This window comes from Pseudophryne corroboree, chromosome 8, assembly GCF_028390025.1.
Source record: "Pseudophryne corroboree isolate aPseCor3 chromosome 8, aPseCor3.hap2, whole genome shotgun sequence".
In the NCBI taxonomy this organism is placed as follows: domain Eukaryota; kingdom Metazoa; phylum Chordata; class Amphibia; order Anura; family Myobatrachidae; genus Pseudophryne; species Pseudophryne corroboree.
Genome location: NC_086451.1, coordinates 470,564,066 through 470,708,244, shown reverse-complemented (window position 1 = coordinate 470,708,244; position 144,179 = coordinate 470,564,066).

Genomic DNA, 144,179 nt, shown 5'->3' with positions numbered 1-144,179 from the left:
CCAGCAGGCCGGTAAACATAGAAACATAGAATTTGTCGGCAGATAAGAACCACTTGGCCCATCTAGTCTGCCCCCTTTTTTTTTTTTTTATATTATTTTTATCTCTAACCTTATTTGATCCTTATTTCTTTGTAAGGATATCCTTATGTCTATCCCATGCATGTTTAAATTGCTCTACTGTCTTAGCCTCTACCACCTCTGATGGGAGGCTATTCCACTTGTCCACTACCCTTTCTGTGAAATAATTTTTCCGCAAATTTCCCCTGAACCTCCCCCCCTCCAGTCTCAGTGCATGTCCTCGTGTCCTATTGCTTCTCTTCATTTGGAGAATGTTTCCCTCCTGGACTTTGTTAAAACCCTTGATATATTTGAAAGTTTCTATCATGTCCCCCCTTTCCCTTCTCTGCTCCAAACTATACATATTGAGATTTCTTAGTCTTTCTGGGTATGTTTTGTGATGTAGGCCATGCACCATTTTAGTTGCCCTCCTTTGTACAGTTTCTAATGTATTAATATCCTTTTGAAGATATGGCCTCCAGAACTGAATACAGTATTCTAGATGAGGCCGTACCAATGACCTATACAGTGGCATTATTACTTCTTTCTTTCTGCTGCTGATTCCTCTCCCAATGCAGCCAAGCATCTGACTAGCCTTCCTCATTGCCTTGTTACATTGCTTACCTGCCTTTAAGTCATCTGAAATAGTGACTCCTAGATCCCTTTCCTCCTCAGTAGTTTCCAGTATAGTGCCATTAATACTGTATTTAGCTTTAGGAGTTTTGAGACCCAAGTGCATGATTTTGCATTTTTTGGCATTAAACTGTAATTGCCAGACTCTTGACCATTCCTCTAGTCTACCTAGATCCTCAATCATTTGTTTTACCCCACCTGGTGTGTCTACCCTGTTGCATACCTTTGTGTCATCTGCAAAAAGGCATACTTTCCCTTTAATGCCATTTGCAATGTCACCAATAAAGATATTAAAAAGCACTGGTCCAAGTACAGATCCCTGGGGTACTCCACTGGTAACATTTCCCTCCTGTGAGTGCACTCCATTTACCACAACTCTCTGTTTTCTATCCTTCAACCAGGATCTTATCCATTCAATAATCCTAATATCCAATCCCAAACTTTCAAGTTTATTTAGCAGTCAGCGATGTGGAACTGTGTCAAAAGCCTTACTAAAGTCTAGATAAGCTATATCCATGGCTCCACCTTTATCCATCACTTTAGTCACACAATCAAAAAAGTCAATAAGATTTGTTTGACATGATCTCCCCCAGTGAATCCATGCTGTTTGGGATCCAGTAAATTGCCGGATTTGAGATAATCTACAACTCTTTCTTTTAAGAGTGTTTCCATCAATTTCCCTACTACTGATGTAAGACTCACTGGTCTGTAGTTGTTTGCCTCTTCCTTGCTTCCACTTTTGTGCAGTGGGACTATGTTTGCTCTTTTCCAGTCCCCTGGAATTACTCCTGTAGCTAATGACTGGTTGAATAATTCTGTCAATGGTGCTACCAGCACCTCTTTAAGTTCTTTTAGTATCCTTAGATGTATCCCATCTGGCCCCATAGATTTGTCCACTTTCAGCTTTGAGAGTTCAGTTAGGACCTTCTCCTCTGTAAATGTACTTGTTTCATTTTCCTGAATATCCCTGCAACTTAACTGTGGCCCCTTCCCCTCTCTTTCAGTAGTAAATACTGAGCAAAATAATCAGGATACCGTACCTACACACAAATTCCTGCACAATTTTCTTTGCAGTAAACACAGCGGTATTTGTGGCCGCGGGAAATGCTTCAACCCAATTTGAAAACACGTCAATACAAACCAATACATACTATACTATAGCCTAGTACAGCGCTCAGCTAGACACGGTAGCGCGATCCCTCCCCACATGCTTGCGAAGTGTTGCAGCAATAGCATTGCTAGTAAGTAAAAGCGAAGATGAAATGCTAGGACACAACCTCACAATTCATACACCACATGCAGTGTCAGCCTTACTGAATTCTGCCCAAACCAGACACGTCTCATCAGCACGGTTTACAAGATGGGAATTGGCATTAATGGCCCCGGTAAATATCACCATAAGGAGATGCAGCGCATTAAATCCTGCAACATATCTCCCAGGTGTGCCTGGACAGGCACAAAGGGTGGAGGATGAGAGTGATGGTGAAGGAGGATTTAGTAAGGAAAATGACACACATGATTGTATGGAATATTTGACCCAAAATTTCACGGCGAGGCCTGACATCAGTGACAACCCACTGGAAGATGTAGATTTTACTTTCTACACTGATGGCAGTTGTCACAGACAGACGGACTCGGGAGACTTGTGTACTGGATACGCAGTCGTAGATGACCAAGGTACCATAGAAGCGGAACCCCTAGGCCCACCACACTCAGCACAAGTTGCTGAACTGGTTGCCCTAACCAGAGCATGCGAATTGGCTAAAGGCAAGTCAGCCAATATCTACACGGATTCTAGGTACGCCTTCGGAGTAGTCCATGATTTCGGGGCCCTATGGCGCCTCAGAAATTTCATGACGGCAGCTGGCACACCCATAGCACATGCAGCCCACATCAAAAGACTTCTAACAGCGATACAAGAACCCGACAGAGTGGCTGTTATCAAGTGTAAAGCTCACACGTATAGCCAAGACCCGGTATCACTTGGTAACAGCCGAGCAGACGAAGCTGCCAAATCAGCAGCCAGTACCCCCATACAGACAGACAGCACACAACTGATGGTATTTAATACTGTAAACACACGGAAATTATATGAAATGCAAAATTTGTGTTCACCACAAGAAAAGGCAGTTTGGAGGTCAAAAGGATATGGCCAGGAGTCCTCAGGACTCTGGACAGATGGACAGGGTAAGCCAGTGGCACCCAGAGCATACCTTCCAAGTCTAGCGGAAGCGGCACATGGGCTGACTGATCTAGGCAAAGAAGGAATGTGTAAGTTGGTAAGAGCTTATTGGTGTGCCCCAGGATTTTCTTCCCATGCGGGTAAAAGAGCGATGACATGTCTCACCTGCTTGAGGAAGAATATCGGAAAGGCAATACCAACAGAGCCATCCCATATCCCTCCTACAGATGGTCCTTTCCAGGTAATACAAATTGATTTCATACAATTGCCACCTTGTAGAAATTTAAAGTATGTATTGGTTTGTATTGACGTGTTCTCAAATTGGGTTGAAGCATTTCCCGCGGCCACAAATACCGCTGTGTTTACTGCAAAGAAAATTCTGCAGGAATTTGTGTGTAGGTACGGTATCCCTAGAATCATTGAGAGTGATAGGGGTACCCATTTTACAGGTGAAGTTTTTCAAGCAATGTGTAAGTTGATGGGAATTAATAGTAAGCTGCACACTCCATACCGCCCCCAGGCGAGTGCGAAAGTGGAAAGAGTAAACAGCACTATTAAAAACAAATTAAGCAAGGTAATGGCTGAAACAGGATTGTTGCGGCCCGAAGCTTTGCCAATCGTATTATACAGCATCAGAACCACTCCCAGGTCCCCTCTTAATCTGTCTCCTTTTGAAATTCTGTTTGGTCGACAACCCCATGTTATGATTAACCCCCAGGATGATTTGAAATGTAACAATGAAGTAACTGTAAAGTATTTGGTTAAGATGAGTAAGCAATTGAGGAATCAGAATGATAATCTAAAGTTGGTGATTCCTGATTTGCCAGACAGTAATTGTCATGACATTGAACCTGAGGATTATGTAATGATACGGAATTTTCTACGCTCAGGTTGCCTTATTGACAGATGGGAAGGACCATATCAAGTCTTATTAACCAGCACGACAGCATTGAAGGTTGCCGAGAGAGAGACTTGGGTCCATTCGTCTCATTGTAAAAAGGTTACTGACCCAGAGAGGTCCCGTGATAAAGAACAGACGGTAGAGGTTGTATCACTAGAGTGTCTGTTCCGGGAAGGTTGAGATGACACCTGAGCACTGAGAATAATAAGACCGGAGGCGTTTGTCGAGCCAGATTTCTTTTTCCCTTTTGTTATTTTCTCCAGTTCCCATCTCCCTCCTATTTTTCTCCCCCCTTCTTATTTTTCGCCTTTTCCTCCTGTAAGATGGACTCGCCCCAAGAGACTGTGATCCGGATTTTCCTGTTGACCATGATGTTGACCAGAGCAGTCTGTTTCGGTGAGAGTACCATGGAGGTCGAGAAAGGATCTGGAATGGGTTTTGATGACCAGGATGGAGGCGTAAATTTCCAAGAGCAACATAATCACCGAGTAAAGGCGAGTATCAGAAAACGATCTGGTAGCATTGACAATAGAAGGAATTGTGAAGGATTGTTAGCTGAAGAGAACTGCATCTGTAGGCATTGTGACAATATAGTTGAGGATGGGTGTATCAAGAAATGTCAGTCCAGTTTTAATGTCCACAGGGACCGGCATCCATTGGGTGACTATCACTCCTTAGTGGGTAAAGTGTTAAACCAGACAGACTGTTGGGTATGCTCTCAAGTACCTCAAGGTCATAGCAAATCAGGACTAGTACCATTCCCTTTAACTGTAGGAGAGGTACTTGAGGTAAGTGGTGGGAGGCCGGTGGACAAGAGGTTTAATATCTCTAGTCCTCCTAGTTTGAAGCTCCACCAATATCATGTGGATAAGTCCTCAGTATGCTTTAACATTTCCAATCCCCGAAAGCCGGGAAATTGGGAAGTGTCATGGAGTAATCAAACCATGACATTTTCATATAGAGCCGATAGAATGCCCATAGACACAGAGCTTATACGCCAGATAGCCAACAGTGGAAGATATTTCCGGTATAGGTACACTCTAGGAAGTAGGACCATGCGAGTTGGAGAAGTATCACCAGGATACTGTGCACATATCGTACAACCGGATACGTGTACTAGACAGATGGGAGAGTTAGGGTTAGGAGATTTCACATGGAAAGTTTGTAACATGGTTATGTCATACTCCGTCCCATATGTTCTCCCCGATGATGCATATTTCATATGCGGGAGGAAGGCGTATAAGTGGCTTGCCCCAAACTCAGAGGGATTGTGTTACATTGGAAAAGTACTGCCTGTAGTAATGACTGTATCCCATATCAAAATGAAAGACATTTACCGTGGTGCCCAAGCTCCTTATACTCACACTCATTACGAGCACGTCGTTAAACGGCACCTGATTGAGAGGACAGAGCATCCGGCCTCTGATCTGATCCATGAATCCACCGGGATTCAATTCCTACACGCGTTAGATATCACTCGTACCGCCAGAGGAGTGATAAATTATAGATATATATCTGCGCTAGCAAACTTGTTAGACAATATCACCGAAATGTATGACGACACGTTCAGGTACACTGGGAAAGAGTTACAAGCCTACAAAACAGAACTGGTTCAGCATAGGATGATTCTCAATTATCTCACGGCAGTGACAGGCGGGTATTGTGTTACCCTTGCTACTCAATATGGAGTAAAGTGCTGCACGTATATTACAAACAGCACTGAGGACCCGGCCGAGGTCATAGACCAAAAGATGGATGACATTTTGCAATTGAAGTGGGAGTTTCGAAGGAAACACAATCTCACACTCGCTGCTGTGGGTAATGAGCTGACCAGTTGGGTATCATGGTTGAACCCATGAAATTGGTTCTCTGGTTTAGGAGAATGGGCCCAAGGTATTATAATGGATTTAGGGAAATTTCTCTTGTGTATTCTGGGAGTCATCATATTGGTTGGTCTGATATTTAGATGCGTTCGGACTTTAACAAAGTGTAAAGGTAGTACCAGAGTGATGAGTCTGAGGAGCAAGGACACTGTAATAACAACAACTAATTTGATTTATGACCCAACGATAGAGACAATGTTGTGATGAAAATGTGATTCCACGGTCCGTTTCTTTCACCCGTTTCTCCTTTGTTTTCCTCCAAGGTACGAAGACATCCGCTTGGAAGAAGAATTTGACAACCTCTTTTATACAGACCATTGATGAACTATGTCACAGACCCCCCCAATATCCCTAGTGACTTTAACTTTTTACGAAAGCCCAATACTTTAGAGACTGTAATTTTATGGACACTGGAACAGCTTTTTTTCGCCATTTACAACAAAAGCACAGAGAGACATCAGACAACATGTACATCAGACAAGACATCAGATAAGACCTCAATCGGCGACTGTTTATTTAAACTCACATAGTTTACGACTGCATTTATAATGATTGTTTCTTATCTTCATCTCTACAACCTCCAGGTAGTATCTCACATAGTCGACAGGTGATTCTCACATAGTAGCATTCACATGTCCCCCCCCCTTTCATGTATCATCAACTAAATGTGCTCCCCCATTTGTTGCAACCAGAAGCCGAAAAGAGCTCAGTAGAGTTTGACAGCCCATCCACAGACCCTTGATATGGGATAAGAAGGATTCAAATGTATACTTCGCAATACCTCGAAGCTTGATTTAAAACACGTACGGCACGATGATACATGACCCCTCAAACATGGATTCCATACACACATGCTTTTACTGTCTCACTAGGTCATATTTTTCCCACCTTCTCCTCTCCTCCCTTTACCCAATCATAAAAAGGTATTTACATGATGACATATATTTTTCTGTTTGAACTGTTTAGGAAGTGGCAGTTATTGGTGACTGCCAAAGGGTGGACTGTAAAAGTCGAAAAATATAGCGACCTATGATGCCTTGTACTAACCCCATGCGCTTGCCCGCTGCACGTGCACATTCTCTCCCGTGCATGCGCATATTCGCAGTTGCGTGATGGCGCCTCCACGGTCATGCGCTCAGGCGCGTGGTATGTGCATTTACGGTAGAGTTTGTGTGCGTCTGGCGGGCGACTCGGTCGTTACATAGTTAATCCAAATAGTATATTTTATAGGTTATGGTACCCTTAATAATATCAGTAAGTTTGTTTAGTGTAACTGGTTCATGGACAGAGAGATCCCTCTTTACATGATACGAAGGGTCAGACAGGTTTTGAGCAGTGGTGTTTAGTATGCAACGGTAGAGTATATTATTAGTAACATTCCGGTGTTGGTTTGAAAGAGATTAATCGCTCCTGCGAATAGTTATGTTTATAAGAAGTTTATGGACATTTACTGTATTTGCAGTTCATTATCCATGCGGCGGGAATCCTGAGATTCCCTCCCACCTGAGCAGTATGAAATAGTCACAGCCCACCTGTTCGAATCAACCTATGACCTTTTGTTATAATGTGAAGACAGATTCCTGTGTCCAATGAACAATGAGATTGTAGGGCCCTTTGTAGTGTACTGTATGTAGTGTATATAAGAACAGCCAGCCAGGGCCAGCTCAGTCTACTCTCCACAACGGTTTTCATCATTGACTAACTAGAGAGCTGGATCCAGGACTGCACAGCGATCGTTCCCCACGTGTGTAAGTTCTCTGTAACCAACTTATTCTCTGTTTGTATTTTGCCATACTCTCTCTCTCTCTCACTGTTATTGTTTAGGATTAAGACGCTGTTGTATATTGTATATTTTCAGTTATTCTGTTTAGGTGTTTTATGTTAGTGCTGTAGTGTATAAGCTGTTAACTGTTTTCCCCTTTTTACATAGCTAAATCTTGTTAGTAAAGGTGTTGGAACCTAAGCAAAGTGTCTGTGTTTCTCTAGCTATTATAGAGGGTTTCTGAGCGTCTCAATCGCTCAATCAGCTTTTATGTAATAGAGGTTAATCAGCGTTACATTGTGTTAACATTACAAGACCAAGGTTTACAGTATAAGCTAGCCTTTCAGTGTGTTGCATACAAGGTTTACTGCGTGTCATCCTGTGAGCGTCTGCGCCGCTCGTGTTCCTATCGTGGACACAGCGTCCGCTACGCTAGTAGCTTAGCATTACGGTACTCCGACCACCTATAGCGTGCTCGATACCCAGCGTAAGCCGTGAGCGAACGTGCCGCTCGTGCGTCTCGACCAAGGCCTAGCGTCTGCTACGCTAAGTGCGTACCATTGCGGTACCCTGTACGCCCATTGCGTACTGAGTCTCTTACCAATATATAGTGAATGTTATAAGATAAATAATTAGCTTTATCAACTGTGTAGACTCAGTGACTCAGTGGATGGATCTGATTCATGCAGCATAAGCCTGCAAGAGGTGGAGCCCCTGTGGTACAGGGCTCTCAACTCACTGTTCCTGCTCAGTGTGATTGTGGGTGGCAAACTCCCTGGAGGCTAGATAGTGGATAATATAATAAATACAAGCCCACCTAAAATCATCCAATTAGCAAAGTATGCAAAATAAAAAAAAATGTTTTTATTTGGTTTAGTTACAGACTGAATGATGTGTTTCATGGCTGTTAAGCTTTCTCTCCTCAGCCAGAAGTAATGTGCATATTCTGTAACTAGTGTGCAATAAGTGGTTATTAATAATATATCAACATACACTGAATCTATGTTAATATATTATTAACAATCAGTGCATAAGCAGCTGCCTCCCCCAGATACACTGCACAATCACTGCAGCTGAATAACTCCCTCCATGAGTCCAGTACTGATCTGCCAGCACTGGCAATTCACTGATTCATGTGCAGTCTCTGCAATACATTCCATAACAAATGAGTCATGACTCATGTGCCGAGACACTGACTCGAGACACTTCACTGAACTGAGTCATGTGTCTCTACTCAGTTCAGTGAATCACTTTGCCCATGACTATCTCCGGGTCTTCCTACCTCCGCCTGCTGTCCGTACGACGTAAGGGGGAGGGGGGGGGAGGGGGTCTTGTGCGGTGCGCGCTGCTTGTCCTCTCCACTGTACAGGGTTGCACTGGGGCCGGTCAGGGAGCCGCTGGTAGCTGGGAGCCGACTGCTGAGAGGAGAGCGTATCTCGTCTCCTCCTTCCCCTCTGGACAGACTGCACTGCATTACCGGGGGGATAGGAGGGCGGGGAGCGAATAGGCGGCTGCACATGTTAATAAGAATTATTATTAATAACTATATGATGTGTGTGTCTTCCCCCCAATCCCCTTAATCCGCCACTGGCCAATCAAATCAGTGTTAGTGACAGGGGCATGCTTTCATATAGGCTGAAAGCACGCCCCTGTCAAAGAGGCACCTGTACTAATGCCGCTTCAGCTGATTTTTTGAATGGGTTTTACTGCCCGATGCTTAGCCCCGCCCCCCGCTTCCGGCAATTTTACATTGATAGCGGGAGGCACTGACAAAAGTGCCTCCAAAACACACTAAAGACTGTTTAAAAAAAAAAAAATGATTAAAATAATGTAAAGACTAAAGCAGATACTTATGACACAGAATATGTGTCATAAGTATCTTCTTTGCATTATTTACTCATTAATGACAGGGGAGGCACTGCCTCCCCTGCCTCCACGTCCCTGGTGCAAATGGTGGAAGGCGCCACCTCTTCCCGTCCAGTGTTGGGAAGGTCAGGCATCGCAACCGACACAATTGGACTCTCCTTGGGGATTTGTGATTTAGAAGAACGCACAGTTCTTTGCTGTGCTTTTGCCAGCTTAAGTCTTTTCATTTTTCTAGCGAGAGGATGAGTGCTTCCATCCTCATGTGAATCTGACCACTAGCCATGAACATAGGCCAGGCCCTCAGCCGTTCCTTGCCACTCCGTGTCGTAAATGGCATATTGGCAAGTTTACGCTTCTCATCAGACGCATTTAATTTTGATTTTTGGGTCATTTTACTGAACTTTTGTTTTTTGGATTTTACATGCTCTCTACTATGACATTGGGCATCGGCCTTGGCAGACGACGTTGATGGCATTTCATCATCTCGGCCATGACTAGTGGCAGCAGCTTCAGCACCAGGTGGAAGTGGATCTTGATCTTTCCCTATTTTACCCTCCACATTTTTGTTCTCCATTTTTTAATGTGTGGAATTATATGCCAGTAATATATCAATAGCAATGGCCTACTGTACTGTACTGCTATATATTATATACTGGTGGTCAGCAAAATTCTGCACTGTCCTCCTACTATATATACTGCGCACAACTAAAATACACCACAGGTATGGATGGATAGTATTACTTGACGACACAGAGGTAGGTAGAGCAGTGGCCTACTGTACCGTACTGCTATATATTATATACTGGTGGTCAGCAAACTGTGCAAAACTGAAATGCACCACAGGTATGGATGGATAGTATACTTGACGACACAGAGGTAGGTAGAGCAGTGGCCTACTGTACCGTACTGCTATATATTATATACTGGTGGTCAGTAAAATTATGCACTGTACTCCTACTATATAAGTATATATACTAAAATGCAGCACAGATATGGAGCGTTTTTCAGGCAGAGAACGTATAATACTAGTGGTCACTGGTCAGCAAAACTCTGCACTGTACTCCTCCTATATAATATACTGGTGGTCCCCTGTCCCCACAATAAAGCAGTGTGAGCACAGATATTTGCAGCACACTGAGCACAGATATGGAGCGTTTTTCAGGCAGAGAACGTATAATACTGGTTGTCACTGGTCACTGGTCAGCAAAACTCTGCACTGTACTCCTCCTATATAATACTGCTGGTCCCCAGTCCCCACAATAAAGCAGTGTGAGCACAGATATTTGCAGCACACTGAGCACAGATATGGAGCGTTTTTCAGGCAGAGAACGTATAATACTGGTGGCCACTGGTCAGCAAAACTCTGCACTGTACTCATCCTATATAATATACTGGTGGTCCCCAGTCCCCACAATAAAGCAGTGTGAGCACAGATATTTGCAGCACACTGAGCACAGATATGGAGCGTTTTTCAGGCAGAGAACGTATAATACTGGTGGTCACTGGTCAGCAAAACTCTGCACTGTACTCCTCCTATATAATACTGCTGGTCCCCAGTCCCCACAATAAAGCAGTGTGAGCACAGATATTTGCAGCACACTGAGCACAGATATGGAGCGTTTTTCAGGCAGAGAACGTATAATACTGGTGGTCACTGGTCAGCAAAACTCTGCACTGTACTCCTCCTATATAATACTGCTGGTCACTAGTCCCCACAATAAAGCAGTGTGAGCACAGATATTTGCAGCACACTGAGCACAGATATTTGCAGCACACTGAGCACAGATATTTGCAGCACACTGAGCACAGATATGGAGCGTTTTTCAGGCAGAGAACGTAGATATTTGCAGCACACTGAGCACAGATATTTGCAGCACACTGAGCACAGATATTTGCAGCACACTGAGCACAGATATTTGCAGCACACTGAGCACAGATATTTGCAGCCCCCTGAACATAGAAACTGAGAGGACGCCAGCCACGTCCTCTCACGATCATCTCCAATGCACGAGTGAAAAATGGCGGCGACGCACGGCTCCTTATATAGAATCCGAATCTCGCGAGAATCCGACCGTGGGATGATGACGTTTGGGCGCGCTCGGGTTAAACGAGCAAGGCGGGAGGATCCGAGTTGCTCGGACCCGTGCAAAAAAAGGTGAAGTTCGGGCGGGTTCGGATTCCGACGAACCGAACCCGCTTATCACTAGTTATAAGACACAGTGATCCCTATGGCTACATGCATTTTAAATAAGGTTTCTCATGGCCACTTACAGTATACGGAACCTATTGTAAAACACAATACACAAACAAATCCTGCAAATATCAGTGTCTTTTCTACAACAAGTAGATCTTAGTAACTTTGGGGCTCATTTACATTTGGATGTAAGTCATTTCTATGACCCACCTCTCAGATGTAGCAGTACACGCCCGCGCTGATAGGTGTTACTTTCACATATCCCTGAAATGCTTTTTCACAAGTAGGCAAGTATGGGTTAGAGGCGCTGGTGCAGGCGGTGCAGGGACATTGTAGTGGCACTGCTTATAGCTTCACTGTCCCGGCCAGTGTCCAGGCACTGACTGTCACTCCTTAACTCCATGAAACAAAGCCGAGTGAGAAATGGGCCAGTGGTGGGCACCGGTACTGGTACTCTTATGACTCCCTATGTGTGTGGGGGGATTCTACACTGACAGTCTATAGGTGGGATGTTTGTGATGTGTCTGTCTGTCTGGGAAGGGGGGGTTGCTGAGGGGGAATGATGTGCCCGTGCTGTCTCTCTATGAGGGGAGGGGGGGGGGAGATGGTGGCTGTTCTTGCAAATAAATATATATATATATATATCTGTTTGAAATAGAAAAGAGTGTGGGTGCTCTATGGTGCATTAAAAGTTTTAAATTCAACAATAAAAATCCAAGGCCACGCCCTAACGCATTTCGTCACCAAACTTCATCAGAGGGCTGGCCTAATGATCGCTCAATACATACTATAATCCTTGCCGCAACCAATATAAAGTATGTACTGAGAAATGACTAGGCCAGCCATATGACGAAGTCTGGTGACGAAACGCATTAGGGCGTGGCCTAGTGATGCTCGATCCCGTTTGCCCGGCATAATTTCCCCAGCGTCTGGCTCTAACCTAGTCTCCGGCACATTGCGGCTTCCACAGAGGTCAGTGGAGTAAGTTAGCGAGCCTTGGCGATGAGACGGACACACGGATGCAGTTTTGCCTGGTAACACACATATGTGGTATCCAGCCCACAGCATTTTTTCATTCGGCATGGGTTGATTTTAATCAATGAGGATTGCGTTGGATTTTTATTGTTGAATGAAAAACTTTTAATGCACTATAGAGTGTCTGCACTATTTCGAACAGATTGATTTACCTATAGATTGTAAGCTTGCGAGCAGGGCCTTCTTACCTCTATATCTGTTTGTTTTTACCCAGTTTTGTTCTATTACTGTTGTTCTAATTGTAAAGCGCAACGGAATGTGCTGCGCTATATAAGAAACTGTTAATAAATAAATAAAATAAATTTACCTGTGGATCCGGGGAACTTTTACAGAGAGGGGAGCAGCGGTCATATAAATTGGAATCTGGTGCTCATTAGACCTTAACTTGAACTTTAAGGTGTTGGTAAGCTGGTCTGAGGACTGTACAGCAGCGCTGTAGCACCGGTTAAATTACAATTTATATATATATATATATACACTGCTCAAAAAAAACACACACACTGCTGAGCCTCATTTTGACTTGTTTTAAGGACATTACATCAAAGTTGGATAAGCCTGTAGTGTGTTTTTCCACTTTAATTTTGAGTGTGACTCCAAATCCAGACCTCCACGGGTTAATAAATTTGATTTCTATTGATAATTTTTGTGTGATTTTGTTGTCAGCACATTCAACTATGTAAAGAACAAAGTATTTAATAAGAATATTTCATTCATTCAGATCTAGGATGTGTTATTTTAGTGTTCCCTTTATTTTTTTGAGCAGTGTATATATATATATATTATATATATATATATATATATACATACACACACACACACACAGTGGGGCAAAAAAGTATTTGGACAGCCACCGTTTGTGCAAGTTGGCCCACTTAAAAAGATGAGATAGGTCTGTAATTTCCATCATAGGTACACTTCAACTGTGAGAGACAGAATCTGAAAGAAAAAAAAAAGGAAATCACAATGTATGATTTTTAAACAATTTACTTGTACATTCTTGTGGAAAATAAATATTTGGACACCTACCAAGCAGCAAGATTTCTGGCTCTCACAGACCTGTTACTTCTTCTTTAAGAAGCTCTTCTATCCTCCACTTGTTACCTGTATTAATGGCACCTGTCTGAACTGGTTATCTGTATAAAAGACACCTGTCCACACCCTCAGACAGTCAGACTGCTACCTCTCCACCATGGCCAAGACCAGAGAGCTGTCTAAAGACACCAGGGACAAAATTGTAGAGCTGCACAAGGCTGGGATGAGCTACTCGACAATAGGCAAGCAGCTTGGTGAGAAGAGATCAACTGTTGGCGCAAATATTAAAAAATGGAAGAAATACAAGATCACTGACAATCTCCCTCAACCTGGGGCTCCATGCAAGATCTCACCTCGTGGGGTATCAATGATCTTGAGAACGGTGAGGAATCAGCCCAGAACTACACGGGGGGACCTGGTCAATGACCTCAAGAGAGCTGGGATCACATTCACAAAGGTTACCATTAGTAACACACTACGTCGTCATGGATTGAAATCCTAAAGCGCCCGAAAAGGTCTGCTTAAGCCAGCACATGTCCAGGCCTGTCTAAAGTTTGCCAGTGACCATATGGATGATCCAGAGGAGGATTGGGAGAATGTAATGTGGTCAGATGAGAGCAAAATCAAACTTTTTGGTATAAACTCCACTCGCCGTGTTTGGAGGGAAAAGAATGATGAATGACATCCCAAGAACACCATACCTACTGTGAAGCATGGGGGTGGAAACATCATGCTTTGGGGCTGCTTTTCTGCAAAGGGGGCAGGACTACTGATCCGTATTAAGGAGAGGATGAATGGGGCCATGTATCGTGAGATTTTGGGCAAAAACCTCCTTCCCTCAGTAAGAGCATTGAAGATGGAACGTGGCTGGGTCTTCCAGCATGACAATGACCCCAAACACACCGCCCGGGCAACTAAGCAACATATCATCGGGTAAGACACTTTAGTGTCGGCCAGAGGATCACTATACCACCCAGTGTCGGTATTCTTGGACGCTTTTTTGAATCCCTGTGTCCAGGCAATACTGTCTTATCTTAAAGACACTACATCCCTTCTAGTGCAGATGAAGAATTTGGGGGACTTACCAGATGATATGTTGCTTTGCAGTGCAGACGTCACAAGCCTCTACACCTGCATCCCACATGATGCAGGTGTGGAGGCAGTATGTCTTTTACTGCAAGATAATGACTTATACCTGGGTCCTGAATTAGTAATTTTTTTGAAACTGTTACATTTGGTTCTCACACGCAATTATTTTGTGTTCAATGGGGTATTTTACCTACAGCAGGCTGGCTGTGCGATAGGGTCGGCAGTGGCCCCATCGTACGCCAATGCCTATATGTATCAAGTAGAAAAACAGATGTTCTATTTGAGCCCGTCCATTATGACACAGGTCGTCTATTATAAGCGCTATATAGACGACCTCCTGTTGTTCTGGAGTGGTTCTATAGAAGAACTGGCCCGGGTATGGGACACTCACAATCAATCTCCCCACGTAGTTAAGTTCACTGTTGTTATGGATGAGGTTACCATCAATTATTTGGATGTTTCCATTACCCGCAGGGGGAAGGGAATATCCACGTCTATCTTCGTCAAGCCTACTGATCGTAATATGCTTCTTAGCCATCAAAGTTTTCACCCTCAATCCCTTAAGAGAGGATTGCCCTACTCGCAGTTCCAGCTGGTAAGGCGAATCACCTCTGATCCTGCAGTAACAATTATGGCCTTAGATAACATGCTGTGCAAATTTGCACAGCGTGGTTATCCAGTGAGGGCATTGCAGGCAGCTAAAGCCAAGGTGTTGAGTATACCCCGTGAACAAACACTAACATCCACTAGATGTACTAGGGATCCGGGTGATAAGAAGTTAACCTTTGTCAATAGATATACTACTATCAGCAAAAGAGTGGTTAAGAAGGCTAAATCATTGTGGCCGATCATTCAGACTGATCGGGCACTTTCATCCTTAGCAGATACTCGTATCATGCCTTGCCATACACGAGGTAGGAACTTGGGAGATATGATTGTGAAGTTGGACGTGTCCAATCTTACAAAGGTTGGTGAGTCGCATTTTTTGCGACAAAAACAGGGATGCTTCAGATGTCTGGGGTGTGCTACCTGTAATACCCTATCCACTGGGGCCACGTTCAGTCATCCTCATACGGGACGCAAAATTAAGATACACCATAGACTGACATGTACTACCACACATGTGGTCTATCTCCTTACTTGCCCTTGTGGTCTTGCCTATGTTGGCAAGACTATACGGCAATTTAGGGAGCGGATGGCCCTGCACCGCAGCGCCATCAAGAAGGCCTATGAGAAGGGCTCTAGCGATCAGCCCTTTGCCCGGCATTGCTTGGAGGCCAAACATGGTGTAGCTAGTATTAGGGCCATCCTCATTGACCACGTACCTAAATCTCTTAGGGGTGGCAATAGGGTTAGACAGTTACTACAGAAAGAGAGCCGATGGATTTTCACCCTTCGTACTATTTCCCCAAAAGGGTTAAATGAGAACTTAATGTTGCAGTGTTTTCTATAGACCAGCCCAGTTAACGCTTTGTCTCAGCGTATGTTTAAAGCAGGTAGTGGGGTAGCTTGGTATGGTAACGTATACTACTTTATAAGGGTTTATATCATAGCAGGTTTATATTAGGTGTTAGGAGTCCTTACACACTGTGGAATTGTCATCTCTGTATATGTTTTTAACCTTTTGATGTATTTAACATTGTAATATGTGAGTTTTATATGTTTATTATTGTGTCCTTCTAGCCCGCCCTGTTGGACGTGACAATTGAGCGTCCTGGTTACCATGGTACTCGCCTGCGACGCGGCGCGTCGGGATGACATCACTGTGAGACGCGTCAGCAGGCCAAGAGTTTGGATTCGCGGGCGCGCCGTGGAGCAAGTGAGTAGGGTTAGGGCTTGTTATGATCTGTGGGGATTAGGTATTTATGTATGTTGGTATGTGCACACTTGTTTGTATTGGCCCTGAGGACGGAGTTTTTACTCCGAAACATGTCGGCAGAATAAACACTATGCTTAATTGAATTTCTCTCAGTCTGATGAGTGCCGCCCGAATCACCCTCCATGCTATATATATATATATAAATAGGAATGTATTATCCGGCACTCTGGATGAAGAATAAAGTAATTATGCCCGGGTGCCCTCCTCGTTGTGCATATAGACAAAGGAATCCTTCCCACAGACCGATGTGGTACTGGGTGGAAGAAAAACAGGCGGCCGCCTGTTTTTCTTCCACCCAGTACCACATCGGTCTGTGGGAAGGATTCCTTTGTCTATATATATAAATATATATAAAGTCCAGAACAGCCTCACTTAGGGGGTCATTCAGACCTGATTGCACGCTAGTTTTTTTCGCTGCGGTGCGATCAGGTCAGAATTCGACAAAACTGTGCATGCGTATGCACCGCAATGCGCAGGCACGTCATACGGGTACAAAGCAGATCGTTGCTGAGCGATGGATTTAACGAAGAATCCATTCTCACGGCCGATTTCAAGGTGATTGACAGGAAGAAGGCGTTTGTGGGTGGCAACTGAACGTTTTCTGGGAGTGGTTGGGAAAACGCAGGCGTGTCCAAGCATTTGCAGGGCGGGTGTCTAATGTCAATTCCGGCCCCGGACAAGCTGAAGTGATCGCAGCAGCTGAGTAAGTTCTGGGCAACTCAGAAACTGCACAAAACTTTTTTGTACCGCTCGGCTGCAGAAACGTTCGCACACTTGCACAGCTAAAATACACTCCCCTGTAGGCGGCAACTATCTGATCGCAGCGCTGCAAAAAGTAGTTAGCGAGCAATCAACTCGGAATGACCCCCTTTGATCCTCACATCAGCTGGGGTGGCTTCCTCAGAGTCCTAAGAGTCCTTCCATGCCTCCGTATAGCCAAGGCCGGATCTAGAACTTGTGGTGCCCAGGGCGAAAAAATAGGGGCGTGGCTTCATGAAGAAGGGGCGTGGTCAGTTATGCCCCTTGTAGCTGTGCCCTCAGTAGTTGTGCCCCCAGTACTGTGCCCCTTGTAGCTGTGCCCACAGTAGTATTGCCCCCAGTACTGTGCCCCCTGTAGAGTTGTACCCCTGTAGAGTTGTGCCCCCAGTACTGTTCCCCCTGTAGAGTTGTGCCCCCAGTACTGTGCCCCCTGTAGCTGTGCCCCCAGTACTGTGCCCCCTGTAGAGTTGTACCCCTGTAGAGTTGTGCCCCCAGTACTGTTCCCCCTGTAGAGTTGTGCCCCCAGTACTGTGCCCCCTGTAGCTGTGCCCACAGTACTGTGCCCCCTGTAGAGTTGTGCCCCCTAGTTGTGCCGCTTACAAAAAAATAAATTAAAATAAATTAATACTTACAATCCCCACTCCTGCTTCCCGACTGCTGCTGTCCTCCGTCTCCGGCTGCCGGCGCCGCTCCTCGGATCTATGGGAGAGACGTCATGACGTCTCTCCCATAGCACCGCATAGACACTAGAGGTCAATTATGACCTCTAACGTCTATGTGCCGCTCTCACAATCGCGCACAGCACCGGCACCAGTAGCGGATCTTGCCACGGCGGCGGCGCCCTCCGGACGGTAGCGGCGCACTCCAGAAGGCGGCGCCCCGGGCAAAAATCCTGCTTGCCTGTAGCAAGATCCGCTACTGCGTATAGCATATAGATAGAGAGGGCACTCACCAGGCTTTAGCACATAAGTAAGTATAGCCGTGAGGGTTAGGATTTGGCTAAGGGGGAGGGGGGGGGGGGCTGTTAGGTTTAGGTGCCAACCTCATACATCTTACCTCAAGATGCCATGCAGCGGGAAATGCCTGGCATGAGTGAGCGGACAGGTCCCGTGCAAATCCATTAACGTCGGGCGTCTTTTTTGCCGAAAATGTATATATTGCTTATTCGCAATTATGTAATAGGCAAAATCAGAGCCAGTGTCTCTCATAAAATATGTGGACAAACAGAATTTTAACCCCGTCCACCATGTAACTGAACAGGAAGAAAACAGTATGAGCACAATTTACTTCATTTCTCAATAAGAAACTTTTGGCCTAGGGGTGCCATAAAGAAATGTCGATACTCTAGGGCGCCGTGATTCAAGAAAATTTTGGGACCCCTGATCTACACAATTCTATGAAACAGGCATTTAGGGGGTCATTCAGTTCTGAACGCTACTGTGCGTTTTCACGCAGCGGGCAATTACATCCGAACTGTGCATGCGTATGCACCGCAATGCGCAGACGCGACGGGCGGCTGCAAAGGGGATAGCCAGTCAGCGACGGGTTTGTACGAAGGATCCATTTGCAAGGAGATTGGCAGGAAGAAGGCGTTTGTGGGTGGCAACTGACCGTTTTCAGGGAGTGTCTGGAAAAACGCAGGCGTGTCCAAGCGTTTGCAGGGAGGGAGTCTGACGTCAAATCCGGTCCCGGACAGGCTGATGTGATTGCAGCGGCTGAGTAAGTCCTGGGCTGCGCAGAGACTGCACAAGATCTGTTTGTGCAGCTCTGCTACACATGCGATCGCACACTTGCACAGCGAAAATACACTCCCCTATGGGCGGCGACTATCTGATCGCAGGGCTGCAAAAATTGCTGCCTAGCGATCAGATCTGAATTGCCACCTTAGAGTGGGGTTAATCCAGCAAAAAAAATGCTAATTTGCTCCTTGACAAACTCTCTTGCTACTGACAAAGCAGAGTCTGGTTCTGGATGTTTTAAAAAGAGTTAAAAGAAAATGTAATTAGACCAGCTGGGTGTTCTTTGCTGTATCTCACAGGCTCAGATGTGCCCCAAATGGGAACATGCATGGGTTTATATGATATGGCTGCACAGAAAACATTAGAATGACAGTAATCAAGGCCATAACTTGCATGGGGTGTGGATCATAGGGTTGATAGTCATTAGGTTGTCCACTATTGGTTGACAGTGACTAGGTCGACATCTGAAATAGGTAGACACAGTCATTAGGTCGACATGGAAAAAGGTTGGCATGAGTATTTTGGGTGTCGTTTTCTTCGTAAAGTGACCGGGAACCCCAATTTGTGCACCATATCCCCTCACATGGCTCGCTGCGCACGCCATGCTTCGGGCAAGGTGCCTCGCTCTGCTACCGCTATGCTATGCACAGGTTACTATTCCAAATCGTAGTCCACGTTTATCGTAAAGTATGAAAAAGTTCAAAAAATGAAAACATTTCAAAAACTCATGTCGACCTATTTCCATGTCAACCTAGTGACCATGTTGACCTAATTCATGTCGACCAATAGTGGTCGACCTAATGGGTGTTGACCTAAGTGGTGTCGACCTAAAGACCGGATACCCTTGCATGATGCAAAGGAATCTCTCCAAAGTGGACCTGTAGAATACTGAGCAGACCATATGATAAGAAATTAGATTTACAAGCAGCTGTAATAATTCCTGGGACTTGAAGCATACACTATTGGAGACGAACAGAAAATAATGTTATGTAAAATAAATATCTAGTACCCTTTGCGCTACATATTGAGTTAAATGTATACCTGCTTATCTTATCATACACTTATTGGGAGAGATGTGCGGCTGGCACTTTTCGTGTTTTGTGTTTTGGTTTTGGTTCTAATTCCACTTTCGTGTTTCGGATCTGGATTGGTTTTGCCAAAACCACCCTTTCGTGTTTTGGTTTTGGATCTGGATGATTTTTGGAAAAAAAAACAAAAAACATAAAAACAGCTAGAATCACATAATTTGGGGGTAATTTTGATCCTACGGCATTATTAACCTCAATAACATTCATTTCCACTCATTTCCAGTCTATTCTAAACACCTCACAATATTGTTTTTAGGCCAAAAGGTTGCACCGAGGTGGCTGTATGACTAAGCTAAGCGACACAAGTGTGCGGCACAAACACCTGGCCCATCTAGGAGTGGCACTGCAGTGGCAGACAGGATGGCAGATTTAAAAAATAGGCCCCAAATAGCACATCATGCAAAGAAGAAAAAGAGGTGCAATGACATAGCTGAATGACTAAGCTTAGCGACACAAGTGTGCGGCACAAACACCTGGCCCATCTAGGAGTGGCACTGCAGTTACACACAGGGTGGACTTAAAAAAACTAGTCCCCAAACAGCACATGATGCCAAGAAGAAAAAGAGGTGCAAGATGGAATTGTCCTTGGGCCCCACCCACCCTTATGTTGTATAAACAGGACATGCACACTTTAACAAACCAATCATTTCAGCAACAGGGTCTGCTACACGACTGTGGCTGAAATGACTGGTTTGTTTGGGCCCCCACCAAAAAAGAAGCAATCAATCTCTCCTTGCACAAACTGGCTCTACAGAGGCAAGATGTCGACCTCATCATCATCCTCCGATTCCTCACCCCTTTCACTGTGTACATCCTCCTCCTCACAGAGTATTAATTCGTCCCCACTGGAATCCACCATCACAGGTGCCTGTGTACTTTCTGGAGGCAATTGCTGGTAAAGGTCTTCCCGGAGGAATTTATAATTCATTTTGATAAACATCATCTTCTCCACATTTTCTGGACGTAACCTCCTACGCCGATCGCTGACAAGGTGGGCGGCTGCACTAAACACTCTTTCGGAGTACACACTGGTGGGGGGGGGCAACTTAGGTAAAATAAAGCCAGTTTGTGCAAGGGCATAAAAGTTGCCTCTTTTTCCTGACAGTATAAGTACGGACTGTCTGACATGCCTACTTGGATGCTGTCACTCATATAATCCTCCACCATTCTTTCAATGGTGACAGAATCATATGCAGTGACAGTAGACATGTCAGTAATCGTTGGCAGGCCCTTCAGTCCGTACCAGATGTCAGCTTTCGCTCCTGTCTGCCTTGCATCACCGCCAGCGGGTGGGCTAAGAAATCTTATCCTTTTCCTTGCAGCCCCAGTGGCGGGAGAAATTGAAGGGCGAGCTGTTGACGGGTCACGTTCCACTTGAGTTGACAATTTACTAACCAGCAGGTCTTTGCACCTCTGCACACTTGTGTCTGCTGGAAAGAGAGATACAACGTAGTCTTTAAACCTAGGATCGAGCACGGTGGCCAAAATGTAGTGCTCTGATTTCAACAGATTGACCACCCTTGAATCCTGGCAAAGCGAATGAAGGGCTCCATCCACAAGTCCCACATACTTTGCGGAATCGCTCCATCTTAGCTCCTTCTTCAATTTCTCCAGCTGCTTCTGCAAAAGCCCTTCTTTGCCTATATCATGGGTGGATGTATAGGCTTGAATGGCCTTTTGCTGCTCCTCCATCCTCTGAAGCATATAGAGTGTTGAATTCCACCTCGTTACCACCTCTTGATTCAGTTGATGGCAGTACAGGTTCAGGAGTGTTTGCTGGTGCTCCAGTCTGCGGCATGCAGTGGCAGAATGCCTAAAGTGGCCCGCAATTTTTCGGGCCACCGACAGCATCTCCTGCACACCCCTGTCATTTTTCAAAAAATTCTGCACCACCAAATTAATTGTATGTGCAAAACATGGGACATGCTGGAATTTGCCCAGATGTAATGCACACACAATATTGGTGGTGTTGTCCGATATCACAAATCCCCAGGAGAGTCCAATTGGGGTAAGCCATTCTGCAATGATGTTCCTCAGTTTCCGTAAGAGGTTGTCAGCTGTGTGCCTCTTACGGAAAGCGATGATACATAGCGTAGCCTGCCTAGGAACGAGTTGGTGTTTGCGAGATGCTGCTACTGGTGCCGCTGCGGTTGTTGTTGCAGCGGGAGGCAGTACATCTACCCAGTGGGCTGTCACAGTCATATAGTCCTTAGTCTGCCCTGTTCCACTTGTCCACATGTCCGTGGTTAAGTGGACACTGGATACAACCGCATTTTGTAGGACACTGGTGACTCTTTTTCTGACGTCTGTGTACATTCTCGGTATCGCCTGCCTAGAGAAGTGGAACCTAGATGGGATTTGATACCGGGGACACAGTACCTCAAACAATTCTATAAGTCCCACTGAACTAATGGCGGATACCGGATGCACGTCTAACACCAACATAGCTGTCAAGGCCTCAGTTATCCGCTTTGCAAAAGGATGACTGCTGCCATATTTCATCTTCCTCACAAAGGACTGTTGGACAGTCAATTGCTTACTGGAAGTAGTACAAGTGGTCTTCCGACTTCTCCTCTGGGATGACGATCGACTCCTAGCAGCAACAGCAGGCGTACCACTCAAGGATCCTCCGGAGGAATCCCAGTTAGGAGAGGACTCCTCAGTCTTGACAGTGACATGGCCTGCAGGACTACTGACATTCCTGACTGAGGAGGAAGTTGACGTTGAGGGAGTTGGTGGTGTGGCTTGCAGGAGCTTGGGTACAGGAGGAAGAAGGGATTTAGGTGTCAGTGGACTGCTTACGCTCTTACCCAAAGTTTCACAACTTGACACTGACTTATGATGAATGCGCTGCAGGTGACGTATAAGGGAGGATGTTCCTAGGTGGTTAACATCCTTACCCCTACTTATTACAGATTGACAGAGGCAACAGATGGCTTGACACCTGTTGTCCGGATTTGTGGAGAAATAATTCCACACCGAAGAGGTGGCTTTTTTGGTAGTTTGCCCAGCCATCACAATGGGCTTTTTCATCCCATGGACAACAGGTGTCTCCCCCGGTGCCTGGCTTAAACAAACCACATCACCATCAGAATCCTCATCGTCAACTTCCTCCTCAGCACCAGCAACACCCATATCCTCATCCTGGTGTACTTCAACAGTGACATCTTCAATTTAAATATCAGGAACTGGACTGTGGGTGCTCCTTCCAGCACTTGCAGGGGGCGTGCAAATGGTGGAAGGAGTCACCTCTTCCCGTCCACTGTTGGGAATGTCAGGCATCGCAACCGCTGACACACTTGGACTCTCCTTGGGGATTTGTGATACCATCTCAGAACGCACAGTTCTTTTCTGTGCTCTTTCCAGATTAACTCTTTTATTTTTTTCCAGCGGGAGGATGAGGGCTTCCATCGTCATGTGAAGCCGAACCACTAACCATGAACATTGGCCAGGGCCTCAGCCGTTCCTTGCCACTCCGTGTCGTAAATGGCATATTGGCAAGTTTACGTTTCTCCTCATATGATTTTAATTTATTTTTTTGGTTCTTTTTACTGAACTTTGGCTTTTTGGATTTTACATGCCCTCTACTATCACATTGGGCATCGGCCTTGGCAGACGACGTTGATGGCATTTCATCATCTATGTCATGGCTAGTGGCAACAGCTTCAGCACTAGGAGGAAGTGGTTCTTGATATTTCCCTATTTTATCCTCAGGTTTTTGTTCTCCATTATTTTTTTGGAATTATATAAGACAATATGCGGCACAGGAATGACTGGAATGACTGATGGACAGGACACTACCACTGGTCTGATGCAGCACAACACAGCACCACTGAAAGGGACTTATACAGCTACACTGGATATATGGCAGCAGAGGACACCAACACTGTGACTGGTCACTGGACTGATGCACAAGAGACTTCCCCTGGTCTAATGCAGGAGAACACAGAAATAAAGCAAGCCAGCAGCACTGGGGACATATAGCAGCAGAGGACACCAACACTGTGACTGGCTGGCCTGATGCAGCACAATACACTGACTACACTGGACTTGACAGCACAACACAGCACAAGACTCGCCACCCCACTTTCCCGCCCCCACACAGACACTGAGGACACGTCCTCTCACTACACTCTCCGAGACTGGAGTGAAAATGGCTACGACGCGCGGCTCCTTATATGGAATCCTAATCTCGCTAGAATCCGACAGCGGGATGATGACGTTTTGCCGCGTTCGGGTAGGGAGGTACGGTAGGGTTCGGATCTCAGGGTCCGAACTCGCTCATCTCTACTTATTGGGCCTAATTCTGATCTGATCGCAGCAGCAAATTTGTTAGCAGATGGACAAAACCATGTGTGGCAGATGTAACATGTGCAGAGAGAGGTGGATTTGGGTGGGGTGTGTTCAAACTGAAATCTAAATTGCAGTGTAAAAATAAAGCAGCCAGTATTTACCCTGCACAGAAACAATATAACCCACCCAAATCTAACTCTCTCTGCACATGTTATATCTGCCTCCCCTGCAGTGTACATGGTTTTGCCCAACTGCTAACAAATTTGCTGCTGCGATCAACTCTGAATTACCCCATTTGTCCTCACAAGTTTGCATGTGTCCCCATGTGATCGGGAATATAGATTGTAAGCCTTAAACCTCCTAATGGCTAATGTGTGGACCTCCATTCTAACAGTAAAACATTCTATACCCTTAATACTGAGAATAATGACACGGAGACTTGGATTTAGCAGAAAATTGTTAGTTATTTATTGTACCCTAACCACTAGGAAGAACCTGTAACGGAAATATTAAATTAGCATATAATATCAACCGAAATATGGTGGCAGAAAAAAGAACGGCTAAAACCCACTGAAGATAACCTCAGAGACATTAAAACTCAAACAATCCTAATCTACCACAAAAACCATCCATAGGTATTAGGTATCCAACTCAGACCTCCACGCTGACTACCCACCCTGATGGGTGATGACGCTGCCCCCTGTTGGGTGATCTAGCTGGCTTAAAAGTCAATGGAGGTGAGTGCACCTGAACCACACCAATACTGTAAAAACTGTGACTAACAAGTCAAACTAGAACCTGCCGTTCTGTTCCGCCAACAAATAGCCAACGAGAAACCACTACTAACAACCCAAAGCCATAACACTCCGTGCCAAATGTAAGAGGTGCGGCGGTGCGTGTGGTGGTGCCTGCTGCCGTGCAGGTGTAGTTTCGGTACTCACCAGGCGCCGCTCTCTCTCACCTTCAGGTACCGGAACCTTCAACGGACCTGGCAATCTTCAGTCGGATCCGGACACGGCGATTCCCTCTCGGAGCTGACCGACGACCGAGCTGAGGAGAAAATAGTTTACCTTAAGGGGGGTATCAACCCTCCTTCCACCGGAAAACGGAATACCCCAGGGGTGACGGCGACCTTCACCGGTTGGGTGAAAGGTCATCACTGGCACAAAGCCTCAGCCACACAGATTTCACACACTCGCACTCTCGCGCGTAGTGTGATGAAGGGGATTCTCACGTCCATGAGCAATCCCTATTCCGGCGCTCGGGGACAGACAAGGGACAAATGCACACAGATGCTACTCACCGTCAGTTCCGCACTGCGAATGTCTTCTTCTCTTACAGGTCCCTATAAGGAGGCAAACAAACAAGCAAACAGCCGTGCAGGGCCTAACTCTAGCCTAGTGTCACACCCCTATACTAACTACAACGGCAGAGCCCTCAAACTAGCTCTGTGGGTGTGGTGCAACAAAACTAAACACACTTAACAAGCTCACACTTTACCCCGCACGGTAACAGCATACATCACGATACACAGTGCAAGCAACGACCACGGTGCTGTCCCTTTAGGTACCCAACTCAGAACACCCGGTAGTGGGGGCCGCACAGCTCACCCACCTCCCGTACTCTCTTCTCAGGGGCTCAGGTGAAGCGGACCTGCCTACCTAACACCTCAGGGTGGCCTGGGCCTAGTGCCCAGTGCCACCTTTATTCAACTCGGGGCACTTATTCACTGGGCCTAGCGCCCCCTGACTGCACACAGGCCGGAGGTCTGACTTCACCCACGGGCCTAGCGCCCGCCTAACTCGTCCCTCGTTGGGTGATCTGGGCCTGGTGCCCAGGGTCACCTTATGTTACCCTAATTGGCCAAAATACACTAGGGCCTAATGCCCTCTAATGCCCCACAGGCCTATTGCCTGATGTGCCCACGGGCCTAGTGCCCGCCTACTGCGCTGGGAGAGGGTAACTTGGGCCTAATGCCCAAACCACCGAACCAAATAATGACCCTCAAACTACTATCTGCGCTCGGGCCTATTGCCCGTCCGTGCCCACGGGCCTAATGCCCGAACACCCGGTGGTCTAGGGAGGAATGGGAGGGGGGGCACCTTACAAGGGCCTACCTTGGTGGAGAAGGCTGCAGTGGGGAACTGCACAGCTCCATTGCTTCCCACCACTGCAGCGCTTCTCAATCCGGGATGGCCTCTTCTGCCGCTGTCCCGTCCTGGCCAGCGGCGCCGCCGTCGCTTCGCCGCGTCCAGCCGCCGCTGGACATCTCCTTCCCCGAGCCTGGAGTCTTCTGGCCTCTTCCACGGCCACCCGAGCTCTTCAGCTCTCTTCCGCGCGCCCTCCGTCTTCGGCTCCCGCCCGGCGTCTTCTGCGCTCCAGCGCGCGGTCCTCTTCTGACGTCAGACGCCGGGGGCGGGGCCCATGACGCAGCGAGTGCCGATTGGCTCGCCGCGCCCGCCTCCGTTTGACCGGCGCCCCGCGAGCCGTGATTGGCTCGCGGACGGTGCCGGGTTTGAAAAGACGCCGGCGGCGCTTCTCATTGGCGGCCCAAGCGGTGCCGCCGCCGACAGTCCGGTGCAGGGAAATATCTGGTCCCTGCACCGGACACCCGCCGCTGCAACGATGTGCTTCGTAGTACAGGGCACATCTCCACAAAACAAACTACAAAATTGGGGTGGGAGGGCGGGAAGGCAAACTAAAAGAGACCCCTAGATGACCTATACATTCCCTATATATACTGGTCCCTCCCCTATCTACCATTGGCTGTAACCTGTCATAACAATTCGGTCCACACCCATCACAGGAGATTTAACTCTCTCCATTCCCATGTCTGTCATTTCGTTCTCCTACTGGTGCAGGGACTGATGTGAGTGACTGAGTTGTAGAATATGTGGGAGCTATATAAATAACTACAAACACATTTTTACCATCAATGTGGAATTACTGTGAACTACAAATGAGGCTCTGTGTGAGAACACAATAAGAACGGCTTTGTATTTAGTTGTCCATCACAGTCTGGGATAACAGAGAAATAATGAAACATGTATTTTATGTCAAGGTTTTTGCCAATCCTTTGTCAGTCACTTTACACACCTCAGAACTATAAATCTTCTTTACCTGAAGAGACAGAGCGGGATGTTAGTATATCTCTTCCCTCTCAGGCGTGTTATAATCATTTCCTCACTCATTCTGACTGAGATGCAGACACTTCAAAGGCAAATAAATCCGTAAAACCTGGAATTCACCAGCACTTTTCTAATATAGTTTGACAACTCAAATGTTGAATATATTAACATTTATAAATAATATATACAGTACATGCTCATCGTACTTGGTTGTAATGCAAAAAGATGCTTCAACAAATGAATGACTGTTAATAATTATTTAAATGAAAATATAGGAGATATCAAAAAGTGGAAAAAGCAGAATCAGGGCACTCAGAAGACAAATGTAACAAGTCGGTCATCTGGAGGGTACTTACTGGAACTTGGACCCCACAACCAATGTCCTCCTTGGTAGCAAAGCATCGTAGTGTCCAAGTTAACTTGTCACTGCGGTCACTTAACCACTGACATCACCAGGATGCTAAAATCAAACCTGCTTTGCCTTTGAAGGGGGAGACGTATCAAAGCTTGGAGAGAGATCATGTACCAAGCAAACACAGCCTGTAAAATAACACTTATGGGTCTATTTACTAAGCCTAGGGTGGAGATGAAGTGGACGGAGATAAAGTACCAGCCAACCAGCACTTAACTGTCATTTTTCAAATCCAGCCTGTGACATGGCAGTTAGGAGCTGATTATCTCCATTCAAAGCTTAGTAAATAGACCCCTTTGAAACTAATTGGTTGGTACTTTATCTCTCTCCGAGCATTTATACATCTCCCTCACAGTTAGTGTTTTATGCACTACTCAGTGCCAACGTGTAAGGTGCACTACTACTGCTAGCATTCATGTTCTTGCAGCATTCTTATTTGATTCCTAAGCTCTTGTCTTTGGCACGTTGCCGACCAGTGTTCCATCTCATAGTATGGTACCGCACTCCGTGTCTTTTGGTTCCTGATCCCGGTTATTCCTGACTCCTCCTTCAGCTTCTATCTCTTTACCATCCAGCATCCTCCCGGTAGGTCAGTAGTCTGCTGCCTCCATACCTTTTGGAGGAAGTTCCAAGCCTACTTCTGGAGTCCTTGATAAATGATGGGGTTAGTTAGTGGCTCTGCTCCACCGATCATCCAGCACTAACCTTGGTTGGGAATAGAAGACGCTCTATTTTATGCTGAAATGTGAAAATAGGGGTTAGATCTAATAGCTGACATTACAGGAACAGCTGCCTGGGACATGTTACAATGAACTGTATCTGTTTCTAACAGGACCTCTGCTTCTTGTCACCCCAGCACTGGGAATCATGGAGAGTTGGACATGTCTCTGTTTTCCATGTAAGAGAGGCACTTCCGTGCCTGTTACACTTATGGCTCCTTACAACTGGAGAGGCACAATGGCCCTCATTCCGAGTTGTTCGCTCGTTGCCGAGTTTCGCTATATTGCGATTAGTCGCTTACTGCGCATGCGCAAGGTTCGCAGAGCGCATGCGCTTAGTTATTTTACTCAAAAGTTAGGTATTTTACTCACGGCATAACAAGGATTTTTCATCGTTCTGGTGATCGGAGTGTGATTGACAGGAAGTGGATGTTTCTGGGCGGAAACTGGCCGTTTTATGGGAGTGTGCGAAAAAATGCTGGCGTTTCTGGGAAAAACGCGGGAGTGTCTGAAGAAACGGGGGAGTGTCTGGGCGAACGCTGGGTGTGTTTGTGACGTCAAACCAGGAATGAAACTGACTGAACTGATCCCAGTGTAGGAGTAAGTGTCGAGCTACTCAGAAACTGCTAAGAAATTTCTATTCGCAAATCTGCTAATCTTTCGTTCGCAATTCTGCTATGCTAAGATACACTCCCAGAGGGCGGCGGCTTAGCGTGTGCAATGCTGCTAAAAGCAGCTAGCGAGCGAACAACTCGGAATGAGGGCCAGTGTCAGAGGAAGGAGGCCGGCAAGCTCTGACCATGTACAGAAGAGGTGCGATCACATAGTTGCAGTTGTTGCAGCAATTGTTTTGCACCGGTTTGGTGCGTGAACCTGTCCGCAGAACGTTGTCAGCATATGGAGAAACCCAAACCTTGTTGAACATGTGGGGGTAATTCAGAGTTGATCGCAGCAGGAACTTTGTTAGCAGTTGGGCAAAACCATGTGCACTGCAGGGGGCGCAGATGTAACACGTGCAGAGAGAGTTAGATTTGGGTGGGTTATATTGTTTCTGTGCAGGGTAAATACTGGCTGCTTTATTTTTACACTGCAATTTTGATTTCAGACTGAACACACCCCACCCAAATCTAACTCTCTCTGCACATGTTATATCTGCCTCCCCTGCAGTGCACATGGGCCCTCATTCCGAGTCGTTCGCTCGGTATTTTTCATCGCATCGCAGTGAAATTCCGCTTAGTACGCATGCGCAATATTCGCACTGCGACTGCGCCAAGTAATTTTACAATGGAGATAGTATTTTTACTCACTGCTTTTTCATCGTTCTGGCGATCGTAATGTGATTGACAGGAAATGGGTGTTACTGGGCGGAAACAGGCCGTTTTATGGGCGTGCGGGAAAAAACGCTACCGTTTCCGGAAAAAACGTGGGAGTGGCTGGAGAAACGGAGGAGTGTCTGGGCGAACGCTGGGTGTGTTTGTGACGTCAAACCAGGAACGACAAGCACTGAACTGATCGCAGATGCCGAGTAAGTGTGGAGCTACTCTGAAACTGCTAAGTAGTTTGTAATCGCAATATTGCGAATACATCGTTCGCAATTTTAAGATGCTAAGATACACTCCCAGTAGGCGGCGGCTTAGAGTGAGCAACTCTGCTAAAACAAGGTTTGGGTTTCTCCATTCACATTCAAGATCGATGAGTTACTAGTACTGAAGAGATAAGGAGGTGAACGTATTACAGTGTAACGATTGGGGGATGTGCAATTAAACGGGACGGAAAATGTGCCGGATGAATATCATTACGTCAGCCCTATTACCCAGCCGGTAATCATTAAGTTTGCAGCCCCTCAAGGATCCCTATATATTGCTATATATGCATTTGCACTTTACATCTAAATGTATGGAGTTTTTATTGTGATCGATTTGTTTATGAATTTTGTTATTAAATTGTGCTTCACTATATGGATATCTTTTCCCATTTTTTCCTTACATGCACATGAGGAAAAACTGCAGTTGCAGTAGTAGAAAAAGGATAAAACGGTGAATTATCGATTTACATTTATGTATTTTCCTAAAGCGCCTTAACCTGTATATGTCATTTGTCGTGTATATACTAGTTGGTGGTGGAGGTTGAGCGTATCCTCCCAGTCACTAGTTTTTTAAAATTATATAAATACCTGGTATGGTCTGTCCCATTTCCTACATGCATGCACAGTGGAAGGAGAGTGAGCGCTGTCCTTTCAACAGCTCTTCTATGGTGCGATGGTTGAGACTTAAGCAAGAAGACCACTTTGCGCCAGGAATTGTAAGTAGGGGGTGGGCAAGAGAAGAGGGGCAGGGTGGGTAGATAGTGGGCAGGGGGTGGTCTGGAGCAGCAGGCAAAGTGGGAGTTTGGAGCAGCAAGAGGACTGAGGTGACCCAACCAGTGGAGTAACTCCCGGAGACAGTGGAGGCACTGGCCTCCGGACTCCAGCTGTCAGGGGGCACCTACTATAGGAGGAAAGACTGAAGGGGCGGCTGAGCTAGGACAGATGTCTCTCCACTCATTTTATAGTGATTTGCTGCGGTCACTGCTGACTGCTGTCCTTGCTTAAAAGCCCCCTTTGTAGCCCCTTTGAGCTAAAGAGTCTTGGAATGCGTGACAGCTCTGCTGTTGTGTCTTATTTGATGAAAGAAAGGAGAACAGAAGTTTTTATAAGGAAGTGCATTCATTTTTAATTTAACAATATTTTCATTTGCAGTCAGCACCCGAAAATAAAGTTTCCTTATCACTGCAATCAGCCGCAATAAGGAATCTTTATTCTCCCAGGTGTATCATTGGTAAGTCACTGAGACAGGGGCCAAACCTGGCGACCACTGAGATCTCACAATCTCGAATGAGTGTGAACACTTAGCGCTGGCATAAATATCACAAAGTCATAAAAACCTTAGCTATCAATTAGTATACAATAAAATGTGTGTTTTACAGGTTTAGGAGGATTTAGCACCGGTTAGCAGAGAGGTACTGTATCTTTAAACCGTCTCCGCCTTTGCTGTTGCCGGACCATCGCACTGAGACCACCCGTGACTTCTCAGCTGTAGCGCACAGCCTCATCCGGAGGAGGGTATGATTCACCACTGTTCTCAACGATTTTACATATCATTTTACTTGGTTTTATATTGTGAATTTGTGAATAAAAATCCTTGATGGGATTCCTTTTACGTTTTTATTATACCCACATGGTACCTGTGTTAACATTGAGCCGCGGAGGGGTGTAACAGTTCCTTTTAAAGTAAGTGTCAGTCCATATGCTAAAGGGAAAAAGACACGTTTACTGCCTCTCTGCTTAGTGCTGTTTCTAGCCAATTTGGCTCCCAGTGCGAGATTTCAAAATGCGCCCCCCCCCCACTCATTAAAATGGGCGTGGGCTCATTAAAGTGGGCGTGGCCTCATCTGATATCATCACGGCCACCACAGGGAAAAATAAAAAAATCTAAAGTCCCCATTTTACACAGTACGGCAGGCAGGTGTCCCCATTTTACACATCACGGCAGGCAAGTGTCCCCATTTTACACAGTATGGCAGGCAGGTGTCCCCATTTTATACATTATGCAGGCAGGTGTCCCCATTTTACACAGTGCGGCAGGCACATGTCCCCATTTTACACAGTACGGCAGGCAGGTGTCCCCATTTTACACAGTGCGGCAGGCACATGTCCCCATTTTACACATTACGCAGGCAGGTGTCCCCATTTTATACATTACGGCAGGCAGGTGTCCACTTTTTACACAGTACGCAGGCAGGTGTCCCCATTTTATAAATTACGGCAGGCAGGTGTCCCCATTTTTCACATTACGCAGGCAGGTGTCCCCATTTTACACAGTGCGGCAGGCACATGTCCCCATTTTACACAGTACGGCAGGCAGGTGTCCCCTTTTTACACAGTATGGCAGGCAGGTGTCCCCATTTTATACACTACGCAGGCAGGTGTCCCCATTTTACACAGTACACAGGCAGATGTCCCCATTAAATACAGTGCGGCAGGCAGGTGTCCTCATTAAATACAGTGCGGCAGGCAGGTGTCCCCATTAAATACAGTGCGGCAGGCAGATGTCCCCATTAAATACAGTGCGGCAGGCAGGTGTCAAGTGGGGGGGGAGGAAGGGGGGGAGAGAGAGAGACCACTTACATATACAGAACCTTCCCGCTCTTCGACGTCGCGCCGGCCGCCTCCTCCTTCCAGGTAGTCTGCTCCTCCTCCATCATCCGAGTACTCCTGCTCGGGGGGCGTGGTTTCGCGGAATTACGCGATTGCGTCGTGACGTCATGACGCAATCGCATCATTCCGCGAAACTCCGCCCCCCGAGCAGGAGTGCTCGGGAAGAGGAAGGAGGAGCAGACAAGGACACGCAAAGTGCCGCGGTGGGCGCCCCGTGCGGTTGCACGGCTCTCCCGCCGCAAGAAACGGCACTGTCTCTGCTAACCAGAGATAATTCCTCCTAAACCTGTAAAACACACATTTCTGCTGCTGGATACACTGGGCTCCCCAAGGATTAACATCGGGGTGTAGCGTAGGATCTTGATCCGGGGCACCAACAGGCTCAAAGCTTTGACTGTTCCCAAGATGCACAGCGCCGCCTCCTCTATAACCCCGCCTCCGTGCACAGGAGCTCAGTTTGTAAGTTGGTGCCATGCAGTAAGCAGGCAATCAACTGGGGGGCTGCCTTTTGCAGCCCATTTATAGCTTTTTTTGAAGAAATCTAAAGAAGAATACTTTTACAAGGTGCGACCATTGAACAATTGTGCAAGGCGGCTACGTGGTCCTCCGGTAACACGTTTATAAGGTTCTATGCCTTTGATACTTCCGCCTCCCAGGATGCTTCCTTTGGACGCCGGGTTCTTGTGCCCGCTACAGTGCGTCCCCTCCCATAAGGAACTGCTTTAGGACATCCCCAATGTCATTCCCTGTGGAGCCCAGTGTACCCCGCAGCAGAAAACGAGATTTATGGTAAGAACTTACCGTTGTTAAATCTCTTTCTGCAAGGTACACTGGGCTCCACAAGGCACCCACCCTGACGCACTTAGCTTCTTTGGGTTGGTATGGCATTAGCCGCTGACACCCTCTCCTGTGGGGAGTGTGTGGTGTAATTGGCTACGAGCAATTGGCATCTCTCTGGTACCTGCTACTGCATTGGGCTGGTTAACGAAACTGAGCTCCTGTGCACGGAGGCGGGGTTATAGAGGAGGCGGCACTGAGCATCTTGGGAACAGTCAAAGCTTTGAGCCTGTTGGTGCCTCGGATCAAGATCCTACTCTACACCCCAATGTTAATCCTTGTGGAGCCCAATGTACCTCGCAGAAAGAGATTTAGCAACAGTAAGTTCTTACCATAAATCTCGTTTTTATTGTATACTAATTGATATCTAAGGTTTTTATGACTTTGTGATATTTTATCCAGCGCTAAGTGTTCACACTCATTCGAGATTATGTATTTATGTCAACTGGTATAGGTGTTTACCAGGAGAGTGAAACAAGCTGCTGACTTGGTGGCGCCAGGATAGGGAGATAATTTGTTTCTATACCCCACTGAGAACTCCCTCCATTGCCCCCTCAGCTGTGCTACTGCGCTTGTGCAGACAGATGGCAGCATGGGTGCAAGCCGTAACCACTGGGGGGAGCACCACCATTTATTTCGCATCCGGGTGCCTGGTATGTACTTACACCCCTGGATCCAGCGTACATTTGCAAATAATGGACCGTATTCTGGTTTGTTAGCAAACAAAAAAGTTAGCAATTGAGCAAAACCATGCTGCACTGCAGGTGGGGCAGATGTAACATGTGCAGAGAGAGATAGATTTGGGTGGGGTGTGTTCAAACTGAAATCTAAATTGCAGTGTAAAAATAAAGCAGCCAGTATTTACCCTGCACAGAAACAATATAACCCACCCAAATCTAACTCTCTCTGCACATGTTACTTTTGCCCAACTGCACTGCACATGGTTTTGCCCAATTGCTAACTTTGGGGGTCATTCTGAGTTGTTCGCTCACTAGCAGTTTTTAGCAGCCGTGCAAACGCTATGCTGCCGCCCACTGGGAGTGTATTTTAGCTTAGCAGAAGTGCGAACGAAAGGATCGCAGAGCGGCAACAAAATCATTTTGTACAGTTTCAGAGAAGCTTCAAACCTACTCAGCGCTTGCGATCACTTCAGACCTTTCAGTTCCGGATTTGATGTCACCAACACGCCCTGCGTTCGTCCAGCCACGCCTGCGTTTTTCCAGGCACGCCTGCGTCTTTACGAACACTCCCGGAAAACGGTCAGTTGACACCCAGAAACGCCCACTTCATGTCAATCACTCTGCGGCAGCCAGTGCGACTGAAAAGTATCGCTAGACCCTGTGTGAAACTACATCGGTCGTTGTAATAGTACGTCGCGCGTGCGCATTGCGCCGCATACACATGCACAGAAGTGCCGTTTTTGTAGCCTCATCGCTGCACAGTGAACGAATGCAGCTAGCGAACAATTTGGAATGACCCCCTTTGTTGGTTTGCTAAGAAACCTGAATAACCCCCGATGGGAACAACTATCCACATATTAAATCAAATGTCTAAAACACAAAGTATGATTATCTAATTTAACGCTTAGTGTTTAAATTACATTAATGAGGTTCAAATATTACAAATGGAAGAGTTGCAATGGACATGAATAGATGCGGAACACATATATTTTTGCTACGTGCGGATGGACATAACACATGTTTGAGTTTCTCCGGCTTTGTAATAAAAAAGCTGAAATTCGTTCTATATGAATTTCCGTTTACAGGACTCCCACCAGCCCAAGTATATTGGCAATCTCATTCTCTAAATTATAAAGTGACCTTTCTCCCTGGTAATTGCTGGTGAATGTACTGACCCTAAACTGTTATTGTTTTAGAAAAGAGGGAAAAAAATCAATTCTTTTTTATTGACTGCTAAACTGCTCGAGTAGATCTGTCAGGTCTAACAGATAGAACTGATATTAAATTTAGCAAACTAAATGGAATTTCAGCAACAATACCGCGGTGATAGATGCAAAGTAAGCAGCGTATAGTCAGGATTTAATAATGAGTGTATATTCAGAGTTGCAGAAATGTCAGTCGTAGAGTCTTAAAATGTTTAAATTTCAAAGGCAAAATGACAATTCCGGGTGTTTTGTATATCCTGGGTGTGAGATTATTGGTGGTTTATTGGGTATAACTATAAACTGATAGAAGTGAAACAAACTGACTTTTATTTTGTAATTCATGAGACAATGAATAATCAGAGGATGAGCGGTAACACGGTAACATTATTACTGATGAAGTCACAAGATACATAGTTATAAAGATGGTGTAATGGTTAGCATTACAGCCTCACAACACAGAAGTCATGGGTTCGATTCCCATCATGGCCCTAACTGTGTGGAGTTTCTATATTCTCCCCGTACTTGCGTGGGTTTTCTCCGGGTACTCCGGTGTCCTCCCACAATCCAAATATATACTGGTAGGTTAATTGGCTCCAAACAAAATTAACCCTAGCGTGAGTGTGTGTACATGTGGTAGGGAATATAGAATGTAAGCTCCACTGGGGCAGGGACTGATGTGAATGGGCAAAAATTATCTGTAAAGCGCTGCAGAATATGTGTGCGCTATATAAATAACTTGTAACAAATAAATAAAGAGGGAAACCTAAACGTACAGGCAGAGTGGGAGACATACTGCGTCCCTTTACTAGTAATATAATAATACAGGTTGAGTATCCCATATCCAAATATTCCGAAATACGGAATTTTTTGGGCGAGAGTGAGATAGTGAAACCTTTGTTTTCTAATGGCTCAATGTACAAAAATTGTTTAATACAAAAAGTTAATACAAATATTGTAGTAAATGACCTTGAGGCTGTGTGTATAAGGTGTATATGAAATATAAATGAATTGTGTGAATGTACACACACTTTGTTTAATGCACAAAGTCATTGAAAATATTGGCTAAAATGACCTTCAGGCTGTGTGTATAAGGTGTATATGTAACATAAATGCGTTCTGTGCTTAGACTTAGGTCCCATCACCATGATATCTCATTATGGTATGCAATTATTCCAAAATACGGAAAAATCTGATATTCAAAATACTTCTGGTCCTAAGCATTTTGGATAAGGAATACTCAACCTGTAGTACATCTATTCTACACTCTTCCTCTGCCTCTACATTGGTTTCCTCTTCCCTCTTCGTGTATCCAATATTTCTCCCACTCTCTGGTTGCTCCCCCGGGACACGCTCCCCCATCCTGTAAGACTGCATCTCTTCAAACTCTTCCTTAGAACACACCTGGCACCAAGAGGGGGGGGGTGGGAGGCTACTAATTACCCTGGCCCAGGCTTGCTTTGGGGCCCTGAGTCCACTGCCCCCCCTCCCCAGTCCAGGTATACTTACCTTCATCCAGAAAGCGGGTCCCTCCACCACGGGTAGTGCTATCGTCCTAGTGACATCTTCGGGAAGATGGTGCTGCACATAGTGGGTAATTGAGACCTGATCGCAGCAGCAAATTTGTTAGCTAATGGTCAAAACCATGTGCACTGCAGGTGGGGCAGATGTAACATGTGCAGAGAGAGTTAGATTTGGGTGGAGTGTGTTCAAACTGAAATCTAAATTGCAGTGTAAAAATAAAGCAGCCAGTATATACCCTGCACAGAAACAATATAACCCCCCCACATCTAACTCTCTCTGCACATGTTATATCTGCCCCACCTCCAGTGTTGGCCATTAGCTAACAAATTTGCTGCTGCGATCAGGTCTGAATTAGGCCCATTGAGAGCAAACAGTCTGGAGAGTCGTTGCTCTCTAGTGCACTCTTGGAGGCAATAGATGTGGGCAGGGGCGCTGTCAGGATCACACGTAGGAGGAGGGATACGGTCACTCGTGTAGTCTTGTGCCTCCTGCTGCATGTAAGTGTCAGAGAGGCAGCGTGTGGCCAATTGCGCACTCATTCCTCATCCATGAAGTCAGGGATGAGTTGTGGCAGAGTCTGTGCAGACTGGTGAGTCTTAGCCCAGGAAGAGGTGTGGTTTAGTGCATCTGTGCAACGTTTGCACTGGTGTAAAACATGGTACTCCATTTATTATGCATAACACACCTGTCTACGGGGGTCATTCAGACACTGCCGTTGATGCGGCCCGCAGCGCAGTTTGCCGGCATCGCGGCTGCCTGACCCCACAATAGCGGCAGGCGGACGCATCGGGAGGTGGTCTCACACATGCTGGGCTACCTTGTCCTGTGCTGGGTGGCCCCCAGCATGTGAGGAGATGGACGCAGATCTGGCTGCGTATGCAGCGAGCTGCATCCTTCTCTGAATAATGTCCTACTGTACATGCAGTAATTGGCACGTGAACATGAAACTCAATCCCCCTCTATTACTTAGCTTACAATATACGTGTGCGGTTAGCAGTGTTTTATTACACTCTGCACCGCGAGACTCACCCAGGAAACTACTCAGGGAGACATTGCTGGTCTGGAGTTAACGTGAAGACGGAGATGATCTAGGCATTATGTTTGTTTTCATCCTGACGTGCCATGCATCATGCGAGAACATTTTTATTGATGTATCTCAACTTAAACTAACACCAGCAAAGCAATCAATCTATCCCGTAGCATTGTAAGTTGCAAATTTATGAGCTATGTCAATGGAAAATTGTCGCCATAAAAAAATACTCCAGCAAATTGAAATACTGATACATATCTGCTGCCTGATGCAATGCGGTCTGGTGACGGGATGAAACCGTTCCCCGCAAAGGTTACCAGCTGAACACCGGACATTAAATCTGTCAGAGAACGAGATAAACTAATCTCGCCGTAAAGTTCATGAGCTTGATAGTACTTGTCGTCATTGGTAGCTGGTGGATATTAGAATTTTGTATTGTGCGCGGACCACCGTGTTTTGGTTATTGTTCCAAATTCCAATACATCATTGTGTTTTGGTTTTGGTAGTGGCAAAACCACCCTCACCTGTTTTTATTCGGCTTTAAGTTCGGTTTAAAATCAATACAAAATTGATCTTCATTGATATAAATCGCTAAAAACAGCTATAATTTAGTGATGAGCGGGTTCGGTTTCCGAGAAACCGAACCCACCCGAGCTTTACCTTTTTTTACACGGGTCCGAGCAGACTCGGATCCTCCCGCCTTGCTCGGCTAACCTGAGCGCGCCCGAACGTCTTCATCCCGCTGTCGGATTCTCGCGAGATTCGGATTCTATATAAGCAGCCGCGCGTCGCCGCCATTTTCACACGTGCGTTGAGATTGATAGGGAGAGGACGTGGCTGGCGTCCTCTCCGTTTATAATTGTAGAAGAGACAGTTGATTGCTTGTTTTATTACTAATTGTGGGGAGGATTGGGGAGCAGCTGTTAGGACTCGGAGTAGAGTGCAGAGTTTTGCTGATAGTGACCACCAGTTTTTTTTTATCCGGTCTCTGCCTGAAAAAAACGCTCCATACCATATCTGTGCTCAGTGTGCTGCATGATATATCTGTGCTGAGTGCTCACACTGCTTAATTGTGGGGACTGGGGAGCAGCTATAGCAGGAGTACAGTGCACAATTTTGCTGACAGTGACCACCAGTATATGTTTGTCTGCCTGAAAAACACTCCTGTAGTGGCTTTTTTTTAATACTAGTTTAGCAGTCTGCTGACAGTGTTCACCAGGTCCATTATACTGTATATAGCAGTACGGTAGGCCACTGCTGTACCTACCTCTGTGTCGTCAGTCACTCGTCATCCATTAATAATAATAAGTATACTATCCATCCATCTACATTGTATACCTGTGGTGGCTTTTTTTCTTTATACTAGTTTAGCAGTTTGCTGACAGTGTCCACCAGGTCCATTTATTATACTGTATATAGCAGTACGGTAGGCCACTGCTGTACCTACCTCTGTGTCGTCACTCGTCGTCCATAAGTATACTATCCATCCATCTACATTGTATACCTATGGTGGCTTTTTTTCTTTATACTAGTAGTACTAGTTTAGCAGTCTGCTGACAGTGTCCACCAGGTCCATTATACTGTATATAGCAGTACGGTAGGCCACTGCTGTACCTACCTCTGTGTCGTCACTCGTCGTCCATAAGTATACTATCCATCCATCTACATTGTATACCTGTGGTGGCTTTTTTCTTTATACTAGTAGTACTAGTTTAGCAGTCTGCTGACAGTGTCCACCAGGTCCATTATACTGTATATAGCAGTACGGTAGGCCACTGCTGTACCTACCTCTGTGTCGTCACTCGTCGTCCATAAGTATACTATCCATCCATCTACATTGTATACCTGTGGTGGCTTTTTTTTTTATACTAGTAGTACTAGTTTAGCAGTCTGCTGACAGTGTCCACCAGGTCCATTATACTGTATATAGCAGTACGGTAGGCCACTGCTGTACCTACCTCTGTGTCGTCACTCGTCGTCCATAAGTATACTACCATCCATCTACATTGTATACCTGTGGTGGCTTTTTTTTTTTATACTAGTAGTACTAGTTTAGCAGTCTGCTGACAGTGTCCACCAGGTCCATTATACTGTATATAGCAGTACGGTAGGCCACTGCTGTACCTACCTCTGTGTCGTCAATCACTCGTCATCCATTAATAATAATAAGTATACTATCCATCCATCTACATTGTATACCTGTGGTGGCTTTTTTTCTTTATACTAGTAGTACTAGTTTAGCAGTCTGCTGACAGTGTCCACCAGGTCCATTATACTGTATATAGCAGTACGGTAGGCCACTGCTGTACATACCTCTGTGTCGTCAGTCACTCGTCCATAAGTATACTATCCATCCATCTACATTGTATACCTGTGGTGGCTTTTTTTTTATACTAGTAGTACTAGTTTAGCAGTCTGCTGACAGTGTCCACCAGGTCCATTATACTGTATATAGCAGTACGGTAGGCCACTGCTGTACCTACCTCTGTGTCGTCATTCGTCGTCCATAAGTATACTACCATCCATCTACATTGTATACCTGTGGTGGCTTTTTTTTTATACTAGTAGTACTAGTTTAGCAGTCTGCTGACAGTGTCCACCAGGTCCATTATACTGTATATAGCAGTACGGTAGGCCACTGCTGTACCTACCTCTGTGTCGTCAGTCACTCGTCATCCATTAATAATAATAAGTATACTATCCATCCATCTACATTGTATACCTGTGGTGGCATTTTTTCTTTAAACTAGTAGTACTAGTTTAGCAGTCTGCTGACAGTGTCCACCAGGTCCGTTATACTGTATATAGCAGTATGGTAGGCCACTGCTGTACCTACCTCTGTGTCGTCAGTCACTCATCCATAAGTATACTATCCATCCATCTACATTGTATACCTGTGGTGGCTTTTTTTTTATACTAGTAGTACTAGTTTAGCAGTCTGCTGACAGTGTCCACCAGGTCCATTATACTGTATATAGCAGTACGGTAGGCCACTGCTGTACCTACCTCTGTGTCGTCATTCGTCGTCCATAAGTATACTACCATCCATCTACATTGTATACCTGTGGTGGCTTTTTTTTTATACTAGTAGTACTAGTTTAGCAGTCTGCTGACAGTGTCCACCAGGTCCATTATACTGTATATAGCAGTACGGTAGGCCACTGCTGTACCTACCTCTGTGTCATCAGTCACTCGTCCATAAGTATACTATCCATCCATCTACATTGTATACCTATGGTGGCTTTTTTTCTTTATACTAGTTTAGCAGTTTGCTGACAGTGTCCACCAGGTCCATTTATTATACTGTATATAGCAGTACGGTAGGCCACTGCTGTACCTACCTCTGTGTCGTCACTCGTCGTCCATAAGTATACTATCCATCCATCTACATTGTATACCTGTGGTGCCTTTTAGTTGTGCGCATTAAAATATGGAGAACAAAAATGTGGAGGTTAAAAAAATAGGGAAAGATCAAGATCCACTTCCACCTCGTGCTGAAGCTGCTGCCACTAGTCATCGCCGAGACAATGAAATGCCATCAACGTCGTCTGCCAAGGCCGATGCCCAATGTCATAGTACAGAGCATGTAAAATCCAAAACACAAAAGATCAGTAAAATGACCCAAAAATCAAAATTAAAAGCGTCTGAGGAGAAGCGTAAACTTGCCAATATGCCATTTACGACACGGAGTGGCAAGGAACGGCTGAGGTCCTGGCCTATGTTCATGGCTAGTGGTTCAGCTTCACATGAGGATGGAAGCACTCATCCTCTCGCTAGAAAAAAGAAAAGACTTAAGCTGGCAAAAGCACAGCAAAGAACTGTGCGTTTTTCGAAATCACAAATCCCCAAGGAGAGTCCAATTGTGTCGGTTGCGATGCCTGACCTTCCTCTTTTTTCTTTCATTTTTCTTTGCATCATGTGCTGTTTGGGGAGTATTTTTTTGACGGGCCATCCTGCGTGACACTGCAGTGCCACTCCTAGATGGGCCAGGTGTTTGTGTCGGCCACTAGGGTCGCTTAGCTTACTCACACAGCTACCTCATTGCGCCTCTTTTTTTCTTTGCGTCATGTGCTGTTTGGGGAGTATTTTTTTGAAGGGCCATCCTGCGTGACACTGCAGTGACACTCCTAGATGGGCCAAAGTTTGTGTCGGCCACTTGGGTCGCTTATCTTAGTCACACAGCTACCTCATTGCGCCTCTTTTTTTCTTTGCATCATGTGCTGTTTGGGGACAATTTTTTTGAAGGGCCATCCTGTCTGACACTGCAGTGCCACTCCTAGATGGGCCAGGTGTTTGTGTCAGCCACTAGGGTCGCTTAGCTTAGCCAACCAGCGACCTCAGTGCAAATTTTAGGACTAAAAATAATATTGTGAGATGTGAGGTGTTCAGAATAGACTGAAAATGAGTGGAAATTATGGTTATTGAGGTTAATAATACTATGGGATCAAAATGACCCCCAAATTCTATGATTTCATCTGTTTTTTAGGGTTTTTTGAAAAAAACACCCGAATCCAAAACACACCCGAATCCGACAAAAAAATTTCGGTGAGGTTTTGCCAAAACGCGTCCGAACCCAAAACACGGCCGCGGAACCGAACCCAAAACCAAAACACAAAACCCGAAAAATTTCTGGTGCACATCACTATAATTATGTAATTTTTGAATTCACATTTTAAATTCCAAATCCAAACCGGGGGAAGATTTGAACTGGACTTGGTTCAGATCGGATCTCATCGGGGGATCCGGTCTGTGTTTTGCCTTACGGGAGATCCACTAAATTCGTGTGGAGTCGGATTTCTGAAGAACCGCACATCTCTATTGAGTACTGATGCATTATAACAAGCCGGTCTCTTGTTGAAAATTCTTCTTCTCTGCGAACATTATGTGAGTTCACTGGCAGCCTTACACTACTAGTGAAAATACAAAGCTTACTTTTTGAAAATACACAGATAACGTCAGAAGTGGCGACGAGAGAGGCGGGAGCAGGTACAAATTACCCGGGCCTGGAATGCTGGAGGGGCCCCGTGGGGATGGGGGGCGAGTCCACTAACACCTCGCCACAACCTGTGCTGTGGCCAGCCGACGGTGGTGCCATCTTCCTGGTGATATCTTCAGGAAGTCTTTGCTCTCTAGTGATCAGCGTCATCTTCCCAAATATTACCGGGAAGATGGCGATGGCCGGGGAGGAGGGACCCGCTTCCTAATCAAGTAAGGTAGGAAGCAGGTGCCCTCAAAGCCAACTCCCTGCCCCCACTGTGTTAAAACGGCGTAGTAACGTCCACTTTCTTAAGCCATGCACCCGCCCCTTTACTGGGGCCCGGCGTGGCTCTCGACGGCCCTGAACGTCAGTGCATAGGCATAGCATTCTCTCCTCTTTAAGGGATCTCGTGTAGCCTCTCCAGTGGGGCTGGATCCCATATTACAGGTAAGTAATGCCATTACAGGATGGCGTAGATTTGCAGCAAAAATGTTTTGCACGATAAGTGGCGATAAGTGCTAATATATACTGTAGGTTAAGGCTAGGGACCAATTATAAAGACTGGTTAATGTTAATAAATAATCTCTGACAGGGCCGGCTCCAGGCATGTTCGAATAGAGCGGCCGCGCAGGGCGCCACCCTTAATGGGCGCCGCGCGCTGGCGCCGCCATATTCGTACCTGGATCCGACCCTGCTGTGCAGCTCTCCCCGAGTCCCCGGCCTTTAACTGTGGTGCGCGCGATATGCGCGCTGTGCGGCGCCGGCGTCTGACGTCAGACGCCGGCGCCGCGCAGCGCGCATACAGTACACCGACCACCGCCTGCATACAGCCACACTCCCCCTCCCCGCAGATGGATCACACCACCGCACCATTGGAAGAGTCCTCCGGTCCCGGCCCGCGCCCTCTGACAGCAGCAGTGCCTCCCTCCCGCGCCTCAGGTATTGTGGGGGGCATTTATTTATCTGGCACTGTGGGGGGCATTTATTTATCTGGCACTGTGGGGGGCATTTATTTATCTGGCACTGTGGGGGCATATCTGGCACTGGGGGCATTTAATGTATCTGGCACTGTGGGGGAATATCTGGCACTGGGGGCATTAATGTATCTGGCACTGGGGGCATTAATGTATCTGGCACTGTGGGGGCATATCTGGCACTGTGGGGTCATCTGCACTGTGGGGTCATCTGCACTGTGGGGGCATTTATGGATCTGTCACTGGGGGCATTTACGGATCTGTCACTGTGGGGGCATATCTGGCACTGTCGGGTCAGCTGCACTGTGGGAGGCATTTATGTATCTGGCACTGTGGGGGCATATCTGCGCTGTGGGGGCATTTATGTATCTGCACTGTGGGGGCATTTATGTATCTGGAACTGTGGGGGCATTTCTGTATCTGGCACTGTGGGGGCATATCGGCACTGTGGGGGCATTTATGTATCTGGCACTGTGGGGGTATATCTGCACTGTGGGGGCATTTATTTATCTGGCACTGTGGGGGGCATTTATTTATCTGGCACTGTGGGGGGCATTTATTTATCTGGCACTGTGGGGGCATTTTTTTATCTGGCACTGTGGGGGCATATCTGGCACTGGGGGCATTTAATGTATCTGGCACTGTGGGGGAATATCTGGCACTGGGGGCATTAATGTATCTATCACTGTGGAGGCATATCTGGCACTGAGGGCATTAATGTATCTGGCACTGTGGGGGCATATCTGGCACTAGGGGCATTAATGTATCTGACACTGTGGGGGGCAATAATGTATCTGGCACTGTGTGGGCACTTATGCATCTGGCACTGGGGGCATTTATGTATCTGGCACTGGGGCATTTATGTATCTGAACTGTGGGTGCATATCTGGCACTGTGTGGCCATTTATGTAGCTGGCACTGCTGGGGGCATGTCACGTGTAGCTGGCACTGCTGGGGGGGCATGTCACGTGTAGCTGGCACTGCTGGGGGGGCATGTCACGTGTAGCTGGCACTGCTGGGGGGGCATGTGTTTGAGTGCCACAGTGGAAAACACACGTATGTTCTACTCAGCTCCAAGGTGGCCCTGCAAATTCCTGGGTGTCCTATGATCCTGCCTGCATACATGAATGGCTGGTCCCCTGTATGCTCCACACCACCTCTGTTGTATGCTCTGCGATGCTCTGCTCCATCGTTGCTGTCGGTGTATTTTGTAAAAAACAAACTTTTTTCTGTTTTTCAACAAATGATAACAACTTCACATGGCGACTGACAGCGCTTATTTATTAAAGCGGTGTCACAGCCTAGCCATGAACACACACTAGTTTTGTTTTGTTTTTTATATTTTTGTTACACATTGCTGAAAATCACTGTGCTTATATCATAGAAATGGTGGTACACACCAAAAACGTTTGCAGGCACCAGTGTGCACCAATAAAGGGCTTATGCTGCCCTGTATTACTATTAGGAGCTCTGGGCTGCACTGCAGGAGCTCTGGGCTGCACGGCGGGCAGTTACAGCCCCAGTGTGCACCAGTAAAGTGTTAATGCTACCCCTGTATTAGGAGCTCTGGGCTGCACTGCGGGCAGCTACAGCACCAGTGTGACTGTTCAGTGAACCAATAAAGAGTTAATTAATGCCAATGAATGCTTCCCTGTTATACTAGGAGGAGCTATGGGGGCTTTGTGCACCAATGAAAAATAATATAATGTTGACAGGCTAGTGGCGCCCTGTGTGAAATGCTGCCTGAATCACAGCGGGAGGGACTTATATAAAATCCAAAATGCGTTTTGCCTCATTTTGGAATCTGAGCCTAGCGGAATAACTCGAGCCAGGGCTCATTTCCCCTCGGAAACTGGAAATTCAGTTGATCTTGGTTTCTAGGAAACGGAGCCCGCACATACTTAGTTATGATGGTTTGGGAGCACTGTATTGTGGCACAATATGAACTGAGGGGCACTGTAATGTGATCTGCTCATTGTAATGTGGGGGGTACTATGTTACATGAGAATTGGGGCACTGTAAAGTGGCACAATAGGAAATGGAGGCACTATAGTGTTGCATAATATGAACTAGGGCAATGTAATGTGGCATAATTCAAACTGGAGGGCATGTGGCACAGTATGAGCAGGGGGCACTGTAATGTGGGGACACTGTGTATCATAATGTGAATTGGGGGTACTGTGTGGCATAATGTGTACTGGCAGCCCCACAATGTGACATCATGTACTGTAACTAGGACACTATGATGAAGAAGAACTAGGGCTCTATTATGGGGCATGACATTAATAACTGCTGTGGAGAGGGGTCTCATAAGTATCAATGGGTCAGGGGGCCCTGCAATATGTTGCTATGGGGCCCACAAAGTTCTGGTTACTCCCCTGACTTCAGCTCTACCAGCTATCACAAATGCAGCCAGTATTTTACCTGTATGCAAAACAATTAGTGCATTTGCCTCCAGTATATATTGATGCCAGGATGGGGTAGATCTGTGCATAACAACTCCCTCGCATTTAGGGGGTCATTCCGAGTTGATCGCAGCTGTGCTAAATTTAGCACAGCTACGATAATTTACACTGACATTTGGGGGTACACCCTGCACACGGCTAGCTTGCTCCGCATGTCAATGCCGCCCCCCCCCCCCCCGCAGAAGTGCAAAGGCATCGCACAGCGGCGAGGCCTTTGCACTTCAGGAGTAACTCCCGGCCAGCGCAGCTTTAGCGTGCTGGCTGGGAGCTACTCCTTGCTCCCCGGCCCGCAGTGGCTGCGTGTGACGTCACGCAGCCGCTGTGGCCCGCCCCCTGTTCGGTCCGGCCACACCTGCGTTGGCTGGACCGCGCCTACGAAACGGCGGCCAAATTCTGCCATTTTGTGCCCTCCCGCCCAGCAACCGCCTCTGCCTGTCAATCAGGCAGAGGCGGTCGCAGCCCCGCCACGGCCTTTGGCTGTCTGGCATGCGCCGGTGCACTACGATACCGGCGCATGCGCAGTAGAGACACGTTCGCTCGGCTGCGATAAACAGCAGCGAGCGAACGGGTCAGAAAGACCCCCCAGGACTTCTTAGAACTTTAGGTAGTTTAGGATATTATTGAATGGTTTTCATCAGAATATAACTACTGCTACACTTTATAAAAAAACTGTGTAGGTCCCAGGATGCGGTAAATTGTCATCTGCAGTACTCTCCCATCAGCCGGCTCTACAGTGCGGATATTATTATTATTATTATTATTATTATTACTATTATCTGTACTTTGCCTCATCTTCACTTTTCTCTTAAAGAAACTACTGCACCTTTTATTTCTATTTTTAATATTAATAATATTATAAATTGCTTTTTGCAAATGTTTAAAAAAAAATCCAAACCCAAAGCCAGTCACGGTGATTTAGTAAATCCAAATCGAAAACCAGCCGACGAATTACAGATAGAGCCATGATCATCTTGGCTTCTCTGCTGCACCTAGGCGCACCAAGGTTTATTACCATAAGACCTCCATCTCTTGTTCTCAGCTGCAATACAATACAGAGAGAACAATACATCAGGGGATTTAGGGGGACATTTACTAAGCAGTGATAAGAGCGGAGAAGTGAGCCAGTGAAGAAATTGCCCCATCAACCAATCAGCAGCTCTGTACCATTTTATAGTATGCAAATTATAGATGTTACTTCAGTGCTGATTGGGCAACTTCTCCACTGGCTCACTTCTCAGCTCTTATCACTGCTTAGTAAATGTCCCCCTAAGTCATTACAGCAGGGGAGTAAGTCTGATTGCCCTGGCTCAGTTTATTAAAGGCCAAGATAAAGATGGCTCCATCTGTAGAAACTAATCCAAATCCTGCAAAAATGTTCCGGCACACATCTCTACTTTCTAACTGCCACAGTGCAAAAAATGCCTACAGGCAAGCAATCATTAACAGCACGGTGCCAATTTACAGCTACACAGCTAATGGCGGGCAGGACAGGGTACCACAATCAGACCAGACGGCAGGGGGGTAATAGGGGGCACCCCTGACACTCAAAGTCCAGTGAATACTGCAGGGCACAGGAATGAAGAGAAAGCCAGGCCCTAGCGGTTAGATTGGCAACGTGACATCGTGATGTCATGCTGGACCACTGACAGAAGAAGGAACCACAAAAGACAGATATGGGGTTTGTGTGTGTGTGTGTGTGTGTGTGTGTGTGTGTGTGTGTGTGTGTGTGTGTGTGTGTGTGTGTGTGGACAGGGGGGTGGCTTAGGTCCTCTTCACCGAAAGATCTCATGCCGCTGTCTGTGGCCCCGCAACCCAGCTCTGCCCAGTGCCAGAGGTCAATAGCATCAAAAGCATAGCACAGATATTTAGTATTACAGCAAGAGGAAAACAAGCTGAAAACCAGTGACCATAGTGTACAAAATGAACTTAATGCAGGGTTGGTGCAGCCATTACGGGATGGGCAAGGTGAGCCAGTGGGCCGGAGAAATATGAGGGGGGTGATAAGGCTGGAGATTGACAAGCACAGTGGGTTGAGGCTGGAGAGATACAAGAGGGATGAGCCAATGGGAATCAGGCCTATCTGGTGCATCTTTAGGCGCCACCATCAGTCGTACCATGGAAACTTGCATCAGCCCTATTCTTGGTGCACAATCTCTGTCAGAGGACGGCCTCCAATGTGAGTGATTATGCATCTGTGTACGCAACCACATTCTGCAACACACCCATGACACTCCCGTTACACGCACATAACACGCAGGAAATCAATAAAAACAGCTAAAATCATGTAATCTTTGCAATCAAAACCTCGAAAATTGGATTTAGAATCTTAATTCCAAAACACGGGAACATCCAAACCAGGACTCGGGGTGTTCTATATATATTATTTACACATGCGTACCAGAGAATAACTTATGAGGAGTCATATCATCTAGAGTAAAGTTTGATACATAGGCCCCTAAGAGAGGACTTTCCAGTAACTATACCCCCCCCCTCCCATTTTGAACCCCTGCAGTGCTGAGAATGAGTCTTACTCATCCTTGGGTGTAAAGGTGTTGATCAACTGTAGTGGGACAGCAGCCTTAATTCACTCGGATGGAGTAATGAAGTGCAAATGATGATGTCACTGGGTCAGAATTGGTTGCTGTGTCCCACAAAGATAATTGACGTATGGCTAAGTCGGCTGATGCAGTGGTGAATGAGCGCTTTGTGCAGAACGTCTTGTGGTTTGACGCTGCGCAATTACTGTAACTGAGCACACACAGGTACGTGTGATGTAGAGCTGTGCATATTTCCATTGCATCTACATCATATTTAGCTAATATGAAATGTTCAGGCTCCTCAAAAGAATGGGTGGTCCTCTTACAGATGGAGCCCTCCTCATCTATCCCTTTAATAGGAATAACTGAGCCAGGGCAGTCAGACTTAATCCCCTGCTGTAATGACTTAATCAGTAGCGGATCTTGCCACGGGCAAGCAGGACCTTTGCCCAGGGCGCCGCCTTCCGGAGGGTGCCGGCGCCATCCGGAGGGTGCCGGCGCCATCCGGAGGGCGCCGCACCATGGCAAGATCCGCTACTGCTGTGCCCCCCGCTGCCCGCTGTGTCCCCCTGGTTCCCCGCTGTGAAGGGAACTAGACGCTACGTGTCTAGTTTCCCTTCGTGGAGAGGACCTTTGCTGTGTGGTGCGCGATGACGTCATCGCGCACCGCACAGCATTGTGGGACTGACAGACGCTAGGGGTCATAATTGACCTCTAGTGTCTGTCTATGGCAGATCCGAGGAGATGAGAGGAGAGTAGCGGCACCGGCGGAGGACTGCAGCGGTCGGGAGCGGGGATAGTAAGTATTCTTTTTTTTTTTTTTCATTTTCAGCGGTGCTACTCTACTGTACAGGGGGCGTAACTAACCACACCCCCTGCATGAAGCAACGCCCCTATTTCACGCCCGGGGCGCCAAAAGGGCAAGAACCGGCCCTGGACTTAATCCCCTGCTGTATTGTTCTCTTTGTATTGTATTGCAGCTGAGAAAGGTTTATGCTAATAAGCCTTGGTGCACCTAGGTGCAGCAGAGAAGCCTAGATGAGCAAGGCTCCATCTGTACATCCCGTCTACTTTTTAGTGAACTGTGCAGGATGGGAAGGATATGGATGCGGATTGTGGGTCTATGAGGAGGGGGTGAAGACAATATGATGTGATTCCATGACAATTGCCTAATTTTGGTACAGCCTCTTGTTTACAGACCCATGATTCACTGCATCATGTTGCAAGGAGGTGAGGCCTAATAACGAGAGCCAGCCCCGCCTCCATCAGGTATCAGAGGAGCCAGTAAAACTTGGTGCGGGTATGAACTATAGGTCCAAAATTACTGTGACGTCATTAAATAATGGTCACATTTTCTTGTATAAAAAGACATTAAGAAGAGTATTCAACACAGTACATAATATATAGTAACAAGTTACAACAATATGATCGTAGAGATGAGCGGGTTTGGTTCTCAGAGAACCGAACCCTACCGGACTTCACGTCACGAGCCCGGATCCGAGTCAGGCTCGGGTTTTCCCGCCTGACTCGGAAACCAGAACGAGGCAAAATGTCATCATCCCGCGGTCGGATTCTCGCGGGGTTTGGATCCCATATAAGGACTCGCACGTTGCCACCATTTTTACTCTGGCATTGGAGAGTGTAGAGAGAGGACGTGTCTCCATCCTCAGTGTCTTCAGTGTCCATGTCTTGTGCTGCATCAGTCCAGTCACAGTACTTGTGTCCTCTGCTACCATATGTCCAGTGCTGCTGTATAATCCAGTCCAGTGCAGTGGTGCTGTGTTGTCCTGCATCAGTCTAGTGGTGGTGACCCTGTGCTGCCGTATATGTCCAGCGGTGCTGCTGTATATGTCCAGTGGTGCTGCTGTATATGTCCAGTGATCCTGCCGTATAATTCCAGTAATCCTGCCGTATAATTACAGTGATCCTGCCATATTATTCCAGTGATCCTGCCGTATAATTCCAGCAATCCTTCCGTATAATTACAATGATCCTGCCGTATAAATCCAGTAATCCTGCCGTATAATTCCAGTAATCCTTCCGTATAATTACAGTGATCCTGCCGTATAAATCCAGTAATCCTGCCGTATAATTCCAGTAATCCTTCCGTATAATTACAGTGATCCTGCCGTATAATTCCAGTAATCCTGCCGTATAATTCCAGTAATCCTGCCGTATACTGTAATTCCAATAATCCTGCCGTATAAATCCAGTGATCCTGCCGTATAATTCCAGTAGTCCTGCCGTATAATTCCAGTGATCCTGCCGCATAATTCCAGTAATCCTGCCGTATAATTCCAGTGATCCTGCCGTATAACTCCAGTAATCCTGCCGTATAATTCCAGTGATCCTGCTGTATACTTACAGTGGTACTGGCGTATAATTACAGTGATCCTGCCATATAATTCCAGTAATTCTGCAGTATAACTCCAGTAATCCTGCCATATAATTCCAGTAATCCTGCCGTATAATTCCAGTAATCCTGCCGTATAATTCCAGTGGTACTGGTGTATAATTACAGTGATCCTTCCGTATAATTCCAGTAATCTTGCCGTATAATTACAGTGGTACTGGTGTATAATTACAGTGATCCTGCCGTATAAATCCAGTAATCCTGCCGTATAATTCCAGTAATCCTTCCGTATAATAACAGTGATCCTGCCGTATAATTCCAGTAATCCTGCCGTATAATTCCAGTGATCCTGCCGTATAACTCCAGTAATCCTGCCATATAATTCCAATGATCCTGCCGTATAATTCCAGTAAATCTGCTGTATAATTACAGTGGTACTGGCGTATAATTACAGTGATCCTACCATATAATTCCAGTAATTCTGCCGTATAACTCCAGTAATCCTGCCATATAATTCCAGTAATCCTGCCATATAATTCCAGTAATCCTGCCATATAATTCCAGTGGTACTAGTGTATAATTACAGTGATCCTGCCGTATAAATCCCGTGATCCTGCCATATAATTACAGTGATCCTGCCGTACAATTACACTGCAGTGCCACTCCTAGATGGGCCAGGTGTTTGTGCCGCACACTTGTGTCGCTTAGCTTAGTCATGCAGCCACCTCTGTTCAACCTTTTGGCCTAAAAACAATATTGTGAGGTGTTCATAATAGACTGGAAATGAGTGGAAATAAATGTTATTGAGGTTACTAATACCGTAGGATCAAAATTGCCCCCAAATTCTGTGATTTTAGCTGTTTTTAGGTTATTTTAAAAAATCATCGAGATAAAAAAACAAATCCAAAACACGAAAGGGTGGTTTTGGCAAAACCAAGCCAAAACCAAAACACGAGCAGGGAATTAGAACCAAAATCAAAACACGAAAACGTGCCAGCTGCACATCTCTATCTGATAGCTTTCTATTTAGAGACAGGGTCATGTCAGTGTAGTATACACAAGCCCCCCACGGGGTATCTGTGCTAGGATTGTTTTTTTTTTTTTTTTTTCGCGGCCTATGAAATATAGGGAATGATGAAATGAATTGGAGTATTACACAATCTATTTGTATCAGCAGGAATCACTGCGTGCAACCTACCAGATCAATGCTGTCCATTGTAATAGAGCACCTGCAACTTGTAGACATTTAATTCTGATTCTACCATATTGAATTTGTAGGTTTCTTGGAATTATGTTAAATGGAGACCTGTAGGGTTTTCCAGCACGGGCTGATATATTGAGGCCGCTCTGCCATTACACAGGGTAGCACATTATCACGTAACTCCTACGTCTCTGCAGGACGGGCTGCACCACAATAAATGTTCACGCACTGTACACATCTGTTGACTTAGCCAGAAATAAAGTTTTTATTTCAAAGCCTACAGTAAGTAAGTTAAAAAAAATAAAATATTTGTTTCAAGAATGACAGGGTTTTAATTTAATGGGATATTGGTTAAATTTGTATTTATATTTTATGAGCATTTTTCAATAAATATCTGTAATTTTTGTTTACATAACAACAATGCGAGGCTTTGAAGGTCTTGCTTGACTAATGAAACACTATTATGCTGCTGACATGTAGTTACATGTTTAAATGCTACAAGCTACGTCTTAACTGAGTGTTATTGTGTATGACTCATCAGCCTCAATAACATCACAAGTCTGAGTCACCAGACTAAAAATTCAGCTAATTAGACTGCAGGTGCAAGTTGTTTACTTGGCTCTATAAAAAGAAAAACCAGGTGAGCATGCGCCAAAGCCTGTAACTATATTATTGGAGTGTCACGGTGCTGTATGGCTTTACAGTACTTAGCCCAGAAGATACTGATTTCGTATAATATTGACTACTGTATCCTGTTATCTTCAATAAAACCTTCTCTGGTTTGGAATCGTCGGGACTAACCTCCTTGTTTACATCTGCTATGCACCTAACAACTTGTAGGCATCTGCCAATATATGTTTCCCATATTAATAGCACTAGTGGATTCATCTGTTCTTTAAAGTAAAGTCATTTTTTTATTAATTCTACTCATTTTATCGTTAACAATAGTCCACATTTTGGGTTGAGAAGTGTGTTACCTGTTCAATTCTGCTTGAATGTAATACATAGATATTTATAGATGAGGTAGTTAATGGGCGGACAAGCAGCTGATAGTTATAGTCACACACCCATGGTGTGTCCACACCCAAATGAGGTCTAGCCACTCCCCCATTTTTTGGCATGGCCACTCCCCCATTTTTGTTATGCCTACACTGCCTGTCCCGATTCAAATTACTTCCAAGTTGGGAGTTACCGTATTTGCCGGCGTATAAGACGACTGGGCGTATAAGACGACCCCCAACATTTCCACTCAAAATATAGAGTTTGTTATATATTCGCCGTATAAGACTACCCCCTTCCACACACCAAATAAAACGTAAAAGAACATCAGATTTGTGACATACTGTATATTATGACCTGATAAGAGATTTGGATAGGGAATATTTATCAAGGTATGCATAAGAAGGGGGGAGGGGGCGAGGAGAAAGTTGTAAAATGTATAAAAGTATACCCCTGTGTGCATTTATTGTTACCGGTTTCACATGAGTGCCATTAGTATTAGTGCCATTACAGTACCTGTCATTGTCACCATTGTACGGCCACAACGCGACTGCAGCGCCTCCGGCCAGTCCCTGCATCTCCCTGTAATTGGCACTAGTGACCCGCCGCGGCCGCACTGGATATCGCGCGATACTGGATGGTGAGTAGAATGAGGTGGGCGGGCATCGGGAGGCCACTATGGGCACCGGGCGAGTATCGGAAGGCCACTATGGCAGCTATGTCTATCCCAACTGAAGTGCACCCGGCGTATAAGACGACCCCCCCACTTGGAGGCATGTTTTTCAGGGCAAAAAAGTAGTCTTATACGCCAGCAAATACTGTATGTTTTTTGATTTCTCCAGCAATATAGTTTCACAAAAAGTTTTCACAGAGTCACACTTTTACTAAAATCCCTGGATTTATTTGTAATCCCAAACTCGAGTTTAGAGCATCCTATTGTGTGCTCATATCTGTTACATGTAGCAAAACTTTTGACAAATAGGAGAAACCGCACAAACAAAACAGATCTGATGTTTTTTGACGACTAAATTATATGCATCTTAAAGGCCAAATGTAATAGAGTGAGAGATTTGGTAAGGTTTTGCAGGTTTTTTTTTAAAGTGGCAATCATTTACACAGCAAGATCAACCTGGTTTTACAGTGTAAATGATAGCCACTTTAAAAAAAAACAGTGATTGCCGCTTTTAAAAAAAAACTGAAAAACCTTACCAAATCTCTCACTTTCTGAAACTCTCACTCTATTACATTTGGCCCTGGGTCTGAGGTTGAAAGTGTTGCGCTACCACAGTGTGCCGGAACATTAAATGAACAAATATTTTAGCGTAGATCATTTTCATTGTGTTTGATATTATCTGCTGGTAATTGCTACATATTTATTTCATTGTCATTTTTTTTTCTTCTTCGTTATCTAGAATGTCAACAGTGAAACCTGCGTTCATTAATCATTTCTACAAACCGGACATTCCCATGAGTGACATTTTAATGTTAAAACTATATTATGTTTGATATGGAAAGAAAGCTAATTAAGAAAGCTTCCTGTGAGCTATTTAAGTCTTACCTCCCGATGGAATAATGAAACATTTAGGAAAATAATGAATTACTTCTTACTGCACAATCTTTACTGCTACTTTTTAAACGAGTAATATATTCTGTTCTGGGTAAAATAACATAATCCCTGAGGAACAATTCCACTCCCCCAAATTAGATTGCTTTTTACATACACAATTATTAACCATGAAGATTAAAGTTATTGGGCTCTGTGTGCCCTCTAGGGATAGTTCGGCGCAGAATTGAGTTATAAAAGATATTCAGATTTATTGTAAACCTCCTCGCGCTAGTCATCGCTGGGCTGGATTTGTAGATGGTAGCTCATCACAATTCCTTTATATCAAAATTATTTTAGCCATACAGGAGTAATCACTGCATTGCGACCACATTTGACATTCGCGCTGTAAAAAGAGAATTTAAACGATGGCAAAATAAGGTGCTAAATTTAATCGTAAAAGTTCAGAGTTAATAAATGATTTGACATTGCATTTGCAGCTGCCTTACAGCAATAAACTTATCACCTGCACTAACGGGTAACTATGGGTATGTGGGTTATAATAGGACACAATGGTGGTCATTCCGAGTTGATCGCTCACTAGCAGCTTTTAGCAGCCGTGCAAACGCTATGCCGCTGCCAACTGGGAGTGTATTTTAGCTTAGCAGAAGTGCGAACGGTTGTATCGCAGAGCAGCTACAAAGTTTTTTTGTGCAGTTTCAGAGTAGCTCAAAACCTACTCAGCACTTGTGATGACTTCAGACTGTTTAGTTCCTGTTTTGACGTCACACACCCGCCCTGCTTACGCCCAGCCACGCCTGTGTTTTCCCAGGCACGCCTGCGTTTTTTCCAACACTCCCTGAAAACGGTCAGTTGACACCCAGAAACGCCCACTTCATGTCAATCACTCTGCGGCCACCAGTGCGACTGAAATGCTTCGCTAGACCCTGTGCAAAACTACATCGTTCGTTGTGCCCGTACGACGCGCGTGCACATTGCGCCGCATACGCATGTGCAGAACTGCCGTTTTTTAGCCTGATCGCTGCACTGTGAACAAATGCAGCTAGCGATCAACTCGGAATGACCACCAATGCCAGGTGATGGTCCTCTAGAGAGGTGGAAAGCCCTGTCATCCTCTGTGTGTATGGTTATATTCCGAGGGTACTAACAGAATCAGAAGTCATCCAGACAACCTGCATAGGTGCCAAATTGAACGGTAATCCTGTTGGCTTGGTGGGTGGCCCCTGCTGGCTGCTAGCTTGACCCGGTCTGTTTTCAAGGTACAGCCAGGGCTGCCAAGAGAAATCCTGGGTCCCGGTACAGTAACTTCCCGGAGCCACCCTGCAGGTGGTGTGGCCACACCCTGTTAGTTGCATGGCTGCACCACTCTAGGGGCATGGCTAGCACACGAGATGTCCCCACTCACATACCTCCCAACATGACCCCCTCCAGGAGGGACACAATGCTCTGCTTCTGGACTTTTCTCTTAATGTATGATTGCCGGCACCTGTGTTGAACAGGTTAATGGATAAGAAAGGTGTTTCTGCACAGGTGATGGCAATCATACAATAAGCGAGAAGTCCAGGAGCAGAGCATTCTGTCCCTCCTGGAGAGGGTCATGTTGATAGGTATGCACTCACAAGAGCATGACTGTACCTCCCAGCAGTTGGGACAAAAGTGTTCACTATTAGGATGGTGGGACAGTCACATAAAAGCTGCATTGGTTGCAGAGCGCATTCCCTGGAACTCCATCAGTTTGTGAAAATGGATCCTCCATTGTAATTTTGGGATAAAAGATGCCCTATAGCGTGTAAGTGCAATCACTGTATACACACACACACACACACACACACACACACACACACACACACACACACACAAACATATAGTAGATGCAAAAATGCCACACAACTTTAAGGACTCACTATGAATAAAGTTGCTTATACAACCTGTCATCCCACTAAGGGAACCCAGGAAATTGTGCAGTATTTTGGACAGAGTGCCAGCCGTGATATATACATAGATAATAGATAGATAGATACACACACACACACACACACACACACACACACACACACACACACACGCGTATATACTGTATATAGATAGTATGTCTGGGCCCAGGTACTTTTCAGGGACCGTGGCCTATTCACAGGAGGCGTAGTCATGCACCTTTTGAAAAAACAACCCAAAAATTTTATTTTAAGCACCACCATGGCCTCACTCCAATCCAGCAGTCAGGAGCGTGTGCTGAGCTTAGGAGAAGAGCTGTAGCTACTGCTGCCAGTTAAGGGGGAGGGAGCCTGGGGCCCCCACTGGGCCCTCACTGGGGCCCTCCATCAGACCTGGGCCTGGGTAATTTGAATCCCCCCCCCCTCTCTCGGCACCACTGGGTACAGCCAGGAGGTTGATGGATATAAGAACGGAATGGGATCTGCAGCTATCTCCTACAGATATAAATAAGTACAGTTCCTCAGGATCCACAGTGAGGTGGCCATAGGTGAGACCTTGAGACCAGACATCTACAGTAGGCCCAGATTAGAAAGAGCTCTGCAAAATCACCCATGTCCTAATTACAGACACCCAACCCCCACCCCCCATACACTGTACAGATGGTACCTTGTTTCCACCCATCTTTGGGTCATCTTCCCAGCAGCATCTGAACTCTATTACTGGGACTGTGAAAGGGCAACCTACCTCATATGTTCTTCCTGTACAAAATTAGGCTTAATTGTGACATCCATTACTTGATTGACAGCATTACAGGGTAACTATGTTTCTTCATGTCGATGATACATTCTTTGTCTAGGCCAGTGATTCCCAAACTCGGTCCTCAAGGAACATTTAACAGTTCATGTTTTCCAGGTCACTTGTGGACTTTTAAAATGTGATAGTTAAGGTGCCCATACACTGGACGACCTGTAAATGATGATTCCTCGTTAATGATTTCCCTTGAACTCCCCCGCCAGCTCTCCGGCATTTCTGGGCTAACAATATAGCACAATACACGATATAGCTTAAGATCTGGGAGTGGCTACATCCAGGAGCATGCTGTCGTTGACAATAGCTGCAGATCTTCCCTGCGGCAGGGAAGATCAGAAGCTCCGGCCACCGACCAGTGGGACTGCGCATCGTTATCGTTCACAGACACTGAACGATCTGCGCTATTATGAGCGATTTGTAGTTTGATCCATCGGAAACGGCCAAATCGTTCATAACATCTTCTAGTGTATGGACACCTTAAGTCATACATAGTGCACCTGCCGGGTGACCTGGAAAACATGACCTGTTAGTAGTGTTCCTTGAGGATGGAGCTTGGGAACCACTGGTCCAGGACAGTCCAAATGTACCTAAACACTCCCAGATATTGCACTGACGCATACTTACTGAAGTCCTGCTAATTGCCCTATTGTTGCACATGGGGAGATGCACCATTGCTTGAAAAGTGAGAAAATGGAGAGAGATAAAGTACCAGCCAATCAGCTTCTAACTGCCATGTATATAAAAATGACAGGAGCTGTCTCTCTCCATTTTATCACTCACCAGGTGATGATGCAGTCGCCCAGAGACTCTCTCGACTAATGTATTGATTATCTCCATTTGCCGTGCCTACCATCTGGATCATGGGTGTCCTTCATGAAGGCCATAACAAATTCCCAAGTGTTTTGTTCTTCTGGATCTCTTTGAGCCTCTCAAAGGAACATTTTATCACTAGCTCCTCTTGTCCTCCTGCTCTACTAACATACTTTTCTCCTAGCCCCTGTCCCCTACCCCCTTCCGTCACACACAAATCTCACCATCATTTCTGTTGAGGCGCAGTTCAGGTTAGTCTTTGTTAAGGTTCTAGACTTCATACTGGTTTTTATCTTTACCGACTCCTTCATTCACTGTGATCCCTACCCCCTATTCGTCCCCATTCTCGCTGATTCTCTCCCCCTTTTTAAGTATAAAATTATTTTTTAAAAAGTACAGTATGTTCTTTGACGTCTTCTGGTTTATAAATCATCCTTTACTTTCATGCCCAATTTCTATTTGATTAAAACAATCAAGGACTGATTCCTTGGACCACACAGGGGCCAGATCCATTGTGCCCCCAGAGTTCCACGTTGGAAACATAGGGTGGGATGAAATGAAGTCCGAGTTTGGCGGATGTGCGGGTTACCGGCCGAACTCGGATGTTTGTTTTAAAGGGGCAATCATATACAAGGTATTGTTTAGTCTTGTAGATGATTGCCCCTTTAAAAAAATGTGTGAGTTACTGAACAGCCATAATACAAGAAGAGTGACTGAATAGACACTACTTACAATAACTTTAGCATTGTTGTTTCTCTGTTTAACATCAATAAAAGCTTATATTAGACATACATGTTCTGGTGCTCAGGTAGGAATGGCTAATTTAGGGTCCTCAATCTGGTCATCACAAAGGGTTGGCATGATCCTAAATAATGTCTGAGGATTTATACCTGCCAAAGTGAAGTAAAGGTGTTCACTGTCATTCTTTAATACACTGCTGTCTGGCCTTATATATCTGTGAGTAGCAGGGCGGCAGCTACAGTGCATTATAATATTTAATATATGGATTGTCCTCTGTCATGCCAGCTGATCATCTTGCCCTGTTCCGACCCTGAGCAAACTCACAGAGTCAGGGCCGTTTCTTGGGGCAGGCGAGCCGTGCAATCGCACGGGGCGTCCGCCGCGGCACTGACTGTGGCTCCCTGGCTTCCCCCTTCTCCCCGAGTACCCAGCTCGGGGGGCGAAGTTTCACGGAATGACGTAATCGCGTCATCCTGCAAAACTCCGCCCCCCCCCCAAGCGGAGTACTGAGGAGGAGGGGGGGGAGCCAAGCTAAGAAGAGGGAGAGGCGGCCGGCGCGAGGAGTGACTGGTGAGGCGGGCCGAGGAGCGGGAATCACCTCTGTAAGTATTCTCTATCTCTCTTTCTTTCTTTCTTTCTTTCTTTCTTTCTCTTTCTTTCTCTCTCTCTCTCTCTCTCTGTAAAAAGGGGACACTTGCCTGCCGTAATGTATAAAATGGGGACTCTTGCCTGCCATAATGTGTAAAATGGAGACTCTTGCCTGCCGTGATGTGTAAAATGGGGACTCTTGCCTGCCGTGATGTATAAAATGGGGACTCTTGCCTGCCGTAATGTATAAAATGGGGACTCTTGCCTGCCGTAATGTATAAAATGGGGACTCTTGCCTGCCATAATGTATAAAATGGAGACTCTTGCCTGCCATAATGTGTAAAATGGAGACTCTTGCCTGCCGTAATGTATAAAATGGGGACTCTTGCCTGCCGTATTGTGTAAACAGGGGACACTTGCTTGCCATAATGTGTAAAATGGGGACTCTTGCCTGCCATAATGTATAAAATGGGGACTCTTGCCTGCCGTAATGTGTAAAATGGGGACTCTTGCCTGGTGTGATGTGTAAAATGGGGACTCTTGCCTGGCGTGATGTGTAAAATGGGGACTCTTGCCTGGCGTGATGTGTAAAATGGGGACTCTTGCCTGCCGTAATGTGTAAAATGGGGACTCTTGCCTGCCGTAATGTATAAAATGGGGACTCTTGCCTGCCGTAATGTATAAAATGGGGACTCTTGCCTGCCGTAATGTATAAAATGGGGACTCTTGCCTGCCGTGATGTGTAAAATGGGGACACTTGCCTGCCGTAATGTATAAAATTGGGACACTTGCCTGCCGTAATGTATAAAATGGGGACTCTTGCCTGCCGTAATGTATAAAATGGGGACTCTTGCCTGCCGTGATGTGTAAAATGGGGACTCTTGCCTGCCGTGATGTGTAAAATGGGGCTTCTTGCCTGCCGTAATGTGTAAAATGGGGACTCTTGCCTGCCATAATGTGTAAAATGGGGACTCTTGCCTGCCGTAATGTGTAAAATGGGGACTCAGGCTGGGGACTCTTGCCTGCCGTAATGTATAAAATGGGGACTCTTGCCTGCCGTAATGTGTAAAATGGGGACTCTTGCCTGCCGTGATGTGTAAAATGGGGACTCTTGCCTGCCGTAATGTGTAAAATGGGGACTCTTGCCTGCCGTAATGTATAAAATGGGGACTCTTGCCTGACGTAATGTGTAAAATGGGGACTCTTGCCTGCCGTGATGTGTAAAATGGGGACTCTTGCCTGCCGGCCCGTAATGTGTAAAATGGGGACTCTTGCATGCCGTAATGTATAAAATGGGGACACTTGCCTGCCGTAATGTATAAAATGGGGACTCTTGCCTGCCGTAATGTATAAAATGGGGACTCTTGCCTGCCGTAATGTGTAAAATGGGGACTCTTGCCTGCCGTAATGTATAAAATGGGGACTCTGCCTGCCGTAATGTGGGGATTTAATGTATCAAGGGCATTACAGTGTGTGGCATAATATGGTGCAGGGGGCATTACTGTGTGGGGCTTAATACGGTAGAATTTTTTTTTCCTATGGTGGGCGTGATCTGTTGGTGCAGGGTCAAATACTGGGGTGTGAGGTAGTCTATTCAGTCGAGGCCAAGCCCATTAAAATGAGGCCACGCCCCCTTGCCGGGAGCGCGCGCGCAAGGTTGTTGTTTTTTTTATCTGGGGGGGGCGGGCGCATTTTTTTTATGTCATGGGGGGGGGGGGGCGCATTTTTAAATCTCGCACTGGGAGCCAAATTGGCTAGAAACAGCCCTGCACAGAGTTGTGTTCCTGCCTCAGTAACACAGTAGATTCTCTCTCATATTGTGTTATTCTGCAGTCTGGCCACAAACGCACATCATCATTACACCATCCCAATTATGTCATACTAACCTCTTACTATTAGGCCCCAGTTCCAGGTTACTGCATTAGGAGAGGATTATGACACATGAATAGGAATGACAGGAGGAATCCTACAGGCGGTAATTACATCGTGCAAGCAGAGTGGCACTTTAGCTGATGAGTTTTGCAATCCAATTTAGCAACACTTTTCATAGGAATTAAAGTCCAACAATAAGTTTATACATTTAAATTAACTTGGATCTATTACCATTAGACAGATATAATGGAAACTTTAGTGTCAGAGTGCCTTCATTGGCAGCTGAGAAGAAGGAAGCAGCCGTAACCACAGGTAGGATCAGTAGAGCGTAGCCCCCAACGCAGGACCATGGTTACCATATGTTAAAGTTCCAACCACTTCCGTCGCTGCCTCTGATATAACTACGCAGTGTTTTGCTCTCACATTCATTGTATCTCTGTTTAATGTGTTGGGATATTGCGCCCAGGGCCGTCGAGAGAGGGGATGGGTCTATGCACTGGGGTGTGCGGCCAAATCGGGGAAGGTGTGGCCACACACCCCAAAAACAATATGAAAAAAGACTTTACTCGGTGTCACAGCAGTGTTTGCTGGGCTGGGGAGAGAGGCCGCTGAGTAGCACTAGTCTCCTCTCTCTCCCGGCAAACTGGGCAACTGACCTGGGCTCCTGCAACTAGCCAGGCGCAGATAATGAAACCCCCCCCCCCCTCCCTTATAGCGCCCCTGATTGGACCTGAGTGGTGGCTGCTGCTGTGTGTTTTGGTGGTCACCCATCTGGGACTTTATCCTGGGACTTTATGCAACTGCAGCTAAAAAGTCCTTAACTGGTGTACACCAGTGCGTATGTGTATGCAAGAACTAAGACACCCGCTGTTAGCGTCCATACACGCTGCCATACCGGCTGATGCATCTTTAGATGTCACCATTGGTTGCACCAGTGAACGTTACACCAGCCCTAGAGAAATGTGCAGATTTACCATCTGTGTACGGCCTCTAAAGTGAACTATTGAGTTGTCTCAGTACTCAGTCAGTTCAGTGACACTCCTGTGACTCTCCCATAACACGGACCATCTCCGTGCATCTGCTTAAACACCTCTCAGTCACTACCCAGGAACGCCCAGCACTTTTCCAAACATCTCTGATAACTCTTGCAACAGTGCTTTTAGGGGTCATTCCGAGTTGATCGCTCGCTAGCTACTTTTTGCAGCGCTGCGATCAGATAGTCGCCGCCTATAGGGGAGTGTATTTTCGCTTTGCAAGTGTGCGATCGCCTGTGCAGCCGAGCGATACAAAAAAGTTTTGTGCAGTTTGTTTCTGAGTTGCCCAGAACTTACACAGCTGCTGCGATCACTTCAGCCTGTCCGGGCCCGGAATTGACATCAGACACCCGCCTTGCAAACGCCTGGACACGCCTGCGTTTTTCCAACCACTCCCAGAAAACGGTCAGTGGCCACCCACAAACGCCTTCTTCCTGTCAATCACCTTGCGATCGGCTGTGAGAATGGATTCTTCGTTAAATCCATCGCTCAGCAACGATCCGTTTGGTACCTGTACGACGCGCCTGCGCATTGCGGTGCATACGCATGCGCAGTTTTGACCTGATCACACTGCAGCGAAAAAACCTAGCGTGTGATCAGGCCGGAATGATCCCCTTTGTGTGTACCCCATGTGTATTGCAAGCACCAGGCAACCATTGTGTCACTACTGTACAGTATATTCAGCTCTGTGACTGAGGTGAGACCAATTACACTGTTTTGCCCTCTACAAAAACTACAAACACCACATAAGAAATGTCTGGGATCTCATATTCCTTTTGCAGAATCATAGATACAAGACAATATTTCCCATGAATATTTCAGGAGGCAGCTGCGGCAGATATATATATATACTGTATGGAGCACAACGAATGGACTCATCTAAAATTCCAAGAACTTTCAATGTATTCTTTAATCAACCCCACTCTGATTCTATGGCGCTCGCCCCCAAAAATAGCCAAAAAGATTACTTTACATTTATTTTTTAATGAGCTCCATATAAGGATAAGGAATAGAAAGAAGCGACACTCTGTCTCAATCTGCAAAAGTCACCGTCAAATCTATTTACTTCTAGAAACTAGAAAAGTGTTGTTGTGTTATGGGTCATTCCTCACATTGATCACTGGACAAAAAACTGGGTCTGCGGGCAAGGACTGTGGTCGTAAAAGGCTACCGGATACTTGAGTGCTACAGAGAGTGGGCAGACTTTTTTAGTTCCACAGACGGGCAACAGTGCATCACATTACAGATAATCTAAATCAGGGACCATTGTATGAGCTACAGAAGCAGAAGGCCTGTTCATACGTCATTGCAGTGGCATAACTATAGAGGGTGCAAGGGATGCAGCTAATATGGGGTCATGCGGCCTGAGGGGGGGGCAAAGGCAATCCCACTGCACCCTCTAAAAAATGTTCCTTCATTTTTTAATTTGTAATCACTGCTGCCATGCCAGGTTCGGAGCCTGTCCATCTATGCTCCCATATGGTGCTCTGTCTGTCCGCCCATGCCCCCATCCGTCTGTCTGTCTATGCCCCCTCCTGCCCGTCCGGTCTGGGCCCTTGCAAGATTTTGCTATGGGGCCCACGAAGCTCTAGTTCCGCCCCTGAGCTATCTGCTGCAAACAGGGTGAGACGCCTCCAGTTTGCTCAGGAACACAGGGGTGGGGCAGTAAATGATTGGACACTGGTCATGCGGCCTGACCAATCACATGTGCAATTACACCATGCAGATGGCAGGGATACAGAGACAACAGCATGAGATCATGGTACCTTCTTGCATCATCATGACTCTTCAGGTTGATGGAGATAACGTTATGGAGATGCAGTTGACCACACTTTGGCTTAAATTCTCCACAAAACATACTGACAGTAGAATACATGGCAAGAGGAACTCAAGCCATAAAAAGGGCAAAAGGTGGCACAGCAAAGTATTAGCACGGTGGTCATAATAAATGGAACACTTAGTGTACATTATAATCCCTCTTTCAAGGAAATCTGGGATGCCCACTCTATCGGGATGCAGTTGACCATTGATGATTAACAATGATCCATGGTTTACTACAAACAGTTGATGGTTCTTCCATCAATGGAGGAGCTCCAATAGTTCTCGGCCATCAATGGCTGAGAGACATGATTTTTTTTTTGTCTCAGGGGGCATGAAGCTTTTGCTGGATCCCTCTACTACTTAGCCACACCCCCAATCCTGATTGGCCCGATGCCTGTCGTTCCCCACAGCAGGGATGTCCATTGATTGGTGCAAACTATCAATGGTTCCTTGTCGAAGGGTTCATGCCATCAAAGTTAACCATTGATGATGATCATTGATGGTTAACTCTGGTTCTGTATACTGGGCATTACCAGCCCCAACAATCGTGTCTACTAACTGACATCTTCCTTTTTATAGGGTTGTAATCATTATATGCTCCCTTTTACGCATGTTTCAACTATCTTTCATAGAGAAATAACTTAGCTGGACCTCTCCCTTCCCCCACTGAATAAAGATACAAGGAGAGACATCGAATACGGTCATTATTTAGCAGAGATTTCGGGTTACAGCAGTTTCCCTTTGCTATGCCAAACACAGATAAACGTTGAGTAATGTTGTTCTTGTCATGCTGCTAAACAGAGTGAGAAGCGGTTGTCTTTGGCCTTATCGGTAGAAGCAACAGATAAGGAAACAGCAAGTAGCGTCTGCCGGTTTTAAATGCTGATTTCCGACTTCATTATTCCGAAAGGATATTGATAGAAGTGTCTGTCTTGGAAGGCAGCACATTTAATAAATTATATATCTGGTGTTTGAGAGAGTGTTTGTCCATCATACTCAGAAATGTCTAAGAAGGGGATTCATCATGATTGAAGTAAACTTATTCATTTCCTGAGCTGTCAGTCTGCGAAGTAACAGAAAAGGTGAAATCTCCGGAGACGGAACCATTGTTCCGCTCCTGTTCTAATAATGCTTATCACAATAAAAGGAGAATAATAAAATAGTGATTCTATTTTCTTCTTTGCTCTATTAAGACAGCAAACCCAAATCATTTTTCTTTTCTTTAAAAAGGATGTTTAGTAATTTTTTATTAATCTGATTTTAATTGTTTACATTTTTTTTTTTTGCTATTCTCCAAATTCCAAACTCCTTTTCAAAAACTCTCTGGAGGGCAAACAAAAATGGCTTTCAGACACATACACCGGCTCTCAGGCTCGGCATATCAGGGTGTGCGGTAAACATGGGCCCCGTGGTCATGGGGGACCAACACAGCGCACCCTGCTCCCTTATATTACACTTATTACACTTATCTATCTGGAATCTGGCACCAGCGCTGCAGAAATCAAGATTAGCACAGTAGAGAACCCAACAGGAACATGGCACTGGCTCAATGGGGTATATTTACTAAGGTCCCGATTTTGACCGAGATGCCGTTTTTTCTTCAAAGTGTCATCTCGGTAATTTACTAAACTCAAATCACGGCAGTGATGAGGGCATTCGTAATTTTTTGGAAGTCCAAGAAAAAAATTACGAATGAATACACCATCGGTCAAAACGCCGCTGTTTAAGTATGAATCTCGGTAATTTACTAAGAAGTGCAAAGCAAAAAAAAAAAAACACTGCCGTGAAAAATTACAACTCGTAAAAAAGTGCTAAAAAAAACCAGACCTGATTTTTTTTCCCGTGATTGGATAGGCATGCATGGATCCATGAGATCCGTGCATGTATATCAGTGGGAAGGGGTGGGAAAGTGGTTATTTTCGGGGGAAAAAATGCGTGGGGTCCCCCCTCCTAAGCATAACCAGCCTCGGGCTCTTTGAGCCGACCCTGGTTGCAGAAATATGGGGGAAAAAATGACAGGGGTTCCCCCATATTTAAGCAACCAGCATCGGGCTCTGCACCTGGTCCTGGTTCCAAAAATACGGGGGACAAAAAGAGTAGGGGTCCCCCGTATTTCTAAAACCAGCACCGGGCTCCACTAGCTGGACAGATAATGCCACAGCCGGGGGTCACTTTTATATAGTGCCCTGCGGCCGTGGCATCAAAAATCCAACTAGTCACCCCTGGCCGGGGTACCCTGGGGGAGTGGGGACCCCTTCAATCAAGGGGTCCCCCCCCAGCCACCCAAGGGCCAGGGGTGAAGCCCGAGGCTGTCCCCCCCATCCAATTGGTTGCGGATGGGGGGCTGATAGCCTTTTGTGAAAATTAAAAGATATTGTTTTTAGTAGCAGTACTACAAGGCCCAGCAAGCCTCCCCGCATGCTGGTACTTGGAGAACCACAAGTACCAGCATGCGGCGGAAAAACGGGCCCGCTGGTACCTGTAGTACTACTACTAAAAAAATACCCAAAAAAAGACAAGACACACACACCTTGAAAGTAAAGATTTATTACATACATCCACACAAACATACAAACATACTTACCTATGGCCCCACGCAGGTCGGTCCTCTTCTCCAGTAGAATCCAAGGGGTACCTGTTGAATAAATTATACTCACCAGCTCCAGGGTCCCAGGCTCCTCGTAGCATCCATTTGTAATCCACGTACTTGAATAAAATTAAAAAATGGACACCCGAGCCACGCACTGAAAGGGGACCCATGTTTGCACATGGGTCCCCTTTCCCCGACTGACAGAAACCCACTGTGACTTCTGTCTAAGTGGGTTTCTTCAACCAATCAGGGAGCGCCACGTTGTAGCACCCTCCTGATCGGCTGTGTGCTCCTGTACTGACTGACAGGCGGCACACGGCAGTGTTACAATGTAGCGCCTATGCGCTCCATTGTAACCAATGGTGGGAACTTTCTGCTCAGCGGTGAGGTCACTTTCGGTCAACCGCAGGGCAGAAAGTTCCCACCATTGGTTACAATGGAGCGCATAGGCGCTACATTGTAACACTGCCGCGTGCTGCCTGTCAGTCAGTACAGGAGCACACAGCCGATCAGGAGGGTGCTACAACGTGGTGCTCCCTGATTGGCTGAAGAAACCCACTTAGACAGAAGTCACAGTGGGTTTCTGGCAGTCGGGGAAAGGGGACCCATGTGCAAACATGGGTCCCCTTTCAGTGCGTGGCTCGGGTGTCCGTTTTTTTATTTTATTCAAGTACGTGGATTACAAATGGATGCTACGAGGAGCCTGGGACCCTGGAGCTGGTGAGTATAATTTATTCAACAGGTACCCCTTGGATTCTACTGGAGAAGAGGACCGACCTGCGTGGGGCCATAGGTAAGTATGTTTGTATGTTTGTGTGGATGTATGTAATAAATCTTTACTTTCAAGGTGTGTGTGTCTTGTCTTTTTTTGGGTATTTTTTTAGTAGTAGTACTACAAGTACCAGCGGGCACGTTTTTCCGCCGCATGCTGGTACTTGTGGTTCTCCAAGTACCAGCATGCGGGGGAGGCTTGCTGGGCCTTGTAGTACTGCTACTAAAAACAATATCTTTTCATTTTCACAAAAGGCTATCAGCCCCCCATCCGCAGCCAATTGGATGGGGGGGACAGCCTCGGGCTTCACCCCTGGCCCTTGGGTGGCTGGGGGGGGGGACCCCTTGATTGAAGGGGTCCCCACTCCCCCAGGGTACCCCGGCCAGGGGTGACTAGTTGGATTTTTGATGCCACGGCCGCAGGGCACTATATAAAAGTGACCCCCGGCTGTGGCATTATCTGTCCAGCTAGTGGAGCCCGGTGCTGGTTTTAGAAATACGGGGGACCCCTACTCTTTTTGTCCCCCGTATTTTTGGAACCAGGACCAGGCGCAGAGCCCGATGCTGGATGCTTAAATATGGGGGAACCCCTGTCATTTTTTCCCCCATATTTCTGCAACCAGGGTCGGCACAAAGAGCCCGAGGCTGGTTATGCTTAGGAGGGGGGACCCCACGCATTTTTTTTCTCCGTTTTACAGTGTTTATTTAAAAAAAAATAAAAAAAATGAACCCCAGCACGGATCACACAGATCCGGCCGAGATTCATTTTGAAAAAGTCGGCAGTGTTTTGCTAATCACTACCGTAAAAAAGGTAAAAAAAACACGAATGACATCGACATCGGAACAAATGAAAAATCCGAATACGACAGCTTAGTAAATTAGTCGTAATAAATTCAAAAAGTTGCAGTTTTACACTTTCGATGTCATTCGTGATTGAACTTTGACCTTTTTCCGAAAATTACGAATGTTAGTAAATATACCCCAATGTTCCCAGACACCTGTGCAGTAGACATTGGCATTGTGGCACTGCAACTGCACCGGTGAGAGAGGTGCACACACAGAGACTGCACCCAATTACCTCTGCTGATGCTAGAAGGGAGAGAAGGAGGGGGAGGATGTCACAGTGCAGACAGAGCTCAGATGGCTGTATAAAAGTATCTCTGCTTACTACATCATGTACCATGTAACTGTGATTCCCATGTTAGTCACATGACACTGTGGGAAATTTTCAGAACTATCTATAAATTACAGCAGTACAAAGAAATAATCCAAGGAAAATTTATAATTATGGTCCTATAGCATACTACGGTGATGTATTATTACATGGGACTACTGTTTTAATTTAGCTTTCCTTATGATACAAATAGATTTTCAGTGTACCTGTTACTTACACAGTGGGCCTGATTCATAATTGTACATCATGTGATCCCAGTTCCAAATGTGTACAGATAACGAAAATGTAATAAGACTGTGCGCCCTGAGTCATACTCCTTTATATGAACAAGCGGTCCCCTCGCCCTCCAGCCACGAGAGTAGAATTCATCACTATCAATGGCATTTACACCTACACCCTGCCAGGTGCAGGAGATGCAATCTAATTGGCTGTACACTGCGCATTTACGCAAATCCGGGTGGAAACTATGACTACACACCCCTGACGTGTACACAGAATGTTCCACTGACATACTCTTGTACATTGCTGCGGAAACAATGTAGCACCATAAAAGTAATTTAAAAACAATAACAAAAAACGATCAGTCTGCTAACAATCGCGAGGTATACAGATAGAATTGCGCATCAGTTTCGTGTTGCACAAAGTTTTGTGTAGCTTTCCGAAGTTTCACTAACTGGATTATGGTCAAAATGGGGTGGGGTGGGGTGGGGGTGGGGGGTGGGGGGGGGGAAATCCAGAACATTTTTACTTTTTGTCTATTTTTGACCGTAAAATGTCATAAAAAATTATGTCAAATTCCGTAGGATCTACAAAAGTAGTCCAGATCTATTCTCAATTTAACCATCATATAACAAAATGGTGAAAGAATAAAATACTTGCTGACAAAATGGTGACTTACTGACAAATCCGTAAACTGTGGGGAACAGCAACGGCATGTTCAATATATTTCCAAGACAGGTATTTTTTTTTTAAAGAAAAACAAGTATCAACACTTCCAGAAAGTACGCGAGTCCGCTTTTGGGAACTGCTGTGATTTAACATAACAAACTACATTGAATAAATAGACATGTAGAACAAACCGAGGAAATAAGTGCGAGAACATGAAATCCTTTGTTGCTATAGGTTATATAAGGATTTAGCACTTCAATTTTTGAAATTCTAGTCATTTTATTTGACAGATCAGAAAGGAAATACCGCTGGGATATTGTAACGGCTGCAGGGCGCTGAGCCACGGCGGTGGAATTACTGTAGTCTTGGTTGTCTGTTTTAACCATTCGTTTTATGATTGCATGGTCTATTTGCCTTTAGTTTTTGTGTCTGGCAGGCTTCGATTATACCTGAACTTTTCACACACAGCCAAATACAGAACAAAAATCTATATTACTGTCCTGGAATGAAATGAAGTTTTGTTTTCATTTGGAATTTGAGAGGTATATGCCAACTACAAATGCCATTATGGCGGCAAATTAGCCGAGTGACGGTAAATACTGCTCAGGCCATAACAAAAATATGCAGATGGGATCTTTCCTGTGCTATATCTAGTAAGTAAAATATTTTATATATTTCTAGTTTTGTCACTGGGGGTATAGGAGCACACAGGGACATAAGTTTATCCCAGTCACCAAATCGTTCTCAGCCGGCCTACAGGGAGCCCACAGTGAATTGTCAGGGCTGCAGCTACGCTGTGATTCAGCCGTCTGCTGGTCTCATCTCCCGGTCCAGTAGCAGCGGCGGTTGCACTGTCGATTGCTGCAGTGCAGGCTGAGTGGTACAAGGCAGTAGCCATCCTGCCCCCTTTTGCAGGTGTTAGCAGGGCTCCTGGGACAGGGCCGATTAACTTTGCAGCAGCTGCAGGTGCGCCACAGAGCTTGTTGGAAGAGCTGGAGTTGGATCCACCGGCATATTTAAAATGGGTTCAGTGTGTGCAGCTCACACGGTCCCCCAATGTCCTGAGGGGGACCCACACCGCACACCCTGCTCCCATTTTTTAAATGTTCACCTCTCTGGAGTCCCCCGCCGACGGCAACATCTCTAAGCAAATCTCCAGTAAATGGTGCGGCAGCCATGTTTCGGAGATTTGCGCATGCGCATGAGGGAAATCTATGGGAAAATGGCTGCCGTGACATTTTCCCGGAGATCTGCGCATGGGCACTAGACTCTGGGACAGCGCTAGGGTCCCCTAGTGACCCTAGTGCCCAGAGTCTACAGTGCTGCCGGCTAGTGAGGAGGAGGCCCAGACGGAGCCTTCACACGGGTCTCCTGCACTGTAGAAGCGCCGTTGCTTGGATCCCGCTGTGAACCACACCGGTGCTACTGTATATATAGGTACCCCTTCAGGGCTTGCAGCCTGGTGGAAGGTGTCTCCATTGCCCCTGGGGGTAACGCCCCTGGGAGCACAGTGTCCACATGTGGACTGTGGCAAACCTGACAATCTCTGCAATGTTACGGAAGAACGCTATAGCCGTAATGACCTCAGGGAACAATACCTCATCTTTGAGTTTATAGAGTAGGTGGTCTGTGCAGGAAATAAATGAATCAACTATGTAAAAGGAACATGTCGCCGGCTGGTTCTGGGGTGCCATTTTGTTTATACATTTTTAAAATGCTTGCCTACAACTGTACGTTCCAGTTTTCCAAGGAAAGTATGTGTAAGGTAGATGGACCTGGCTCACAAGTCAAGCTGTATGATGCATTTCGCATTTTCCCAAGTGACATCCTCGGACATCAGTGCTCCCTCACGTTCCTAGTGCCAGCGAAGCCATATTAGGAAGCCCAGCAGAAGACAACCTAGAGCATCATGCATGACTGAACTGTCACAAAGTCAGGACACATGTACTTTACATTCCGTCTTCTGCCCAGATGATTCCACCGCAGAACATTTAAAATGACCCCTGTGTTTTCCCACACTGCCCTCTAATCCCGTCGTCATTAAACTGTGCAGCAGAGCTCCTCAATGTGACCGTAGCGGGGTAACACTTGTATCATGACTGTGCATATGAAACTTTCTCTTAGGGGGGTATTTATCAAGGCTGTGAGAGAGATAAAATTGTGAGAGGTAAAATACCAGCCAAGCAGCTTCTGTCTTACATGTTTCAGGCCGTGTTTGAAAAATGACCATTAGGAGGTGATTGGTTGGTACAGAACTTTGGGAGTCATTCCGAGTTGTTCGCTCGTTATTTTTTTTTCGCAACGGAGCGATTAGTCGCGAATGCGCATGCGCAATGTCTGCAGTACGACTGCGCCAAGTAAATTTGCTATGCAGTTAGGAATTTTACTCACGTTTTTTTCTTCGTTCTGGTGATCGTAATGTGATTGACAGGAAGTGGGTGTTTCTGGGCGGAAACTGGCCGTTTTATGGGAGTGTGCGAAAAAACGCTACCGTTTCTGGGAAAAACGCGGGAGTGGCTGAAGTGTCTGGTAGAGATGAGCGCCTGAAATTTTTCGGGTTTTGTGTTTTGGTTTTGGGTTCGGTTCCGCGGCCGTGTTTTGGGTTCGAACGCGTTTTGGCAAAACCTCACCGAATTTTTTTTGTCGGATTCGGGTGTGTTTTGGATTCGGGTGTTTTTTTCAAAAAACACTAAAAAACAGCTTAAATCATAGAATTTGGGGGTCATTTTGATCCCAAAGTATTATTAACCTCAAAAACCATAATTTACACTCATTTTCAGTCTATTCTGAATACCTCACACCTCACAATATTATTTTTAGTCCTAAAATTTGCACCGAGGTCGCTGTGTGAGTAAGATAAGCGACCCTAGTGGCCGACACAAACACCGGGCCCATCTAGGAGTGGCACTGCAGTGTCACGCAGGATGTCCCTTCCAAAAAACCCTCCCCAAACAGCACATGACGCAAAGAAAAAAAGAGGCGCAATGAGGTAGCTGTGTGAGTAAGATTAGCGACCCTAGTGGCCGACACAAACACCGGGCCCATCTAGGAGTGGCACTGCAGTGTCACGCAGGATGGCCCTTCCAAAAAACCCTCCCCAAACAGCACATGACGCAAAGAAAAAAAGAGGCGCAATGAGGTAGCTGTGTGAGTAAGATTAGCGACCCTAGTGGCCGACACAAACACCGGGCCCATCTAGGAGTGGCACTGCAGTGTCACGCAGGATGTCCCTTCCAAAAAACCCTCCCCAAACAGCACATGACGCAAAGAAAAAAAGAGGCGCAATGAGGTAGCTGACTGTGTGAGTAAGATTAGCGACCCTAGTGGCCGACACAAACACCGAGCCCATCTAGGAGTGGCACTGCAGTGTCACGCAGGATGTCCCTTCCAAAAAACCCTCCCCAATCAGCACATGATGCAAAGAAAAAGAAAAGAAAAAAGAGGTGCAAGATGGAATTGTCCTTGGGCCCTCCCACCCACCCTTATGTTGTATAAACAAAACAGGACATGCACACTTTAACCAACCCATCATTTCAGTGACAGGGTCTGCCACACGACTGTGACTGATATGACGGGTTGGTTTGGACCCCCCCCAAAAAAGAAGCAATTAATCTCTCCTTGCACAAACTGGCTCTACAGAGGCAAGATGTCCACCTCATCTTCACCCTCCGATATATCACCGTGTACATCCCCCTCCTCACAGATTATCAATTCGTCCCCACTGGAATCCACCATCTCAGCTCCCTGTGTACTTTGTGGAGGCAATTGCTGCTGGTCAATGTCTCCGCTGAGGAATTGATTATAATTCATTTTAATGAACATCATCTTCTCCACATTTTCTGGATGTAACCTCGTACGCCGATTGCTGACAAGGTGAGCGGCGGCACTAAACACTCTTTCGGAGTACACACTTGTGGGAGGGCAACTTAGGTAGAATAAAGCCAGTTTGTGCAAGGGCCTCCAAATTGCTTCTTTTTCCTGCCAGTATAAGTACGGACTGTGTGACGTGCCTACTTGGATGCGGTCACTCATATAATCCTCCACCATTCTATCAATGTTGAGAGAATCATATGCAGTGACAGTAGACGACATGTCCGTAATCGTTGTCAGGTCCTTCAGTCCGGACCAGATGTCAGCATCAGCAGTCGCTCCAGACTGCCCTGCATCACCGCCAGCGGGTGGGCTCGGAATTCTGAGCCTTTTCCTCGCACCCCCAGTTGCGGGAGAATGTGAAGGAGGAGATGTTGACAGGTCGCGTTCCGCTTGACTTGACAATTTTGTCACCAGCAGGTCTTTCAACCCCAGCAGACTTGTGTCTGCTGGAAAGAGAGATCCAAGGTAGGCTTTAAATCTAGGATCGAGCACGGTGGCCAAAATGTAGTGCTCTGATTTCAACAGATTGACCACCCGTGAATCCTTGTTAAGCGAATTAAGGGCTGCATCCACAAGTCCCACATGCCTAGCGGAATCGCTCCCTTTTAGCTCCTTCTTCAATGCCTCCAGCTTCTTCTGCAAAAGCCTGATGAGGGGAATGACCTGACTCAGGCTGGCAGTGTCTGAACTGACTTCACGTGTGGCAAGTTCAAAGGGCATCAGAACCTTGCACAACGTTGAAATCATTCTCCACTGCACTTGAGACAGGTGCATTCCACCTCCTATATCGTGCTCAATTGTATAGGCTTGAATGGCCTTTTGCTGCTCCTCCAACCTCTGAAGCATATAGAGGGTTGAATTCCACCTCGTTACCACTTCTTGCTTCAGATGATGGCAGGGCAGGTTCAGTAGTTTTTGGTGGTGCTCCAGTCTTCTGTACGTGGTGCCTGTACGCCGAAAGTGTCCCGCAATTCTTCTGGCCACCGACAGCATCTCTTGCACGCCCCTGTCGTTTTTTAAAAAATTCTGCACCACCAAATTCAAGGTATGTGCAAAACATGGGACGTGCTGGAATTTGCCCATATTTAATGCACACACAATATTGCTGGCGTTGTCCGATGCCACAAATCCACAGGAGAGTCCAATTGGGGTAAGCCATTCCGCGATGATCTTCCTCAGTTGCCGTAAGAGGTTTTCAGCTGTGTGCGTATTCTGGAAAGCGGTGATACAAAGCGTAGCCTGCCTAGGAAAGAGTTGGCGTTTGCGAGATGCTGCTACTGGTGCCGCCGCTGCTGTTCTTGCGGCGGGAGTCCATACATCTACCCAGTGGGCTGTCACAGTCATATAGTCCTGACCCTGCCCTGCTCCACTTGTCCACATGTCCGTGGTTAAGTGGACATTGGGTACAACTGCATTTTTTAGGACACTGGTGAGTCTTTTTCTGACGTCCGTGTACATTCTCGGTATCGCCTGCCTAGAGAAGTGGAACCTAGATGGTATTTGGTAACGGGGGCACACTGCCTCAATAAATTGTCTAGTTCCCTGTGAACTAACGGCGGATACCGGACGCACGTCTAACACCAACATAGTTGTCAAGGCCTCAGTTATCCGCTTTGCAGTAGGATGACTGCTGTGATATTTCATCTTCCTCGCAAAGGACTGTTGAACAGTCAATTGCTTACTGGAAGTAGTACAAGTGGGCTTACGACTTCCCCTCTGGGATGACCATCGACTCCCAGCGGCAACAACAGCAGCGCCAGCAGCAGTAGGCGTTACACGCAAGGATGCATCGGAGGAATCCCAGGCAGGAGAGGACTCGTCAGAATTGCCAGTGACATGGCCTGCAGGACTATTGGCATTCCTGGGGAAGGAGGAAATTGACACTGAGGGAGTTGGTGGGGTGGTTTGCGTGAGCTTGGTTACAAGAGGAAGGGATTTACTGGTCAGTGGACTGCTTCCGCTGTCACCCAAAGTTTTTGAACTTGTCACTGACTTATTATGAATGCGCTGCAGGTGACGTATAAGGGAGGATGTTCCGAGGTGGTTAACGTCCTTACCCCTACTTATTACAGCTTGACAAAGGGAACACACGGCTTGACACCTGTTGTCCGCATTTCTGGTGAAATACCTCCACACCGAAGAGCTGATTTTTTTGGTATTTTCACCTGGCATGTCAACGGCCTTATTCCTCCCACGGACAACAGGTGTCTCCCCGGGTGCCTGACTTAAACAAACCACCTCACCATCAGAATCCTCCTGGTCAATTTCCTCCCCAGCGCCAGCAACACCCATATCCTCCTCATCCTGGTGTACTTCAACACTGACATCTTCAATCTGACTATCAGGAACTGGACTGCGGGTGCTCCTTCCAGCACTTGCAGGGGGCGTGCAAATGGTGGAAGGCGCATGCTCTTCACGTCCAGTGTTGGGAAGGTCAGGCATCGCAACCGACACAATTGGACTCTCCTTGTGGATTTGGGATTTCGAAGAATGCACAGTTCTTTGCTGTGCTGCTTTTGCCAGCTTGAGTCTTTTCATTTTTCTAGCGAGAGGCTGAGTGCTTCCATCCTCATGTGAAGCTGAACCACTAGCCATGAACATAGGCCAGGGCCTCAGCCGTTCCTTGCCACTCTGTGTGGTAAATGGCATATTGGCAAGTTTACGCTTCTCCTCCGACAATTTTATTTTAGGTTTTGGAGTCCTTTTTTTTCTGATATTTGGTGTTTTGGATTTGACATGCTCTGTACTATGACATTGGGCATCGGCCTTGGCAGACGACGTTGCTGGCATTTCATCGTCTCGGCCATGACTAGTGGCAGCAGCTTCAGCACGAGGTGGAAGTGGATCTTGATCTTTCCCTAATTTTGGAACCTCAACATTTTTGTTCTCCATATTTTAATAGGCACAACTAAAAGGCACCTCAGGTAAACAATGGAGATGGATACTAGTATACAATTATGGACTGCCTGCCGACTGCATACACAGAGGTAGCCACAGCCGTGAACTACCGTACTGTACTGTGTCTGCAGCTAATATAGACTGGTTGATAAAGAGAAGATGTCTATGTAACTATGTATGTATAAAGAAGACTGAAAAAAATCCACGGTTAGGTGGTATACAATTATGGACGGACTGCCTGCCGAGTGCAGACACAGAGGTAGCCACAGCCGTGAACTACCGTACTGTACTGTGTCTGCAGCTAATATAGACTGGTTGATAAAGAGAAGATGTCTATGTAACTATGTATGTATAAAGAAGAATGAAAAAAAACCACGGTTAGGTGGTATACAATTATGGACGGACTGCCTGCCGAGTGCAGACACAGAGGTAGCCACAGCCGTGAACTACCGTACTGTACTGTGTCTGCAGCTAATATAGACTGGTTGATAAAGAGAAGATGTCTATGTAACTATGTATGTATAAAGAAGAATGAAAAAAATCCACGGTTAGGTGGTATTACAATTATGGACGGACTGCCTGCCGAGTGCAGAGACACAGAGGTAGCCACAGCCGTGAACTACCGTACTGTGTCTGCTGCGACTGGATGATAAATAATGATATAAAAAATATATATATATCACTACTGCAGCCGGACAGGTATATATTATATATTATATAATGACGGACCTGCTGGACACTGTCTGTCAGCAGAATGAGTTTTATTTTTATAGAATAAAAAAAACAAAAACACACAAGTGAAGTCACACAACGAGTGTTTAACTTTTTCAGGCAATCACAATATAAGTATACTACTAACTATACTGGTGGTCAGTGTGGTCAGGTCACTGGTCAGTCACACTGGCAGTGGCACTCCTGCAGCAAAAGTGTGCACTGTTTAATTTTAATATAATATGTACTCCTGGCTCCTGCTATAACCTATAACTGGCACTGCAGTAGTGCTCCCCAGTCTCCCCCACAATTATAACCTGTGTGAGCTGAGCAGTCAGACAGATATATAATATATATAGATGATGCAGCACACTGGCCTGAGCCTGAGCAGTGCACACAGATATGGTATGTGACTGACTGAGTCACTGTGTGTATCACTTTTTTCAGGCAGAGAACGGATATATTAAATAAACTGCACTGTGTGTCTGGTGGTCACTCACTATATAATATATTATGTACTCCTGGCTCCTGCTATAACCTATAACTGGCACTGCAGTAGTGCTCCCCAGTCTCCCCCACAATTATAAGCTGTGTGAGCTGAGCAGTCAGACAGATATATATAATATTATATATAGATAATAGATGATGCAGCACACTGGCCTGAGCCTGAGCAGTGCACACAGATATGGTATGTGACTGACTGAGTCACTGTGTGTATCGCTTTTTTCAGGCAGAGAACGGATATATTAAATAAACTGCACTGTGTGTCTGGTGGTCACTCACTATATAATATATTATGTACTCCTGGCTCCTGCTATAACCTATAACTGGCACTGCAGTAGTGCTCCCCAGTCTCCCCCACAATTATAAGCTGTGTGAGCTGAGCAGTCAGACAGATATATAATATATATAGATGATGCAGCACACTGGCCTGAGCCTGAGCAGTGCACACAGATATGGTATGTGACTGACTGAGTCACTGTGTGTATCGCTTTTTTCAGGCAGAGAACGGATATATTAAATAAACTGCACTGTGTGTCTGGTGGTCATTCACTATATAATATATTATGTACTCCTGGCTCCTGCTATAACCTATAACTGGCACTGCAGTAGTGCTCCCCAGTCTCCCCCACAATTATAAGCTGTGTGAGCTGAGCAGTCAGACAGATATATATAATATTATATATAGATAATAGATGATGCAGCACACTGGCCTGAGCCTGAGCAGTGCACACAGATATGGTATGTGACTGAGTCACTGTGTGCTGAGTATCGCTTTTTTCAGGCAGAGAACGGATTATAAAGTAAACTGCACTGTCCTCACTAGTAAACTCTCTCCACTCAGTCTCTACACTTCTACAGTAACAGTACTCCTCCTAGTCAGCTCCAGTAAATCTCTCTCAGTCTCTTATAATCTAAATGGAGAGGACGCCAGCCACGTCCTCTCCCTATCAATCTCAATGCACGTGTGAAAATGGCGGCGACGCGCGGCTCCTTATATAGAATCCGAGTCTCGCGATAGAATCCGAGCCTCGCGAGAATCCGACAGCGTCATGATGACGTTCGGGCGCGCTCGGGTTAACCGAGCAAGGCGGGAAGATCCGAGTCGCTCGGACCCGTGAAAAAAAACATGAAGTTCTGGCGGGTTCGGATTCAGAGAAACCGAACCCGCTCATCTCTAGTGTCTGGGCGAACGCTGGGAGTGTTTGTGACGTCAAACCAGGAACGACAAGCACTGAACTGATCGCAGATGCCGAGTAAGTCTGGAGCTACTCAGAAACTGCTAAGAGGTGTGTGGTCGCAATTTTGAGAATCTTTCGTTCGCAATTTTAAGAAGCTAAGATTCACTCCCAGTAGGCGGCGGCTTAGCGTGTGTAAAGCTGCTAAAAGCAGCTTGCGAGCGAACAACTCGGAATGAGGGCCCTTATCTCTCACAATTTTATCTCTCTCTCGCTTTGATACCCCCTTAAGTACTGTAGCAGAAAGCTTTTTTCTTTTTGTTTTCTTCTTTCCTTCAAAGTTTTACTTCTGGCTAACAGGTGTCCGAATAGTTACCCCCTACTCGTATAAACATTTTGCTGAATTTTGTCTGTGATCAAAATGAATAAAATATTCACTATACTTAGTGAAGTACACAGTAAATTATTTAATTGTCAAACATGGCAAAAAAGAATAATTAAGAATTGCAGCCACATTGTAGTCTGTCCAATAAATTTACGCTCTGAAATTTATTGGAAACTGTAAAGAATTCCATTAAACATTGTAACAAATATAGTTTCAAGAGTTAATTAATTTTATGATATGTATCCACATACATCACCCAGTCCTAGGGCTGCGTTCCCACAAACTAACACAACCTGTAAAATATAGGATGTACTATATTTATATTCGCACACGAAATGTGACACTACTTACATATGTATTATAGAGATTATACTAGTGTGTTATGTTTCAGCAATTTACAGCATCGATAAGAATAGGAGCTACAAAATGAAACATTTCATTACAGTTAAAGAATACTAATTATATTATTTACTCACGCACAGCGTACAGGTAGCACGTGTGTGGTTTTTTATTTTTTGGCCTCTGGCAACCATTAATGCTGCTTTCACATCGCAAATGCCGAATCCTACCCGGTAAGAGAAACGTGTACTTACCGGGTGGGATCCGGCATTTGCGCTCCGTTGCTGGCTTTCCGACCCGGCAATATACCGGGTCGGTTGCCATAGCAGCGGAGGGCGCAGCAGCAGCAGGGGCGGGGGTGGAGGCGGCGCCGGGAGATGAGCTCATCTCCTGCGCCGCCTCTGCCTATGCTGTGAATGGGAGCCGTGTCGCATCGGAACAGCTTCCATTCACACTGCGCCTGACCCGGTAATCAACCCGGTAATAACCCTTCTTTTTTACCGGGTTGAATTACCGGGTCAGGCGACCCGCTAATTCACCAAAGGACCTTTCACATCGCACACGGACCCGTTTCGACACGGCAATATGCCGTGTCGATACCGGGTTTTTAGTGCGATGTGAAAGGGGTATTACTTAAAGACGCAGAAAGCGAATTCTTGCAAAAACTTCATATATGGTGGTTTCCCCAGCCACGAATCCTCAACATCATGAGCGTGGGTGACCTGCGATATAGGAAAACAGAGTACCCCCTCGTCCAGGGTCTACCAGCTACATGGTGAACACTTCTCTACTTCTCTCCATCTTCCTGGGTAAGTAGCAAGCTCAAGTGTTTTTCAGAGAAATGTGTCTTTAAGACAAATAATACTAAAATATGATTTTTGAGCTATGCAGTCATTTTGACGGCTGTTGTGATCCCGGCAGTCAGGATACCGACAAAGGAATTCCGACAGTCAAATTTTCGACTCCTGCCCAGAGTCCCCACTTATGTGGTGGTCCTCGCCACCACCCGAGGGGGAATAGATTAGTGTGGCGACTAAAGGTCGCCACCGGGCCCAAAGCGTGGCGAGAGGACACGCTGCACTCGCTTCTCGTATTCCAGCTGTCGGGATTCTGGCGTCGGTCTGCTGACCGCCGGGATCCTGACCGCCAGGATTTCACACTGATCCCTTGCAACAATGGGGGTCATTCCGAGTTGATCGCTAGCTGAAAATGTTTGCTGCACAGCGATGATGCTAAAAAATGGCACTTCTGCGCATGCGGAGCAATGCGCACGCGCGACGTACTTTTACAACGGCCGATGTAGTTTCACACAAGGTCTAGCGAAGCTTTTCAGTCGCACTGCTGGCCGCAGAGTGATTGACAGGAAGAGGGCATTTCTGGGTGTCAACTGACCGTTTTCAGGGAGTGTGTGTAAAAACGCAGGCGTGGCAGGAAAAATGCAGGCGTGGCTGGCCGAACGCAGGGCGTGTTTGTGACGTCAAAACAGGAACTGAACAGTCTGAAGTGATCGCAAGCGCTGAGTAGGTATTGAGCTACTCTAAAACTGCACAAAATTATTTTTTTATCCGCTCTGTGATCCTTTCGTTCTCACTTCTGCTAAGCTAAAATACACTCCCAGTGGGAGGCGGCATAGCGTTTGCATGGCTGCTAAAAACTGCTAGCAAGCGATCAACTCGGAATGACCCCCAATGGTTTATCCTGGTGCAAGGATTTGCACCAGGATAGACCATTGTTGCAATGCACAATGCAGTTGTTGCTGGCACGTTGGAAAAAATACTGGGAGTAATTCAGATCTGATAGCTGCTTTGCGTTTTCACACAGCGGGCGATCAGACCTGAACTGCGCACGCGTGTGCACCGCAATGCGCCGGTGCAACGCACAACAGCAACAGGCATCGGCGCCTAGCAACGTGATGGTGCGAAAAATCCGAATGTACGGGCGTTCGCAAGGTGATTGACAGGAAGAGGGCGTTTGTGGGTGGCAACTGGCGGGATCAGGCATTTTCAGGGAGGGTGTCTGACGTCAGCTCCGGCCCCGATCAGCAGCAGGACATCGCACAGGAGTAAGTCCTGGGCTGCGCAGAGATTGCACAAACTGATTTTTGTGCAGCTCTGCAACAATAGCGATCGCACACTTGCACAGCACTTTTCCCCTCCTCCTGTAGGTGACGACTATCTGATCGCAGGGCAGCGCAGTGCTCAGATCTGAATGACCCCCACTGTCTGTTCTTATGTGGATGGCAAATCGCTGCTTTGCCCCGGGTGACAAAGATCCTAGTTTCTGCCTGGCTATAGTATCCCTGTAATCAGGGACACATACTGTATGAATTAAACAGGTTCAGTTGCTGCTCGAAAACCAGTTGAACTTGAAATGCACATTTCGATTGAGCCAGCCACAGAACCTGTGTAATTCATGCGATTAAAGAGATATTACAGCATCTCTAGCTATAGCGCAGAAGCCGTATTGCCGGCATAATACAATTTCACATCTACAAAGAGAAGGGGAATCAGCGGAGAAGGCTCAGAGCGGATTTTATGTTTACTGCAAGAGCACAACCAGCTGCCGTCACCTCGCTGTCGCTTCTCGCTATAATGTGCTGTTTGTCGGGCACAAGACCTGACTTAGTTGACGCGAGTAGATGATTTGTGTCTGCTTTCATTTAACTCATGTGAAAATGAAAAAGAATTAAAAAAAAAAAGCCAGTGTCAAACATCACGGAATGACAACAACAGTCATAAACTCTGATTATAGCCGTCGTTCAGCGGCGCTGTAATTCTAATAGTGTTACTTTAAAGTATTAAGCAGAATCACTCTGGCAAATTACATTTCTGACCTAATTAATCCCCTCTCATCATTTGTTATAGTGAGAGGATGTTTACAGGATAATTATAATATGCAAATTATAGAGAAATGGGAACACCCGGAATATCAAGGGGTTTAAAGACTAGGCAGTAGGGCAGTAAGACATTGGGCCTAATTCAGACCTGATTGCAGCAGCAAATTTGTTAGCTAATGGTCAAAACCATGTGCAGCACTGCAGGGAGGGGGGGCGGGGGGGGGGGGGGGGGCAGATGTAACATGTGCAGAATGAGTTAGATTTGGGTGGGTTATATTGTGTCTGTGCATGGAAAATACTGGCTGCTTTATATTTGCAGTTTGGACACACCTCACCCAAATCAAACTCTCTCTGCACATGTTATATCAGCCCCCCCCCCAACGCAGTGCACATGGTTTTGCCCATTTTCTAACAAATTTGCTGCTGTGATCAGGTCTGAATTAGGTCCTTTGTCTATGTGAAAGTGAGGCCTCGTACTTTGCTTTTACCCCAATATATATAGATCTCAATCAGATGAAGGCATGGGCAGAATAATTCTCTAGTCGTCAGTGCAGAAGGTGAAAGGCAAAAGCCATTATTTTATTCACATGAATTCCTAAGTATGGATTCAAAATAGGCCTTACATTTCCATATTCATTAATGACTGACCTCAGGGACGTATGTACTAAGCCTTAAAAAGTGATAAAGTGGAGAGTTCAAAAGTTCCAGCCTATCAGCTCCCAACTGTCATTTTTCAAAAAGGGTCTGTAACATGACAGCTATGGGCTGATTGGCTGGTACTTTATCTCTCTCCACTTTATCACTTTTCAAGACTTAGCACATCTGGCCCTTGTGGATGGTATTGGCATTTTATTGAGGGAAAGTTTAATTTACTTATGAGACAATGGAGAAAGTGAAGGCATTATTGAAAAGCATAGACTTTGGTTTCTTGCTTCTGTAGTCTCCTACACAAGACACTGTGATCAATCCTGTGACCACTTACCTGCCAGGAATGGGGTTAGTCACAGCGATTATTCGGGTTTATACCCAGCGCGGTTTCTCAGGAAGGGTTTTGCCCCCGTCAGGATGCCCAGATGGGCACACATCCATAGGCGGGGACTGAGTATTGCAGATTAATACCCTGCTTCCTCTCTGCGGACCCCAGACCTTGGTTGTGCCGTATATAATGTATATTGCCCCATTGGACCACTATCTTCTCATGTTGCACTTGTTGCTGGAACTGCACCTTCCTATTTCAAGCTGGATATCAAACTCCCATTAGATTGGATCTGACCGGACAGAATGTGGGTGAATACAGAAAGGTACTGTAGACTATGACCCTTCCCGAATAGTGCATATGTACTGTAAGTTTATAAGTTTAGGGTCCAAACCTCAGACTGGGGCGACGGTTCATCTTTCAGTAGGACAACGACCCTAAGCACCCAGACAAGATATCAAAGAAGTGGCTTCAGGACAACTCTGTGAATGTCTTTGAGTGGCCCAGCCAGAGCCCAGACTTGAATCCGATTGAACATCTCTGGAGAGATCTGAAAATGGATGTGCACCAACGCTTCCCATCCAACCTGATCGAGCTTGAGAGGTGCTGCAAAGAGAAATGGGCGAAACTGCCCAAAAATAGGTGTGCCAAGCTTGTGGCATCATATTCAAAAAGACTTGAGGCTGTAATTGCTTCCAAAGGTGCATCAACAAAGTATTGAGCAAAGGCTGTGAATACTTATGTACATGTGATTTCTTAGTTTTTTATTTTTAATAAATTTGCAAAAATCTCAAAACACACTTTTTTCACGTTGTCATTATGGGGTATTGTTTGTAGAATTTGGAGGGAAAAAATGAATTTATTCCAGTTTGGAATAAGGCTGTAACATAACAAAATGTAGAAAAAGGGAAGCTCTGTGAATACTTTCCAGATGCACTGTATGTGGAGCAACAAATACTTAAGAGAATGAAGATTAGGAAGCAGACAAATTGCGGATGAATATGTATGATTAAAGGCCAATATTCATGATTCACATATAGGTATTTAGGTCCATTAAGCAAAATGGCTGCCTACGCTGTATGTAGGCGACAGCTGCACGCTAAGGTCTAGCACAATGGAGCTCTGTTATTGCATCGTTTACGTTTTGCTGATTAATCTTTCTGATTGTGAAGGTTTTGTCTTTGTCTCCGGTACTGAGAAAGATACATCGTAGGCTTTAAACCTAGGATCGAGCACGGTGACCAAAATGTAGTGCTCTGATTTCAACAGATTGACCACCCTTGAATCCTGGCAAAGCGAATGAAGGGCTCCATCCACAAGTCCCACATACTGTACTTTGCAGAATCGCTCCATCTTAGCTCCTCCTTCAATTTATCCAGCTGCTTCTGCAAAAGCCTGATGAGGGGAATGACCTGTCTTAGGCTGTTAGTGTCTGAACAGACTTCACGTGTGCAAGTTTGAAGGGTTGGAGAACCTTGCACAAGACGGAAATCATTCTCCACTGCGCTTGAGTCAGGTGCATTACCCCTCCTTTGCCTATATCGTAGGTGGATGTATAGGTTTGAATGGCCTTTTGCTACTCCTCCATCCTCTGAAGCATATAGAGTGTTGAATTCCACCTTGTTACCACCTCTTGCTTCAGATGATGGCAAGGCAGGTTCAGGCTGTTTGCTAGCGCTCCAGTCTTCGGCACACGGTGGCTGAATGCCGAAAGTGGCCCGCAATTTTTCAGGCGACCGACAGCATCTTCTTCTCACCCCTGTCATTTTTCAAAAAATTCTGCACCACCAAATTAATTGTATGTGCAAAACATGGGACATGCTGGAATTTGCCCAGATGGAATGCACGCACAATATTGGTTGCGTTGTCCGATATCACAAATCCCCAGGAGAGTCCAGTTGGGGTAAGCCATTCTGCAATGATGTTCCTCAGTTTCCGAAAGAGGTTTTCAGCTGTGTGCCTCTTACGGAAAGCGGCGATACATAGAGTAGCCTGCCTAGGAACGAGTTGGCGTTTGCGAGATGCTGCTACTGGTGCCGCTGCTGTTGTTGCTGCGGGAGGCCATACATCTACCCAGTGGGCTGTTACAGTCATATAGTCCTTAGTCTGCCCTGTTCCACTTGTCCACATGTCTGTGGTTAAGTGGACACTGGATACAACCGCATTATGTAGGACACTGGTGACTCTTTTTCTGATGTCTGTGTACATTCTCGGTATCGCCTGCCTAAAGAAGTGGAATCTAGATGGGATTTGATACCGGGGACACAGTACCTCAAACAATTCTCTAAGTCCCACTGAACTTATGGCGCATACCGGATGCACGTCTAACATCAACACAGCTGTCAAGGCCTCAGTTATCCGCTTTGCAAAAGGATGACTGCTGTCATATTTCATCTTCCTCACAAAGGACTGCTGGACAGTCAATTGCTTACTGGAAGTAGTACAAGTGGTCTTACGACTTCTGCTCTGGGATGACGATCGACTCCCAGCAGCAACAACAGCAGTGGCAGCAACAGTAGACGTACCACTCAAGGATCCTCCGGTGGAATCTCGGTTAGCAGAGGACTCCTCAGTCTTGACAGTGACATGGCCTGCAGGACTACTGACGTTCCTGACTGAGGAGGAAGTTGACGTTGAGGGAGTTGGTGGTGTGGCTTGCAGGAGCTTGGGTACAAGAGGAAGAAGGGATTTAGGTGTCAGTGGACTGCTTACGCTCTTACCCAAAGTTTCACAACTTGACACTGACTTCTGATGAATGCGCAGCAGGTGACGTATAAGGAAGGATGTTCCTAGGTGGTTAACATCCTTACCCCTACTTATTACAGATTGACAGAGGCAACAGATGGCTTGACACCTGTTGTCCGGATTCGTGGAGAAATAATTCCACACCGAAGAGGTGGCTTTTTTGGTAGTTTGCCCAGGCATTACAATGGGCTTCTTCATCCCATGGACAACAGGTGTCTCTCCCGGTGCCTCACTTACACAAACCACATCACCATCAGAATCCTCACCGTCAACTTCCTCCTCAGCGCCAGCAACACCCATATCCTCATCCTGGTGTACTTCAACAGTGACATCTTCAATTTGAATATCAGTAACTGGACTGTGGGTGCTCCTTCCAGCACTTGCAGGGGACGTGCAAATGGTGGAAGGAGCCACCTCTTCTTGTCCAGTGTTGGAAAGGTCAGGCATCGCAACCGCCGACACACTTGGACTCTCCTTGGGGATTTGTGATACCATCTCAGAATGCACAGTTCTTTTCTGTGCTCTTTCTCGCTTAACTCTTTTAATTTTTCTAGCGAGAGGATGAGGGCTTCCATCGTCATGTGAAGCTGAACCACTATCCATGAACATAGGCCAGGGCCTAAGCCGTTCCTTGCAATTCCGTGACGTAAATGGCATATTTATAATGGCGTAAACTGGCAATTTTACGTTTCTCCTCAGACCATTTAAATTAATTTTTTGGGGTCTTTTTACTGAACTTTGTCTTTTTGGATTTTACATGCCCTCTACTATCACATTGGGCATCGGCCTTGGCAGACGATGTTGATGGAATTTCATCGTCTATATCATGGCTAGTGGCAGCAGCTTCAGCACTAGGAGGAAGTGGTTCTTGATCTTTCCCTATTTCATCCTCCAAATTTTTGTTCTCCATTATTTTTTGGGAGTTATATAAGACAATGGTGGTCATTCCGAGTTGTTCGCTCACTGCCAATTTTTGCTATGCTGCGATTTGTTGCTAAATGCACATGCGTATGGTACGCAGCACGCATGCGCTTAGTTATTTAACTAAAAACTTAGTAGATTTACACAAGCTTGAGCGACGTTTTTTCTAGAGATGAGCGCCTGAAATTTTTCGGGTTTTGTGTTTTGGTTTTGGGTTCGGTTCCGCGGCCGTGTTTTGGGTTCGAACGCGTTTTGGCAAAACCTCACCGAATTATTTTTGTCGGATTCGGGTGTGTTTTGGATTCGGGTGTTTTTTTCCAAAAACACTAAAAAACAGCTTAAATCATAGAATTTGGGGGTCATTTTGATCCCAAAGTATTATTAACCTCAAAAACCATAATTTACACTCATTTTCAGTCTATTCTGAATACCTCACACCTCACAATATTATTTTTAGTCCTAAAATTTGCACCGAGGTCGCTGTGTGAGTAAGATAAGCGACCCTAGTGGCCGACACAAACACCGGGCCCATCTAGGAGTGGCACTGCAGTGTCACGCAGGATGGCCCTTCCAAAAAACCCTCCCCAAACAGCACATGACGCAAAGAAAAAAAGAGGCGCAATGAGGTAGCTGTGTGAGTAAGATTAGCGACCCTAGTGGCCGACACAAACACCGGGCCCATTTAGGAGTGGCACTGCAGTGTCACGCAGGATGTCCCTTCCAAAAAACCCTCCCCAATCAGCACATGATGCAAAGAAAAAGAAAAGAAAAAAGAGGTGCAAGATGGAATTGTCCTTGGGCCCTCCCACCCACCCTTATGTTGTATAAACAAAACAGGACATGCACACTTTAACCAACCCATCATTTCAGTGACAGGGTCTGCCACACGACTGTGACTGATATGACGGGTTGGTTTGGACCCCCCCCAAAAAAGAAGCAATTAATCTCTCCTTGCACAAACTGGCTCTACAGAGGCAAGATGTCCACCTCATCATCACCCTCCGATATATCACCGTGTACATCCCCCTCCTCACAGATTATCAATTCGTCCCCACTGGAATCCACCATCTCAGCTCCCTGTGTACTTTGTGGAGGCAATTGCTGCTGGTCAATGTCTCCGCGGAGGAATTGATTATAATTCATTTTAATGAACATCATCTTCTCCACATTTTCTGGATGTAACCTCGTACGCCGATTGCTGACAAGGTGAGCGGCGGCACTAAACACTCTTTCAACACTTGTGGGAGGGCAACTTAGGTAGAATAAAGCCAGTTTGTGCAAGGGCCTCCAAATTGCCTCTTTTTCCTGCCAGTATAAGTACGGACTGTGTGACGTGCCTACTTGGATGCGGTCACTCATATAATCCTCCACCATTCTATCAATGTTGAGAGAATCATATGCAGTGACAGTAGACGACATGTCCGTAATCGTTGTCAGGTCCTTCAGTCCGGACCAGATGTCAGCATCAGCAGTCGCTCCAGACTGCCCTGCATCACCGCCAGCGGGTGGGCTCGGAATTCTGAGCCTTTTCCTCGCACCCCCAGTTGCGGGAGAATGTGAAGGAGGAGATGTTGACAGGTCGCGTTCCGCTTGACTTGACAATTTTGTCACCAGCAGGTCTTTCAACCCCAGCAGACTTGTGTCTGCCGGAAAGAGAGATCCAAGGTAGGCTTTAAATCTAGGATCGAGCACGGTGGCCAAAATGTAGTGCTCTGATTTCAACAGATTGACCACCCGTGAATCCTGGTTAAGCGAATTAAGGGCTCCATCCACAAGTCCCACATGCCTAGCGGAATCGCTCCGTGTTAGCTCCTCCTTCAATGTCTCCAGCTTCTTCTGCAAAAGCCTGATGAGGGGAATGACCTGACTCAGGCTGGCAGTGTCTGAACTGACTTCACGTGTGGCAAGTTCAAAGGGCATCAGAACCTTGCACAACGTTGAAATCATTCTCCACTGCGCTTGAGACAGGTGCATTCCACCTACTATATCGTGCTCAATTGTATAGGCTTGAATGGCCTTTTGCTGCTCCTCCAACCTCTGAAGCATATAGAGGGTTGAATTCCACCTCGTTACCACTTCTTGCTTCAGATGATGGCAGGGCAGGTTCAGTAGTTTTTGGTGGTGCTCCAGTCTTCTGTACGTGGTGCCTGTACGCCGAAAGTGTCCCGCAATTCTTCTGGCCACCGACAGCATCTCTTGCACGCCCCTGTCGTTTTTTAAAAAATTCTGCACCACCAAATTCAAGGTATGTGCAAAACATGGGACGTGCTGGAATTTGCCCATATTTAATGCACACACAATATTGCTGGCGTTGTCCGATGCCACAAATCCACAGGAGAGTCCAATTGGGGTAAGCCATTCCGCGATGATCTTCCTCAGTTGCCGTAAGAGGTTTTCAGCTGTGTGCGTATTCTGGAAAGCGGTGATACAAAGCGTAGCCTGCCTAGGAAAGAGTTGGCGTTTGCGAGATGCTGCTACTGGTGCCGCCGCTGCTGTTCTTGCGGCGGGAGTCCATACATCTACCCAGTGGGCTGTCACAGTCATATAGTCCTGACCCTGCCCTGCTCCACTTGTCCACATGTCCGTGGTTAAGTGGACATTGGGTACAACTGCATTTTTTAGGACACTGGTGAGTCTTTTTCTGACGTCCGTGTACATTCTCGGTATCGCCTGCCCAGAGAAGTGGAACCTAGATGGTATTTGGTAACGGGGGCACACTGCCTCAATAAATTGTCTAGTTCCCTGTGAACTAACGGCGGATACCGGACGCACGTCTAACACCAACATAGTTGTCAAGGCCTCAGTTATCCGCTTTGCAGCAGGATGACTGCTGTGATATTTCATCTTCCTTGAAAAGGACTGTTGAACAGTCAATTGCTTACTGGAAGTAGTACAAGTGGGCTTACGACTTCCCCTCTGGGATGACCATCGACTCCCAGCAGCAACAACAGCAGCGCCAGCAGCAGTAGGCGTTACACGCAAGGATGCATCGGAGGAATCCCAGGCAGGAGAGGAATCGTCAGAATTGCCAGTGACATGGCCTGCAGGACTATTGGCATTCCTGGGGAAGGAGGAAATTGACACTGAGGGAGTTGGTGGGGTGGTTTGCGTGAGCTTGGTTACAAGAGGAAGGGATTTACTGGTCAGTGGACTGCTTCCGCTGTCACCCAAAGTTTTTGAACTTGTCACTGACTTATTATGAATGCGCTGCAGGTGACGTATAAGGGAGGATGTTCCGAGGTGGTTAACGTCCTTACCCCTACTTATTACAGCTTGACAAAGGGAACACACGGCTTGACACCTGTTGTCCGCATTTCTGGTGAAATACCTCCACACCGAAGAGCTGATTTTTTTTTGGTATTTTCACCTGGCATGTCAACGGCCATATTCCTCCCACGGACAACAGGTGTCTCCCCGGGTGCCTGACTTAAACAAACCACCTCACCATCAGAATCCTCCTGGTCAATTTCCTCCCCAGCGCCAGCAACACCCATATCCTCCTCATCCTGGTGTACTTCAACACTGACATCTTCAATCTGACTATCAGGAACTGGACTGCGGGTGCTCCTTCCAGCACTTGCAGGGGGCGTGCAAATGGTGGAAGGCGCATGCTCTTCACGTCCAGTGTTGGGAAGGTCAGGCATCGCAACCGACACAATTGGACTCTCCTTGTGGATTTGGGATTTCGAAGAATGCACAGTTCTTTGCTGTGCTGCTTTTGCCAGCTTGAGTCTTTTCATTTTTCTAGCGAGAGGCTGAGTGCTTCCATCCTCATGTGAAGCTGAACCACTAGCCATGAACATAGGCCAGGGCCTCAGCCGTTCCTTGCCACTCCGTGTCGTAAATGGCATATTGGCAAGTTTACGCTTCTCCTCCGACAATTTTATTTTAGGTTTTGGAGTCCTTTTTTTTCTGATATTTGGTGTTTTGGATTTGACATGCTCTGTACTATGACATTGGGCATCGGCCTTGGCAGACGACGTTGCTGGCATTTCATCGTCTCGGCCATGACTAGTGGCAGCAGCTTCAGCACGAGGTGGAAGTGGATCTTGATCTTTCCCTAATTTTGGAACCTCAACATTTTTGTTCTCCATATTTTAATAGGCACAACTAAAAGGCACCTCAGGTAAACAATGGAGATGGATACTAGTATACAATTATGGACTGCCTGCCGAGTGCAGACACAGAGGTAGCCACAGCCGTGAACTACCGTACTGTACTGTGTCTGCTGCTAATATAGACTGGTTGATAAAGAGATGTCTATGTAACTATGTATGTATAAAGAAGAAAGAAAAAAAAACCACGGTTAGGTGGTATACAATTATGGACGGACTGCCTGCCGAGTGCAGACACAGAGGTAGCCACAGCCGTGAACTACCGTACTGTACTGTGTCTGCTGCTAATATAGACTGGTTGATAAAGAGATGTCTATGTAACTATGTATGTATAAAGAAGAAAGAAAAAAAAACCACGGTTAGGTGGTATACAATTATGGACGGACTGCCTGCCGAGTGCAGACACAGAGGTAGCCACAGCCGTGAACTACCGTACTGTACTGTGTCTGCTGCTAATATAGACTGGTTGATAAAGAGATGTCTATGTAACTATGTATGTATAAAGAAGAAAGAAAAAAAACCCACGGTTAGGTGGTATACAATTATGGACGGACTGCCTGCCGAGTGCAGACACAGAGGTAGCCACAGCCGTGAACTACCGTACTGTACTGTGTCTGCTGCTAATATAGACTGGTTGATAAAGAGATGTCTATGTAACTATGTATGTATAAAGAAGAAAGAAAAAAAAACCACGGTTAGGTGGTATACAATTATGGACGGACTGCCTGCCGAGTGCAGACACAGAGGTAGCCACAGCCGTGAACTACCGTACTGTACTGTGTCTGCTGCTAATATAGACTGGTTGATAAAGAGATGTCGTAGTAGTATGTATGTATAAAGAAGAAAAAAAAACCACGGTTAGGTGGTATACAATTATGGACGGACTGCCTGCCGAGTGCAGACACAGAGGTAGCCACAGCCGTGAACTACCGTACTGTGTCTGCTGCGACTGGATGATAAATGATATAAAAAATATATATATATCACTACTGCAGCCGGACAGGTATATATTATATATTATATAATGACGGACCTGCTGGACACTGTCTGTCAGCAGAATGAGTTTTATTTTTATAGAATAAAAAAAACAACAACACACAAGTGAAGTCACACGACGAGTGTTTAACTTTTTCAGGCAATCACAATATAAGTATACTACTAACTATACTGGTGGTCAGTGTGGTCAGGTCACTGGTCAGTCACACTGGCAGTGGCACTCCTGCAGCAAAAGTGTGCACTGTTTAATTTTAATATAATATTATGTACTCCTGGCTCCTGCTATAACCTATAACTGGCACTGCAGTGCTCCCCAGTCTCCCCCACAATTATAAGCTGTGTGAGCTGAGCAGTCAGACAGATATATAATATATATAGATGATGCAGCACACTGGGCTGAGCCTGAGCAGTGCACACAGATATGGTATGTGACTGAGTCACTGTGTGTATCGCTTTTTTCAGGCAGAGAACGGATATATTAAATAAACTGCACTGTCTGGTGGTCACTCACTATATAATATTATGTACTCCTGGCTCCTGCTATAACCTATAACTGGCACTGCAGTGCTCCCCAGTCTCCCCCACAATTATAAGCTGTGTGAGCTGAGCAGTCAGACAGATATATAATATATATATAGATGATGCAGCACACTGGGCTGAGCCTGAGCAGTGCACACAGATATGGTATGTGACTGAGTCACTGTGTGTATCGCTTTTTTCAGGCAGAGAACGGATATATTAAATAAACTGCACTGTCTGGTGGTCACTCACTAGTAAACTCTCTGCACTCTCTACACTTCTACAGTACTCCTCCTAGTCCTAAGCTCCAGTAAATCTCTCTCTCTTATAATCTAAATGGAGAGGACGCCAGCCACGTCCTCTCACTATCAATCTCAATGCACGTGTGAAAATGGCGGCGACGCGCGGCTCCTTATATAGAATCCGAGTCTCGCGAGAATCCGACAGCGTCATGATGACGTTCGGGCGCGCTCGGGTTAACCGAGCAAGGCGGGAGGATCCGAGTCTGCTCGGACCCGTGAAAAAAACCATGAAGTTCGGGCGGGTTCGGATTCAGAGAAACCGAACCCGCTCATCTCTAGTATATATAGGGAAGGATAGACATTTTGTCTCTCTCTTGTTGGTGAAATTGCCTTTGAGTGGGTGAGTGCTGCATAGCAGGCTTCCCAACTTTTGCTGTGTTTCCCCTGGGGCTCATTAGCTTTATTTTAACACCCTCCTCTGCATTCCCCCTCTACAATTCGGCTGGGCCTCCACGGGCTCGAGCAGGGCCGCGGTGCGGCAGCCCGGGTCGGCCTTGTCGCTGGGTTCCGGGCCGGCTTTGCCGGAGGGACTTGAGCGGCAGGGTGGGCCAGCGGTGCGTCCCGGCCGCCCGGAGGTGGAAGGGCGGCTGCCCCCACCTCCGAGCGCGGCAGGTGATTAGTGTGAGGCGGGCGACCGCGGGCGCGCGCATGCGCGCCGCTGTGGGCGCCCGTCCGTGGAGCCGCACGGGGCTCATGTTCAGCTCCCTGAGCACTTTGCAAGGTGGAGGGGCCAGAAGGGAGTTCGGCTGCTAGCCGCGAGAGGTCTGTCACTGGGCCTCGCGCGGCGGATCTGCAGAGGGATGCGGCCGGCCGGGAAGCAGTGGGACGCGCGCACTAGGTGCGCGCGCACCCACGCTCGCTTCCGGCGTCGCCGTTCGCGCACGGGGGCGCGCAGCGGCGTCGCCAGCCTCCCGGTCTCCCCAGCTTGCTCCCCTGCAGCCGGAGTCCGGCGGGGGGGCGGGGGGGGGGAGGAGAGGTACGAGGGTGGTTCCCTCAGGATAACATAAGCAGGGCTCTGCAGGGAGGGATGAACAGGGGGAACACGGGGGGTTAGAGGCACCAGGAGTCGGGGCGCGTGCACGATGAGCGCGCGAGCCCGTGATCACAGCAGGCGGCGCCGTTTGCGCGCGTGCGCGCGCAGCGACGCCGCACATATCTCTGTCTTCCCAACTCGCTCCCCTGGAGCCAGATGCCAGTGGCTTGCGGGGGTGGGAGGGGGGGGGTGGGGGGTCGCAGGGCTGCTGCTGGCGCTGACCGGCCTCGCCGCAGATCCCTCCTAGCGGGCGGAGTTGGCTCCGATCTGCGGGGGGTTCGGAGAGCGACAGCAGCGTTGACGCCGGCGGTCGGTCCCTCGGTAGAGATGGGCGCTCCCCCCTTTTTTTCCCCGCCAAGGCGGACGGGTCGGCAGACGTCGGCCCCCGGGTGACGCCGTCGGGCGTCATGCGGGTATGCACGCACGGGCCCCGGCTGGGGGCTCCGGGGAGCCGGCGCCGTGGTTCGGGCCAGTAAGGGCCCCTTAGGAACTCTGGCGTTGGCTCTGGCCAAGGTGGGCGCGGCATTACGGCCGCTGGCTGCGGCTACGTCACCGGGGGTAGCGGCAAGCTCCGACGCGGCCGCGATGGAAGGCGGGTCCGGAAGGCGGTCAGCTTCAGCGGGGCGGCGAATTGCCACGCCTGCAGGGAGCTCGGAGAGGCCGCCGCAGACCTGGAGCACTGTCCGGAAAAGGACGGGCAGGGACGCGCTGCGGGGACAACCCCCTCACGAGTTGCTCGGCATGCGCCGCAGTTGTTTCCTGTGTCTTTCGCCCCTTTTTCTCTCCTGCAGGGGATCGCGGCGAAGTGGAGATGGTGGAGTACGAGTAAGAAGACGTCGGTTCTGCTACGCCGGAGGATTCCGTGTCGGTGCAGTCGACGGGTTCAGGTGAGGTGTTACAGTCGGTAGCGGGCTCATCCACGAGTCCCAGTTCTCGCAGCTTTTCCTCTTCCTCCTTTTCCTCTGCTCTGTCGTCGCAGGCGTCCGAAGTCAGTAGCGCGACTAGGGCGAGGAATCAGGCGACTAAATTCGCCAAAAGGGCGGCGGGGCAGCTGGGAGCTCGAAGAGGCGTAAGCGGATTAGGGAGGAAGCTCGCAGGGCCAAGAAACGCAGCGATTTGCACGGTTTTGTTCGCTGCGACTGCACTGCAGTGATGCGGGGCCTGCGGGATAGAGGCCGTAGGAAGATTCGCAGTGGGACTTCGTGCATGTGTTCGGCTGTACGAAGGAAGCGAAGAAGGAGTAAAGGTCGGCGGCTGCAAAGAGGGACATCGGGGCCGAGGCCTTCCGTACCTTCGATAACTGGCTGGCCGGTTTTTGGGTCTTCGCGGCGTGCTACCTGGAAGATAGGCCGGTCGAGCACAGGAACGTGATTCGGTACATGCTTCTCATACATGACTTGCAGCGCACTTCTTCGGGATCGGAGTGGCGTAGGTAGAAGCAGGATGGTTAGCGGGTCATGGACTTTGGGTTCATGGACGTCTAGGTCAGGCTCAAAGTCACTCTGGCTTCACAGCAGACGGAGGAGCCCCGGAAGCCTGGGGCAGACGGGCACCACCGCGCAGGGTCGTCCGCCCAGGGGTAAGGCGCGGACGGCGGATCGGCCAAATCCAGCCTCCTCCTGCTTCAAAGGCAGTCGTCAAGGTACCCGGGGTAAGCAAACTTATCCCAGGCAGGCCGCGGGCGGGAGCGCTCCACAGAGCTCCAACGCCAATTGCTTTAGAAACGATGGGCAAGGGGTTAAATTGGTATCCAAATAGGGCGGATGCAAAATTTCTGTTTTCCGGTTTTAGTTTTGTTTTCGCGTGCCTGTTGCGAGCGAGGTGTCGGTTCGGGCCCAGTGGATACGGAGGTCATCTCTCCAGTGGGGGTGGTTCCGAAGAAGACGCTGGGCGCTTTTCGGATTATTCAACATCTTTCTTACCCATCGGGGTGTCACAACTGAGGGCCTGAGCTGACGGGAGGCAGCCTCAGTTGTAGGGGCTGAGATGTAACGGAACCTGGGAGGTTGTATCAGACCCCTAGACATGTAAGTAACATGTAGAATAACTGCCCGAAGGCGTGACCACGACAACCAGGATAAAAGTCAATGATGTTTATTATGACAAACTCCGTAACACAGCAGCAGTAAAGGAAACATAAAAGTCAACAGAGGATAAATACAATTCCTGGGTACTACAGGGTGGCAAGGGCCACAGGCACTGGTAGAGTGAGACAGTTCTAATAATCTTCTAGTTGGAAAGTCCTTACCAGGCCTGACTGTAGCAATGGAGAGAACCCAGGATCGTACCAGCTGGTGTTCCAGGAAAGGCTGGGTTGCTGAAGATAAAACGGCTGCTGTGGATACTGGCTGGAACCAGACTGTTGTTGGTACGGAGTGGATACTGGCTGGAACCAGTTAAATAATAAATGAACTTGAGAGCGATGAAATAATAATGAAGTTTGGAGTTTGAGAGCGGTGAAATAATAATACCGGTGGAGAGTGGTAAACTGCAGAAAGGACACCGGCCCTTTAAGAGAAGCTGTACACTGCTCGAAGCTGGGCTGGAAGCAGGTGATTGATGAAGCTTGGAGTTTGAGAGCGGTGAAATAATAATACCGGTGGAGAGTGGTAAACTGCAGAAAGGACACCGGCCCTTTAAGAGAAGCTGTACACTGCTGGAAGCTGGGCTGGAAGCAGGTGATTGATGAAGCTTGGAGTTTGAGAGCGGTGAAATAATAATACCGGTGGAGAGTGGTAAACTGCAGAAAGGACACCGGCCCTTTAAGAGAAGCTGTACACTGCTGGAAGCTGGGCTGGAAGCAGGTGATTGATGTAACTGGAAACAGGTGAGTCCAGAATGGATCGGAGAGTCAGGCTACACCGCAGATGGAATGCTGGTGCGGGTCTCTATAGCAGAAGTCTGGAGACAGGAGCTGGAACCTGGAAGACAACCACAGGAGAGAGACAAACTGGAACTAGGTTAGACAACCAAAGCACTGACGCCTTCCTTGCTCAGGCACAGCTTACTTATACCTGCAGCAAGGAAGGGGTTGGCTAGGCAATTATGCAAATCAACAATACAGACAGCAGATTGGTGGAAATGCTCAGATGACAAAATCCAAGATGGCTGCGCCCATGCAGACACTTGGAGGGAAGTTTGGTTTGTAATCCATGTGAGAATTGAAACAGTAATGGCGACGCCGGCCACAGGAGACAGGAGACGCCAGACTGACAAGCGCACATTTAACCACTCGGGCACAACGGAGGCCGCGGCTGATGAAATCACCACTCTGACATTCTGCATGTGGAAACTCAGGAACAGCGGGATCCGGTCCTGGAACGCTGAGCCAGCCTTAGGAGGCATCTGAAGGGTAAGTAATGGCGTCCAGATACCCGGATCGTGACAGCACCCCCCCCTTTAGGAGTGGCCCCAGGACACTTCTTAGGCTTTAAAGGAAACTTTGCGTGGAAATTTCGGACCAAGGCAGGAGCATGGACGTCTGAGGCATTGGTCCAAGAGCGTTCTTCAGGACCATAGCCCTTCCAGTCAATGAGGTATTGTAACTGACCGTAACGGAAACGTGAGTCCAAAATCTTGGCCACCTCGTACTCGACTCCCCGTTGAGTCTGAACTTTGGGAGCTGGAGGAAGTGCGGAATGAAACCGATTCAGGATCAGCGGTTTCAACAAAGAAACATGAAATGTCCTGGGTATTTTCAAGAAGGATGGTAACTGTAACCTGTAGGCAACAGGATTGATGACTTGTTCAATCTTGAAGGGTCCGATGTAGCGAGGTGCAAATTTCATGCTGTGAACTCTCAACCTCAAATTCTTCGTGGACAGCCACACACGATCACCCACCTTGAGAGCAGGAACCGCTCTACGCTTTCTATCGGCAAACTTCTTATACCTGAATGAGGCTTTAAGCAGGGCTGCGCGGACGTTCCTCCAGTTATTTGAAAACTGACGCAAGGTGACATCCACTGCTGGAACAGAAGTTGCGGGAAGCGGTTGGAATTCTGGGACTTTAGGGTGGAATCCATAATTAATGAAGAATGGTGTAGAAGAAGATGAGGAATGGTATTGATTGTTGTGGCTGAACTCGGCCCAAGGAAGGAGTTGAACCCAGTCATCTTGAGAGGAAGACACATATATACAGAGGAAGGCCTCCAAGTCCTGATTCACCCTCTCGGTTTGACCATTGGTCTGAGGATGGTAAGCCGTGGAAAACTTTAACTTGACTTGGAGGGCTTGACACAAACTTCGCCAAAATTTGGCTACAAATTGTACTCCACGATCCGAGATGATCTCTTCAGGAAGACCGTGAAGTTGGAAGATCTCTTGTATAAACACTTGAGCCAACTTGGAAGCTGACGGAAGACCGGTGAGAGGGATGAAATGTGCCATCTTGGTGAACCGGTCAACTACCACCCAGATGGTATTAAACTTGTTGCAGATAGGTAGATCGGAAACAAAGTCCATCGACAAATGGGTCCAAGGTCGACGGGGAACAGATAATGGAACCAGTTGCCCCGCAGGCGACTGGCGGGAGACTTTGTGTTGGGCACACTTTGGGCAGGAGGCAATAAATTCCATAACGTCCTTCTTCAGAGTTGGCCACCAGTAGGACCTAGAAATAAATTCAAGGGTTTTCTGAATGCCTGTATGTCCAGCAAAACGGGAAGCATGGGCCCAATGCATGAGCTTCTTCCTTAGAACTGGCTTAACAAAACTTTTCCCTGGTGGAGGCGTAGAGTCCTTCCCTACCGTGGAGAATGCCAACGGATTAATAATAGGATGCTTGTCTGCAGACTCGGACTCATTTTCTTGCTCCCATGAGCGGGAAAGGGCATCGGCCTTACGATTCTGAGAACCCGGACAGAACTGGAGTTTAAAGTCAAACCTAGAGAAGAAAAGTGCCCATCTGGCCTGACGAGGATTCAGACATTGTGCGCCTTTGAGATATAAAAGATTTTTGTGGTCGGTAAGAATGGTGATTGAGTGGGAAGCTCCCTCCAACAGGTATCTCCACTCCTCCAGAGCGAGCTTGATGGCTAGCAACTCCTGATCGCCAATGGCATAGTTGCGCTCAGCAGGGGAGAACTTCCGGGAGAAGAAACTGCAAGGATGTAGATGTCCATCTTTGGCCCTCTGGGAAAACACTGCTCCTACTCCAACGGAGGAGGCATCTACCTCTAAGATAAAAGGAGAGTCGGTGTCGGGCTGTTTCAGAACTGGTGCAGAGATGAACCGTTGCTTCAGAAGGTGAAAGGCCTGTGTAGCTTCCTCGGACCACTTGGACGGATTAGCACCTTTCTTGGTTAATGCAGTGATAGGCGCCACAATGGTGGAAAAGTCTCGTATAAATTTTCTATAATAATTGGCGAACCCTAAGAACCTCTGGACCCCTTTGAGGCTTAAGGGTATAGGCCAATTCTGGATTGCTTGGAGTTTCTCAGGATCCATCTCTAGTCCGGAACCGGACACAATGTAACCTAGAAACGGAATGGTTTTAACTTCAAACACACACTTCTCCAATTTACAATAGAGGTGATTGACACAGAGACGGGAAAGAACCTCTTTTACCCAGAAACGATGATCTTCGAGATTATTAGCAAAGATGAGGATGTCGTCTAGATAAACCACGACATGGCGGTACAAGATGTCCCTGAAAATCTCATTCACGAAGTGCTGGAAGACTGCTGGAGCATTGCTCAATCCGAAGGGCATGACGAGGTACTCATAATGTCCGTCACGGGTGTTAAAGGCGGTCTTCCACTCGTCACCCTCACGGATTCGGATGAGATTGTAGGCACCCCTCAAGTCCAGCTTTGTGAAAATAGTTGCACCACTAACTCTATCAAAGAGCTCGGTAATCAGGGGTAAAGGGTATCGGTTCTTGACGGTAATGTCGTTCAGACCTCTGTAGTCGATGCACGGACGCAGACCACCATCTTTCTTCTTAACGAAGAAGAAGCCTGCGCCGGCTGGAGAAGAAGATGGTCGGATGAAACCCTTCGCCAGGTTCTCTTTGATGTACTCTTCCATGGAGTGTGTCTCAGGCAGAGACAACGGATAAGTTCGGCCTCCCGGTTTAACCTTCCCTGGAATGAGGTCGATTGGGCAGTCCCATTCTCTATGAGGAGGAAGGATATCAGCAGAGGCTTTACTGAACACGTCCGTGAAGTCTTGATATGGAGGAGGCGGAACATCAGATGACCTGGGGAAGGAAGAACAAACAGGAAGAACTTTGGCTAAACAAGTCTCAGCACAGGAGGGACCCCATGCCAGTATTTGCGTAGTCGTCCAGTCAATTGATGGGTTGTGGAGACGGAGCCATGGAAGGCCTAAAACCACTGGATGTGTGGCTTTTGGAATCACTAAAAAAGAAATATACTCAGAATGAAGAACTCCCACTCTCAGACGAACTGGAAGAGTCCTTAAGGAAATGACTGCGTCAAAAATCTTGCTGCCATCCACGGCAGTCAAAGAGATGGACGAGGACAGTCTCTCGGTGGGTAGGGACCACCGTTTAACATAAGCTTCGGTTATGAAATTCCCAGCTGCTCCGGAATCAAGGAGGGCAATGACGTTCCTGTAACGTTGAGCAATTTGGAGCGACACTGGGAGGTTACAGTCATGAGGAGATGGAGAGGAGATCATTACTCCTAGCCGGCCCTCTCCTTGGCGAGCTAGGATCTGGAGTTTCCCGGACGTTTGGGACAGGCATTGATAGTGTGCGACGGAGCTGCACAGTAGAGACAGAGAGACTCAGAGAGACGTCTTCGGCGCTCAGCGGGAGATAGACGAGAACGACTAATTTGCATAGGCTCATCCTTGGATGGAGATGGTTGACGAGGAGGAGGAGCAGAAGATTTAGGAGTAGATGATCTTCCTCGCTCAGTTGCTCTCTCTCTGAAACGTAGATCAACCTTCGTGCAAAGAGAAATTAGCTCATTCAACTTAGAGGGCAAGTCTCTGGTAGCTAACTCATCCTTGATGCGTTCTGATAAGCCATGCCAGAATGCAGCATACAGGGCCTCGTCGTTCCATGCCAGTTCGGATGCCAGGATTTTAAACTGTATAAGATACTGTCCCACAGTACGTGTTCCCTGGCGTAAACGGAGAATCTCAGATGAAGCAGATGTTATCCGGCCTGGCTCGTCGAAGATGCGCCTGAATGTAGCTACAAAGTCAGTATAGGAGGATAGCAGGGGATCAGACTTCTCCCATAAAGGTGATGCCCAGTCAAGGGCTGAGCCACTGAGAAGGGAGATGATATAGGCAATTTTGGTACGGTCACTGAAGAAATTGCCAGGTAGAAGCTCAAAGTGGATTTCACATTGATTGAGAAATCCCCTGCAGAACCTTGGAGATCCATCAAATTTTGCTGGCGTTGGAAGATGAAGATGTGGACTGGAAATGGGTAAGGTGGGTGGGGTTACAGCTGGTGTCACTGTAGTGGACGCACCGGACGTGCCAGGTCCACGGAGGGTCGTTTGAATCCCATCCAGCCGTGTAGAGAGATCCTGGAGACAGCGGATGATGTGGCCCTGTGCAGCCTCCTGATGTTCAAGTCGGGCTGCCAGTTCTTGCATTGGCCTGGCCGCTTGATCCTGGTCTCCGGCTGGATTCATTAGCTCAGTGCTTACTGTCACAACTGAGGGCCTGAGCTGACGGGAGGCAGCCTCAGTTGTAGGGGCTGAGATGTAACGGAACCTGGGAGGTTGTATCAGACCCCTAGACATGTAAGTAACATGTAGAATAACTGCCCGAAGGCGTGACCACGACAACCAGGATAAAAGTCAATGATGTTTATTATGACAAACTCCGTAACACAGCAGCAGTAAAGGAAACATAAAAGTCAACAGAGGATAAATACAATTCCTGGGTACTACAGGGTGGCAAGGGCCACAGGCACTGGTAGAGTGAGACAGTTCTAATAATCTTCTAGTTGGAAAGTCCTTACCAGGCCTGACTGTAGCAATGGAGAGAACCCAGGATCGTACCAGCTGGTGTTCCAGGAAAGGCTGGGTTGCTGAAGATAAAACGGCTGCTGTGGATACTGGCTGGAACCAGACTGTTGTTGGTACGGAGTGGATACTGGCTGGAACCAGTTAAATAATAAACGAACTTGAGAGCGATGAAATAATAATGAAGTTTGGAGTTTGAGAGCGGTGAAATAATAATACCGGTGGAGAGTGGTAAACTGCAGAAAGGACACCGGCCCTTTAAGAGAAGCTGTACACTGCTGGAAGCTGGGCTGGAAGCAGGTGATTGATGAAGCTTGGAGTTTGAGAGCGGTGAAATAATAATACCGGTGGAGAGTGGTAAACTGCAGAAAGGACACCGGCCCTTTAAGAGAAGCTGTACACTGCTGGAAGCTGGGCTGGAAGCAGGTGATTGATGTAACTGGAAACAGGTGAGTCCAGAATGGATCGGAGAGTCAGGCTACACCGCAGATGGAATGCTGGTGCGGGTCTCTATAGCAGAAGTCTGGTGACAGGAGCTGGAACCTGGAAGACAACCACAGGAGAGAGACAAACTGGAACTAGGTTAGACAACCAAAGCACTGACGCCTTCCTTGCTCAGGCACAGCTTACTTATACCTGCAGCAAGGAAGGGGTTGGCTAGGCAATTATGCAAATCAACAATACAGACAGCAGATTGGTGGAAATGCTCAGATGACAAAATCCAAGATGGCTGCGCCCATGCAGACACTTGGAGGGAAGTTTGGTTTGTAATCCATGTGAGAATTGAAACAGTAATGGCGACGCCGGCCACAGGAGACAGGAGACGCCAGACTGACAAGCGCACATTTAACCACGCGGGCACAACGGAGGCCGCGGCTGATGAAATCACCACTCTGACATTCTGCATGTGGAAACTCAGGAACAGCGGGATCCGGTCCTGGAACGCTGAGCCAGCCTTAGGAGGCATCTGAAGGGTAAGTAATGGCGTCCAGATACCCGGATCGTGACACGGGGACGGCGGTCAATGACGTGAGGCCGCCGGATCATGGTTCGGTGGTTTATCAGTCGTTTGACGAGGGAATGGCGCTCGTCCGCAGTTACGAGACTGGGGCACTCATGGCTAAGATTGAGGTTGAGTCCGCTTTTCGGTTGCTGCCGTTACATCCGGACTCATTCCGTTTTATGGGGTTTCGGAGCGGAGTATTTCATCGGCAACGGTTTGCCGAGGGGGTGTTCCGTTTCATGCTCGTTTTCGAACGGTTTAGCACGTTTCTACACTGGTTCGTGGAGTCTTCGCCAAGGGGTCATGGGGTCGCCCATTACCTCAATGACTTCCTGTGTGCGGGGCGGCACATTCAGCACGGTGCGGCGACTTGCTGGTCAGCATCCGAGCCCTGTTTTTTCCACTTCGGCGTTTCAGTGGATGAGGAGGAAACTGAGGGACCGTCCTCCTGTTTGTCCTTTTGGGGATCGATTTCGACACAGCGGCAGGATCGGGTCGGCTGCATCGGGACAAGGTGGTGAAGCTCCGCGAAGCTATTGGACGGTTCGAAGGGTCGTGTAAGATCACACTGCCGGAAGCTGGAAAGGGCGACTGTGGGGTGTGCCAGACCACATCATTTCGTGCGATGATCCTCCGAGATTAAAGGGGATGGAGCAATATGGGCCTCATTCCTGGAGGATCTCAACGGGGTGTGTATATGGCAGGCTCCAACGGTGGTCAGCACTAGGTTGCAGTTGTTCACCGACGCGGCTGGGGCCTCTGGATACGGATGTTATCGGGAGGGATCTTGGTGCGCGGCTTCGTGGACGGCATTGCGAAGGCGTAACCAGGGACCTTTTGCTTCTGGAGTTTTTTCCCCATTATGGGGGCGCTGGAGGTTTGGGGCGAACGGCTGGCTCCTCGCAGCATCTTGTTTAGATGTGACAATCTGGGCGTTGGCGCATGCGATAAATAACAAGGGGGCGAAGTCGCTGTCATTCGGCGGGTGCTGGGACGGTTGCTGTAGACATGATTACGTCGGAACGTGTGGTTCCGCGCGCAACATGTGCCGGGGCTGGAGAACGGAATTGCCGACGCTCGGTCACGAGGGCAGTGGGTAAGTGTTTGTTTGTTGGCACCGGAGGCCGACGAACATGGTGTTCAGTTTCCCCGTTTATGTTGGGAGGTATCGGGACGGATTGGAGGGTCTTGCGTTGCGGTCAGTCGCGCCAGCCACGCGTAAGCCGTAAGCTTGGAGCGAGTAGGAGGAGTTTGTTTAAGGACGAATTCAGCAAGGTAAGAGCGGGCAACGGAGGATGCTTTCTTTTATTTGGCAGCTTTATGTTTCGGGTATATCCAGAGCGGTGGTCTCCCGGTACTTAGCCAGGATTTCGTTTTCAGCAGAATAAAGGGCGTCCCCGACGTGGCTAAGAGCGGGATTCTGTTGAAGGCGATGAAAGGGTGGGCGCGAGTCGCGCCGACGCCGCCTGACAGGAGGAGGCCCATTGAGGCGGCCTTGTTGCTGGATGTCATCAGGGCGGTTAGAGGTGTCGCGTCGTCCATGTTTTGATTGCGGTTGTTCTTCATTTTGGCGTGCTCAATGGCTTACCACGGGGCTTTTAGGGTTTCGGAACTGGTAGCGCCTTCTAAGCGAGCAGATTCGCGCACGCTGGTCGGAGACGTGGTGGTGGGTGAGAAGTCCTTGCTTTGCAGATTGCGGCGCTCTAAGACGGACCAAGTGGGGAGAGGTCAATGGGTCACCTTGGTTCCGGCTCTTGAGGAGAGCATTTGCCCAGAGAGGTTGGCAGTGCAATATGAGGCAGTACGGCCCGACGGTCGGGGGTCATGGCCGCTGCACTATGACAGGCTGCCGGTGACAACGTATCTATTTCATGGGATGCTGGGTCGCTGTCTTGCGAGCTTGGGCCTTCCACCCGCTGCGTTCGGGACGCATTCCTTCCGCATAGGGGCTGCGACGTCGGCTGCGGCGACGGGATTTTACATGGCTGAGATCCAGGCGGTGGGGCGATGGAAGTCGTCAAGTTACAGATGGTATATGCGCCCCGTTGCATGAGATGTTAGCTCGCGCGTACTTGTGTGTCAATCCCAGTCGTTTAATCATGTTATTACAGTTCAGTACGTTATGGTGTTGTGCGTTTGTTTGTCTCCCCTTTTTATCCTACTCAGGGATTAGCTACTCGCCGTTGCTGGCATGAGCCGGCAGCGGGGGTCTGGAGTTATTTTGCAATTTTTTGCCTGACTTGACGGACTGAATTCTAATCCACAATTCGGCTAATCTGTTTTAATCAGAGTCCCTCAGCAGGTCTTTATGCTTTCACCTCCAGCTGAGTTATTACATGTTTTACCCCTTCCCCCCCCCCTTTTTTTTGTTATTTTCATCTTTCCCATTTGTGTGTTCATGTTAGGCTTCAAATTGGCTGATTGCTCGTGCAGATCGGCTAGGCCGAGACTGCTGCAATATACGACAGCAAAATTTTTCTTTTTGGCAGATCCTTCAGGTTAATGCAGTAAATTAAACAATGGTATAGATGATTAGTAACCACTTTTACCCCTTTTCATCCTCTTCAGGTTGGTTGGAAGATGACTGGCCTATTTTGGTGGTTGGCCACTCTTATGTGTATTGGGCCGCCCAGTTTTGGCCTCGCAGGGGGCGCAGATGTTTCCTAGGGCTCGAGAAGTTCGTTGGCTTGGTTGGCAAGGGATGATGTGGACGGAGTGGAGAAGTAGACTAGTGAGTCAGGCCAGCAAGCATGTTAGCCCTAGGGTGTTGGTTGTCCATTTAGGTGGCAACGACCTGTGGAAGAGTACTTCTTTGGAGATGCGGTGGGCCATGATACAGGATCTGGCAAGTTTGGCCGCAGCAGTGGACCAATTGTATATTGGTGTTCTCCTTGATGGTGCCAAGGTTGAGTTGGCAAGGTGTGGCGGACGGTCGCGAAATTGAGGAGGCCACGCAGAAGGGGAATGGACCACTTGTATATTGGTGTTCTTCTTGATGGTGCCAAGGTTGAGTTGCAAGGTGTGACGGACGGTCGCGAAATTGAGGAGGCCAGGCAGAAGGTGAATGGGGCGGTGGCGAAGTGGGTTGTCCCACGGAGGCCAAGTGGTTCGCCACCCTAGGATTCAGTCAGAGACAAAGTCACCTTCTTCGGCCTGATGGTGTGCATCTATCCAATGAGGGGATGATGTTTTTTCCTGGAGGATCTGTTCCTAGGGTTGCTGGAGTTAGGGTGAGGTTATGGTGGCGGTGCGAAGACTCTGGGAAGGAGTCTTTCGCTGTTGGCGGAAAAGAACGGCAGTTGGTGGTTGTATGGTAAGCTGTAGTGATTTACAGTTTGATTTGGTTTAGGTGCACTCACCTCCATCGACTTATTGGCCGCTTGACCACCCGTCCGGGAAGGCAGCGGCAGGGCACCCAGGAGCGGTGGGTAGTCACTGTGGGGGTGGAGTTGTCACCTATTACCGGTTTTTGATAGTTGTAGTAAAATTAGGATGGTTTCGAATTTTTAGTATTTTACGGTTAATTTAGGTTAGTAGAGCCGTTCTTTTTGCTGCCACCATATGCCGGCTGTATCGGCATCTTAACAAAGTTTTCATTTACAGGTTTGCTATGGTTAGGGTCAAATAAATAGCTAGCAATTTTTCTGCCAAATTCAAGTCTCCGTGTCTTTATTTATTGGGTTTAGAGGTAACGAATGCTTTACTTGGAATGAACGGGTCCACCAAATGTCACTAGGATGTTTAGGAGAGAGAATTGACAGCATAGGAAAGGAATGAGTTAAACATCTTGTGAGGGGTGGACCTAGCTGGAAGGAAAGTACAGCCCTTTGGGAAAAGGGGAGGGTTAGTATATATAGGGAAGGATAGACATTTTGTCTCTCTCTTGTTGGTGAAATTGCCTTCCCGCCCTCTCGCCCTGTTGGTAAAGGTTTCTGGCACGGAGTGCCTTGGCATTAAATTGTTGGCTGGTTTTATCGTTGTCTATTTATTGGCGGAAAAGAACGGCAGTTGGTGGTTGTATGGTAAGCTGTAGTAATTTACAGTTTGATTTGGTTTAGGTGCACTCACCTCCATCGACTTATTGGCCGCTTGACCACCCGTCCGGGAAGGCAGCGGCAGGGCACCCAGGAGCGGTGGGTAGTCACTGTGGGGGTGGAGTTGTCACCTATTATCGGTTTTTGATAGTTGTAGTAAAATTAGGATGGTTTCGAATTTTTAGTATTTTACGGTTAATTTAGGTTAGTAGAGCCGTTCTTTTTGCTGCCACCATATGCCGGCTGTATCGGCATCTTAAGAAAGTTTTCATTTACAGGTTTGCTATGGTTAGGGTCAAATAAATAGCTAGCAATTTTTCTGCCAAATTCAAGTCTCTGTGTCTTTATTTATTGGGTTTAGAGGTAACGAATGCTTTACTTGGAATGAACGGGTCCACCAAATGTCACTAGGATGTTTATTATTATTATACGGCAGCACTGGGGACATACTGTATAGCAACAGCGTATACCACTGTGACTGCCTCATCACTGGAATGACTGATGGACAGGACACTACCACTGGTCTGATGCAGCACAACACAGCACCACTGAAAGGGACTTATACAGCTACACTGGATAAGTCCCTTTCAGTGGACACCAACACTGTGACTGGTCACTGGACTGATGCACAAGAGACTTCCCCTGGTCTAATGCAGGAGAACACAGAAATAAAGCAAGCCAGCAGCACTGGGGACATATAGCAGCAGAGGACACCAACACTGTGACTGGCTGGACTGATGCAGCACAATACACTGACTACACTGGACTGGACAGCACAACACAGCACAAGACTCGCCACCCCACTTTCCCGCCCCCACAGACACTGAACACTGAAGACACGTCCTCTCAATAAACTCTCCAAGACTGGAGTGAAAATGGCCGCGATGCGCGACTCCTTATATAGAATCCAAATCCCGTGAAAATCCGACAGCGGGATGATGACGTTTTGCCTCATTCGGGTTTCCGAGTCAGGCGGGAAAACCCGAGCCTGACTCGGAACCGGACCCTGAGCGTGAAGTCCGGTAGGGTTCGGTTCTCTGAGAACCGAACCCGCTCATTTCTAATATGGAATGTGGTATATTTTGTCAACGTTTAGAACATGTTTGGGATGTCAACATTGACCACTTAGATATTCATCATGTCGACACAATGCTTCGAATGTATAAAATGCACCGTTGGTCTAGCAGTGACTTACCTGGTACATCAGGTCCAGCAGCTCTTACGGTGTCTTCTGGGTCTGGTGATAAGGACTTCTGGCTGAACCAGCGTTGCTTTTGCTGATGAGTATATCTCTAACCCCTATCTAGCCCTGCTCTCCCATATCCTAACCATAACCACACCTACAGTACCCTAGTGCCTAACCCTAACCTCCCCATAGTGCCTAACCCTAACTTTTCACTCCTGAAGCCTAACCATAACCCTCCACTCCCACAGCCTAACCCTAACACTCTGCTTCCACAGCCTAACCCTCCGCTCTCATAGCCTAACCCTAAGCCTCCTCTCAATCAACCTAACCATAACCACCCATTCCCTAGTACCTAACCCTAACCTCCCCATAGTGCCTAACACTAAACCTCCACTCCCGCAGCCTAACCATAACCCTCCATTCCCACAGCCTAACCCTAACCCTCTGCTTCCACAGTCTAACCCTCAGCTCCCACAGCCTAACCCTAAGCCTCCTCTCAATCAACCTCAATCAACCTAACCATAACCACCCATTCCCTATCTAAACCTAACCTCCTCATAGTGCCTAACCCTAACCCTTCACTCCTACAGCCTAACCCTAACCCTTCACTCCCACAGCCTAACCCTAACCCTCTGCTTCCACAGCCTAACCCTAACCCTCCCCTCAGTCAGCCTAACTAATACCACCCATTCCCTAGTGCCTAACCATAACCTCCCCATATTGCCTAACCCTAAACCTTCCACAGCCTAAAGCTAACCACCACTACCCATAATGCCTAACCCTCCCCTCTCATAGCCTAACCCTAACCACCCCTCCCTTAGTGCCTAACCCTAACCTCCCCATAGTGCCTTACCCTAACCACCCCTCCCTTAGTGCCTAACCCTAACCTCTCTATGGTGCCTAACCGTCATCTCCTGCAGCCTAATCCTAACGCTCCACTACCACAGCCTAACCCTAACCCTCCACTCCCACAGCCTAACCCTCCACTCCCACAGCCTAACCCTAATCCTCCACTCCCACAGACTAACCCTAACCCTCCGCTCCAGCAGCCTAACCCTAACCTTCCTCTCCCACAGCATAACCTTAACCTACCTCTCCCACAGCATAACCCTAACCCTCCACTCCCACAGCATAACCCTAAACCTCCACTCCCACAGCCTAACTAACCCTCCGCTCATGCAGCCTAACCCTAACCCTCCCTTCTTGCAGCCTAAGCCCAATATCCCCTCCTGCAGCCTAACCCTCCGCTCCTGCAGCCTAACCTTAACCCTTTGATTCTCTAACTAACCCTAACCCCCCGCTCCTGTAACTAACCCTAACCTCCCGCTACTGCAACCTAACCATAACCCTCCCCTTTTGCAGCCTAACCCTTACCCTCCGCTCCCGCAGCCTAACCCTAACCCTCCGCTCCCGCAGCCTAACCCTAATCTTCTGCTCCCACAGGCTAACCCTAACTCTCCGCTCCTGCAGCCTAACCCTAACATTCAGGGCCGGTTCTAAGTCTTCCAGCGCCCCGGGCGGGCAAAGGGGGCATGGCATCATACAGGGGGGCATGGTCAGTTACGCCCCCTGTACAGTAGTGAAATGATGTGCGGTGCGCGATGACGTCATCGCGCACCGCACAGCAAAGGTCCTCTCTACGAAGGGAAACTAGACGCTCGCATCTAGTTTCCCTTCGTGGAGAGGACCTTTGCTATGCGGTGCGTGATGACGTCATTGCGCACCGCACAGTAAAGGTCCTCTCCATGATGGGAAACTAGACGCTACGCGTCTAGTTCCCTTCACAGTGGGGGGCAGTGGCAGCGGGACAAAGCCATCAGCGGGGGGCACAGCAGCAGCGGATCTTGCCATGGTGCGGCGCCCCGGGCAAAAGTCCTGCTTGCCCGTGGCAAGATCCGCTACTGCTAACATTCTGGAGATGTGCAATGTCCAATATTAACATTCAGTGTTGTCAACACAACTGTCCTCTTGGAGCAGCATCTTTCCAGCTGGAACTGTATTATACACATGCAAAGGAATTTAAAGGCGGAACTAAGTCATTGTATTATTGTATCACAGTATGTAGTTTTTTTCTGAATAAAAAAATATATTACCTGCATACAGAAACAGAAAGCAGTGAAGAAAAAAAAAAAATAACACATTATCACAACCACTGTTATTAGATGACAAAAAAAAGTGCTTACAAACATTACAAATGTTATTGCTAAAGTACTCAATCAGCAGAGAGCTGAACAAAGGGTTTTGGGATGAAATGCAGGGCATGCAATGTAATGGAGCCATTAGAAGGTTCGCACCTTAGGCAATCCATTATGAAAATAGCTATGTTTTTATTTTTATTTTTTAAAGATAATGGTAAAATAAGTACAGTTGTGCTTAGGTCCAAAGGCTTTGTGATCACAACCAACTGTCTAAACTTATTTTAGGAATATTATAAAAAAAAAAAAACAAGTATTTAAATGAAAGAGTTAACAACATAATCTAATAAGAACTCCGCAGCGCTGGCTTCCCTACGCATTTCCTATTCAGTGCGACAACAGATTTTTCCTAAGAACTTCGAAGTTTAGCAGAACCATTACCAGGGAGCAAAGCTTAGAACAGTTTAAGGAGTAGCACAAAAGCACAATAGAATAAAATCAGCATAAAATAAAAATATAAAAAAAGTGAAGAGATTACGCCGAGCCAGAAATGAGACAAAATAGTTGCTCCCTACTCCTAGGGCCATCGTAAACAGTAGAATCATGAGCATCTCCATTCACAGGACAGCGAACCCGCAATGTGACATTTCATGGGTATGAACGTAAAATGTATGAACAGCTTTGGAGCTACAAGTGGTGAATGGGGCGCAGACGCTATGTGACCTAGAGGCAGGGGCGCCACAACCTTTTTGACGAAAAGACAGGATCCACTCGTAGCTCCCACCCTGGCTGAGACTGTGCATGGAAGGTGTCATGACTGTGGTTTTGTGAACCGGGCGTGTATGTGAAGTCTGTGTGGGTAACTGGAGGACTATTTGTATATTCGGCTGGTCTATGAGAATTAGTGAGATTAAGTAGTAAGGAACAATCCCTGACTGGGGGTCGAACCCGTGACTCGGCAGAGGAAGCTGTATCCTGACCACCGGATCACCAGGGACTTGGTGTTGATAGCAAGATAGTGAATGTATTGGTGAGAATGATCTAGATATTAGAGATGAGCGCCTGAAATTTTTCGGGTTTTGTGTTTTGGTTTTGGGTTCGGTTCCGCGGCCGTGTTTTGGGTTCGAACGCGTTTTGGCAAAACCTCACCGAATTATTTTTGTCGGATTCGGGTGTGTTTTGGATTCGGGTGTTTTTTTCCAAAAACACTAAAAAACAGCTTAAATCATAGAATTTGGGGGTCATTTTGATCCCAAAGTATTATTAACCTCAAAAACCATAATTTACACTCATTTTCAGTCTATTCTGAATACCTCACACCTCACAATATTATTTTTAGTCCTAAAATTTGCACCGAGGTCGCTGTGTGAGTAAGATAAGCGACCCTAGTGGCCGACACAAACACCGGGCCCATCTAGGAGTGGCACTGCAGTGTCACGCAGGATGTCCCTTCCAAAAAACCCTCCCCAAACAGCACATGACGCAAAGAAAAAAAGAGGCGCAATGAGGTAGCTGTGTGAGTAAGATTAGCGACCCTAGTGGCCGACACAAACACCGGGCCCATCTAGGAGTGGCACTGCAGTGTCACGCAGGATGGCCCTTCCAAAAAACCCTCCCCAAACAGCACATGACGCAAAGAAAAAAAGAGGCGCAATGAGGTAGCTGTGTGAGTAAGATTAGCGACCCTAGTGGCCGACACAAACACCGGGCCCATCTAGGAGTGGCACTGCAGTGTCACGCAGGATGGCCCTTCCAAAAAACCCTCCCCAAACAGCACATGACGCAAAGAAAAAAAGAGGCGCAATGAGGTAGCTGACTGTGTGAGTAAGATTAGCGACCCTAGTGGCCGACACAAACACCGGGCCCATCTAGGAGTGGCACTGCAGTGTCACGCAGGATGTCCCTTCCAAAAAACCCTCCCCAAACAGCACATGACGCAAAGAAAAAAAGAGGCGCAATGAGGTAGCTGTGTGAGTAAGATTAGCGACCCTAGTGGCCGACACAAACACCGGGCACATCTAGGAGTGGCACTGCAGTGTCACGCAGGATGTCCCTTCCAAAAAACCCTCCCCAATCAGCACATGATGCAAAGAAAAAGAAAAGAAAAAAGAGGTGCAAGATGGAATTATCCTTGGGCCCTCCCACCCACCCTTATGTTGTATAAACAAAACAGGACATGCACACTTTAACCAACCCATCATTTCAGTGACAGGGTCTGCCACACGACTGTGACTGATATGACGGGTTGGTTTGGACCCCCCCCCAAAAAAGAAGCAATTAATCTCTCCTTGCACAAACTGGCTCTACAGAGGCAAGATGTCCACCTCATCTTCACCCTCCGATATATCACCGTGTACATGCCCCTCCTCACAGATTATCAATTCGTCCCCACTGGAATCCACCATCTCAGCTCCCTGTGTACTTTGTGGAGGCAATTGCTGCTGGTCAATGTCTCCGCGGAGGAATTGATTATAATTCATTTTAATGAACATCATCTTCTCCACATTTTCTGGATGTAACCTCGTACGCCGATTGCTGACAAGGTGAGCGGCGGCACTAAACACTCTTTCGGAGTACACACTTGTGGGAGGGCAACTTAGGTAGATTAAAGCCAGTTTGTGCAAGGGCCTCCAAATTGCCTCTTTTTCCTGCCAGTATAAGTACGGACTGTGTGACGTGCCTACTTGGATGCGGTCACTCATATAATCCTCCACCATTCTATCAATGTTGAGAGAATCATATGCAGTGACAGTAGACGACATGTCCGTAATCGTTGTCAGGTCCTTCAGTCCGGACCAGATGTCAGCATCAGCAGTCGCTCCAGACTGCCCTGCATCACCGCCAGCGGGTGGGCTCGGAATTCTGAGCCTTTTCCTCGCACCCCCAGTTGCGGGAGAATGTGAAGGAGGAGATGTTGACAGGTCGCGTTCCGCTTGACTTGACAATTTTGTCACCAGCAGGTCTTTCAACCCCAGCAGACCTGTGTCTGCCGGAAAGAGAGATCCAAGGTAGGCTTTAAATCTAGGATCGAGCACGGTGGCCAAAATGTAGTGCTCTGATTTCAACAGATTGACCACCCGTGAATCCTTGTTAAGCGAATTAAGGGCTGCATCCACAAGTCCCACATGCCTAGCAGAATCGCTCCCTTTTAGCTCCTTCTTCAATGCCTCCAGCTTCTTCTGCAAAAGCCTGATGAGGGGAATGACCTGACTCAGGCTGGCAGTGTCTGAACTGACTTCACGTGTGGCAAGTTCAAAGGGCATCAGAACCTTGCACAACGTTGAAATCATTCTCCACTGCACTTGAGACAGGTGCATTCCATCTCCTATATCGTGCTCAATTGTATAGGCTTGAATGGCCTTTTGCTGCTCCTCCAACCTCTGAAGCATATAGAGGGTTGAATTCCACCTCGTTACCACTTCTTGCTTCAGATGATGGCAGGGCAGGTTCAGTAGTTTTTGGTGGTGCTCCAGTCTTCTGTACGTGGTGCCTGTACGCCGAAAGTGTCCCGCAATTTTTCTGGCCACCGACAGCATCTCTTGCACGCCCCTGTCGTTTTTAAAAAAATTCTGCACCACCAAATTCAAGGTATGTGCAAAACATGGGACGTGCTGGAATTTGCCCATATTTAATGCACACACAATATTGCTGGCGTTGTCCGATGCCACAAATCCACAGGAGAGTCCAATTGGGGTAAGCCATTCCGCGATGATCTTCCTCAGTTGCCGTAAGAGGTTTTCAGCTGTGTGCGTATTCTGGAAAGCGGTGATACAAAGCGTAGCCTGCCTAGGAAAGAGTTGGCGTTTGCGAGATGCTGCTACTGGTGCCGCCGCTGCTGTTCTTGCGGCGGGAGTCCATACATCTACCCAGTGGGCTGTCACAGTCATATAGTCCTGACCCTGCCCTGCTCCACTTGTCCACATGTCCGTGGTTAAGTGGACATTGGGTACAACTGCATTTTTTAGGAGACTGGTGAGTCTTTTTCTGACGTCCGTGTACATTCTCGGTATCGCCTGCCTAGAGAAGTGGAACCTAGATGGTATTTGGTAACGGGGGCACACTGCCTCAATAAATTGTCTAGTTCCCTGTGAACTAACGGCGGATACCGGACGCACGTCTAACACCAACATAGTTGTCAAGGACTCAGTTATCCGCTTTGCAGTAGGATGACTGCTGTGATATTTCATCTTCCTCGCAAAGGACTGTTGAACAGTCAATTGCTTACTGGAAGTAGTACAAGTGGGCTTACGACTTCCCCTCTGGGATGACCATCGACTCCCAGCGGCAACAACAGCAGCGCCAGCAGCAGTAGGCGTTACACGCAAGGATACATCGGAGGAATCCCAGGCAGGAGAGGACTCGTCAGACTTGCCAGTGACATGGCCTGCAGGACTATTGGCATTCCTGGGGAAGGAGGAAATTGACACTGAGGGAGTTGGTGGGGTGGTTTGCGTGAGCTTGGTTACAAGAGGAAGGGATTTACTGGTCAGTGGACTGCTTCCGCTGTCACCCAAAGTTTTTGAACTTGTCACTGACTTATTATGAATGCGCTGCAGGTGACGTATAAGGGAGGATGTTCCGAGGTGGTTAACGTCCTTACCCCTACTTATTACAGCTTGACAAAGGGAACACACAGCTTGACACCTGTTGTCCGCATTTCTGGTGAAATACCTCCACACCGAAGAGCTGATTTTTTTGGTATTTTCACCTGGCATGTCAACGGCCATATTCCTCCCACGGACAACAGGTGTCTCCCCGGGTGCCTGACTTAAACAAACCACCTCACCATCAGAATCCTCCTGGTCAATTTCCTCCCCAGCGCCAGCAACACCCATATCCTCCTCATCCTGGTGTACTTCAACACTGACATCTTCAATCTGACTATCAGGAACTGGACTGCGGGTGCTCCTTCCAGCACTTGCAGAGGGCGTGCAAATGGTGGAAGGCGCATGCTCTTCACGTCCAGTGTTGGGAAGGTCAGGCATCGCAACCGACACAATTGGACTCTCCTTGTGGATTTGGGATTTCAAAGAACGCACAGTTCTTTGCGGTGCTTTTGCCAGCTTGAGTCTTTTCAGTTTTCTAGCGAGAGGCTGAGTGCTTCCATCCTCATGTGAAGCTGAACCACTAGCCATGAACATAGGCCAGGGCCTCAGCCGTTCCTTGCCACTCCGTGTGGTAAATGGCATATTGGCAAGTTTACACTTCTCCTCCGACAATTTTATTTTAGGTTTTGGAGTCCTTTTTTTACTGATATTTGGTGTTTTGGTTTTGACATGCTCTGTACTATGCCATTGGGCATCGGCCTTGGCAGACGACGTTGCTGGCATTTCATCGTCTCGGCCATGACTAGTGGCAGCAGCTTCAGCACGAGGTGGAAGTGGATCTTGATCTTTCCCTAATTTTGGAACCTCAACATTTTTGTTCTCCATATTTTAATAGGCACAACTAAAAGGCACCTCAGGTAAACAATGGAGATGGATGGATTGGATACTAGTATACAATTATGGACGGGCTGCCGAGTGCCGACACAGAGGTAGCCACAGCCGTGAACTACCGCACTGTACTGTGTCTGCTGCTAATATATAGACTGGTTGATAAAGAGATAGTATACTCGTAACTAGTATGTATGTATAAAGAAAGAAAAAAAAACCACGGTTAGGTGGTATATACAATTATGGACGGGCTGCCGAGTGCCGACACAGAGGTAGCCACAGCCGTGAACTACCGCACTGTACTGTGTCTGCTGCTAATATATAGACTGGTTGATAAAGAGATAGTATACTCGTAACTAGTATGTATGTATAAAGAAAAAAAAAAAAACCACGGTTAGGTGGTATATACAATTATGGACGGGCTGCCGAGTGCCGACACAGAGGTAGCCACAGCCGTGAACTACCGCACTGTACTGTGTCTGCTGCTAATATATAGACTGGTTGATAAAGAGATAGTATACTCGTAACTAGTATGTATGTATAAAGAAAGAAAAAAAAAACACGGTTAGGTCACTGGTATATACAATTATGGACGGGCTGCCGAGTGCCGACACAGAGGTAGCCACAGCCGTGAACTACCGCACTGTACTGTGTCTGCTGCTAATATATAGACTGGTTGATAAAGAGATAGTATACTCGTAACTAGTATGTATGTATAAAGAAAGAAAAAAAAAACCACGGTTAGGTGGTATATACAATTATGGACGGGCTGCCGAGTGCCGACACAGAGGTAGCCACAGCCGTGAACTACCGCACTGTACTGTGTCTGCTGCTAATATATAGACTGGTTGATAAAGAGATAGTATACTCGTAACTAGTATGTATGTATAAAGAAAGAAAAAAAAACCACGGTTAGGTCACTGGTATATACAATTATGGACGGGCTGCGGAGTGCCGACACAGAGGTAGCCACAGCCGTGAACTACCGCACTGTACTGTGTCTGCTGCTAATATATAGACTGGTTGATAAAGAGATAGTATACTCGTAACTAGTATGTATGTATAAAGAAAGAAAAAAAAAACCACGGTTAGGTGGTATATACAATTATGGACGGGCTGCCGAGTGCCGACACAGAGGTAGCCACAGCCGTGAACTACCGCACTGTACTGTGTCTGCTGCTAATATATAGACTGGTTGATAAAGAGATAGTATACTCGTAACTAGTATGTATGTATAAAGAAAGAAAAAAAAACCACGGTTAGGTCACTGGTATATACAATTATGGACGGGCTGCCGAGTGCCGACACAGAGGTAGCCACAGCCGTGAACTACCGCACTGTACTGTGTCTGCTGCTAATATATAGACTGGTTGATAAAGAGATAGTATACTCGTAACTAGTATGTATGTATAAAGAAAGAAAAAAAAACCACGGTTAGGTCACTGGTATATACAATTATGGACGGGCTGCCGAGTGCCGACACAGAGGTAGCCACAGCCGTGAACTACCGCACTGTACTGTGTCTGCTGCTAATGTAGACTGGTTGATAAAGAGATAGTATACTACTAATATTATATACTGGTGGTCAGGTCACTGGTCACTAGTCACACTGGCAGTGGCACTCCTGCAGCAAAAGTGTGCACTGTTTAATTTTAATATAATATTATGTACTCCTGGCTCCTGCTATAACCTATAACTGGCACTGCAGTAGTGCTCCCCAGTCTCCCCCACAATTATAAGCTGTGTGAGCTGAGCAGTCAGACAGATATATAATATATATAGATGATGCAGCACACTGGCCTGAGCCTGAGCAGTACACACAGATATGGTATGTATGTGACTGAGTCACTGTGTGCTGTGTATCGCTTTTTTCAGGCAGAGAACGGATTATAAATAAAAGTGGTGGTCACTGGTCACTATCAGCAAAACTCTGCACTGTACACTACTGAGTACTCCTAATGCTCCCCAAAATTAGTAAATCAAGTGTCTAAACGGAGAGGACGCCAGCCACGTCCTCTCCCTATCAATCTCAATGCACGTGTGAAAATGGCGGCGACGCGCGGCTCCTTATATAGAATCCGAGTCTCGCGATAGAATCCGAGCCTCGCGAGAATCCGACAGCGTCATGATGACGTTCGGGCGCGCTCGGGTTAACCGAGCAAGGCGGGAAGATCCGAGTCGCTCGGACCCGTGAAAAAAAACATGAAGTTCTGGCGGGTTCGGATTCAGAGAAACCGAACCCGCTCATCTCTACTAGATATACTGTCTCAGGAGTAGGTGTTTGTGTACTCAAGGTTACTATGAAATAGGTTCTCTGGAGTTGCGCAGAACTAGGAGGAGAGCTGAAGACGTAGAACCGGACTGGTTACCGGTGAGACTGAGAACCGCACTGTGAACCGGGCTGGGTACCGGATATAACTGGAACGCGACTGTAATCCGGGCTGGTACCAGATATAACTGGAAATTCAACTGTATGTAGAACAATGACTGCGGTTGTGACTTTAAGACAAAGCTGAAGAATACTGCGGCTGCGTCTTTAAGATGAGGCTGAAGAATACTGTGGCTGTGTCTTTAAGATGAGGCTGAAGAATACTGCTGCTATGGGCCTAATTGAGACCTGATCCCTCGCTAGGGGTTTTTTGCACTGCTGTGAGCAGATAGTCGCCTCCCATAGGGGAGTGTATTTTTGCTTTGCAAGTGTGCGATCGCATGTGCAGCCGAATGCTACAAAAAAGTTTTGTGCAGTTTCTGAGTTGCCCAGGACTTACTCAGCCGCTGCGATCACTTCAGTCTGTTCGGGTCCAGAATTGACGTCAGACACCCGCCCTGCAAACGCTTGGACATGCCTGCGTTTTTCCAACCACTCCCTGAAAAAGGTCAGTACCACCCACAACAGCCTTCTTCCTGTCAATCTCCGTGTGATCGGCTGTGCGAAAGGAATCTTCATAAAACCCATTGCACAGCCACAAACCGCTTTGTACCTGTGCGACACATTTTGCGGTGCATACGCATGCGCAGTTTAGACCTGTTCGCAGCACAGTGAAAAAAGCTAGTGTGCAATCAGGTCTGAATTAGGCCCTATGTCTTTAAGACGAGACTGAAGAATACTGTGGCTGTGTGTTTAAGACGAGACTGATACTGTAACACAACTGCAATCCAGACTGGGTAGCAAAAGAGCCGAGTTTTACCGGAACTAAGCTAAAAGTGTTACCTCTTAGGGAGTTCAGCAACTAAGCTCACACAGAGCTGTGTGACACAAGGAAATGGCAGTTTCTGTAACACAAATCTCTTTACTTATACTTCCTGGTCCTTGGTGATTGGTGAACAGAGTCAGGTGATTCAGAGAGTCTCAGGCTGGCACAGGATTGGATAGCTCCAAGTCAGGTGATCAGACCCTGTCATGTCAGTACTCCAGGTTAGGCTCTGATGTGGAGTGAGGCCTAGCAGGCCAAAAAACACTGAAGCCTGAACTTCTACAAATGAACAGAGGATGCTGACTTTAAGGCCTAAACTACAGATTGCTGAGCACAGTGGAGACTGTATCTGGTGACCCCTGGAGTCAGAGAGGCATATAGTATAATGACAACAATGATTGCTGTGTAGGCACAGCATAGAGAGACCTGCTGAATTCATATTCACACAGAAGGTTAATCAACAGCTCGTTAACTCTCACCTTGCAGGCAGAGAACTCAGCACTCAGGAAACTCATGGTATTGGCCAGCTGTTTATCCCAGTGAGCAGAAAAGATGCAGGATCCAGGACAGATGGTAGGGGTAAGTCACCAAATATGAGAACTACAGTCATGATCATGACAGAAGGTAATGGGATGTTACAGGGCACATTTTCAGCTGAACCCAGTTGAAAATGGGGGAAGGTCAGGGGGTCCCACGAGGGAAGGGGTTGGGAGGACTAAGGGGAGCTGAGGGGGAAGAGGTGAGGAACATATGAAGTTGGAAGTGAGGAGGCTGCAGGCCTGGTCCCAGAGCCACACACTGTAGGTGTTGGAGCTGGGTGCAGAGGGGAGTAGGGCCCTGGAGGCAGGCAGAGAAGGGCTGTGTGGAGGGAGGAGATGGAGCAGCCGAAAAGGGTATTAGCTCCATCCTGACACTGTCCATATTAACTGTAGAATTGTGGCCGCACTGCGACCCGCGATCAAGAACTTTGACTGGCACCTCTCAAATATATGCTGAGGGGGCGTGCCACCCCTCTGCAGCACCTCTGCCTTGAGGTAAGAATGGTGCTGCAATGGTCATTCCCTGCATCAACCACTATTATGCCCACAAATGTATCTCAAATGAGCAAAGTGGAGAATACACGTAAGGTGGGAGAATGTATATATTTACTAACACGCATAATCTGCAGAGATTATAGAGGATACTTATTTACTTAATTCCGTGCAATGGTGGAGTTTACAATCTATGTTTCTGTCTACACAAAAACACTTTTTATTGGTATGTGGTAGGTAATTGGAGCACCTGACGAGGAGAACATGAAAATGTTACAAAAATAAGACCCTTGTTGGAATTGGACCCAGGACCTCAGTGCTGTGAGACAGTAATGCTAACCACCACCCAACTGTTCTGTAACATAAGATGAAATAGGGCACATTAGTACATCAGGTTGACAACACTGCTCTGGCTGCAGTATAATCAATCTACAGGAAGCATTACTTATACCAGGGAGACTGCACACAACCGATATATAATGCTTGATGGTAAAATACCTATGCCCATGGTGTGCCTTTAAGGTGATGGTCACAGAATTTAGAATCTAAGGTTTATTTACTAAGCCTTGGATGGAGATAAAGTGGACGGAGATAAAGTACCAGCCAATCAGCTCCTAACGGTCATGTAACGGGCTGGGTTTGAAAAATGACAGTTAGGATCTAGTTGGCTGGTACTTTATCTCTGTCCACTTTATCGCTTCTTAAGGCTTAGTAAATAGACTACTAAATTCCAATGGATCAGGAATGATTCTCAATTTTTTGGAAAGAGCTGCACAATATGACATTGGGCATATAAACCATAATTCATGAGATAATAATAATATATTAACCTGTCAGGTTCCTATGAACTGTCCCTCCTCTCGTTTCTAATCTGGAGTGGTTGCAGATGGAGAACCACCACCGTTTATAGAATACCTATATTCCTTTAAACCACAGTGTAGAGCTGAACATTCTTCTTACAAAAACACCCCAACACCTTATAATTGATCTCATGTCACATCACAAGGCTCTAGCTAGCTAAAATTGATATAGGGATATGTATTATTTTTACAGCTATCAAAACTGCCGTAAACTACCTCTCAGAAAGGAAATGCTTTTATCTAATGTGTTCTCTTGCCGCAGTGCACAGCAACTGACATTACTTTCAAGAATTTGTTGGCAAATTGAACAAATCTGTTTGAAAATAGGTTGAATTGTCCATTTTGTATTATTATTAGAAGCTGGAAATACATGGCCCAACACGACGGTCCAGAGGAAAAAAAAATGCTTGTCTGGTATTACTGTTATTTTGATTTCATCTGCAGATATTTTGCCTTTCGCAGACATTAGTACCCCACAGGAAGCTGAAGGCAGTTGTTGTATCAGTGTTATCTTTCGCCCCCTATTGTGCAGCATGTTGCAATTTTGCTGAAAATGCAGAAGATTACAAGAAAGTACAGGGCGCACATTTTACTTGTCCATCTTTCCACAAAGCAAAGTCGCCAATATCTCTCTTTTAAAAGCAATTTTGAAGAACGTTCCTTCTTTGTCAAATTATACAGAGTTTAAACTTTACCATTTATCTAAAGTGTGTTGCAAACAAAAGTTGGATACAACATATAAAGAAAAATGCTGGACTGTGCTGTATTGTGCGATGGAAGTCAACCTAATAACTTGCATTTTAAGCGATTGCTCAAAGTCTATTAAAGTAAGAATGAAAAGCAGAATGATAGCAGGAGTCCGGATGTCCCGTTCTGATGCAATAACCTCACCCCAACTGTGACACATAATGGTAGAAGTATCATAGTTTGGGCTGCTTTGCTTCCACGGGGCTAGAAGAACGGGTTTCCAGCATTGATGGAACTACCTAATGTTCCAGCAAATTCTACAGAACATCAGAATATCCAGGCTTGAAGTGGAAAGCAACAGAAGGTGGGCTTTACAGCAAGTCCATAAACGTGGCAGGACCTGAAGTTGGGTGTTCATGAAAATAAGCCACCATCATAAATAAGTTGAAGCAGTTCACTAAGGATTGATGAGACAAAAAGCCTCCTGGTGGGATCCGGTTAGGATCCCGGTATTCAGGTTCCTGTCAGTCGGAATACCGATGCCGGAATACCGACACCAGAATACCTACACTGCTCGGAATATCAACACCAGGATCCCCACATGGAGCGAAATACCGGTACTGGAGTTCTGAATGGAGGGATCAAGAAATGAACATTTGCCAGGACTCCACACTGGTAAGCCCCGGGGGGTGGGGGTATTAGGTTTAGGCTTCGGGCAAAGGGTTAGGATGTGGAGGTGTCAAGACAAGGAACTGGGGAAAGGGGAGGATCCTAAGCACGGAGTGATAAATTTACTAATAATTGTGTTTCACCGAGCTCAAACACGGGTGATATTGATCAGACACGGGTGCTGTTTTAAAACTAAAACACAGAATTTACTATGTTCCCATGTTTTAGTTAATCATGTTTTTTGATGGTGTATGTACTCGTGTTTGGCTGCCTTGTTTGGCGCTAGCCAAACACTCCCGTACGTGAAGCCTGCACAGATCAGTGCTTGTAAATGTAAAAGAGTTAAAAATAGAAAAAAAAAATGTGTGGGGTCCCCACATAAGCATAACCAGCCCCGCGCTCTTGGACCCGTCCTGGTTCCAAAAATATGTGAAAGTTAGGGGTCCCCCGTATTTTTGTAATATGCATTTAGCTCCACTAGCCAGGGAGCTAATGCCACAGCCACGGGACATCTTTATATTGGTCCTGGCGGCCCTGGCCGGGGATTCCTGGGGAGTGGGGACCACCCCAATAAAGAGGTCTGACCCCTCCAGGGCACCCAAGGCCAGGGCTGAAGCTTGAGGCTATCCGTGGCACCCCTGGGTTGTGGGGGTCAAGTTGATAGCAATTCAGGTGTAAAAAAAAAAATAGAGTTAATACTGTCTTTTACAGGTGGAATTACAGGTCCCAGCAAGCCTCCCCCAAGTGCTGGTTCATGGAGAACCACAAGTACCAGCATGTGGGCCTTTAAAGGGCCCGCTGGTACCTTTAGTCCCACTGTAAAAAAAAATATTAAACTAAAGTCAGTACACACACTGTAGAAAATTTATTAAACACTCTTGCACACTCACATACATACTCACACATACTTACCTACATCGCTTGTAGCCATTCACGTACTTTTGTCCAGTAAAATCCACCATAACCTGTAAAAAAAAAAATAGATACCTATTTCAGTGTAGAAAGGGTTCTTTTCATTCCAAAGTAGGCATCCCAGGGGTTAAAAAAAAAAAAAAGATCTACCTGGCCCACACGGATGTAGGATATCCACACAGGTCCCCTATTCCCAAATGCCGGCCTCCACGTGATTTTTGTCACTGAGAACTGCCGGCCAATCAGGTAGAGGTAAATCTTGTGGTTGAACACCTCTTCTCTTTAATACTTTATATACTTCTCCATGGGTTTATCCGGTAATAATGTCTGTACACACCTTCCACAGCTCTGCATTCTATTAAAGTCAATATGGATTCAGAGGACATCAGAAACTCCTCACTCCATCCTGTGGTGCCCATTTTCTGCCATCCCTCTGCTCACTACCAGATTACACACACCTGTACCACCTGTATCACAGGTTAGCGCCAGTCAGCATACACTTCACAGCATGGCAGTTCACAGTTCACAAGCAAGTTTGAAACACATCCGTATGAGTCCCTAGCGTAACCCCACACCCCCAGCCTATCGTGTGGGTGACTGGTTCAACGTCGGAAGCAATGTGTCCATGCACCGAACATAAACTTAAAGGCAGATGACAGATGCTGTTTTAATTAATTAATTAGCCTAGTTTCTGGCTGACAACTAATTGAGGCAAAACCAAGACTGGACCCTTCAGTCCTGCTGCTGCTCTGCTAGCTCTGGGAAATCCTGAGATCCCAGATGAACTTCCTGTGGAACTATGCTATCCCTGCCACATTCCTCGACCCTAGGTTCAACCACCCTGGTGAAGCCAATACCTTTTCAGGCGAGCTCCCTGCCTCGCCCACATTTATTTGTGGCAATCGTCCAGGTAGACAACCCTCTACCATTTTCTAGAGCTCGCCTTCTTCCTCCTCTTCCTCATCCTTCCCTAGGTTTACCACAGAGTTGCTTGGAGGATCGGGACCCACATAGCTTCTGGAAAGGGCATCAGCATTGAGGTGCTGTTTCCCCGGATGATGCTGCACCTCAAATTTGAATGGATGTAAGGCCAAAAGGGAAGCAGTTATCTTCCCGACGGATGGGATCCCGGTGGTCAATATACCGATGCCGGGATCCCGAAGGACACAATGCTGGTGTCTACATACCAACGCTACTCAGGATACCGGCGTTACATTACGACAGCCAGCATCCCGATCGTACTGACAGCAGGACGTGCTGGCGTCCTGCCACGGGGAGGGGGGGGGGGGGAGGTTAGGTTTAGGAAAGAGAAGGGGGGTTAGGGCGCAGGGATGGGAAGGTTAGGGACTGGGGAGAGAGGGTTAGGTTTAGGCACTTAGGAGGAGAGGTTAGGGTTAGGCATCAAGCAGGGAGGGTTAGGTTTAGGCAGCGGGGAAGGGGAGGTTAGGGATAGGCATCAAGCGGGGAGAATTAGGTTTAGGCAGCGGGAAAGGAAGGGTTAGGCACCAAGGAGGGATGGTCAAGGTTAGGCACCCACAATAATATTTTATTGAGTCCACTGCCCACTTAATTGCCAAGCACTCCTGTTCTGCAGTTGATTACTTGCGTTCTCTGGGCAGCAATTTCCGGCTCAGGTAGAGGATGGGTTTCTCAACCTCATCTACCTCTGGAGAAAGGACTACCCCTAACCCTGTCCCCGAGGCATCGGTCTGCAGCACAAATTGCTTCTTGAAATCAAGAGCCTGCAAAGCAGGTTCAGCACAAAGCTCACCTTAAATCCTGCCAAGCAGTGTCTGCCGCATAGACCATATTATCTTGTCGAGAGATTGTTTTTTAAGACACTTAAGGGTATATTTATTAAGTTGTGACTTTTTTTAAAGTGGAGATGTTTCCCATAGCAACCAATCAGATTCCACTTAACATTTATCGAGCTGCTTCTAGAAGATAATAGATAGAATCTGATTGGATGCTATTGGCAACTGCTCCACTTCTCACACCTTAGTAAAAATGCTCCTTATTTAGTGGATATGCTCTAGTGGCAAAATCCCTTATAAATCTTACTAGACCAAGAAATGTCCTGAGATGTGATTTACATTTGGGCTTCCACCTTACTGGGCAGAGGTTTAACCAGGGGTTAAAGTGAGCCGGAATGTGGCGGAACTGCGTTCCGTCAGTTCCACTTGAAGACGGAACGCAGTTCCGCCTCCTCCGGCTCACCTAACCCGATGTGTGCCAGCGCCGCAGGGAGATGCCGGGTGCTCGCTGTTATCAGCGGCGCCTGGCTCTCCCCGCACAGTGGAAGCCCGGCGGCAGGAGCTCAGTACGGCTCTAGTGTGCTCTATGAGAGAGACGTCATGACGTCTCTCTCATAGTGCAGGGAGCCGGAAGCCGGGAGGATCACAGCGGTCGGACGCGGGAGCGGGGCTTGGTAAGTATGGTGCTTTTTTTTTTTTTTTTTTAAGGCACGTCTGCTGGGAGCAAGCTACAGAGGGCAAATTACAAGGGGTAAACTACTGGGGGCAAACTACAGGGGCGAATTACTACTGGGGCATTACTACTTGGGACACACTACTGGGGGCATAACTACAGTGGCTAAACTACTGGGGCATTACTATTTGGGGACTAAACTACAGGGGGTCATTACTACAGGGGGGCTAAACTACAAGGGGCATTACTATAGGGGGGCTAAACTAATATGGGGCAAACTACAGAGGGCATTACTACTGGGGGCATTACTACTTGGGGCAAGCTACATGGGGCTAACTACAGGGGTGCATTACTACTGGGGGCATAACTACAGGGGCATTACTACTGGGGGAAAACTACAGGGGCATTACTACAGCGGGGCTAAACTACAAGGGGGCATTACTACTTGAGGCAAGCTACAGGGGGCTAACTACTGGGGGCAAGCTACATGGGGCTAACTACTGGGGGCAAACTACAGGGGTGTATTACTACTGGGGGCATAACTACAGGGGCACATTACTACTGGGGGCATAACTACAGGGGGGCTAAACTACAAGGGGGCAAACTACAGGGGGGCATAACTACAGGGGCTAAACTACTGGGGGCATTCTTATTTGGGGCAAACTACATGGGGCTAAACTACTGGGGGCATTACTACTGGGGGGCTAAACTACAGGGGGCATAACTGCAGGGGCTAAACTACTGGGGGCATTCCTACTTTGGGAAAACAACATGGGGCTAAACTACTGGGGGCATTACTACTGGGGGGCTAAACTACTGGGGGCATAACTGCAGGGACTAAACTACAGGGGGCATTACCGCTGGGGGCTAAACTACATGGGGCAAACTACATGAAGACTAAACTACAGGGGCTAAACTACTGGGGGCATTACCACTGGGAGGCTAAACTAAAGTGGGGGTAAACTACTGGGGTCATAACTGCAGGGGCATTACTACTGGGGGCTAAACTACTGGGGGCATAACTACTGGGGCTAAACTACAGGGGGCTAAATGACTGGGGGCATTACGACAGGCAACAATACTACTGGGGGCAATACTACACAGAGCCATTACCATTAAGGGCATTACTAATGGGGGCACTACTAATGAGGGCATTGTAAAGGGGGCACTTCATAAGGGGCATCACTACTGGGGACATAAGGAACAGTACTACTGTGGTCATTGTAAAAGGGGAGCTACTGCTGTGGGCATTGTGTATTACGGGGTGCTACTACTGTGGGCATTATGTGTATATGGGGTGCTACTACTGTGGGCATTATTACTATTGTGTGACCACACCACTTTTGGTTTGAGACAATGCCCCTTTTTGGTGGCTTTTTATTGCATGGGCGCCGGGGGGAGGGGTTCCACCACCTCTCTAGTGCCACTTTAAGCACTGGGTTTAACTGCCAGCAGCATAACCCTAAATTTCCCCCAGTGGTGCCTAAACCTAAGCCCCCTTCCCTACAGTCTAACCCTCCCCCTTAGTCCCTAAACTTAACCTCCCCTAGTGTTGCCCAACTCTAACCCCCCTCCCTGCTGCCTAATCCTAAACAACCACCACCTCACTCCTCCCGGATGGCCTCTCTAACAGAGAGGGGAGGGACCAGGCCGCACATGCCACTGCCCGCCCACTGCCGTCGTCCGTCCCACTGCTGCCACTGATGTTGTTTGCCCGGCGCCCGCAGGCTATTGAAATTATTCCTCTCAAGATGGCCGCCGCCTCAGAGGAGATACTTATTAAAGATACTAGAGGAGGCTCTAGTATCTTTAATAGCTGTCTCCTCAGAGGAGGCGGCCATTTTGGGAGGGACATTTTCAATAGTTTTATTTGAAGCAGGCTGCCAAACAGTCTGCGGCAGTGGCAGCGGTGGCAGGGGAGGGGGAAGAGCAAAACCCTGGGCCCTAACAACATGCAGTACCCCTGTCAATGAGCAGGTACTGGGGCATTACTGTGTGGGGCAGCATAATATGGTACTGGGGCAAAACTGTGGGGACATAGGAATTTTCTTTTTTTTTTTTAATTATATATATATATATATATATATATATATATAGTCCTTTTTGGTCGGCACTACCAGTGACAAACATATGGCCCAGGTGCTCCCCCAGGTAGTTTACCACAAATAGAGATCAATAAGCGGGTGGTACTCACGGGTCTTCTCAACGATAAATAATCTATTAATCTGATTATTTATCTTGAGAAGACCCGTGAGTGCCACCCGCTTATTGATCTCTCTCTCTCTCTCTCTCTCTCTCTCTCTCTCTCTATATATATATATATATATATATATATATGAAGAAAGTTGTGTGGGTGGTATTGGCGCTATTCCTCTCCTTAAAGCTGGATGAATGTCCTTATCCCTCCTCTAGGGTAACCGGACTCCTTAGAAATGCACTCCCACGTTATAATGGGATGGCAGCCCTTTTCTCCCGTGGCTTGCTGCTCAGGCTAACCAATTTAAATCTAAAAGACAAAAAATGAGAATAGGCGCCTTCTAGTGCATTATCTCACATAAATCGTGACCTCCACCTATAGTAACACCCCAGGGAATTCAAGGTGTACCTTGGATGGTGGAATTCCAACCACCTAATTGAATCGCATAATACCACGTATCTCAATGTATAATGGGGATACTTCTCATCACAATAATCCTGGTGGTGCTGCTCCCCGGTTTAAACCTCACATATATGGGATGAAAGCAGAAAGGACCAATAGTGCAGTATGTTTTATAAACATTAAACACATTTATTCAAAAAATTGTTCCTAATAATAAAATAGTTGCCCGTACAATATAGAAACTAAAAGACAGCTTATCTGGTAGTAGTCGTCCATACGAGTAAACAGTTTTTATTTTTGTATTAACTTTTTTTGGGGGGAATTTGCTGCCTATTTTGATAGTCCTGTGATGGCAGCCCTGGGCATCTGTATTCTGACTGCCGGGATCCCAATAGCCGTACGTAATTGTCCTACTATTGGCAGGTGGGATCCTGCCTTTTGCCGTAAATGGGTATCCATCCTCAATAAATGCTCAGTGGACTTAATGCTATTGGTGATCGAGCATTCAAATAAAGAGGTGGAATCTATTAAAATGAAAATTGCAGCATTAGAGGTTACACATATACCGTTGCTAGAGGCCGATAAAGATAATGAGTGGCTGAACAAACTGGGCAACCAGTTGACCACTTATAAGCAAGACCTAATTAAATACAAACGGGAGAAATTCCTGAAAGTGGAAAAAGATTATGACAACCATCAGGTCTACAGATGGCTCTCCGGGAACAAGGAAGGTGAAATTAAGCGCCCCTTCTTTCGCAGACAACGGTATCCAAGAACAGCTTTAGACACTGAGACCTCTGCTGAAAACACAAGTACGGCTAGCGACTCTGAACCCCGGCGTAACCGTAATCGCCGCAGAGGCCCTAACCTCCCTTTAGGTGTGACAACGCGTACCGGTGCCCGCAAAGACGCCCTACCCGACGAGGCGGCCAATATAGACGCAGCCAAACGTGGAAGAAAACCACCCGTTGCCAGCAAGAAAAAATTATTTTTAATTTATCTAGTGTGGAATTAACACAAAGTGAGAAGAATGTACTCTCAAAAGGTTTTTCATTCGTACCATCTAGAGACTTTGATCATTTGAGATGGAATATTGAGAAATACCAACTACAACGGAAATTAAAATTAAAGGAGTTTTTTCTACAAAATCAAGGTGATAGGAATATTGAATCATCTATTCCTCCCAGTTTGATGCAATTCAAAAAGCCTTCTTCCTTTGATCCTTTATCCAATAATTCCAGTATTAAAACTTTTATGCGCATTGTTGATCAGCAGGTGACAAACACAATGCAAGAAACTATCTCGCCACCACCTAATCTTAACCCACAAGAACGCAGAGCATTAAAATCCTTATCCGGCAATGAGAATTTGATTATTCGACCAGCCGACAAGGGCGGAGCGGTCGTCCTTCAAGATCTGAGCGACTATAGAATTGAGTTACAGCGGCAGTTGGCAGAACCCGGGGTTTATACCAAACTCAGGGGTGACCCTACAGTCGGTTTCTCTCGTAACCTTAGAGAAATTTTGTTATTGGCATTGGATGCTTCACTTATTACTGAGGAGTGCTTTGAGGTCCTTATCCCAGAATTTCCAGTGGTTCCATTATTGTATAGTCTGCCAAAAATCCACAAGGGATTAGATCCTCCACCTGGTAGGCCCATTATTGCGGCCCGTGGGTCTTTGTTTCAACCCACCTCAACTTTACTTGATTCGATTTTACAACCCTTTGTGCAGGCGCATCCAAATTATTTACTGGACACCACAGCACTACTCAACAAATTAATTGACTTAGGTACTGTTCCCGATGATGTATGGTTAATCACAGCAGATGTGTGTAGTTTGTACACTGTTATCCCTCACGCTGAGGGTTTGGACACTGTACAAAAATTTCTGTCGGAATGTAGCTCTCTCGATAGAACACATATTGAAATTATTGTGCAACTGCTGGAACTCATCCTCACTAAAAATTACTTTCTTTTTGACGGAAATTTTTATTTACAAACTAAAGGGTGTGCGATGGGTTCCGCAGTCGCTCCGGCATATGCTAATATTTTCATGTTCGCAGCTGAACATGAGATATTTTTTAAAAATCCGGAGATTGCTACCAACATTGTATTCTTTACTAGATTTATTGATGATCTCATGCTTGTTTGGAGAGGTACAGAGACAAGCTTTAAATCTCTCATGGACCAACATAATGAATCCTCGAGTCCGGTTAAATTCACTTATAAAATGGACTGGCAGGTCATTGATTTCCTTGATGTTAAAATCTTCCTTAAGGAGGGTAGGGTTACCACCACGGTTTTTTCTAAACCTACTGATCGTAATACCTTCCTACATTGGAAGAGTTGTCACCCTAGGAGTCTGAAATATGGCTTGCCATATTCTCAGATGATCAGAGTGAGAAGGATCAATGACGATGCTGAAACAGCTGCCATTCAAATTGATGACTTAATTTCCAAATTTGTAGCCAGGGGGTATAAACAGTCCAAGTTGCTTTCTGATAAGAATAGAGTAATGGCCCTAGATAGAAAGGACCTACTAACTAAGAAAGTTAGGACCACTGGTAATCTTAAATTCCCCTGGGTCAATCAATTTCATTCACGATCAGAAACAGTCAGTCAAATTTCTAAAAAACACTGGCATCTCATTAAAACAGATGAAAATCTAGGTTTGGGTACAACGGATTTAATGCCTTGTTTCTCCAGGCCAAGTAATCTGAAAGATATCTTAGTCAAAACGGATATCACAGGTAGAGGAGCTACACCATCAAGAAATTTCCTGGCAGGTGGCAAACCAGGTTGTTTTAAATGCCCATGTACTACATGCAAGTATTTAATTAGTGGTGATACCTTCTGCCATCCTCATTTGGGAACTAAGATTAAAATCCACCATCGGCTAACCTGTGAGAGTACCCACGTTGTATACCAGATTATATGCCCATGTGGGCTTTCTTATGTGGGTAAAACCATTAGGAAGTTCAAGGAGAGGATGACATTACATCGCTCTGCTATTAGACAGGCACTTAATACTGGTATAAGTGATCAACCAGTAGCCAAACATTTTGCCGCATTAAAACATAGCATAGCGAGTATTAAGTACCGCATGATTGATCACATCCCTCTCTCTATGAGGGGGGGAGACAGAGGGACTGCTTTATTGAGGTGTGAGGCTAGATGGATCTTTAAGCTTGATGTACTGTCCCCTCGAGGGTTAAATGAGAAACTTCCCTTATCATGCTTTAATTAACTGTATGCATGCTTTTTTGCACACCCACATTTATACATATACTGAAGCTATGTAACTGTTGTATTAGTGGCTAGAAACGTATAGGTTCTGCTATTTGCATGCTAATTATGTGCTTCATACGGTCTAATTTGATGACTATGTTTTTAAACTTTATGAAACTGTGAGATTGTTTTATATATAGTTCATTAACTTTGATTAATGTTTTTCCGATATTCATATCTGGAACTAGATAGTATGAAGTTCAATAGCTGCTTTTCTCTTTGTTAATCATTTTCAGCACGGTGATATGTTTATTATTGTTACCATGGTGATGGGTTGCAGAGCGTCCGGGAGGGCGCTCTGCTCTGACGTCATTCAATCGCGCTCAGCTCCGGCGTCCTGGACTGGCGCCGCAGCGGGCGGGAGACGTGCACACAGCGGTGGGGATATAAGGTGAGATTTTTATGTTTGTTTGTATCCTGACGACAATTCTAAATGAAATTGAAACGTTGATTGACTGACACGGAGTCTGGCCGTTTATTTACCAGTATCTTCAACGCTGTGAGTGCCGCTGGGTATTACTATATTTCTTGCTTCTATTTTGGCTGTGAGGGCACCGGGCGCAGTATACATTGTTCAGTGGAGTGCCGGACATTGACTATATATATATATATATATATATACACATCCAACAAAGAACGGCACTCAGAGACAGAACATGAAAAAAATTGTATTCCAAACCATCAGTCAACGTTTCGGGGAGACAATCCCCGTCGTCAGGACAAATACACAGCACAATAACAGACAAGACGATCACTTACCCTCCTAAATACCCAAGCAGTGCTCATTGCCGCCAGTCCTTCCGCGCACGCCCGCAGCTCTCTCTGCTTCCGCCGACGTCTCTAACGCTCCACTTCCGGAAGCCGCCGTTTCCATAGGAACCACAGCTTGCGGTTCACAACGTCCTATGGAAACGGCGGCTTCCGGAAGTGGAGGGTTAGAGACGTCGGCGGAAGCAGAGAGAGCTGCGGGCGTGCGCGGAAGGACTGGCGGCAATGAGCACTGCTTGGGTATTTAGGAGGGTAAGTGATCGTCTTGTCTGTTATTGTGCTGTGTATTTGTCCTGACGACGGGGATTGTCTCCCCGAAACGTTGACTGATGGTTTGGAATACAATTTTTCTCATGTTCTGTCTCTGAGTGCCGTTCTTTGTTGGATGTATGCATATGCTTCGTTCTGGCACCTGAGCATCAGTGACTTTGTTATTGGAGTGCCGGCTGCTGCTGGATCTGTATATATATATATATATATATATATATATATATATATATACATGCAGCAATAACCGGCACTCCACTTCATCTATCAAACAGTGCCCAGGTCCCTTCCAACAAGTTTTTCCAAACCCACTAATAGTTCACGAAATAGGCGGCACTCACGGGACCTTTTCAGTCAGAACTCATAAAGAAGACAACAGAGACTCCTCTCTGATCAACGTTTCGGTTGTAATTAACCTTCGTCAGGATCACATTACAATGCAAATACAGTGCTTACCTAAATAACTTTCCTTCACCCATCCCGAAAGCCGACATTGCGCCGCCCGCCGGGTCGTCTGACGTCACAGCAATGCGACGCGCGCCCCGTGTGATTGAGTGGCACCATGGCAACTAGAAAACAAAACACCACATAGTGCTCAGAGCTCAGACAGACCATTTAAAACGATTTAAACAGCAATAACAATAAGCATCTGGTTATAATGCCTGCCACAGTAGCATGTATCTGAAAACATCATATTAGTCTATTACAGTCTAATAACTATCACGATCTCTCATGATATATGTTAAAAGCACTCAGCTATACAGTATATATTCACTTAATACACTGTGGCACACTGAAAGCAATACCGATCATCACATTATCCTTCATAAAAAGCTTTTTAATGACAACACCTCATTAAGGCCTGGCGGAGACACCGTATCTAAGCGGTGTATCCACCGTGCCTCCCGTTGTAATAGGGCTTTGTTTCGATCACCCCCTCTTAACCTCTTAGGGACTTGGTCAATGATCTTATAACGTAAAGTGGAGAGGCCATGATTATGTGATTTAAAGTGACGAGCAACCGGTTGATTGTGATCTCCACTACATCCATCCACAGCCAGCCGAATAGCCGACCTGTGGAGGGCCATTCTCTCCTTAAACTGCCTTGTGGTCTTGACCACATAGAGCAGACCACAAGGACAGCGAATGATATATATCACAAAAACACTGCTGCATGTCAAAACCTGCTTGATCGGTATCCGCTCCCCTGTATGGGGGTGTGGGAATGAATTCCCAACCTCCATGAAGCTACAAGTGGTACATCCTGTGCACCTATAGCACCCTGGCTTCCTTGTCAACAAATTAGTCGGCTGTCTATCCTTAAACGCTGAAATATCATTTTTAACGAGCCAATCTTTCAAATTCCGAAGTCTCGCATAATTGGGCATAAGTTGGACATTCTAGAACATTTTTAAATCTGCATCCGTTGTAACAATTGGCCATAATGATTTAGCCTGTTTGGCAATCTCCTTACTGGAGGAATGGAATCGTTGCACAAACGGAATCAGATCTTGTTTCTTACTTGTTGCTTGCGGCTTTTCCTTTAACAGGTCAAGCCTAGGAATATTAATGGCCTTGTTTTTGGCAATAATAAGATCCTCATATTTGTATCCTCTCATCATGAATTGGTCAATCATGATGTCAATTTGTTTATTAGTTTCCCCCAGGTCATCTGAAATCCGATGAACCCTGAGGAACTGTGAATAGGGTAGACCTTTCTTGGTAGATATCAGATGTTGACTGGTAGAATGCAACATGGTGTTCCTATCCGTACTCTTCTTATATAGACCAGTATGTATTTGGCCATTTTTTAATGAGATCTGTACATCCAAGTAACTGACAGTGGATTCACTGACATCAAACGTGTATTTGATCGTATCATCCTGATTATTCACCATGTGCATTAACTCCGTAAACTCTACCTTAGAACCAGACCAAATCAAAAGCAAATCGTCTGTGCTCACCCCTAAAGGGGGCTTTAGAGCACTTACCTTACCGGATTCCTCCGTTTCACTCGGGGACGAGTACCCGCCACTGGAGGTTTCTGTGTCACCTGGAAATCTCCTGAATTTGCATTGCCGTGGTCTGTAATTTTTCTTCACATCTGGATTATATGCCCACGAATAGACTTTACATTCTACATAGTCCTTCTGGACCAGTTGTAATTTATCACGTTTGAACTTGACTAACTCCTTACGATAGGTATCAACCTGTACAGAGAGTTTCTCAAGCCAGTCCACCTTGGTGTCTGCTTTTAACGTGTCCAAGTGTAAGGTCTCAATTGCTGCTTTCTTGGTTTTAATGCTGCCTAGTTCCCTTGATGACTCCTCAATCACCAGCAGTATCAGATCAAGGCTGCACTTGTTGAGGATAGCTGCCCATTTCCGACAAAACTCTGCATTGTATTTGCCAATCGTCGGTATATTCCGGATGCGAAATCCTCTCAGAATCTGGCCGCACCAGTGATAGTCTGACAGGGTCACCCCGTGCAAGAAATAATCAATTTTTTTCTTGGACAAACGTAGCAACTGTAAATATAGTTGTTCATTAGCCTCTGCACCTCCTGTGCATTCCAATTTCTCTTTGAACCGGTAGGAATCAGCGTCCGCATCCGAAAGGTCCATGTTTCCCCTGTTGGGAGCACAGTGTTTCTAAAACCAGCATTCTCTTGCATATTGCTGGAATATAAAATCAAAAAACCAGACCAGCTGCCCGATCTAGACTGACTCCCAGAACTTGAAGGAATGCAACAAATATCCAATATAATAAAAACATACACAGGGTGCCCTGTTCACCCAGATATACAGACGATTTGCTTTTGATTTGGTCTAGTTCTAAGGTAGAGTTTATGGAGTTAATGCACATGGTGAATAATCAGGATGATAAGATCAAATACACGTTTGATGTCAGTGAATCCACTGTCAGTTACCTGGATGTACAGATCTCATTAAAAATGGCCAAATACATACTGGCCTATATAAGAAGAGTACGGATAGGAACACCATGTTGCATTCTACCAGTCAACATCCGATATCTACCAAGAAAGGTCTACTCTATTCACAGTTCCTCAGGGTTCATCGGATTTCCGATGACCTGGGGGAAACTAATAAACAAATTGACATCATGATTGACCAATTTATGATGAGAGGATACAAATATGAGGATCTTATTATTGCCAAAAACAAGGCCATTAATATTCCTAGGCTTGACCTGTTAAAGGAAAAGCCGCAAGCAACAAGTAAGAAACAAGATCTGATTCCGTTTGTGCAACGATTCCATTCCTCCAGTAAGGAGATTGCCAATCAGGCTAAATCATTATGGCCAATTGTTACAACGGATGCAGATTTAAAAATGTTCCAGAATGTCCAACTTATGCCCAGTTATGCGAGACATTGGAATTTGAAAGATTGGCTCGTTAAAAATGATATTTCAGCGTTTAAGGATAGACAGCCGACTAATTTTTTGACAAGGAAGCCAGGGTGCTATAGGTGCACAGGATGCACCACTTGTATCTTCATGGAGGTTGGGAATTCATTCCCACACCCCCATACAGGGGAGCGGATACCGATCAAGCAGGTTTTGACATGCAGCAGTGTTTTTGTGATATATATCATTCGCTGTCCTTGTGGTCTGCTCTATGTGGGCAAGACCACAAGGCAGTTTAAGGAGAGAATGACCCTCCACAGGTCGGCTATTCGGCTGGCTGTGGATGGATGTAGTGGAGATCACAATCACCGGTTGCTCGTCACTTTAAATCACATAATCATGGCCTCTCCACTTTACGTTATAAGATCATTGACCAAGTCCCTAAGAGGTTAAGAGGGGGTGATCGAAACAAAGCCCTATTACAACGGGAGGCACGGTGGATACACCGCTTAGATACGGTGTCTCCGCCAGGCCTTAATGAGGTGTTGTCATTAAAAAGCTTTTTATGAAGGATAATGTGATGATCGGTATTGCTTTCAGTGTGCCACAGTGTATTAAGTGAATATATACTGTATAGCTAAGTGCTTTTAACATATATCATGAGAGATCGTGATAGTTATTAGACTGTAATAGACTAATATGATGTTTTCAGATACATGCTACTGTGGCAGGCATTATAACCAGATGCTTATTGTTATTGCTGTTTAAATCGTTTTAAATGATCTGTCTGAGCTCTGAGCACTATGTGGTGTTTTGTTTTCTAGTTGCCATGGTGCCGCCCAATCACATGGGCGCGCCGGGAGGCGCGCGTCGCATTGCTGTGACGTCAGATGACCCGGCGGGCGTCGCAATGGCGGCTTTTGGGATGGTTGAGGCTAGATCCAAGTGGCCTTAGGGACCTTTTCCATCAGGGGGAGGAGCCATGACACAAGGGGGAGGAGCTACACCAGCGGGACAGTTGCTCTAGTATCCACGCCACCAACTATTACCTTTAGTAATTAGGTGGCGAGCGAAGCAAACCACCGTGCCCGAAGTGTGGCGAGCGAAGCGAGCCCGCGAGGGTACTTTTCGGGTACCTTGATCGGCCGTAGCTCCTCCCCCTGGTGACGTGTCTCCTCCCCTAGGTACGTCAGAAGGTCCCTTCTCCCACTCCGATATAGAATCAACCCTTTCGGGATGGGTGAAGGAAAGATATTTAGGTAAGCACTGTATTTGCATTGTAATGTGATCCTGACGAAGGTTAATTACAACCGAAACGTTGATCAGAGAGGAGTCCCTGTTGTCTTCTTTATGAGTTCTGACTGAAAAGGTCCCGTGAGTGCCGCCTATTTCGTGAACTATATATATATATATATATATATATATATATACACTAAACATGTAATTTCAGGGTTTATGCATTGCTTACTGGAGTATCCATCTTTGTGTCTTTGTGTCGCTCCGCCGTCACGCTGACCCTTATTTTCTTCCTTATTGTCATGTTTTGGGTTTGGGTAAACTCCAGGTTTTCTGCGTTCAGGTTTAATTCTCCATCTGTTTCATGTTCACTCACTTTGTTTTCTTTGTAGCTCCCTCCTGCTGAGTCTTCTTACCCTGTATATCGCTGTCTTCTCTTCCTCGCTGCTGCAGATGGAAAGCAACAGAAAAATCCTCCACTTTGATCTTAGATTCTCCCTTCCTTCTATTTTTATGCTCTTACTGGTTCAAACATTTTCAATCCTTTCAAGAAAAGTTTTTTAATCTTGCAAAATAAAAAAATAATGCTCCTCTCGATTTAATGCCTGAATAATTTCTCCAGATGAGAGAGCACTATAGGCGGCTTCATTCCGCCGATCCGTGCCGGGGACGGTGGGGTGATTGTGCTGTTGACCAAAATAATGGAACGTTGCTGTAAATTGTGCTTTCAGCAACTGAGCTCATGTTTGTCAACAACTGTATGAGAGATAATATTATTGTATCATTTTATACATAAGAGCTTTCATGTTCTTTCTAACAGTTTATTCTAAAAATACAATGTAACTATGCACAACTATTATAATAAAGGGATGTAGTCAGGATCCTGGCGGTCAGAATACTGACACCGGGATCCTGACCGCCAGAATGTCAGCAGCGCCACCACTGCTATTCCCACTCCTGTGTGTCCACGACACCCATGAAGTGAGAACAGAACCTGTGGTGAGTGCAGCGAGACACCGAGCCCGCAAGTGGCTTCATAGTGCTCGCTCCTGCCGACATTCTGGTGGTCAGCATCACAGCGTCGGTATATGACACTTGGCGTGTGCAGTCTGCAGGCTCGTCAAGTCCAAAATGACCAAAAACACTCATGGCTGCAGGCGTAGATCTCAGGACCAGCTGCTTCTCCCATGGCCGGCTTTACGTGACTTGCTCACGAGTTAGTAGCCTCAATCATATTTTTGTGTTAATCCCTGAAGGAAAAACTGCAAATATTGTTTACAAAGAAATGTTGTGATCTTTGTGTACAATATAAAGTATACATCACAATATTAGATGGCGCTACTGTCTTTGTAAAAGTAGTTCCGCTGAGCAATAAGGCATCTACGGAAGCAAAGCTAAGGGCAGACACTACTTATTATTACTAATATTTTGAAGAACTCGTGAAAAGTTTATGTTATTTGCCTGAGTTTTAAATGCTAACAAGTTGCTTCATGCTTTTAAGTGGCGTAAAAATACATATTTTATTTTCTGAATAATATCAGCGGCTGAAAACCCTATCGCCATGTTTGGATTATATATGATGTGCAGATATATTCACTGTTTATCATTTTTACCTTAATGAGGAATCGACGTCAGTCCTTTACCTATATTTTGCAATATTTTATTTTACTTATTTAAGAAAGTTACATTTGTCTACACATCGCTGTTCAATTGTTTCTTCTGAATTGTTTTCCCCATCAGACCAAGCGTAATCCCTTTTTATTCTAGTAACAGAAGCTATTCCCTAATATGGAGAACTATTATTACTAGATGGGAAATAACTATCATTAAATCATTTCAGCAATTGTCACAGTATTTTCAGTTCATAATTTGTGACCATGTTATTTCTTTTGTGTTTATTGCTGAAATACCGTAATATACAGCTGTAATCAAAATATTAAAACAAATTACTACAACAACAACTACTCCAGCTACAAATAATAGTAATAATGATATACCAGCACAATGTGCAATATTTTTGTTATGTGCACATCAAACTCTGCCTTAAAATTATTTACTGTTTTGCGACAATTATATCCCATGCCACCAACTGCAGACACCTATTACTGTTTCTGTCAAAGTAAACAATTTGAATACATGAATTTAAATCTGCAGCAGACACACAGGATCCTCATATCACTATTGTATGCTGCTCTGCTGGCAAACCATGCTCCTTCAACTGTCACATACTGTATCTCATCTCCTGATATACTGCATACCCCCTCCTGGAGAGGGTCATGTTGGAAGGTATGTGTCACGAACCGATCACTCACCTCTGCGGGTTCTGGGGTCCGTCCGTTGCTGGCGCGGTTGCTTGCGGTGCTGTGTGGCCGTGTGGGGACGTGGCGTGGTCAGCGGCAGAGGTGATGCAAGTTCTGGGAGCCGGGAGTGCGGGGACCAAATGGCCAAAGGCACCGCTGTGTTTCTGCAGTATAGGAGGCGGCCATGTTGGAGACCAAATGAGAACCTGAGAGCACTTGTGAAACACCTGTGGTTAAGTGTTAGCCAATCCCGTGCTTGTGCTGCCTTTAAGTAGGCTGGGATTATGTTACTCTGAGCCAGTGCTTTGTTGTATCTACTCTATGCCCTAGTGCTGTGCTCTCTCCGTGGACTTCTGTGTGATTCCAGTGGTCCAGATATCGCCTCCGCTCCCAGAGGTCTGCCTGCAGCCTTCACTGCATAGGATCCACCACCTCCCTGCTGTGCTGTCAGTCAATCGCTCTCCCAGTGGCAACAAGTGGATTTTCAGAGTCTTGTGAGAGGTTACCTTGTCGGCCTGCTTCAATCACACAGCCTTTGGAAGATTCTACTAAACTCAGGTGCTCGTTTAATCAGCTCTCAGCTTAACCCATTCATCACCATTGTCGTCTGCTGCAGTTTCACAGTGCTGTGTTATCATCACAACTTGCAAGTATTCCATTCAGTATTGTATTTTCATTGTTGCTGCAATCAAGGACAATTCTTCACAGCCTTCCAGTTTCATCTGTAAGCTTCAGTACAAGTCACTACAGTTATTCATTTATGTCTGCAATTATCCAGTTAACACCCCTTACAGTTTGGCACCAATCATTGCTTCATTTGGACAATTCTTCATTGATTCACAAACCTGTTTAAAAACTCAGTTATATGAACATTTCTTCAATACTTCTTTAAGACTGTTCCTGATTATCATTATACCATTCATTGCAATACGTCAGTGTATATATATGGTGATTAAAATGTATCATTTAACTCCTTACTGGACTTGTTGCCTTTAATAAATGTATGAAACTGAACTTTCTTCGTCCTCCCTGCTTTCATCATACCCCAGCACCTACACCTTTGGTTGGTCCAGGGTTAGCGGATTCACAAAAACACTCGGCCCTGACAGTATGCATACTGTGCTGCTGGGGGACCTTACTCCTCCCACTATATAACTCTCAGTCTATGGCTTCCTGCTGCCTCCATTCCCCTCCTCATATCATGTCACTGCCCCTGTCACATGCAGCCCTGTCCTCACTAACACATCACTCATCTCCTGATATACTCTGTGCTGCTGGGGACCCTGCTCCTCCCACTATATAACTCTCAGCCTGTGATTTCCTGCTGCCCCCATTCCTCTCCTCACATCATGTCACTGCCCCGTCACATGCAGCCCTGTCCTCACTAACACATCACTCATCTCCTGATATACTCTGTGCTGCTGGGGACCCTGCTCCTCCCACTATATAACTCTAAGCCTGTGATTTCCTGCTGCCCCCATTCCTCTCCTCACATCATGTCACTGCCCCCGTCACATGCAGCCCTGTCCTCACTGACACATCACTCATCTCCTGATATACTCTGTGCTGCTGGGGACCCTGCTCCATCCACTATATAACTCTCAGTCTGTGGCTTCCTGCTGCCTCCATTCCCCTCCTCACATCATGTCACTGCCCCTGTCACATACAGCTCTGTCCTCACTGACACATCACCCATCTCCTGATATACTCTGTGCTGCTGTGGACCCTGCTCCTCACACTATATAACTCTGTGTTGCTGCAGGGCAATAGTCATTCTACACTATGGGCCAATTTACACTATGGGCCAATTTACGCCAATATTAGCAAGTGAAGCTGCCGCCAAGAAGTGAAAATAGACGCCAACCGCAGCCTATACGCAAGTACGCTCAACACTGACTGCTCGTGTAAGTCTATAGCTGCACTGACTAGATGCAGCAGTAGTCACGCAGGCGCCATGTTTTTGCATGCTGGAGCTCGCAGATGACATCATATGCGCATAGCGTACAACTCATATTGTATTATTTACACCATCGTAATTGCCACTATAGACATTTGGTGACCATATAAATAAAAGATAATAATACAGGTTAAACGGGGACATGTACAAAGCAGTGATAAAAGTGGAGAAGTGAGCCAGTGGAGAAGAGCTGCTCTGTAAACATTTACAGTATGCAAATTACAAATGTTACGTCAATGCTGATTGGTTGCCATGGGCAACTTTTCCACTGGCTCACTTCTTCACTTTTATCACTGCTTTGTAAATCTACACAGTATCCTATATCCAAATTGTTTCTGTACTTTGGAATATCTGCATACCATAATGAGATATCATGGTGATGGGATCCTAGCTGAAGCACCGAATGCATTTATGTTTCATATACACCTTATACACACAGCCTGAAGGTCATTTTATACAATATTTTTTAATAATTTTGCGTATGAAACAAAGTTTGTGTACATTGAGCCATCAAAAATCAAAGGTTTATATTTCATGGTTAAAGCCCATTTTTACATAACCACTGAAATGTGCGGTGGGCACTTTTTGTGTTTTGGTTTTGGTTCTGGTTCCATGCTCGTGTTTTGGATCTGGAATGGTTTTGCCAAAACCATCCTTTAGGGTTTTGGTTTTGGAAAAAAACATAAAAACATCTAAAATCACAGATTTTTGGGGTAATTTTGATCCTACAGTATTAACCTCAATAACATTCATTTCCACTCATTTCCAGTCTATTCTGAACACCTCACACCTCACAATATTGTTTTTAGGCCAAAAGGTTGCACCGAGGTGGCTGTATGACTAAGCTAAGCGACACAAGTGTGCGGCACAAACACCTGGCCCATCTAGGAGTGGCACTGCAGTGTCAGACAGGATGGCAGATTTAAAAAATATGCCCCAAACAGCACATGATGCAAAGAAGTAAAAGAGGTGCAATGAGGTAGCTGGATGACTAAGCTAAGCGACACAAGTGTGCGGCACAAACAACATGGGACGTGCTGGAATTTGCCCAGATGTAATACACGCACAATATTGGTGGCACTGGAGAGCGTACCCCTAAACCACACACACACACACACACACAGACACACACACACACACACACACACACACACACACACACACACACGGCAAAGCCTGTAAAATTAATTTGGATAATAATAGCCCTTTTATTTGGAACTAATAATATGCAGCACAGGCGAGCGTACCCCTACACCACACAGGGCAAACCCTGTAAAAATTATTTGGATAATAATATACGTAATGTATATAACCCTTTTATTTGAAGTAAATAATAAAAAGCACAAGACACCACCACTGGACTGGACTTTTACAGCAGTACCCCAGGAGTTGTACGGCAGTGTCAGACAGGATGGCAATTTAAAAAACTAGTCCCCAAATAGCACATGATGCAAAGAAGAAAAAGAGGTGCAAGATGGAATTGTCCTTGGGCCCTCCCACCCACCCTTATGTTGTATAAACAGGACATGCACACTTTAACCAACCCATCATTTCAGTGACAGGGTCTGCCACACGACTGTGACTGAAATGACTGGTTGGTTTGGGCCCCCACCAAAAAATAAGCAATCAATCTCTCCTTGCACAAACTGGCTCTACAGAGGCAAGATGTCCACCTCATCCTCATCCTCCGATTCCTCACCCCTTTCACTGTGTACATCCCCCTCCTCACAGATTATTAATTCGTCCCCACTGGAATCCACCATCTCAGGTCCCTGTGTACTTTCTGGAGGCAATTGCTGGTAAAGGTCTTCCCGGAGAAATTTATAATTCATTTTGATGAACATCATCTTCTCCACATTTTGTGGAAGTAACCTACTACGCCGATCGCTGACAAGGTTACCGGCTGCACTAAACACTCTTTCGGAGTACACACTGGAGGGGGGGGGGGGGGGGCAATTTAGGTAAAATAAAGCCAGTTTGTGCAAGGGCCTCCAAATTGCCTCTTTTTCCTGCCAGTATACATACGGACTGTCTGACGCGCCTATTTGGATGCTGTCACTCATATAATCCTCCACCATTCTTTCAATGGTGACAGAATCATATGCAGTGACAGTAGACATGTCAGTAATCATTGGCAGGTCCTTCAGTCCGGACCAGATGCCAGCACTCGCACCTGACTGCCCTGCATCACCGCCAGCGGGTGGGCTAGAAAATCTTATCCTTTTCCTTGCAGCCCCAGTTGCAGGAGAAAATGAAGGAGAAGCTGTTAACGGGTCACGTTTCGCTTGAGTTGACATTTTTCTCACAGGCAGGTCTTTGA